Here is a 144,179-nt window from a genome sequence, read left to right as displayed (position 1 = left end):
ATGACTGTGTGGCTGGGCACAGCTCAAATACCATCTACACATTTGCTGACGATACAACCATTGTTGGTAGAACCTCAGGCGGTGACGAGAGGGCGTACGGGAGTGAGGTATACCAACTAGTGGAGTGGTGCCGCAGCAACAACCTGGCACTCAACATCAGTAAGATGAAAGAGCTGATTGTGGACTTCAGGAAGGGTAAGATGAAGGAACACATACCAATCCTCGTAGAAGGATCAGAAGTGGAGAGAGTGAGCAGCTTCAAGTTTCTGGGTGTCAAGTTCTCTGAGGATCTAACCTGGTCCCAACATATCGGTGTAGTTATAAATAAGGCAGGACAGCAGCTCTGCTTTATTAGGAGTCTGAAGAGGTTTGGCATGTCAACAAATACACTCAAAAACTTTTATAGTTGTACCGTGGAGAGCATTCTGACAGGCTGCATCACTGTCTGGTATGGAGGGGATACTGCACAGGACTGAAAGAAGCTGCAGAAGGTTGTAAATCTAGTCAGCTCCATCTTGGGCACTAGCCTACAAAGTATCCAGGACATCTTTAGGGAGCGGTGTCTCAGAAAGGCAGCGTCCATTATTAAGGACCTCCAGCACCCAGGGCATGCCCTTTTCTCACTGTTACCATCAGGTAGGAGATACAGAAACCTGAAGGTACACACTCAGTGATTCAGGAACAGCTTCTTCCCCTCTGCCATCCAATTCCTGAATGGACTTTGAAGCTTTAGGCACTACCTCACTTTTTTTAAATATACAATATTTCTGTTTTTGCACATTTTAAAAAATCTATTCAATATATGTAATTGATTTACTTGTTTATTTATTACTATGTTTTATTTAATTTATTTTTCTCTCTCTCTCTCTGCTAGATTAAGTATTGCATTGAACTGCTGCTGCTAAGTTAACAAATTTCACGTCACATGCCGGTGATAATAAACCTGATTCTGATTCTGAAGAGAGTTGCAATTATTATGGGTGATTTTAATCTGCATATTGATTGGACAAATCAAACTGGCAAGGGAACTGTGGAAGAAAATTTTGAGGGGTCCATCAGAGATTCTATCTTAGAGATATGTGCTGCCCAATCTATCAGATAACAATTTATTTTTGATTGGTCACATGTAATGAGGTAGGATGAATAAGAATACTCCAGGGGGTAGTATCACAACATGGTAAAATTCCAGACAGAGTTTGAGGACAAACACCTCAGATTCAAAACCAGTGACCTCAACATAAATAAGGGCAATTATAAAGATAAGAAGAAAGAGCTGAATAGAGTGGAATGAGTGAAACACTGTTGGATGAGTAGTGGCAGGTACTTCAGCAACTATTTGTGCAAGCAGAATTTTGAGCTGATCAGAAAGTGAGATAAAAAGAGAAAGGGAAACACACACAAAATGCTGGAGGAACTCAGCAGGCCAGACAGCATTTATGGAAAAGCGTACAGTTGACGTTTTGGGCCGAGACCCTTCAACAGGACTGGAGGAAAAAAGATGAGGAGTACAGTTAAAAGGTGGGGGGAGGGAAGGGAGAAACACATCTCCCAACAGAAAGGTTTCAAAGTTCTCCATTTTTTTCTGGACACCAGAACTAACCAGTTCCCCTCTACCACCACTCTCTTCCATCTAGCAGAACTTGTCCTCACTCTTAATAATTTCTCCTTTGGCTGCTCCCACTTCCTTCAAACAAAAGGTGTAGCCATGGGCACTCGCATGGGTCACAGCGATGCCTGCCTTTTTGTCGGCTACGTAGAACAGTCTATGTTCGAAGCCTATACTGGTGGCCGTTCCGCATTTGTCCTTCGCTACATCGATGACTGCATTGGTGCTGCTTCCTGCACCCATGTAGAACTTGTTGACTTCATCAACTTTGCCTCTAACTTTCACCCTGCCCTCAAATTTACCTGGTCCATTTCTGACACCTCCCTCCCCTTTCTCAATCTCTCCGTTTCTATCTCTGGAGACAGCTTATCTACTGATGTCTATTACAAACCCATGGATTCTCACAGCAACTAAGACTACACCTCTTCCCACACTGTTACTTGGAATAATGTCATTCCCTTCTCTCATTTCCTCTATTTCTACCGCATCTGCTCTCAGGATGAGACTTTTCATTCCAGAATGAAGGAGGTCCTGCTTCCTCCACCATCAACGCTGCCCTCAACCATATCTCTTCCATTTCATTCACATCTGCTCTCACCTCATCATCCTGCCATCCTACTATGGATGGGGTTTCTCTTGTCCTCACCTTCCACCCTATTAGCCTCCACATCCAGTATATAATTCTCTGCAACTTCCGCCATCTCCAATGGGATCCCACCACCAAGCAAATGTTTCCCACCCACCCCCCACACCCCCCCCAACCTTTCTCAGGGATCACTCACTACCTGACTTGTCCATTTATCCCACCCTACTGATCTCCCTCCTGGCACTTATCCTTGCAAGTGGAACAAGTGTTATACCTTACCCCCCCCCCCCCCACACTTACTACTATTCAGGGCCAAAATAATCCTTCCAGGTGAGGCAACACTTTACCTGTGAGTCTGTTGGGGTCATATACTGGGTTTGGTGCTCCCGTTATGGTCTCCTGTATATCATTGAGACCCGATGTAGTAGATTGGGAGACCACTTCGCCGAGCACCTACGCTCCATCTGCTAGAAGAAGTGGGATCTCCCAGTGGCCACCCACTTTAATTCCACTTCCCATTCCCATTCCGATATGTCAATTTATGGCCTCATCTACTTTCGTGATGAGGCCACGTTCAGGTTGGAGGAACAACACCTTATACTCTGCCTGTGTAGCCTCCAACCTGATGGCATGAACATTGATTTCTCTAACTTCTGGTAATGCTGCCCCCCCCCCCCACTTCACCATGCCCCATCCCCTTTTCCATCTCTCATCTTATCTTGTTGCCTGCCCATCACCTCCTTCTGGTGCTCTTCCTCCCCTTTTTTTTCTTCCATGGCCTTCTCTCCTTTCCTATTAGATTCCCCCTTCTCCAGCCCTGTATCTCTTTCACCAATCAACTTTCCAGTTCTTTACTTCACCCCCCCCCCCCCCGCCACTCCTGGTTTTACCAATCACCTTGTGTTTCTCCCTTCCCTCCCCTCCCCCAACCTTTTAACTCTGTCACCTCATCTTTCTTTCTCCAGTCCTGCTGAAGGGTCTCAGCCCAAAACGTCGACTGTACTCTCATCCTGTCCAGCTTGCTGAGGTCCTCCAGCATTTTGTGTGTGTTGCTTGGGTTTCCAGCATCTGCAGATTTCCTCTGTTTGTAAAATGAGAACTATTCATGTTTAACAAAGGAGGTCAAGTAAAATATTACATGAAAAACTAGAATGTGCAAAGTGGCAAGGGCTAGGGATTTTGCAGGAAACAACAGAAAGGGAAAAGGAAATGAGGTAGCACCATTAATAATTGAAGGAATCAAGGGTATGTTAGGTAGTGAGATGGATATGATGGTTCATGATGTGGAATTAATTCAGCGGAAGATTGAAATGTTGATAAGTTGGAAGAAAGATGATTATGAGATCAAACTAGGAAGTAATATCAAACCAAAGAACAAGAGCTTCTAACAATATATAAACAAGAAAAAGGAGAGGAAAATATGTATAGGAATACCAGAGAGTGAGAGCAATCGAGTCAACTCGTCCGAACCATTGGAGTCACCAAAGTAAGCCTAACATTTATCTGGATTTGGCCCATAATTCTCCTGACCTTTCCTATCTATATGACCATCCAGATGCATTTTTAAATGTTGTAATTGTACACATCTGCACAATTTCATCAAGCAGCTCATACCTTATTGAGTTATGGAGCATTCCAGCACAGAAACAGGCTCTTCAACTCAAACAGTCCAGACAAACCAAGATACTCACCTTAGCTCATCTTATTTGCCTGTTTAGTCCAGATCCCTCTAAATCTTTCCAATCCATGTACCTGTCCAAGTAGCTTTTAAATGTTGTTAAGGTTCCTGGCTCAACCTATTCCTTTGCAGCTCATTGCATATATGTGTGAACAAACCACTCTCTGTGTGAAAAAGTTGCTTTATAAGTTCCACTAAATCTCTCTACTCCTAAAATCTATGCCTTCTTGTTCTTGATTCCACAATTCTGAGAAAAAAAGACTGTGCATTCACTTTATCTATACACCTCTAAGGTCACCCTTCATTCTCCTACGGTTCAGCAAACAAAATTCTACCCTGCTCATTCTCTCTGTTTATTTATTTATTCATTCATTCATTTTGAGATACAGCATGGGGGAGACCCTTCCAGCCCAACAAGCTACACCTCCCAGCAACCCACCTATTTAATCGCAGACCATTGAGTATTGACAATATACTTGTAAACCTTTTCTATACTCTTTCTAATTTAATGGCACCTTTCTTATAAACTGAAGAAAATATTCAAATATTGAAAGGTGTAGCCATGGGGACTCGCATGGGTTCCAGCTATGCCTGCCTTTTAGTCAGCGACATCACAGCTTGTGTTCCAAGCCTACACCGATATCTGATACCCTAATCTGAGCAGAGACATTCTTGCCATAGAGGGAGTACAAAGAAGGTTCACCAGATTGATTCCTGGGATGACAAGACTTTCATATGATGAAAGACTGGATTGACTAGGTTTATACTCGCTGGAATTTAGAAGATTGAGGGGGGATCTTATTGAAATGTATAAAATCCTAAAAGGATTGGACAGGCTAGATGCAGGAAGATTGTTCCCAATGTTGGGGAAGTCCAGAATGAGGGGTCACAGATTAAGGATAAAGGGGAAGCCTTTTAGGACCGAGATGAGGAAAAACTTCTTCACACAGAGAGTGGTGAATCCGTGGAATTCTCTGCCACAGGAAACAGTTGAGGCCAGTTCATTGGCTATATTTAAAAGGGAGTTAGATATGGCCCTTGTGGTTAAAGGGATCAGTGGGTATGGAGAGATGATCAGCCATGATCATACTGAATGGCGGTGCAGGCTTGAAGGGCCGAATGGCCTACTCCTGCACCTATTTTCTATGTTTCTATGTTTCTGTATCATTTCCGCACTTTTCCTACACTACATTGGTGCAGTTTCCTACATCCATGCTGAGCTCATTGACTTCGTCAGCTTTGCCTCCAACTTTCACTCTGCCCTCAAATTTAACCGGTCTATTTCCGACACCTCCCTCCCCTTTCTCGATCTCTCAGTGTCCATCTCTGGACACAGTCTATCTACTGATATCTTTTATAAACCTACTGATTCTCACAAGTACCTGGATTATGCTGCTTCCAAACCTGTCACTTGTAAAAAGGCCATTCCTTTTTCTCAATTCCTCAGTCTCCCCCCGCATCTGCTCTCAGGATGAGGTTTTTCATTCCAGAACTAAGGAGAAGTCTTCCTTTTTCAAAGAAAGGGGCTTCCCTTCTTCCACCATCAACACTGCCCTCACCCACACCACTCCGGTGGTGATGTCTGTTATTTGTCAAGTAGGGTGCTGTGCACAATCTTGATTTGATGGAGACGGACGTGAGAGCACGGAGGAACATCTGGTGAAACTTCTGAAATGCCTGCTTCGCTGCTGCTGTGACTGTGTGATCCAGAATCTCCGGAGGAGAAGGCCCCGAGTCCTCAGCTTTGCTTGTTGCTTGGCGGCCGGGGCGGGGTCAAAGCACTCGGCAGAGGATGGTGCTCAGAGAGGCTGTGTCAGAGGGGCTGGTCGGAGGCTCGAAATTTTTGGATGGACTCAGAGTCCGCTGCGGTCGGGTGCTTCCAATGATGCTGCATCGGCAAGTTGGTGGTGTTTGGAGGTTCATGGCAGGGAGAGTTTCTCCCTTCTACCGCCTGCGTGAGATGATGGGGCTATCGGGACTTTGAGACTTTTTTTTACCGTGCCCATTGTCTGCTCTTTATCAAATTATGGTATTGCTTTGCACTGTTGTAACTGTATGTTATAATTATGTGGCATAGTAAGTTTTAGTCTTGGTTTGTCCTGTGTTTTCTTGTGATATCATTCTGGAGGAACGTTGTATCATTTTTTAATGCATGCATTTCTAAATGACAATAAACGAGGACTGAGTGTCCTCATAATCTTCCATTTTGCGTAAGCCTACTCATTTTGCATCCAACTTCCCACAACCCCACCAGGGATAGGATTCCTCTTGTCCTCACCTACTAGCCTCTGCGTCCAGTACATAATTGTCCATAACTTCTGCCATCTCCAACGGGATCCCACCACCAAGCACATCTTTCCCTCCCACCAAACTTTCCATTTTCCGCAGGGATCGCTCCCTTCCCAACTCCCTTGTCCACTCATCCCTCCCCACTGATTTCGTTTCCTGGTATTTTATCCTTGCAAGTGGAACAATTACCACACTTGCCCCTACACCTCCTCCCTCGCTTCCTTTCAGGGCCCCAAGCAGTCCTTTCAGGTGAGGTGACACTTCGCCTCTGAGTCTGTTGGGGGTCATCTACCGAATCCGTTGCTCCCAATGTGGCCTCTTGCATATCGGTGAGACGTGATATAGATTGGGAGACTGCTTTGCTTGGATCTCCTTGTAGCCACCCATTTCAATTTCACTTCCCACTCCGACATGTCAGTCCATGGCCTCCTCTACCTCCACTTTCTTACTCTGACTTCTCCCCTTCCTTTCCAGTCCTGAAGGAGGGTCGCAGCCTGAAATGTCCACTGTTTACTCTTTTCCATAGATGCTGCCTGACCTGCTGAGTTCCTCCAGCATTGTGTGCGTGTGTTGCTTTGGATCTCCGGCATCTGTAGATTTTGTCTGGCTTGTGACAACATTCAAATGTGGCCTCACCAATGACTTGTATTCACCGGCTTCTATGTGAAAACAGGTGACAATGCAGGAGACAAGGAAACTGCAGATAATTATTTCATGTATAAGTATAGCAGATTCCAGTTAATTGGGACACCTTGGGACCAGTACATTTTAGTCCAGTTAAGCAGTTGTCCCAATTAGCCAAGGTTTCATGGCAAGTGAAAAACATATAAAAAAGGGAAATTACTGTTTAGCTGAGTAAGAAATTATGTATTTAAATGAAATACAGAACGAGCTAGAGTACTAACAAAACTACTACAGTACTATAAAATTGTAGTTCCTAATAGTTATCGACAGGAATTAATCCAGTGTACCCGTTCTTTTGATTGACTGTAAATGAACAAAATCAGTGCAGACACCTGGTGTAGATAATGGACTGCCTTCAGACAATGCTTTTGACAATTGCAACCTACAAATCTTCATTTTCATTGTATTCAAGGATTGTCACTAGTGGTGTGCCACAGGGATGAGTGCTGGATCCATTGTTCTTTGTCACCTATATCAATGATCAAGAAGATCATGTGGTAAACTGGATCAACAAATTTATGAATGAAACTAAGAAGGCTGTCAAAGCTTGCAACAGGATCTGGGCCCCCTCTGCAGATGTTGCTGGACTTGATGAGTTCGACCAGCATTTTGTGTGTGTTGCTCAAGATTTCCAGTATCTGCAGAATTTCCTGTGTTTATACTTGGGTTAGAGTTCCAGCCATGCACCGCCCTCTGCAAAATGACCCTGCACACCTCATTTTTAAAAACCTCTCTTTGCAACTATATCTCCCCATTCAAGGCTCGCCCATTACTGGAATCTTCAGGCCAGGCAGAACCCGTGGAAAGAGTAACAGCGTTTCCATGTCTGCTAACCTTTATCAGAACATATAAACTATCCCAACACAAGTTGGAGCTCAGAGGTGAAATCTGCAGCTGTCATGAAACAATGTCAATATAGTGTGGAGAATGTCAAAAGAGTTTCAAACCTAGAACAGTACATCACAGTACGGGTCCTTTGGCCCACAATGTTGTGCCAACCTATTCAAACCTACTCCCCAAACCTTCCTTTTACACTCTCCATAACCCTCTATTTTGCCTACATTCATGAGTCTGTCTAAGATCAGCCTCTGCCATAACCCCTGGCAGTGTGTTCCAAGCACCTCCTGCTCTCTGACATCTCCTCCGAGCTTTGCGTGCCAGTGACCCAGTTTCAATTCCCGCCACTGTTCTCCTCGTGACTGCATGGGCTTCCTCCAGGTGCTCTGGTTTCCCCCACATTCCCAAAAAGGTATACAGGTTGGTAAGTTGTGGGCACGCTGTGTTGGCACCGGAAGCATGGCGACCATTGCAGGCTGCCCCCAGCACATTCTCGGAATGTGTTGGTCATTGACGCAAACAACTCATTTCACTGTATGTTCCGATGTCCATTTGTCAAATAAAGCTAATCTTTAAACTTTTCTTCACTACCTTGGAGTGATGTTCTCTGGTATTGGCTAATGCCACCCTGGAAAAAAGGCACTGGCTGTCCACTGTTTCTATGCCTCTTATAATCTTATACATCTCTATCAAGTCACCACTCATCCTCCTTCACTGCAATGAAATAAGCCATAGCTTATTCAACCTTTCCCCAAAAGGCATGTTTTCTAGCCCAGGTAGCAGCCTGATAAATCTCGTCTTCACCCTTTCTAAAGTTTCCACATCCTGGGAACGACAGAACTGAACACAATACTCCAAGTGTGCTCTCACCAGTTTTATCGAGCTGCAACATAACCTCGTAGCTCTTGAACTCAATCTCCCGACCAGTGAAGGCTGAGAGACCGTAGACCTTCTTAACCACCCTATCGGCATGTGCAGTGACTTTGAGTGATCGATGGAGCTGGACCCTAAGATCCTTCTGTTCCTCCAACACTACTGAGAATATGTTTTTCATTTAATTTGATTTATTACTCTTTCAATCTTTTTTGAAGTTTTAGATTTGATCAGAAAGTCTTTCTTTCTTTTTTGGTCGTATCCTCAAAATGGACTGCCCAGTCCCTTTTTTTTGCTTTGTTTTTCTTATATAGTGTAGTGTTTTTTTTTTCTTTTCATTTAAAACCCAATGTTTTTTCCTTTCTCTTCATAAACTGGTCAGAGGAGAACTGTTATTTTCATTTTTTTTAATTATATATTTTATACTAGTTTAACAACATCTATGATTTTGACAATGTCTATCTCAATCTTGGTTTATATTGTTACTGATATATATATATGAACTAGTTCTCCTCTTGATTGTATTTATGCTTTTTTTAAATCAATAAAAAGATTAAGAAAGAAAGAAAGAGAATATGTTAGTTCGCAGCTGTACTGGTTATTTAGATGGTTGTTCTGATGACCTAAGTGGAAACTTCACATCCCACTGCAGGCTATTCAAATACTTCCCAAAGCCCACAGTATGTGCTCTGACAAATAGGGAGATAGTCGTACAATGACAGCCTTAGCAATGACATCGCTGATAACACTCCATTACTGGATATGCTGTCATAAGCATGGGTGATAGCTCAGGGTGGGTCAGGAATCTTGGGGCAGAAGACAATAACGAAGTCATGTGTGACACCACACCAGGTCTGCAGCGATACTGGACCTCTCTGACCAACAATCCATTCGATGCTTAGGCTTTCTGATTTTGCCATCACTGAAATCAGTAGGATACTAGGAAAGGAACTTCAACCATGCTTGGATTGAGACCAGGGTCACATTGTCTCTGAACTTCCTCAGCAGAGGATTTTCCCTAATGGCCACTGTAGATGTCGTATCTCCCAATTGTTTGCTCGTCACCACATCAGAAAGGTCACCTTGGCACATGCTTGCAAGAAATTATTTTATACACATTGCTATCAGTGTAGAGAGAGTGGAATCACAGGCACTGGGATTTATCAGCAAGGCTTGCTTCCCACAAGTGCAGGCAATCACATGTCATAAACCCAAGCTTTTTTTTATGAGCAGGAAAGTTCTCCCTTCCCTCAGTGTGCAGGTTGTTGTGGATACCAGAGGAATTTCCTGATGGTCAGTCTCATGTTTCCAGAAGCACCTGTGATCCCTTGATTTTGATAGAGTCTGATTGCTAAAGATTTTCTGCTCTCTTTTTCATGGCCCTGGCAGGTTTCTTGGATTGCTTGGCACTGAGCATCTCACTGATCAAGACTTCCATGCCCCACTTAGTGATAAAGTTTGTGTCCGCCTGCAACCTTAACTGGTCAATATTCTAGCTTGGATAAGAACTGGCAATGTCACACATCCACCAAACAATATCATTCACAATAAAAAGACTATCCACCTTCTATGACATGCAAAGGCATTACTATCTGTAAATATAGCAACTTAAGTAATAGGGCTACAAGATCAGGTCAGAGACTGGGTTTTCTCTGATACACATCGTATCTACCGTCATACAGCACAAATCAGGAATGTAATGAAATACTCCATAAATATCTAAATACACATGTAAGGGGGTTTCGACTTTTATGTTACTGCGGAGGCTAATTAAAATGGCGTGTTTGTTATGTTAATGTGGGGAATGCGGCTTTGTTGTGTTAAACGCTGAGAGAGTTTGCGCTAGCAGCTTGTTTTGGTTTAGAGGGTGATAAGAGAGTGCTATTAACCAATTGGGATAGTTGTTATGGTTTTGGTGTATTTGAAGATACTGTATGCGCGGAGATTTGGGGCAGAAGGCGGGAGAGCGAGACAGAGGATGGACGATGTGCTGTGATGTCCGCTAACGAGGTCGAACCCCGAGGAGCGCGTTCAGCGAGGAGACGGAGACGGACTGGTGTGGAGCGTCTGGTCGACCACCGTTGTTGGTCCCAGGCGGCCGGTCGAGGTGGTCCGATGGGGTCGCAGGGTGAAGAAGAAGGTCCTTGAGCTCCAACGGTTTTGTGCACGAAGAGATTGAACTTTGATAAGTGTGGCGCCTTTTATTTTCCTTTTATATTTTATTCTCTCTTAATTATATAGTTCCAGTAATATCTATAAACTGTAAATCATTTAATCGTATCTGGTGTATTGTCTGTTATTTGGGCGGGTTGGGGTACATCACACAGCATCCACACAAACGAATTATCCAGTTTGGCGGGGCCGAGGCTGTTTCCCTAGACGACAGCGAGCCGAGCGACCCTGAGGGTGGCCGGGGGGGGCTACACACAGCTTGAGTAAACCTTGACAGTGGCCATGCCATGCCTCATTCACCTGTCATAACAATGTGTGCCCCCCCCCCACCACTAGTATATCATGGCTGCAATATCACAGTTCACCAAGGTATCTTCTAATGTACCTCTAAGATTTGTCTCAATGGGGAAATGCAGGAGATGATTAGAAACATCATCATTCCAGAGTTTCCCACAAAATCACACATTCAGCTGACTTAGAAATACATTGCTGCTTTTTCTGTGTTACTGGATCAGTATTCCATAAATCCATAATGCCTTCACCGTAAACACTGCAGAAGTTTGAAAGTGGTTTACTAATAAATTCCCAATTCCAATTAGGATTATACAATCAATACCACACTTGTCAGCAACACTCACATACTACATAAGAATAAAAGGAAATATTAAATAAGAAATAATCTAATATTCTGTTTCCGAATCAGGTGTCAGGTACGATATAGATTCCAAGGTAAATACATTTGTTATTCCATTTGGATTACTATTGAAATTACTGTCAGTTGAAATATTGCTACACGCAGAAGTGGAGATAATTTAGTATTCTTCACTATCCATTACACTCCTAATTTTGGTGCCATCCTCAAATTTGCTGATCCACACTAACATCTAGATCGTTGATATAGATGACAAACAACAACAGACCCAGCACTGGTCCCTGCGGCACTCCACTAGTCACAGGCCTCCAGTCAGAGAGGCAACCATCTACTACCACTCTCTTGCTTCTCCCGCAAAGCCAACGTTTACTCCAATTTACTACCTCATCTTGAATGCCGAGTGACTGACCTTTCTTGACCAGCTTCCCGTAAGGGACCTTGTCAAAGGCCTTGCTAAAGTCCATGTAGACAATTGTCAGGCCCTGGGGATTTATCCACCCTAATTTACCTTAAGACATCGAGCACCTCCTCCTCTGTAATCTGTATAGGGTACGTGACCTCGCTGCTGCATTGCCTCACTTCTGTCCATCTCTTGAGTAAATACAGATGTAAAATATCCATTGAAAACCTCCCTGATCATTTTCAGCTCCATGCGTAGATAACCAGTCTGATCTTGTCTCTTGCTATCCTTTTGCTTGAGAGAAGCCCTTAGCATTCTGCTTCACCTTGTTTGGTAGAACAATCTGTCTTCTTTTAGCCCTCCTGGTTTCTTTCTCAAGTCTTCTCTTGCATTTCTTATACTCCTCAAGTACCTCATTTGTTCCTGCCTGCCAATACCTGCTATGCACCTCTTTTTCTTCCTTAACCAGGGACTCAATATCTCTTGAAAACCAAGGTTCCCTAAACCTGTTATCCTTGCCTTTTATTCTGACAGGCACATACAAACTCTGTACTCTGAAAATTTCACTTTTATTGCCTCCCACTTACCAAGTACACCTTTGCTAGAAAACAGACTGTGCTAATCCACACTTGTCAGATCATTTCTGATACCATCAAAATTGTCCTCTTCTCTAATTTAGAATCACAATTTGGGGACCAGACCTATCTTTTTTCATATTTACTTCGAAACTAATGGCATTGTGATCATGAGATGCAAAGCGTTCCCCGACACAAACTTCTGCCAACTGCCTTGTCTCGTTCCCTAACAGGAGATCAGCATGCTCTCTCGTTGGGATTTCTACATAATGATGAAAGGAAACTTCCCTGAACATATTTGATAAACTTGATCCCATCCAGCCCTTTTACAGTGTGGGAGTCCCATTCAAAATGTGGAAAGTTAAAATCACCTACTATCACAAACTTATGTTTCTTGTAACAGTCTGCGATCTCCACAAATTTGCTCCTCTAAATCACTCAGACTATTGGGTGGTCTACAATATAATCACATCAACGAACTCACACCTTTCTTATTCCTCATTTCTACCTATAAAGACACACTATTCTGTTCTGACTGAACACCTCCATTTCATTTTCCCTGGCTAGTCATCCCAGCCCTCTCCCTTTAATCCCTCTTGCTCTATCACGTCTAAAACAACAGAATCCTGCAACACTGACCTGCCATTCCCGCCCCTCCTGCAACTAAATCTCACTAACGGCTACAATGTCATAATTCCACGTGCTGATCCATGCCCTGAGCTCATCTGACTTTCCTACAATATACCTTGCACTGAAATATACGCAGCTCAGAACATTAGTCCCACCATACTCAAACTTTTGATTGCTGACTTTGTATGTAGGCTCTACAACATCTTTATCCACAACCACTTCACTATCTACTCTGGTGCTCTAGTTCCCATCTTCCTGAAAATCTAGTTTAACCCCCCTCCCATTTGCAGCACTGGTAAATCTTCCCATTAGGATATTGGTCCCACCCAGCTCAGGTGCATGCCATCCTGTCTGTGCAGGTACCACCTTCCCTGGAAGGGAGCTCAATGATCCAACAATCAGGAGCCCTCTATCCTGCACCAACTGCTTGGCCATGTGTTCCAAATTCCTTGATGTCCACATTTCCCAGGATCTCACCTGGTCTCTGAACTCCTCCATCCTGATCAAAAAGGCACAACAGTGCCTTTATTTCCTGTGGAGTACCAAGAAAGCTCACCTCTGTCCCAGGACACTGACGGACGTCTACCGCTGTACCATTGAGAGCATGCTCACCAACTGCATCTCAGTGTGGTATGGCAATTGTCCCATATCAGACCGCAAAACACTCCAGCATGTGGTGAAAACTGCCCAGCGGATTATTGGCATCCAATTGCCCACCGTTGAGAACATCTACCATAAACGCTGCCTGGGCAGGGCGAAAAGCATTATCAAGGATGCATCTCACCCTAACCATGGATGTTTTACTCTCCTCCCATCCAGTAGGCACTACAGGAGCCTCTGCTCCCACACCAGCAGGCACAGGAAGAGCTTCTTCCCTGAGGCTGTGACCCTGCTGAGCCTCACATCACAGCGCTAAGCAGTATTGCACCCGTATTGTACTGTCTCAGTACCTTTATATTTATGTGCTGTAGCACTTACTTTTTATTCGCAGTTATTTTGTAAATAACACTATTCTTTGCATTTCTGGTTAGATGCTAACTGCATTTCACTGGCTTTGTATCTGTACTCGGCACAATGACAATAAAGTTGAATCTAATCTAATCTAAACTGCATGATCTTCCAACTTCTCGCCTCACTAGCATGTGCCACAGGTAGCAATCCTGAGATCATAACCCTGGAGACTCTGTCCTTTAATTTAGCACCTAACACCCTGAACTCACTTTGTAGGACCTCATCACCCTTCCTACCCATGTCATTGGTACCGATGTGTATAACCCTCCCACTTAAAGATGCTGTGGACCCAATCTGAGATGTCTCTGACCCTGGCACCTGTGAGGCAATAAATTATCCAGGAATCCCCTATCACGACAACACATCTCTTCTTCAACCCCTTCCCTTCTGAGCCATAGAGTCAGATGCAGTGCCAGAGACCTACTTGTACTTGTGGCTTTCTTCTGCTTGATCATATGCCTCCCCCGCCCCCCCAAACAGTACATTAAAAAGTATATAAGACGTTAGTGAGTCTTAATTTGGAGTATTGCGTGCAGTTTTGGTCATCTACCTGCAGGATAGATGTGTAAATAAGTTCGAAAGAGTACAGAGAAAGTTTACAAGGATCTTGCCAGAACTTGAGGACCCCGGATTATAGGGAAAGTTTGAATAGGTTAGGACTTTATTCTCTGGAATGTAGAAGATTGAGGGGAGATATGATTGAGGTATACAAAATTCTGAAGTTTATAGATAGGGTAAATGTAAGCAGGCTTTTTTCATTGAGATTAGGTGAGACTACAACCAGAGGTCATGGGTTAAGGGTGAAAGGTAAGAAGTTTTGCGGGGAACATCAGGGGGAATTTCTTCACTCGGAGGGCGGTGAGAGTGTGCCAGCTCAAGTTGTGGATGTGGGGTTGATTTCAGCATTTAAGAGAAGTCTGGGCAAGTACACGGGTGGGAGGGATCTGGAGGACTATGGTCTGGGCGCAGGTCAATGGGTCTGGGCAGATTAATGGTTTGGCACAGGTTTGGTGGGCTGAAGGACTGGTTTCCGTGCTGCAGTGTTCTATAATTCTATAATTCTAATATGAATAAGAATTGTATTACTTTCAAGACTGCTATCTGGTTCAAAACAAGCACAGGGTAAGTTATAACGATGAACTGAAGATGTTAGATTGATACAAGGTTCTTGTTAAGTTTGCTTGTTTTGCAGCATGGGTTTCAATGAGCCCTAATCTTGGTTTCACAAGATTAGAGCTGCTGCAGAGTTTTCACTTAGATTATGTTAGAATCATTGTATGTTAAAAATTATTGCTTGGACAGCATCAGAGAAGAATTTAATATAAACTCCTGTGGCACCTGATTTTTTTTTTTGTTCTTTCATTGGAACAGTAGATTTCAGTCTAAAATAATCAGGTAACAATAACTTGAAAATAACTTGTCTCCTGGTAACCAAGGCAAGCATACACTTCCCCGACTAAATGCAAGTTGTTGCAATGCAATGCTTATAAGGTAGATAAAATCAAAGTTTTGTAGTGGTTTGTTGTTGCACAATTGCGTGAAATTACTTGAGCAAGGGCATTAACAGATGTGCAGAGATTGTGAAAGTTGTACACCTGAATATTAACTTGACCTTTATTATTTTGGTTTATGATTTTATTGTGCAGAGTGTAAGTGGAATTACCCCTTTCTCCTTACTGTTTCATTTACAATCAGTCACAAAAATACCAGTGAACTGATTGTAAGAGAAAGACATAGTGCTCTTTTGGGCCCCAGAGCTAATGTTAGCTTCCTTCAGGATTCCATCTTCTGCTGTTTGTTTTAAAATTGCTCCTGTCCTAAGATCATTATCTTTTCTTCAATTTTAGCATTCCTTCTTTCATTCCATATGAGATAACAACAGCATTTTAATGAAAAAAAAATTTTGAGGTGCTTAACACAAACATTAGGAAACAAAACTTGAGAGGATTGTATCTTGATGACAGAAGGCTTGCCAAATGAGAGAGCTTTTAAAGTTTCCTCCCATCTCCAAAGACATGTGAGTTAGTAGAGCAATGAACCATTGGTAGTGGAACCCGGGGAAGCTGAGGGAATTGTGGGGAAAATAAATTGCTCTGTGAGCTGGCATATATTGAATGGGCTGAATTGCTTCGTTCTATTTGGTAAGAAAATATGCAAATAATGGTTCCATTGATACACCCGGTTGGTTGGTCAATCAGTGGAACTGTAACTTTGCCTGGTTCAGGGGTCTAATTGCTGAATCTGCTAGAGGTAGATTGCTTCAAAATCTCCTTACCACATATGTGACTATGCATCTACTTTAGCCAATTGCTCCACCGCAGCACCCTCCTCACCCTTCATTAACAGTGAAAAGCAATTAGTCAGTTGAATAATAGACCAGGGTAATGCTAAATAGATCACCTGCACATTTTTCTCAGTTATCCTTTGGAACAGGAGGTTCTGTTTGCCTGTCATAGTATAGATTGAACGATTGTTACAGAACTGTAAAAGATTCAGTTCTTCACTGTTTGTGCAGAACACTGACAAGCTGCAGTTTGATTAAATTTATGACGTGCCTGCATATGGAGAGCTCCTACAGTGACGTCCTGGGTCTGGACGATTTATATTGAACAACGACCATCTTCCTTTGCACACAGTATAACTCCAGTCATTTCCCTTTGATGCCCCACTCAAAATGTAGGTCAGGCAGCATCTATGAAGTGAAATGGACAGTTGACATTTTGTCCCTGAGTTGATATGAAGAATCTCGACCTGAAAGATTGACTGTCCCATTTCTCTCCTCAGATGCTACCTGACCTCCAGAGCTTTCTGTGTTGCTCCAGATTCCAGCATCTGCAGCCTCTTGCGTCCCCCTATTGATTTAAGTGTCCTTCTGGGGCTCCTTGATGCCACTCATATTCAAGTGCCACCATGACTGTCATTCAACGACAGCCATTCTTGTTTGAGCAGGTTATTGATAAGTGCTAGTTAATGTGCTATTAATTTCACAGTCACTGACAACTTCCATTATTGTTGATCATTAAGTGAAAGCTGACTATGTGGCAGTTGACCAGATTGGATTTGTCCTGATTTAGGGGTTCTTCATGTGCTCTTTCAAAAGGCATTTAACGAAGACCAATAGAGAGGAGATATTTGTGCCTCCGAAATCACATAAGATAATGATCCCCATGCTGTAGTCACTTATTTATTTTTTGAGATACAGCATGGAATGGGCCCTTTGAGTGCAACTGTGAATAATGCTCAAAATACTGTCAGATTTGAATATGACATGTACCTCCTTTCTGAATACTTTAGGAAGCTTGCATGGACTACTTGTGCTTTCAGCTCGTTCCATGCTCTCAGGACCCTCTAAGTGAAGAAGTTTCTGCTCATGTTCTCCTTAAACTTTTTCACCTTTCACCCTTAACTGATGACCTCTAGTTCTATCCCCACTCAACCTCAGAGGAAAAAGCCTGTTTGCACAACTACAGCTGTGAAGACCCCTGCTACACCTGATGACGCTGTGATCTCTGTCTCAGAGGCCGATGTTAGACATCTTGTGGCTACAGGGGTCAGGGGGTATGGAGGGAAGGCTGGGGCAGGGTTCTGAGTTGGATGATCAGCCATGATCATAATAAATGGCGGTGCAGGCTCGAAGGGCCGAATGGCCTACTCCTGCACCTATTTTCTATGTTTCTATGTTTCTAGACTGTCTTTAAAGGCAGAAGGTCCCAATGGAGTACCTGGCAAGGCTCTGAAAACCTGTGCCGACCAACTGGCGGGAGTATTCAAGGACATTTTCAACCTCTCACTGCTACGGGCGGAAGTTCCCTCTTGCTTCAAAAAGGCAACAATTAAACCAGTGCCTAAGAAATAATGTGAGCTGCTTTAGTGACTATTGCCCGGTAGCACTCACATCGACAGTGATGAAATGTTTTAAGAGGTTGGTCATGACTAGACTGAACTCCTGCCTCAGCAAGGATCTGGACCCATTGCAATTTGCCTATCGCCACAATAGGTCAATGGCAAATGCAATTTGAATGGCTCTTCACATGATTTTAGACCACCTGGACAACACAAACACCCATGTCAGGATGCTGTTCATCAACTATAGCTCAGCATTTAATATCATCATTCCCACAATCCTGACTGAGAAGTTGCAGAACCTGGGCCTCTGTAGCTCCCTTTGCAATTAAATCCTCGACTTCCTAACCGGAAGACCACAATCTGTGCAGATTGGTGATAACATCAACTGACGATCAACACTAGTGCACCTCAGGTGTGTGTGCTTAGCCCAATGCTCTACTCTCTATATACACATATAGCTCAAATACCATTTATAAATTTGCCGATGATACAACCATTGTTGGTAGAATCTTAGATGGTAACGAGAGGGCGTACAGGAGCGAGATATGCCAACTAGTGAAGTGGTGTGGTGTCGCAGCAACAACCTGGCACTCAGCATCAGTAAGACAAAAGAGCTGATTGTGGACTTCAGGAAGTGTAAGGCGAAGGAACACAAACCAACCCTCAGAGGGATCAGAAGTGGAGAGAATGAGCAGTTTCAAGGACCTGGGTGTCAAGATCTCTGAGGATCTAACCTGGTCCCAACATATCAATGTAGTTATAAAGAAGACAAGACAGCGACTATACTTCATTAGGAGTTTGAAGAGATTTGGTATGTCAACAAATACACTCAAAAACTTCTATAGATGTACCGTGGAAAGCATTCTGACAGCCTGCATCACTGACTGGTTTGGGGGTGGGGGCTACTGCACAGGACCAAAAGAAGCTGCAGAAGGTTGTAAATCTAGTCAGCTTCATCTTTAGGGAGCGGTGTCTCAGCGGTGTCCATTATTAAGGACCTCCAGCACCCAGGGCATGCCCTTTTCTCAATGTTACCATCAGGTGGGAGATACAGAAACCTGAAGGCACACACTCAGCGATTCAGGAACAGCTTCTTCCCCTCTGCCTTCCAATTCCTAAATGGATATTCAACCTTTGGACACTACCTCACTTTTTAAAAATATATTATTTCTGTTTTTTTGCACAATTTTTAATCTATTCAATATATGTATACTGTAATTGAGCTACTTATTTATTTATCAATATTATTTTCTTTTGTTTTTTTCCTTCTATACTATGTATTGCATTGAACTGCTGCTGCTAAGTTAAAAAATTTCACGACACATTGTATTAATGGTAAGACTCTTGGCAGTGTGAAGGATCAGAGGGATCTTGGGGTCCGAGTCCATAGGACACTCAAAGCTGCTGTGCAGGTTGACTCTGTGGTTAAGAAGGCATACGGCGCATTGGCCTTATCAATCATGGGATTGAGTTTAGGAGCCGAGAGGTAATGTTGCAGCTATATAGGACCCTGGTCAGACCCCACTTGGACTACTATGCTCAGTTCTGGTCACCTCACTACAGGAAGGATGTGGAAACCATAGAAAGGGTGCAGAGGAGATTTACAAGGATGTTGCCTGGATTGGGGAGCATGCCTTATGAGAATAGGTCGAGTGAACTCAGCCGTTTTTCCTTGGAGCGACAGAGGATGAAAGGTGACCTGATAGAGGGGTATAAGATGATGAGAGGCATTGATCGTGTGGATCGTCAGAGACTTTTTCCTAGGGCTGAAATGGCTAGCATGAGAGGGCACAATTTTAAGGTGCTTGGAAGTAGGTACAGAGGAGATGTCAGGGGTAAGTTTTTTACGCAGAGATGGTGAGTGCGTGGAATGGGCTGCTGGCGATGGTGGTGGAGACGCATACGATAGGGTCTTTTAAGAGACTCCTGGAGAGGTACAAGGAGCTTAGAAAAATAGAGGGCTATGGATAATCCTAGGTAATTTCTTAGATAAGGACATGTTCGGCACAGCGTTGTGGGCCAAAGGGCCTGTATTGTGCTGTAGGCTTTCTATGTTTCTATGTTTCGATGCAGGTGATAATAAACCTGATTCTGATTTACCTTACCTATAACCTCATAATTTTGTATGCCTCTACCAAATCTTCCCTCAGTCTTCAATGTTCCAAGGAATAAGATCCTAACCTATTCAATCATTCCTTATAATTCAGGTCCTCCAGACCCAGCAACATCCTTGTAAACTTTCTCTGTGCTCTTTCAAACTTATTTACAGCTTTTCTGTGGGTAGATGCACACAATACTCCAAATTAGGCCTCACCAACGTCTTATAGAACTTCAACATAATATTCTATCACCTGTACTCAATATATTGATCTATGAAGGCCAATCAATGTGTCAAAAGCTTTCTTTACGAGCCTATCTACTTTCAATGCATTATGGGCCTGTGTTCCCCGATCCATTTGCTTCGCCGCAGTCCTCAATACCGTACTGTTCACTGTGTAAGACCTGCCCTGGTTGCTCCTACCAAAATGCACCACTTTGCACTTGTCTGCATTAAATTCCATCTGCCATTTTTCAGCCCATTTTTCCAGCTGGTCCAGATCCCTCTGCAAGCCATGATTGTCTTCCTTGCTGTCCACTACTCCCCCAATCTTGCTGTCATCTGCAAATTTGCTGATCCAGATCATTGATATAGATGACAAACAACAAAAGACCTAGCACCAATCCCTGTGGCGCACCACTAGTCACAGAACTCCAATCAGAGAGGCAATCATCTATTACCCCTCTCTAACAAGAAACAATCTGCAGAGGGCTGAAAATCCAAGCCACAGCAACACAATGCTGGCGGAACTCAGCAGGCCAGGCACCACCCAGGGAAAAGAATACAGTCAACATTTCAGGCTGAAACCTTTAATCAGGGCTGGAGAAAAAAGATGACAGGGCAGAGTAAGGAGATGGGGGGAGGGCGGTAGGAAGAAATATAAGGAAGTTCGTAATAGGTGAAACCGGGAGAGGGAGAGGAGTAAAGTAAAGAACTAGGAAGTTGATTAGTGAAAGAGATAAAGGGGTGGAGAAGGGGGAATCTGATAGGAGAGGACAGAAGACCGTGGAAGAAAGAAAAGGGGGGAGGAGCACCAGAGGGAGGTGATGAGCAGGTAAGGAGATATGGTGAGGGAGGGAAATGGGGAATGGAGAAGGAAAGGGGTAGAGGAGCCATTACTGGAAGTTTGAGAAATCGGTGTTCACTCCATCGGGTTGGAGCTACCCAGATAGAATATAAGGTGTTGTTCCTCCAACCTGAATGTGGCCTCATCGCAGCAATAGATGAGGCCATGGACTGACATGCTGGAATGGGAATGGGAAGTGGAGTTAAAATGGGTGGCACTGGGAGATCCCACTTTTTCTGACAGACTCGGCGAAGCAGTCTCCCAATCTACATCAGGTCTCACCAATGTACAGGAGGCCACACCGGGAGCACCGGATACAGTAAATGACCCCAACAGACTCACAGGTGAAGTGTCACCTCACCTGGAAGGACTGTTGGGGCCCTGAATGGTAGTGAGGGAGGAGGTGTAGGGGCAGGTGTACCATTTGTTCTGCTTGCAAGGATAAGTGCTAGGAGGGAGATCAGTGGGGAGGGATGAATAGACAAGGGAGTCATTTAGGGAGCAATCCCTGCAAAACCAGAAAGTGGTGGGGAGGAAAGGAAAGTTGTGCTTGGTGGTGGGATCCCATTGGAGGTGGCAGAAGTTATGGAGAAACACGGAGGCAGGTGGAGTTGTAGGCGAGGACAAGAGTAGCCCTATCCCTGGTGGGCTAAGGAGATGTCCTGTTTCTTCAAAGAAAGGGACCTCCCTTCCTCTATGATAAATGCTGCCCTCACCTTCTTCTATTCCATATTAAACACATCTGTTCTAACCCACCCTCCCTCCACCCCACCAGGGATAGGGTTCCTCTTGTCTTCACCTACCACCCCACCAAAGGAACCCTCTCCTCGGTAGGGTTAGGGTTGGCATGTGTGAAATGGAAGAGACGTGGGTGAGGGCACCATTAATGGTGGAGGAAGGGAAGTTGCTCTCTTTGAAGGGAGAAGATATCAGGACATCTCCTTAGCCCACCAAGGATGGGTTTCCTCTTGTCCTAATCTACCACCCCACCAGCCTCTGTGTACAGCACATAATTCTCCATAAATTCCACCATCTCCAATGGGATCCCACAACCAAGCATATCATTCCCTACTCCCACCTCACCCCCGATTTTTTGCTTTCCACAGGGATTGCTTCCTGTGTGACTCCCTTGTCCACTGTCCCTCCTCTCTGGTCTCCCTTCTGGCACCTATCCTGGCAAGTGGAACAAGTGCTACACCTGCCCACACACCTCCTCCCTCACTACTATTCAGGTTCCCAAGCAGTCCTTCCAGGTGAGGCAACAATTCACCTGTGAATCTATTGGGGTCATCTACTGTACCTGGTGCTCCTGGTGTGGCCTCCTGTATATCACTGAGACCCAACATAGATTGGGAGACCGCTTCACTGAGCACCAAAGCTCTGCCAGAAAAAGCAGGATCTCCCAGTGGCCACCCATTTTAGTTCGACTTCCCATTCCCATTCTGACATGTCAGTCCATGGTTTCCTCTACTGTCGAAATAAGATCATACTCAGGTTGGAGGAGCAACACCTTATTTAGTCTGGGTAGCCTCCAACCTAAACATTGATTTCTCAAACTTCTGGTAATGCCCCCCCACCGCTTCACCATTCCCCATTCCCACTTCCCTCTTTCACTTTATCACCTTCCCTGTCCATCACCTCCCTCTGGTGTTCCTCCACCTTCCCTATCTTCCATGGTCTTCGGTCCTCTCCTATCAGATTCCCCCTTCTCCAGCCCTGTATCTATTTCAACAAACAACTTTCTTGCTCTTTACTTCACCCCTCCCCCCTTCTAGATTCATCTATCACCTCCCACCTTGTATTTCTGTCATGGTCCGGTCCGTGAAGTCCACATACCGGTTCACGGTCCAGTCCATCGATCTGTATTCCCAGTTTTCCCTTGTCCTGTTGTGTGCCTTAATTGAGGCACATGATTCTGATTTTGGGCTGGCTACATAAATAGCTCTCGGTTTCATCTTCATTTGCTGGACTGTTGCCTTCCCATTCTTTCTGAAGCCTTGCCTGCAACCTTGCCTGTATTGCTGTCAGGTTCTACTGCCAGAGCAAAACTGGAGCCTTGCTGTGTCCAGATAAGGAACTGTCTCTGTGTCCATGCCTTCGCTATGTAGGTCTTGCTGTTTGCTGCTACCTTGAGTTGGGGACTGTCTCTGTGTCCATGCCTTTGCTAGGTAGGTCTGGCTGTTTGCTGCTACCTTGTGTTGGGAGCTGTCTTGTTGTGTTCAGCATTTTGAGTATGAGTCCTGACCCTATGTCCTGTTCTCAAGGAGGAGTCCTGGCTCTATGTTCTGCATTCTTGTCTCCCAGGACCAAGGCTCTGTGTTCTGCGTTCCTGTCTCCCAAGACCAAGGCTCTGTGTTCTTCGTTCCTGTCTCCCAAGACCAATGCAAGGTTTTGTGTTCTCGTCCTGTCCATGTGCCTCGTCCAGCCCAGCGCTGGAGTTCCCTCGTCCTGTCCAAGCCACGTCCAAGAACCTCATCCTGTCCAAGTCAAGGCTTTGTGTTCTCGTCCTGTTCATGTGCTTCGTCCTGTGCTGGAGTTCCCTCGTCTTGCCCAGGAGTCTCGTTCTGTCCTGTCGCCTCGCCTAGGCCTGTCTCCCAAGACCACGTCATGCCTTCGCCTAGTTCTGGACTCCGAGCCTGAGTCAAGACCCAGGTTCTGGGTCCTTGTCCAGTCTCTGGCTCGGAGTCAGAACCCAAGCCTCGAGGAACCCAATGTCCTAGCCCAAGTCTGTGTTCTTGTCCCAGCTCCTAGTCTGCATACAGTCATGTCCCTAACTCTAGTCTCTTGTCAAGTCCTGTTCCTAGTACCTCAGTGTCTGTGTCTTGCATTTGGGTCTGCCCCCAGCATCCCCCTTATGACAATTTCTTCCTCCCCTCTCCCCTTCTGACTCTGACTTCTCATCTTGATGAAGGGTCCTGATGAAGGGTCTTGGCCTGAAATGAAGACTGTTTACTATTTTCTATAGATGTTTCCTGGCCTGCTAAGTTCTCCTTGCATTTTGTGTGTGTTACTACCATTCTCTGATTTCTGCAAAGCCAATGTCGAATCCAATTTACTACCCCATCTTGAATGCCGAGCGATTGAACTTTCTTGACCAATCTCCTGTGTGGGACCTTGTCAAGTGCCTTACTAAGTCCATGTAGACTGTATCCATTGGTCTTGACTTCATCGACTTGCCTGGTAACATCCTCGAAAAATTCTATAAGATTGGTTACCCATTAAGTTGTACTGATTTGACTGAACTCGAGGTTTGGACAGAGATTTAAGCGCTGTGCTGAATCAGAAAATGTGGTTTTTGGCTGAATTGAAGTGGTGAAGTCCAGGCTCCAGAGCACGTCAAGGCAATTGAACCCGATGTTTGGTCATCAATTTATGCACCGGGCCAGATTAAAAAAGATCAGGGTGTCCAGGCCCTAGGCAAGGGATGGACTGATTCAAATCGCTGCTCCACAAGGATTACTCGGCTCTGCGCTGAGCTACACTGAGCTATAGGCCTCTCTTGTGAACTTCAGAAAGCTATTTGCTTGCAGTTTTTTTCTCTCTCTGTACGTTGGGTGTCCAATGGTCTTATATGTTATATGGGTTCTTTTGGGTTTCTTTGTTTCGTGGCTGCCTCTTAGGAGACAGATCTCAAGGTTGTATAATGTATACATACTTTGATAATAAATATACTTTGAACTTTGTTAGACATGACCTACCACTCAGGAAGTCATGCTGACTATCCTTAATCATTCCCTGTCTATCCAAATGCTCATATATCCGGCACCTTAGAGTACCTTCCAATAACTTTCCCACTACTGTTGTCAGGCTCACAGGTCTGTAACTTCCTGGTCTATTTTTAGAGCCTGTCCTAAACAGTGGAACAACATTGGCTATCCTCTAATCCTCTGGTACCTCACCAATCGCTAAGAATGATTCAAGTATCTCTGCTAGGGCCCCAACAATTTCTGCACTTGCCTCCTGTAGTGTCCGAGGGAACACATTGTCAGGCCCTGGGGATTTATCCACCCTAATTTGCCTTAGGACAACAAACACCTCCTCCTTTGTAATCTGTATAGGGCCCATGAGGTTGATGCTGCTTTGCCTCACTTCTGTGGACTCTGGGTCCCTTTCCTGAGTAAATACAGACGCAAAAAAAAATCATTTACTATCTCCCCCATCTCTTTTGGCTCCACACATGGATTACCATTCCGATCTTCCATTCTTCTCACTTAGCGCCTGGTCGCAGTTTTTTCCTCCTCACTTGGTTGCCAAGATCGCTTGTCTGTTGTGCACAGGGCTCTTGTTTGTCCTTAAATGTTTCAGCAATCAAATTGTCATAATTTGGACCTAGAGTGGATTTCCTCTGACAATGATATTTCTGGTTGTGTGACACTGAATCGTGAACATGCCGAAGCATTTGTGACCAGAACAGTCTCGGGTGGGTCACAATTCCTGTCTCAGGAAGGTTGGAATCCGGTAGGACGTGATGTAAATGACAACGGGTGGTTAAATAGGTGGAGTCCTGCACTGTCTCGAACACTGTGGCCCCGAGGATTTAAAGGCTGGTGGGAGGCGAGGCGAGGCGAGGGCTGCGGTGCAGGCAGGGCAAGTGGGTGAGGGATTGTGATCACCTCGGTCAGCCATCTCCACAGGGCGCAGGGAGAGGACTTCGGCCGCCGCCGGACCAGTCAACGCACTGAGCCTCCAGGTACAAGCTGTTCAACGTTTCTGCTTTGTCGCAAACGCGGAGATGAATGTGGAATGGTCTTTTGTTTCAATACCTCTGCTGCTGTGGTTTAATAATCCTGGATGGGTGTTAGTATAGTCTAGAGTTTCCTCCTGCAGGTTCACTGAACTTAAACTCTCGAACTGAAGGCGGGATAGCCCGATCTGATGCAAGGCAGAGCGCGTCGCCTCCAGAAAACCAATGTGCATTGGGAAAGTCCCAGCGCATCAGTCCCCCCCACAGCTGTGCACGATTATATCAACCGCTGTGCGCAGATTTGCGTACATCAGTTACAACAAAATGAGCAGCACGCAACGGTGACGGTAAACAACAGAATCCGCATCAGTCCTTAATGCACCAGTGTATGTACTGATCCGGCAACGAGCGCATTGGTCAATCACAGCACACCGGGCAACACTGTGCTAATGAAGATGCACAAGTCGTGACCGTGAAGCACAGAGTGTACAAGGGACTGTGGTCCGCAGAATTCGTCTGGTGTTTAAACTGGCATATATATTATTCCGAGCAAAAAGGATTTGTTTGCACAAGCCACCTTTAATTTAGCAAGACATCCTAAGGTACACTACAGGAGCATTATCGAACATATTTCAACACAATTGGTCTATTATTATCAAATGTACCGAAATGCAGTGGAAAATTTCTATTTGCTTGCCGTCCGGACCGAACATGTCGTACATGCTTATACCAAGGTAGTACAACAAGAAAGATAAAACACAACAGAATATAAGGTATAGTATTACAGAGAAAGTTCAATGCAAGTGGACAAATAGACAGCCAAGACTCATAAGGAATTAATGGGCAGATATCCAAAAATTTGCTGTAAATAAATAGGTTTATAGAAACATCTTTCAGGCAGAAAGGGAGGTGGAGAGGATTACGGAGGAATTTCAGATTGGGGGTTCTTGCAGTTGAAGGCAAGGCGGCCAGTGGAGGAATGATAACATCCAGGGTAATTGACATTAGTCTGTGCATAACTGAACAATATGTATTAATCATTGTGAACAATGGGCACTAATGGTAGGAAAGTATCTCAGCCAGTTATTCTCCCTACGTCAGTCACTATGCCGAGTAGAACATATGAATCATTGCACATGGCAGAGAATCATTGTGCATGATTCAAGCTGTGTGTATCAGTTTGTCCATGTCAATATACAGCTGAAAGGCAGCCCCAATGGTCTTGACAACGCTGCTCACTAGGCACCACCATAGAGGAGGTCACGCAGGGTCTCTCATCTCTGTTGTTTCATAGGTGATTGACGTGGACACCTTTGCTGATGTCTCTTGGCTGTGTGTGTTTTTGAAACAGGGAATTATCTCTCACCTACACCCAACCTTAAAAAGTGTGAAACATCACTTCAGTGGAATTTTACCTTCTTTCCCAGAATATCTCTGGTATTTTAGCTCATTATAGGGAGAGGCAGGTGCCATCCCCAACCCCACATCCTGGAGACCTGGACCCTTCCTTGAGTTCAGCAGAGCTGAGTGAGTTTGTCCTGTCTAATGTATAGACTGGGAACTTCCCTGTGACCTGGAACCTTGCAGAAGACATCAAAAGATGGCAAGCTCAGGTTTTGGAAAGCCGTTCCACCAATCTGGTCATCTTCTGAGTGGATGGAACAGGAAGTGGTGGCAGTTCTGCAATATGCTGGTTAAACACTTAGATTCAGGTGGTATCTATGACAGTCACATTGCATGTTCCCTGTTCATGTTAGCAGCAAGTGCTGGTGGCATCCGTTAGTCTCGCAAGACCATGGATCTGCGCCTGGAAAGTCTTGCTTCAGTCTGTGTTGGTAGAGGCCCACACAGAAGTGACAGTCTCGGCTGCAGCGACTGCAGCAGTACGGACAAAGCAAATCACCGCTCACCTCACCGTGACCCTGTGCTTTATTACTGCAGTTATATTAATAACAACAAACACTAATTTTGGTTAAGACCATAAAACAGAGGAACAGAATTAGGCCACTTGGCCCATCAAATCTGCTCCGCTCATCATGGGTGATTTATTATTCCACTCAACCTCATTTTCCCATAAGACCAACAGGCTATCATGTCATTATCAGTAAAGTGGGTAGCTATTGCCAGAAAGCAAGTGGTGACTGACTGTCATACTTCAATTTTGATACAAATCTCTGCAAAAGATTGAGAGCAATCCATTAAGAAAAAATATATAAATTGTGAAATAAGAATAAATTGTTTTCTCTGCTTCCTTCCCTGCGGACGATCAGAGGATCCAACAATTTAAAAAAGACCTTTTGCTTCTTGTGCTTTTAGGCAGACCTTAAAGATGAATTATTACCCAGAAGTAATGACGGGAAGCTGCAGTTCCTACCCTCTGCTTTCCATTGGACAGATGGTAAGTTGTACAGATACCTGGGCAGCCTCTTGTTGGAGATCTGAGAGGTTGTGGGTAGTTAAAGCATACACTGCAGGCACAAAAACAAAATGAGCTCTCTCAGAGCCCCAACATGTACTCAATATTAAAAACATTTTAAGAGAACTTTTTGAAAACTGAGCAGATTTCCCTGATTTAATGAAAGAAAAATCAAAGTTCACTAGTCGAGTAGAGTATTTTCAGGATCTCTCTCTATATATATATTACTGGATAAGGGAGAACCAGTGATTACACTACACTATCTGGACTTCCAAATGGCAATTGATATAAAAGATTGCTATATGAATTAAGAATCCATTTTGTCAAGGATAATGTTTTATTATAGTTTGAGGAGTAGAAACATAGAAACATAGAAACATAGAAAATAGGTGCAGGAGTAGGCCATTCGGCCCTTCGAGCCTGCACCGCCATTCAGTATGATCATGGCTGATCATCCAACTCAGAACCCTGCACCAGCCTTCCCTCCATACCCCCTGATCCCCGTAGCCACAAGGGCCATATCTAACTCCCTCTTAAATATAGCCAATGAACTGGCCTCAACTGTTTCCTGTGGCAGAGAATTCCACAGATTCACCACTCTCTGTGTGAAGAAGTTTTTCCTAATCTCAGTCCTAAAAGGCTTTCCCCTTATCCTCAAACTGTGACCCCTCGTTCTGGACTTCCTCAACATCGGGAACAATCTTCCTGCATCTAGCCTGTCCAATCCCTTTAGGATTTTATACGTTTCAATCAGATCCCCCCTCAATCTTCTAAATTCCAACGAGTACAAGCCTAGTTCATCCAGCCTTTCTTCATATGAAAGTCCTGCCATCCCAGGGATCAATCTGGTGAACATTCTTTGTACTCCCTCTATGGCAAGGATGTCTTTCCTCAGATTAGGGGACCAAAACTGCACACAATACTCCAGGTGTGGTCTCACCAAGGCCTTGTACAACTGCAGTAGTACCTCCCTGCTCCTGTACTCGAATCCTCTCGCTATAAATGCCAGCATACCATTCGCCTTTTTCACCGCCTGCTGTAGTTAAAGTTCAGAGCACAGGTAACATTTTCTGTGTGGCAAGCTACATGATGGATGTGCATGAGAACCAATAATGGGCCCTCAAATCAATGATGGTGGCCTCAGCTTTTCAGAATCTCTATTGATAAGGAAGGAGAAAGGGAAGAGAGCAAAGTGTCCAGCTTTGTTGATGATACGAAGCTGGGTGGGAAAGTCAAATGGGACAAATATTAAGAATCTGCAGAGGAATATAGCTTGGTTTAGAGAACAAATAGTGGGAACATAATATGCAAAAGTGGAGTCCTTTGTGTTATAGGAAGTTTGCAAAGCAAAATGGCCATTCTTTTTTTACACTAGTGAAGTATTTTCAAGAAATGGACATTGAAGCTTTGGTTACGACCTCACTTTTTTAATATACAGTATTTCTGTTTTTGCACATTTTAAAAAATCTATTCAATACATGTAATTGATTTACTTGTTTATTTATTATGTTTTATTTTAATTATTATTATTTTTTTCTCTGCCAGGTTATGTATTGCATTGAACTGCTGCTGCTAAGTTAACAAATTTCATGTCACAAGCTGGATAATAAACCTGATTCTGATTCTATTGAATGGTAAAAACTATATATAAGGCAGCTTGTCTAATGAGAATTTCAGTTTATTGATGAGAATTGTATTTTCAATCCAGCAATTTTGTGCATATAGCACCCAGGGACAATGCCAATCCTCATTCTGGAACAAATTGATTTCAGGAAATAGTCAGCACCCTGTGTAATCACATACAGGGAAGGAGGTCTGAATAAAACGACAAGCTCTGCTCTGAGATTTATAAGTGATCATCAATTATTTGCAAGCTTGACCAGATCATTCAGAGTTGAACTTAGTGGAATCAGTCAATGCAGAGTCTTGGAACAATGGAAACATTGGAGTATTTTGCATATTGTAAGGTGAAGGCATGTTTCTATCTAAGAAAAATATTTTTGTCCTGGTCTCTCATGAGTTTCTAGCACAAGAAGGACAAAGAGGAGAGAGGCCAAAGGCAAGCCTCCTTTCTGGTAAAGGCAAGAGGCTGTGCCCAGGAAGGTTTATTCCCCAAGCATTTTTCAGGTTGATGAGGTTGGAACGTAACGGTTGAAAAGTTAACTCTGTTTCCCTTGCCACAAGTGCTGCCTGATTGGGTAAATACAAGCAGTGCTATTCAAGGGCATGTTAAGTGGGGTCTTTACATACTGTCTAGGTTATGACATCTGCATCCTATGCAAAGGTAAAAAGAAACATATCTATTCCTCATTCCACCACAGTTCCCACACTCTGTTCTCTCTGTCTCTGTATCTGATCAACAAAATTCAAGAATATATAAGCCGTGCAGTCTTTGACAAGTCACCCTTGTGCAGCTCCATGCAGCTTGTCTGTTTGGCTTTGCCTCTTTTTCATTCTCGTGCAGTCATCCCCAGGCTGATGTTAATGCTGATGTGGTGGAAGAGGCTATAGATGGCCACGAAGGTAATTTCTGGGCTCGTCTTCAGGTGACACCAACTGCCATCATTTAGATGAGATTGTTACAACACTATTTTCACGTCCTTGGTGTTCGTCACCTCCGGTTGATCTCTAACACAAGCGATGGACCTGGATTAGCTGCATTCTGAGTGCTTCTATTCTCTTCACTTTAACCTCCAAAAGCATTCAGAGGTGTCTGCTGAAGTCCAGTAGCTTGTTCTTGTGTGTGCCATCATGGACTCCCACAATCTCAGCATCTTCCACTAGTGTTTGCAGGCAGTAAGGAGATCCTCTTTAACAGATACTGGCATGACCTCAATTAGCATAAGTAAGCTTCAACTTGTGCCAGCTATTCACTGAATTGCACCCAAGGGTTTGCACTAATGCAATGAAGCCCTTCCCACCATTGAGCACATTTACAAAGAGAGCTGCTACAAGAAAGCAGCATCCATCATCAAGCTCCCCCACCATCGACACCATGCTGTCTTCTCAATACTACCATCAGGCAGAGGTGAGGTTTCGAGCTTCAAGTCCCACACCACCAAGTTCAGCAACAGTTATTACCCGACAAACATCAGGCTCCTGAACCAGCCTGGTTAACTTCACCCACCTCAACACTGAACTGGTTCCATAATCTGTAGAGTCACTTTCAAGAAATATACAACTCATGTTCTAAGTATTACTTTTTTTTATTTGCATGATTTGTCTTCCTTTGCACATCTGTTATCTGTCAAATTTGTTTGTACATAGTTTTTCATAAGCTCTATTGTATTGCTTTACTTTCCAGTAAATGCCTGTAAGAAAATGAATCTCAAGCTAGTACACGGTGACATACATGTACTTTGATAATAAATTTACTTTGACTTTGACTTTGAAACAGTGATTGCTAAAAGCCAAATTCTGCTATCATGATAATGAGGGGAGCTTTCTATGCCATGTTGTTTGCGTGTGGATTATTCACACATTCAGACTTCTGAATTCATACACTCAGACTTCTGCACATATTTCTGAGCACCATCCAACTTCTGTTTCCCTGCCTCTCCACTGTACTTTAATGTGTACAGGCATTACTATAGTATTAATTGCTATAGGTTTACCAGTGGCTTGAGGGGATAGCAAGCAGTCCAGAAGATCCAAAATTGTTGAACTTAGAAGGTATACTGGAATGATTTTGGAGAATAAGTATAAAAAATAATTGCTTTATTTTAATGTCATCAGTTAGGATACAATTGGTCAGCATAATAATTACACAATGTCCCCAAATTTGTAATAGCTCACAGATCTCCATTTAAATTCCCTGGGGTTAGAAAAGAGACAATGCCAGAGACCAATGGGAAGACTCTCTTAAATTGCTCACTAACCACTGGATATCCCTGTGCATTGGACCACTACTCATCAGCGAACTGACCAATTTGAATTTATATGCTAAAATATATGTTTTGAACCAATGTGTGTTTGAGGGATTTTTCAGTAGCTGAAGGCACATTGGACATTAGATGTTGAAGGAAGCAGAGTTGCCATTGATGTTGGTAGGTTTTAGAGTTAGGAAAGAGACCAAGTGGACCTCACAGGAAATAATTTCATGATTAAATCCAGTGCCATTTCCTAACAAGTACAGAAATAGTAGGATATAGCAACTAAATTTGTGGCTAAAGGTTGGAGAGCTTTACATTTCTGAGATTTTGAGATTGTTTCTATGGCAAGTGGGATCAGGTCCAAGACATCACAACAAATCCAGGACCAATTCCTTCCAGTGGAGTTTGTGACTTGCAGGAGGGTTTAACTTAGCTTGATTGGGCATGGAAACTGCAAGAGTAGGCAGGAGGAAGAGTAACAAAGTTGGAAGTGGAAGTTATAAATATAAGCCACATTCAGTAAGTCAGTGTCTGAAACAAAAGCAAACAGCGATTAGGGTCAGCGTTCAGCAAATTAAATTGTTAGAAGTTGGATCTAAAGGCACCATGTTTTAAAAAAAAAAACAAGCTGCAGGTGCAAGGAGATGGATGAATTAACAGCAAAAATTGTTGTAAATAGATGTGACTCATTGCCATCACAGAAATGTAACTGCATTGTGGCCAAAGCTGGAAGCTAAATATTCCAGAGTATTTTGACATTTAAGTAGGACAGGCAAAAGGAAAGTTAGGTAAGCACTCTTACTAGAGTGTATCCTTCAGAAAAGAACCGGGATTTGGAGATTGTGGTGCAGAATGAGAATCATTTTGTGTGGAACTAATTAGCAGGAGTGGGGAGGGGCCAGAAAACTGGTGCAATATTTTCAGAATAGTAGTTATGATCAAAATACTTCCAGGTTTGCTGATGTAGTGGAAATGCTAATGATCATAATGATGAAAAGCAGCAGATGGAGCACATTGTGGAAGATATGAGGTTATTCACTTTAGTAGAGACAACAGTAATGCTGAATGTTTTTAAATGGTGAGAGTCTAAGAAATGTTGATGTTCAAAGGGACTTTCTTGCTTTTGAGGCAAATGTTATATTGACCTTTATTGCAAGAATATTTGAGTACAAGAATAAACATGCCTTTTTACATTTATGTTGGGCTGTGGTTAGACTTTACTTGAGAGATTGTGTGCAGTTTGTGTCTTCTTACCTAAGAAAGGAGATATTGCTTTTGAGAGAATGCTGTGGAGATTTATCAGTCTCATTCCTCGGCTGACTAGTCCACGAGGAGAGAATGAGTTGGCAAATGCTTCATTCTAGGGCCTAAAGAATAAGAGTATGTTGAAGCATACAAAATACTTGTGCTTGATAGAGTAGATGTGGGAAGTATTTTTCCCTTAGCTAGAGAGACAGTGAAAGTGATTTACAGTCTCAAAATAGGGGTTGGGCTCTTTGGGACAGAAAGGAAGAAAAAATTCTTCAGAGTGTGTAAATCTTATGAATTCTGTTCTCCAGAATGCTATGAAAGATCAGTGATTAATTGTATTCAAGTAGATACAGTGCCTTGAAAAAGTATTCAGTACCCAACACTTTGTTCCCATAAATGACCAGGGACTGTAATAGTGGCGAGAGGTGGTTCAACTAAGTACTGAGCAAAAGGTGATGAATACTTGTTGAACTGCTGACAGTTCAGTTTTTGAATTTTTGGTTTTTCATGCTTCACAATTTTCCTTGTTTTTTGGGGGTTCTACTGTGGGGAAAAAAAAGGAGCATGTGACTCACAAATTAAAATTCTCAGTTAAATTGATAAAAATCCCTGGTTGTAATTCTCATTTATGTGAACAAAGGGTTGGGGGATAAATACTTTTTCAAGGCACCGTAGATCAGTCTCTGGATGTTAAAGGAACCAGAGTTTGAGTAGGAAACTCTTGGCATTTGAAGTAAAATGGTGGAACATGCTTGAGGGACAGAATGACTCTGTTTCTGGTTTGTACGTGCTTAAGTAAATGACTAATTAGCATAAAAGAGATAAGAATAATGTTTTTAATTATCTTGACTGAAAGTTGAAATAGTATCACAGAGTTAATGCAGAGAATTTTGACATGAGGAACAGTTCAAAGTTAGTCGCTATAAATATGAGCTAATCCCTAACAAATCTAATGAAGACATCAGGGAGATGCCCACAACCTGGATCTTCTCAGATTTGCCATGAGGGAGAAGGTGGAGAAATTACAGCCAGAGCTCACTGGATGCCCAATAAGATAGAGATTTAAAAAGGCATATGAACAGGATAAAAGTCATGAGAGAAAAGATGAAGCAGATAGGAGACCGAAGATAACATCTACCCATGGAGCTAATAGGACATGATTTTAGTAATAAATGAGTACTATACATCACTGTTTTCTAAGGACGAAATTGCTAAAGTCTCAGCAAAGGAAGATACGGTTAAGTTTCTGGAAGGGCTAAATATTTGTGAAGAATAGACAGGTGAGTTCCACTTAATGTGGATAAACCACTTTGTCCATATTACTGACAGAGGCAAGGAGAGAAATTGTTGAGGTTTCTGCTTGTTTCCTTCCAAGCATTTATTGAGTCAGGACCGGTGCAAGAGGACAGGAAAATCTGAAGAAGTGTATTCTTGCCGTGGAGTGAGTACAACAAATGTTTATGAGACTGATTCCTGGTTGGGATCCAACAGAAAAAAATAGATATGGGGGAAGTTCCCAATGACTAGCGAGCCCAAAAACTGAAGCCCCAACACCAGAATATGAGTTATGCCATTTAGAGCTGAGATCTGGATAAATTTTTTAACCCAGAAGGAGGTGAACCTGTGGAATTCTCTATTACAGAAGGCAGTGGTGCTAGTCCATTAAAAGTATTCAAGATGGTGGTAGATGCTTAATGCTAAAGGACCAAGGGAGATGGGGAGAAGGCAGGAGCAGGGTATTAAAGTGGTTGATCAACCATTGTCTGTGCCTGCTATTATGTTCCATCTTTCTATGTTCCTTAGGAAATCAAGGAATATAATAATAAACAGTTTTGAATATTGAATGTTTATCATTTATCTGCTAAAAAGTTCCTTTTTTTCTGATGTAAAAGATCAGCCACAGTCTTATTGAATGGTAGAGCAGATTTGAGGCTATGTTACAGGCCCATGTTAAAGACAAATCATGTTCAATTAAATGCAATTTGTTAAAGTGTCACATAATAGACATCAAAATAAATGGCATGGAGTAAAATAAGAAGGGTAGTGACATGAATAGAGATTTGGCTAAGTAACAAGAAACAAACTGAAGGTTGTACTTCAAACTCAAGGAAAGTGCAGGATTTGTACTCAGACCACTGTTTTTCTGAAAAAATATTAACGACTTGTATTTTCATATTTCTGAATTTGCAACTTATACAATATTTAGAGGAATACAGGTGTATGGAAGAGGCTGATAAGTGGCAGACAACATTTAATGCTGAGAAACGTAAAGTGTTTCATTTTGGACAAAAAGCTGGGAAGAAACTCTATAAATCAGGAGGCATAATTCTAAAAGAGAACAGGAACAGAGAAATTTTGGGGTATATATCTTCACCCATGGAAAATGGCAGGGCAAATTGAGAAGGTGATGAAAAATGCATGTGGGATGTTGGGAGTTAAAATAGGAGAAAGATTCTTAAGAGAGAAAGTTATAATGAAATATTTGATTTGGCAACAAGTGGTAGATTGTGTTCACGTTCTAGACACCATACTTGTGAAGGCTTTTAGAGAGAATGTGGAAGAAATTTGCAAATATAACTCTAAGAAATTTAGTTATATGGATAGACTGGAAAAGCTTGAGATGTTCTTCAAACAGGAGGTTGCAAGGGGGTCTTATACGGACAATGTAGATAGATGGCGAAGTTAGTGGAATGAATATGATTGACAAAAGAACCAGAAGTGATGTGAACAGAAACATCTTTGTGCAGCGAGCAGTGAGGGTCAGGAATACACTGCCAGGGTAGTAGTAGGGGTAGCTTCATCTGTAGTGTCAAAAGGAGCTAGAGGAATACCTGAAATGAAAGAATTTGCAGGCCCATGAGGAAAGAGAGGATTTGGACTGACTGGACCAAGGAAGAAAGAAATTATGGGATATACTGATTCGGTTAGCTACATATGTTGGAGGGGCTTGTGTGGAGCATAAAAAGCAGATGGACGAAAAGGATGGTCTGTGATATAAAGACTATGTCATTCTATATGAACAAATACTGTTTTCTGCCTTTTTAATGAAATGGATTATTCTGTCCAACAGCACAAGTGTTGATTGCAGATCAATTAATCAATGTTAAAACTGCAAAATAAAAATGAGGCAAACACGAGGAAATCTGCAGATGCTGGAAATTCAAGCCACACACATCAAAGTTGATGGTGAATGCAGCAGGCCAGGCAGCATCTCTAGGAAGAGGTACAGTCGACGTTTCAGGCCGAGACTCTTCATCAGGACTAACTGAAGGAAGAGCTAGTAAGAGATTTGAAAGTGGGAGAGGGAAGGAGAGATCCAAAATGATAGGAGAAGACAAGAGGGGGAGGGATGGAGCCAAGAGCTGGACAGGTGATTGGCAAAAGGGAAATGAGAGGATCATGGGACAGGAGGCCTAGGGAGAAAGAAAAGGGGGGGGAAGCCCAGAGGATGGGCAAGGGGTATAGTCAGAGGGACAGAGGGAGAAAAAGGAGAGAGAGAGAGAATATGTGTATATAAATAAATAACAGATGGGGTACAAGGGGGAGGTGGGGCATTAGCGGAAGTTAGAGAAGTCGATGTTCATGCCATCAGGTTGGAGGCTACCCAGATGGAATACAAGGTGTTGTTCCTCCAACCTGAGTGTGGCTTCATCTTTACAGTAGAGGAGGCCATGGATAGACATATTAGAATGGGAATGGGATGTGGAATTAAAACGTGTGGCCACTGGAAGATCCTGCTTTCTCTGGCGGACAGAGTGTAGGTGTTCAGCAAAACGCTCTGTCCGCCAGAGAAAGCAGGATCTCCCAGTCCCATTCCCATTCTGATATGTCTATCCACGGCCTCCCATACTGTAAAGATGAAGCCACACTCAGGTTGGAGGAACAACACCTTGTATTCCATCTGGGTAGCCTCCAACCTGATGGCATGAACATCGACTTCTCTAACTTCCGCTAATGCCCCACCTCCCCCTTGTACCCCATCTGTTATTTATTTATATACACATATTCTCTCTCTCTCTCCTTTTTCTCCCTCTGTCCCTCTGACTATACCCCTTGCCCATCCTCTGGGTTCCCCCCCCGCCTTGTCTTTCTCCCTGGACCTCCTGTCCCATGATCGTCTCGTATCCCCTTTGCCAATCACCTGTCCAGCTCTTGGCTCCATCCCTCCCCCTCCTGTCTTCTCCTATCATTTTGGATCTCCTCCTCCCCCTCCAACTTTCAAATCTCTTACTCACTCTTCCTTCAGTTAGTCCTGACGAAGGGTCTCGGCCTGAAACGTCGACTGTACCTCTTCCTAGAGATGCTGCCTGGCCTGCTGTGTTCACCAGCAACTTTGATGTGTTGGGAAATAAAAATGAGGGACTAATGCACAGCCTAAGATGATCAGAACAGATATGTTTAAGACAATGAGACTTCATGACAACAGGCCTGTCTTCAACACCTTTCTCAATGTAAATGCAGAGTAGAATATATAACTCACAATCCAACTGACTGGTTCCAGTTGTTGGTCCAAAATATGTCTATCTTGATGCTGGAGACAGGTTATCTCAGAACTTTTATTTGTGAGCCCAGGAACATTCTAGTCTGTGATGCAGATGTGCTGGAAACTTTAAACAAAGTCTCAAAAGAATAACAAGGGGTGCCCCTTTCAGATTGAGACACGTAGCAAGAAATGTGCAGATGGAGCTTTATTCACTACCAAATGTAGGCTACATACTTATGACACCATTTAATGGAACAGTGTGAAGGAGCTCTGTTCTCTACATAAGATTTATTATAACTGCCCCAGATGAGTTTTATGGGCTCTGCATTAAACCTACACTGTACATTAATTCGGTTTGCTTGACCTGCTGGCTTTGTGGGAAAGATCTTTTGCATCTGTTGTGTATCGTATTTGATTCTTGTCCCTTCATAGAAAAGCATTTTAAAGTTTTCCTGACTGGATCTTCAAAGTGGGATTGTGTTCCCCAATAAGAAGTTAGTTACTAATGCATGAATACATCTGAAGTATTTTTCTATTAACTGAGCAGTTGCTTCCTGTGTTTCAGAAGCAAGTCCCTATTGACGTGAATGAAAGCACATCAATGGTAGGATTTCCTGATAACTGCTACCAACAAAGATTTTACTGCCAACAGCAGGGTGAGCTTGCAGCCCAAGAAGTACCAACTGGACATGAGTACTGTGCTTCAGGTAAGCAATATGCAATGACATAACTTGTCAGTTATCTCTGCCTTACTCCTGGTAAAGAGTGATTTTTAAATTCCATCTCGCAATGTACCTGACTTAATTCTGGAGTAACACACATCAAAGTTGCTGGTGAACTTGAATTTCCAGCATCTGCAGAATTCCTGTTGTTTGCTTTTAATTCTGGAGTACTTTGTTTCATCTCTGGAAATGGGTTTAATTCAAGACTGGACAGAAGGAGAAAGATTTTCTCCTTGGTATATTGAATTCATCTTTCATTAAGGTTTACATACACCACTGAAGATTATTTTTCTCTGGTCCTTTTCTCTCTCAGGTCCTCTGTACCTTATAATTGTTTCCTTTCTTTCTTCCCAATGTGACAAACAGTTTCTGTTCGAAAAAGCCTCCTTTTGTTAATGAATTTTCTTGTGGAATTTAGCTATCTGATCTCTTTGATAAGTATCCCCACTATCTGATGCAGGTCTCTCACAAAGAATACTAAATAAAACTAAAATGAAAAAAAAACACAACAGAAAAGACCAGAAAGTGCTGTAAATAAACAATGGCTTCTTTGGTATTTGAATGAGAAAATTCAGAATGAAAAGCCTGGAAGCCTGGACAAATGTAGAGTTAAATTAATCTGGTTTAGACTCTTTTGTGCAGTGAATAGAAAAATGCTGCTTTAATTCTTGTTTTTGGTGTATTTCAAAGTACAATAACAGTAATGCATATGGAATTGGGAGTGATACATTTATGAAGAATACAGGTTAGTTAATGGACCAAAAACAGAGAAGCAATAAATGGGTTATTTTTTGAGTTGGGGACTGCAACTTCCAGGGAGCATCAGGGAGTCTCAGTGATTTGACATGAAGAATGTTGGTGCTATTGTAAGTGGACTTAAGTGCAAAAAATAGTTTTTCTCTTATCGTATTGAGAAAAAAAATGCAGATGTCAGAAACTTTAAATAAAAAGAAAATATTTTTGGAAACAATGTCATCTGTGGAAGGAGAAATATAAGTAACATTTCAGATCAAAAACCTTTTATCAGAACTGGGAAACTATATTGCAGAAAGGTTTGTAGGAGGGTGGATAGTAGAAAGGGAATATCTCTACTAAGGTGAAACTAAGTTTACCAAGCTGATTCCAATGTCTTGTTAATAGGTGAATAAGGTCATAGATAGCCTCTGGAAATATTGGGACCACATGAACAATTTACCTTATCCTATCAGAAGTACTAACCTCTTCATTTCTGTGCATCATTTTGCAACATAAAATTACCATGTTTTCTCATTTCTTCGTTCTGATGAAGGGTTCTTGCTCTGAAACATTAACTCTTTTTCTCTCTCCACAGATGCTAGCTGACCTGTTGTGCGTTTCCAGCACTTTCTGTTTTCATTCTAATTATAAAGTGAGATTTGCATCCAGAGTATTGTGCACAGGTCTGGTCTGAAGATTAAGCTAGAGTTAGAGGAAGTGCAGCAAAGGTTCACCAGATTGGTGTCTGGGATGGCAGATTGATAGAACAAATAAACTTGGCCTGTACTCTCTAGGGTTTAGAAGACTGAGGTGACCTCATTGAGACATACAAATTTCTTACAGGGCTTGACAATAAAAAATGTGGAAATGCTATTTCCCTGACAGGGGTATCTAGAATATCTCTCAAAATAGGGTGTTTCCCATTCAAAACAGAGATGAGAAAACGTTTCGTCACCTGGATATGTGAATCTGTGGAATTCTGAACCAAGAAAGTTGCTGAGTATATTCACGAATGTTTTTAGAAGATCGAGGGATATGGGTTAATGCACAAAACAGCTGTGAGAGGTAAAACATCAGCCATTTTATTGTACAGTGAGCATGCACGAGGGGCTGAAGGTCCCTCTCCCACTTCCACTTATACTTTAGGAAAGGATCTGGGATAAGTTGATGTTCTGAAGTTTATCTTCCACAGCTCAGAGATGGTTCCATAAGACATAAGAGCAGAATTAGGCCATTCAGCCCATCAAGTCTACTCTGTCATTCTTTCATGGCTGATAGCGGATCCCACTCAATCCCATACACCTGCCTTCTCTCCATAACCTTTGATGCCCTGACCGATCAGAAAACTATCAATTTTCCACAGCTGTCTGTGGCAGAGCATTCCACAGATTCACTACTCTCTGGCTAAAAAAAATTCTTCCTTACCTCTGTTCTAAAGGATCACCCCTCAATTTTGAGGCTGCATCCTCTAATTCTGGACATCTGCACCATAGGAAACATCCTCTCCACATCCACCTTATCTAGTCCATTCAATATTTGGTAGGTTTCAATGAGTATATTTAAGAATGAGGTACCTGTTAGAACCTGTGGTTGTTCTTGAACTGAAGCATTGACAACCCTGTTGTTTCCACAGGAAGGGAAACGTCCTTCTATTTTCCCATACACTGTAAAAGCTGTAGACTGAATATTAATGTAAGTATTAAGTACAGAATAAGACCAGAAATGCGATCATAGCATATATACTGCCAAGTTTTGAGGCATTTTGGCATGTGGGTAATGTCACACAACTTGATGAGGCTTTTGGTCTTTTAAGAAAAGCATATCAAGCTTATATGGCTGTTTCAAAAGGTCTGGTAAACTTCCGTCTTTAACGAAGTACTTTGCTTTAAAAAAAGACATTACTGGTATTGTTGACCTGGTCAGAACAACAAAGCAGAATGGCTCAAAAAACTTCTACGAATAATGTGCTGTAAGCACTTAGCTGGTCAAACAGCATCTGTGAAAGGAAAGGAATTGTTAACATTGCAGGTTGAAACCCTGATTTCTTGCATCAACAATATCTTTCCTCCCACAGATGCTGCTTAACACTCTGAGTTCTTCCGGCAGATTGTCTGTTGCTCTGGGTTCCAGCATCTACACCCTCTGTATCTGCAACTCTGTATTGCTGGTTGATATCACTTTAAAAGGTGTTACTTCAACCAGAAACATTAATTGTATCTCTCTGCACAGATGCTGCCTGATCTGTTGAGTATTTCCAGCATTTTCAATTTTTTTTTTAGCTTGTCATAAATGCACCTTGTTATTTGTGGTAATATTACTTTGAGTTGAGGGTATGAATATATGTACCTTGTGCACCTTGGTCTGGAGAAAAGTTGATTCATTTGGCCATATACATGTGTATGGATGAATGACAATAAACTGAACTTGAACTTAAAAATGAGATAATATTCTCTTTTAACTCCCTTTTACCAATTGCTTATATCTATGGAATTCATTATCTATGATAGTCTTCTCAATCATGCAAAATCCACAAGTTTGGTGTCACCAAATTTCTGGGTTGTCTTTCTTGTTGCTTACATTTACCCTGGGTCGTTTAACAGACTGTGGGCTTTAACCATTTCCCTTATAGAAAACACCTTACTCTCTGTAATGGAAGCTGAGGGTAAATAGGTAAATTAGTAAATTAGTTTATTATTGTTACATGTACTGAGATATGCTTGTCTTGCATACTGTCCACACAATCAATCTTTTGCAACAGTGCATTGAGGTAGTACAAGGTGAAACAATAAAAGACTGCAGAATAAAGTGCCGTAGCAAAGAGAAAGTGCAGTGCAGGTCCAAGATTCTAACAAGGTAGATTGTGAGGTCAAGAGTCCAACTTATTGTACTAGGGAACTATTCAATAGTCTTATAATAGTGGGTAGAAGCTGTGCTTGGGCCTGGTGGTCTGTGCTTTCGGTTGGGGGGGGGGTGGAATGGTGAAGAAGGAATGTCCAGGGTGGGAGGGGTCTTTGATCGTGCTGGCTGCTTTACTGTTGCAGCGAGAGGTACATAAGAGATTCTGTGGATGCTGGAAATCTTGTGCAACTCTCTCAAAATGCTGGAGGAACTCGACAAGTCAGGCAGCATTTATGTAGGAAAATAGTCAACCTTTCAGAGGTCCATGGAGGGAAGGATGGTTTCCATGATGTGCTGAAATCTCTGCAGTTACTTGCGGTCACAGGCAGAGCCGTTTCCATATCAAGCACGACGCATCAATAGGACGCTTTCTATGGTACATTGATAAAAATTGACTTGGGTCAAAGTGGTCATACCAAATTTCTTTAGCTTCTTGAGGGTGTAGAGGTATTGGTAAGCTTTATTGACCATTGTGTCAGCATGGTTGGACCAGGGCAGGCTATTGACAATGTTCACTCCTAGGAACTTGAAGCTCTCAACCCTCTTGAGCTCAGCCCCATTGATGTAAACAGGAGCAGGTGCACTGTACTCCACCACCCCTTGCTGAAGTCAATGACCAGCTCTTTTATTTTGCTGACATAGAGGGAAAGATTGTTGTCATGACACCATATCACTAGATTCCCTATCTCCTGCTTGCACTTTGACTCATTGTTATTTGAAATGTGGCTTACTATGGTGGTACTATTTGCAAACCTGTAGCCGAAGTTGGAGCAGAATCTGGCCATGCAATCGTAAGTGCGTAGGGAGCAGAGTAGGGGGCTGACGATGCAGCCTTGTGGGGCACAGGTGTTGAGAGTAATCACGACAGAAGTGGTGCTGCCGATCCTCACTGATTGCATTCTGTTGCTCAGGAAGTTAAGGAACCAGTTGCAAAGGGAGGTGTTGAGTCCCAAGTTTAGGAGTTTGGAGATGTGTTTGCTTGGAATTATAGGTTGAGATTAATTCAACAAACAATAATCTGACATATTGTGCTTTTACTGTCCAGATGCTCCAGAGATGAGTGTAGGGAGAGGGAGATGGTGTCTGCTGTAGACTTGTTTTGGTGGTAAGTGATTTGCAGTGGGTTGAGGTTGTCTGGAAGGCTGGACTCAATGCATGCCATGATGATCCTCTCAAAACACTTTGTGATAGTGGATGATGTTAAAGCACGTAACATTGTCTTTCTTCGATACCAGAATGATAGTGGTTTTCTTAGAGCAGGTGGGAACCACAGTTTGAAGGAGGGAGAGGTTTAATGCCCGCTAGCTGATATGTGCAAGATGTAAGATCCCTCTGTCAACTTGATGGAATCTGTTACATTTCCATAATTAAGTCTACACTTGCACAATATCTTTAACTTTTCAGCATATTTCAGTTTGCTGACGACACTACTATCATTGGCCAAATCAAATGTGGTAACGAATCAGAATATCGGAGGGAGATTAAAAATCTGGCTGAGTGGTGCCACAACAACCTCTCAGTCGATGTCATAAAACCAAGGAGTTGATTATTGACTTCAGGAGGAGCAAACCTAAGGTCCATGAGCCAGTCCTCATCCAGGGATGAGAGGTGGAGCAGGTCAGCAACTTCAAATTCCTCAGTGTGATCATTTTAGAGGTTCTGTCCTGGGTCCAGCATGTAAATGCCATTTTGAAAAAAAGCATGGCAGCACCTCTAGTTTCTTCTAAGTTTGTGAAGATTTGGCATGTCATCTGAAACTCTGACGAACTTCTATGAATGTGTTTTGGACAGTATATCGACTGGCTGCATCATAGCCTGGTATGGAAACACCAATGCCTTTGAATAGAAACTCCTGCTAACAGTAGTGGATACGGCCCAGTCCATCATGGGTAAAGCTCTCCACACCACTGAGCCAATTTACAAGGAGCACTGTCGCAGGAGAGCAGTATCCATCAACAGGGAGCCCACCACCTAGGCCATGCTCTCTTCTCACTGCTGCCATCAAGAAAAAGGTACAGGAGCCTCAGGACCCACACCACCAGGTTGAGGAACAGTTATTATTCCTCAACCTTCAGGCTCGTCAACCAAAGGGGAGAACTTCACCAAATTTCACTCACCCCAAAACTGAACTTATGGACTCACCTTCAAGGACATCTCATGTTCTCAATAATTTTACTTATTTATTCATTATTATTATTTCATTTTTTGCTTTATTTTGCTTCTTGGTTTGATGTCTTTTGCACATTAGTTACTTTTCAGTTCTGTTGGGTGCAATCTTTCATTGATTCTATTAAGTTTCTTTTATTTACTATGAATGCCCATAAGAAAATTAATCTCAGTTGTATATGCTGACATATATGTCCTTTGATAATAAACTTACTTTGACTGTGACTTTGAACTCAGCTTCTGTGTGGATTCTAAGCTTTAATTTCCACCACAGTCAACATTTATTTCTACCCGTTACTTGAGGACGTTCCCGTATACTTGGGTTAGTGGTTCCTCTCTGGCCAAAAGGTTTGGTGGTGATCTGCTCCTAAACCTCTTTAAATGTCACAGACCTTGAAATTCAAGGCACAAGGCTTTTCTATCCTGTTCATAAATTACACTGCTGTGTCAGGCCTCTACTCTCTGGCTTCTTCAACACAAGATCCAATTCAGTTCAATATCATGGATTAGTGGGACATGTGACTGTAAAATCCACTCACACTCCCTTGGATGACCTGTCCCATTAATTTTGCGATCCACAGTAATATATAGCAATGTGATTTCCAGAGTCAACAACTAAAATGATTCAGTAATTACAAAGGTGTTCTCACTTTATCTACTAATTCAGACATTGAGAGAGAAAACTAGTAATGCTTGAATCCTGAATAATGTTTTTCAATACTGCATGAAAATCAAAAAATGCAGATGCTGGAGTCTGAAGTAAAAACAGAAAGTGCTGTGAAAACTCAGCATGTCAGACTCGGCAGAATCCATAGAAAGAAAAACAGCTAATATCTCAGGTCATGAGAAAGAAACAACTTGCTGGAGGGAGCAGAGAATGTGAGGAAAACAGAGAATGTTTCTGACAGGGTGAATTATTGGCACAAGTGAGGGACAGATACTTGTTTGCCAGTGGTGTGTGTTGCTAATGTTGTATAGTTTGTGTGATGTTATATGGTTTGGTCAACAGGGACATGTCTGGCTTGTCTACTAATGAAACAAAAAGGTAAATGAAAGGAAGGTAGACAAAAATAACCCATACATTTTTATTCATTTAAGGGGCTTGGGCTTCACAGTCTGAGTCAGCATTTCATTGCCCATCCCTAATTCTGTTCTGATACAAACCGAGAGAGGAATGAGTTTTTGAAGATTTTGATATTGAGTCTTGCAGTCTGCAATGTTTTTGCTGAGCTTTTATTTTAACTCTTAAATACTACTAATCTGAAATTAATTTCCACATTCTCTTTCACACTTCTTTTTCCTAATCTTCCAGTGACTCTCCACTCTCACTTTCACCTCTATTTTTCCACCATTCCCTTTTACTTTTGCTTTTCTTTTCATACTTCTTATTCCCTTATCTTCACTGCTGTCACTTTTATTTCACCCCCACCCCATCACTTTCCATTTGCTTTTTCACAACTTGTATTTTTCTCCATTTTCACATTCTCACCATTAAATCTATACATTAATTCTTGTCGGGTTGCAGGCTGATGTGTTAGGGAGGCGCATAGATGAAATAGCCAAATGTGACCCATGTATCAGCTAGGAAGGAAATCAAAAATAATCAGTGCATAAGGACATTGATACAAGTAAGGGGAATAAAATATAAAGTGTAGAAACAGGGAATTATAACCTCAGCTTCCACTGAATGTTGATCTGAAATTTCTTGATAACCATGAAGAATGCTCATGCTATTCTCCATTACAGTTCTGATATCTATTCAAGATTCACGATTCGAGATTATTTAATGTCATTTCCAGTGAGAACAAGGAGAACAAAATAATTGCTGCTCCGTATCTGATGCAGCATATAAAATGTACACTAAGATAAAGAACACAATAAATGTAAATACATAAGATATGCAAAGATTGATTAAACGTACATAAAGTGATGCTAGCTTAAGGAGTGCCTGTACATAAAGTGATTCTGACAGGAAACAATAAGGTGAATATCTATTAATAGTAGACTATGTTCTTCTTCAAGTTGTACCAAAGTGTATATTATAGCTGATTTATATCCCTGCAGAGATATGATGACTCATTATGGGTGAGGGATCTAGTGCAGAAGTTTCTTGGTTTGCTTGGGTCCAAGGTATTGTTGCCCATTGATGGGAAATCTATTTTGAAACCAATCATTGACTTGCTGACAGGATATGTATTCATCAGTCTTCAGTAGCAACAGCTGAAGACTGAGGTTTAGTGGCACAGACATTATCCAAAGGGTGTCTAACTTTGGTTAAGTATTGATTGCCTCATTCGCTAATGACTTGGCTTATACCTACATATTGAATAGTGTTTCATCTTAAATGTAAGTGAAATAATTCTATATAATACATTTAGATGATAAATATTGGGGTTAATCTCTGAGCCTTGGGACAGAGACATCAAAACCATTAAAAATATATCATTGACCACCAATGAAAAACAGCAGAGGTACAGACTGCAGTAGATTAAGTGGCATTTTCTTGAAATTGATGGGTTTGTCCTCAGCAGGCCAGACATGATCAGTTGATTAAAATTAAAAAGTTATTTCTTTTTAAGAATTGTCAATTAAAAGGCAACATTGATAATGTGTATTATGCAAAAATGGACAAGTATGTTTGCATTTCAGTGCACATAAAGAAAGCTGTGAACATAACGTCAAATTATTTTGACCATCAGAGAATAGAATTTCATTCTCTACAACACCTCATCACCAGTAATACAATTTCCTGCGACAAACTCATAAATAAGTTGGCCAGTTTTGTCAACCAGTACCAAATTTTTTACCATTCTGAAAGGTAATGAGGGAATTATACTTGCCAGTCTGTGAACCAGATATCCCAATTTACTTTACCGTTTATATCCTTCACAACTCCTCTTTCTGACATACATTTGTTTGACACCCAGACTTCTCCACTCCTGCTCCTCCCAGATTCAGTGTTGATACACCTACATGCGTAAAGAAATCTTATATGCATGTCTCTAACATTGAATGTTTTATGTATGTCTCTAATGTACATTTCCCTAATGCTGAATCTATATCTATTCATCTGAAAGCTTGTTAATTATGAATATAACCAAGATTTAAAGACTGAAGCTAATGTACATTTTAACATCCTCTGTGGCCCCAGGAAATCCCAAAGCTCTTCACAGCCAATTACTTACTTTTAAACCACTCTACTGTAACGTAGGCGTAGTCACCAGCCAGTTAGCTAGCCCAAGGCAATGTCCCACACATAGCAATGGGACAAGTGGCCAGTTAATCAATTTTTGTGATGCTAGATGAGAGATGAAAGTATCATACTCTACCTCAGAGAATGGCACAGTATCATTTGTATCCACCAGGGAGAGTAGATAGAACCTCATTTATGGTCTCATCCAGAATTCATCTCTGTGTTTCTGTGACTGATATTACTCCAGGTATAATCAAAGCTTAAAGTTCAAAACACCACAATGATAAAACTTTCTCTCCTTCACATAAATACTGCAGCCAAAGCCAGTACCAGGTGAGCGGGGGATGGGGGAGGGTTGGGGGTGTGATGAATGTACTTTATATAAACAGAGATATCCTCTCAAAACATCTACTCACTCTTCTTTGGATTAATACCATCCTCAGACTGTTTGCTATTTTCAATGTCACTATTTGTCAGGCTATCTATACATCACATCTGCTCGATATGTACTATTGGTTTGAGGGTTTTTCCCCACAAATCTTTCTTAAAAACTGTTCTCATGGGTTTCAAACCAAGGCCTAGCTGTTGTGGTTAATCTAAAAAGTCATACAGAAATTGCAGATATTTTAAAAAATTATTAGAGACGGTGGGTTTTCAGAACTGTCCTATAATTTTCTGGATTGGCTATGCAATGGCCCAGGACTACAAGTGAGACCCAGCAGAATGTGCAAAAAAGACTAGTTCTACGCTTCTTAACAATTTCACTCAGAGAAACCACAGTATGGCTGGTACGGGGAATGGAAAATGTCACGTAAGAGCAATCAAGAGATAGTTTTTTTTGAGGTTAGAACTAAATGCATTGCTGAGGAAAGTATCTTTACTACATCTATAATTCAGGCCTGCATATTGAAGAAAATATTCACTATTTTTAAAAAAAATCTAATTAAAGAAACAATTTTGTTATACCACCACTTCTGTTGGGCATTTCATTAAGTCTGACCTGTCTATAACTTCCTACTGCAAGATTGAGATGATGCACTGCAGTGGATGTTGTAAGTTAGTCATAGAAAAGTTACAGCACAGAAACAAGCCTTTTGGCCCATCTAGGCCATGTTGAACCATTTAAGCTGCTATTTCCATTGACCTGTACCCAGACCATAGCCCTCCATACCCCCCCCATCCACGTACCTATCCAAACTTCTCTTCAACATTGAAATCCAGCTTGCATTGTGCACTCTCACAACCCTCTGAGTGAAGAAATTTCCCCTCATGTTCCCTTAAACATCTCACTTTTCACCCTTAACCAATGACCCCCTAGTTGTAGTTCCATCCAACCTCAGTGGAAAAAACCTGCTTGCACTTACCCTAACTATACCTCTCATAATTTTGTATACCTCTATCAAATCTCCCCTCAGTCTTCTATGTTCTAAGGAATATGGTCCTAACCTATTAAATATTTCCATATAGCCCAACATTGTTGTAAATTTTCTCGGTTCTCCTTCAGCCTTATTTAAATCTTTCCTGTAGGCAGGTGACAAAAACTGCACACAATACTCCAAATTAGGCCTCACCAACATCTTATACAACTTCAACATAACATCCCATCTCCTGTACTCAATACTTTGATTCATGAAGGCCAATGTGTCAAAAGCTTTCTTTACAGCCCTATCTACTTGTGAGGCCACTTTCAATGAACTATGGATCTGTATTCCCAGATCCCTTTTGTTCTAGCACACTCCTCTGTGCACTACTGCTCATTGTGTAAGACCTACCCTGACTGGTCCTGTCGAAGTGCAAAACCTTGCACTTGCCTGCATTAAATTCCATCTGCCTTTTTTCAGCTCATTTTTCCAGCTTGTCCAGATCCAGCTGCGGTCCATGATAGCCTTCCTTACTCTCCACTACACCCCCAATCTTGGTGTCATCCGTATGTATAATTATTGCCATGTTAGTTTGTAATTGTTGTTAAGAATTATAATCCTTATTTCACTGAATCTGTATCAAAATATTGAAGGATTCAAATGATATGCCCATTTTCAGAACATTCTCAGAACATGAACAACATACGTACTATATTTCTGTGTATTTTGCATTTATTGGTATACTGATGACACTTACCATTTTGTTATTGATGCTGTTGCAATAAATTGTTTTTTTTTTCAGTATCAATGCCAGGCAGATATTCAAATTTAGTTTATTATTGCTTTATGTTCTTCCATGCATATCTTAATTAGGTGAACTAAAACCATACATGCAAGTTTTTGGATCAAAGGAATATGTTCTGTTTTAATCTCTTTAATTCCTGAGGCATATTATATTTAGATATCAATGGTCAGATTTGCTGGTGCTGTACCTTGATCTGATGTTGACAACTCAGTCCATCTATACTCTGACCCCTGGTCCAGCTATGAAAGGGTCTGAAAGTTCAGTGAAGAGATGCCATTACTCAAATACCCTGCAAACTTTTAGTTGTGGCACCAGGCTGTCCCCATAAAATCTATAAATGACTTTTTCAAAACTTCAGAAACAATTATAAAAGATAATTAAAATGGAGATAAATGAATATTATTTCTTTAAGCAACACACACAAAAAATGCTGGTGAATGCAGCGGGCCAGGCAGCATCTACAGGAAGAAGTACAGTAGACGTTTCAGGCTAGGACCCTTCGTCAGGACTAACTGAAAGAAGAGCTAGTAAGAGATTTGAAAGTGGGAGGGGGAGATCTGAAATAATAGGAGAAGACAGGAGGGGGAAGGATGGAGCCAAGAGCTGGAAAATTGATTGGCAAAAGGGATACGAGGCTGGAGAAGGGAGAGGATCATGGGATGGGAGGCCTAGAGAGAAAGAAAATGGGGGGCGGGGGGAAGCCCAAAGGATGGGCAAGGAGGTATAGTGAGAGGGACAGAGGGAGAAAAAAGAGAGGAAAAAAAGTGAAAAGAACAAATAAATAAATAAACAAACAAACAAACAAACAAACAAACAAATAAATAAGGGATGGGGGTATGAAGGGGAGGTGGGGCATTAGCGGAAGTTAGAGATGTTAATGTTCATGCCATCAGGTTGGAGGCTACCCAGACGGAATATAAGGTGTTGCTCCTCCAACCTGAGTGTTGTTTCATCTTGACAGTAGAGGAGGCCGTGGATAGACATGTCAGAATGGGAATGGGACGTGGAATTAAAATGTGTGGCCTCTGGGAGATCCTGCTTTCTCTGGCGGACAGAGCGTAGGTGTTCAGCAAAATGGTCTCCCAGCCTGTGTCAGGTCTCGCCAATATATAGAAGGCCTTATCGGGAACACCGGACGCAGTATATCACCCCAGCCGACTCACGGGTGAAGTGTCGCCTCACCTGGAAGAACTGTCTGGGGCCCTGAATGGTGGTGAGGGACGAAGTGTTAAGGGCATGTGTAGCACTTGTTCCGCTTACAAGGGTAGGTGCCGGGAGGGAGATCGGTGGGAAGGGATGGGGAGGACGAATGGACAAGGGAGTCACATAGGGAGCGATCCCTATGGAAAGCAGAAAGGGGGGGGGAGGGAAAGATGTGCTTAGTGATGGGATCCCGTTGGAGGTGGCGGAAGTTACAGAGAATTATATGTTGAACCTGGAGGCTGGTGGGGTGGTAGGTGAGGACAAGGGGAACCCTATTCCTAGTGGGGTGGCGGGAGGATGGAGTGAGAGCAGATGTGCGTGAAATGGGGGAGGTGCGTTTGAGAGCAGAGTTGATAGTGGAGGAAGGGAAGCTCCTTTCTCTAAAAAAGGAGGACATCTCCTTTGTCCTGGAGTGAAAAGCCTCATCCTGAGAGCAGATGCGGTGGAGACGGAGGAATTGCGAGAAGGGGATGGCATTTTTGTAAGAGACAGGATCGGAAGAGGAATAGTCCAGGTAGCTGTGAGAGTCCGTAGGCTTATAGTAGACATCAGTAGATAATCTTCTCCAGCTTATCTACTGATGTCTACTGTAAGCCTATCTTTAATAAGATATCTTAAAATTCAGCCAAAATTATATAGAAACTCAAGTAAATAATAACTTAGACAAACTGACCATTTCCATTTGCTTCCTAATCCTTGCCCAGTCTTGGAACTTGAATTAGGCATGTTGCAAGACTGGGCTGTCCTGATTAGTGATATGAATCAATAAGTAAGTCCGCATCAGCCTTGTTTAAGAACACATACTCAGATTTCCAGGATTCACCATTGTTTAAATTGCAAAGCAGAGGTCCTGCTTGGAATCATCAGTAGTAGCTAGCAAGATCTAACCCAATACTTTTCCCTGCCTTGTGTCATTCTCCCTTGGTTCCCCTGCCTTCTGCTATGAGTGCAGCTACACGATATTTGAATAATACTTTAGCCATGGAGAAAGAACTATTAATACTATCAGACAAAATTGGGTTAGCAAGGATTGAATGATAAACAATTTTGTGATAATGAAGCTAAGTGAGCAGGAGGTGATTTCAAAAGCAAGATTATCTCTGATGTGCCATGACAGCAGAAAGGCAAGCAATTGGAGGACAATATGAGTTTAGAGAGAGGACTGGGGAGACATTTAGTACTGAAGATTAGATAAACGGGGGGAAATGGTAGATACTGATTACTCATTGTCTTGATTAAGGAGCTTAAGGTAAAGGAACACCTAGTTCAAAGTTCAAAGTACATTTGTTATCAAAGTATGTATACTTCATACAGCCTTGAGATTCACCTCCTTACCGACAGCCACAAAACAAAGAAACCCAGCAGAATCAATTAAAACTAAATAAGACCTTCTAACACCCAATGTGCAGAGAAAAAAAAAGAAATTGTGCAAACAACAGAAGTAAGAAAATAGTGTCCAGAACTGCAGTTTATGAAAGTGAGTCCACAGACGATTCAAAAGTCCGTTAGTGGCAGGCCACAGCTTCAGTTCAGTGCAGAGATGAGTAAACCTTGCGGAGCAGCAAACTGAACCAGCCTGTCACTTGTCTCCGGCCCTGACACCCTGATCCTTTCAATCAGGCCCAGCGCTTTAATCATCCAAACCTCGGGTATTTCCTCACTTTTCAGCCCAGGCTGCACCTCAATTCTGCCTTGCCTCAGTTCCGCTGCATCAAATTGCATCCAAGTCTGCTCCAGCAAAGGCCATACATTGGCTCGTTCCTTGCTCTCCAGCCTGGATCCAGCTGCCTCGATTTGGCCTGTACCTTCGAGACTTTAGTTCACACTGCAAAAATGCCAGGTAATACAGGTGGTTCAAAAGCTCAATTCTGACAGGGTGGTAATCGGATGGTTGCAGTGATCATTTACCAGAGCAAGTGTGATTAATTAATAAATATTTAGTCATTTTCTTTGTTCTATTTGCCACCATACATAGCTGCTGAGCTTCACCTGTGCCATTTTAAATCAGAAGGAGGCAGTGATCATAATATGATAGAATTCACCCATCAGTTTGAGAGGGAGAAGCTAAAATCAGATGCGTTAGTATTACAGTGGAGTACAGTATAGGAAGCTATAGAGGCAAGAAAGAGGAGCTGGCCAAAGTTGATTGGAAGGGAACACTAGCAGGGATGATGGTAGAGCAGCAATGGCTGGAGTTTCTGGGAGTAATTCTGAAGTCACAGGAAAGATCATCATTATCATGATATGCCGTGCCGTATGATGTTGGCGATCTTGGTCTATGGTCAATGGCCATGATTATTCTACAGAAATAGTTTGCCATTGCCTCCTTCAGAGATTGCTTGCCTGGTGTCAGTGGTCACACAACCAGGACTTGTGATATGCACCAGTTGCTCACTAGACCATCTACCACCTGCCCGCATGGCTTCATGTGACCCTGATCAGGGGGCTAAGAAGGTGCTACACCTTGCCCAAGGGTGTATGTATGATGCAGGATCGATGCATCACAATAAAGAAGTATTCTAAAGGGAGGATGCCACCGTGGCAGACAAAGGAAGTCAAAGACACCATAAAAGCAGGAAAGAGGGCATAAAATATGGGAAAAATTAGTAGGAAGCTAAAGGATTAGGAAGCTTTTGGAAAAACCAACCAATGGCAACTAAGAAAGCAATAAGGAGGGAAAAATGAAGTATGAAGGTATGCAAGCCAATAATATAAAAGAGTCTTTTCAGATATGTAAAGAGTGAAAAAGAGGCAAGAGTGGATATTGGACCATTGGAAAATGACTCTGGAGACTTAGAAATGGGGGCAAAGGAATGGTAGACAAATTTAATAAATATTTTGCATCAGACTTCACTCTGGAATATACCAGCTGTATGCCAAAAATTCGAGAGTGTTGGGGACAGAAGTGAGTGTAGTTGCTATAACTAAGGAGAAGAGAAGCTGAAAGGTCTGGATTTTATTTAATTATTTATTGAGATACAGTGCAGAATAGGCCCTTCAGGCCCTTTGAGCCATGTTGTCCAGCAACCCTTGATTTAATCCTAACGTAATCATGGGAAAATTTACAATGACCAATTAACATACTAACCAGTATGTCTTTGGACTGTGGGAGGAAACTGGAGCACCTGGAGGAAACCTATGTGATCACAGGGAGAATGTACAAATTCCTTACAGACAGTGGTGGGATTTGAATCTGGGTCACTGGTACTGTACACCGTTGTGTTAACCACTATGCCAACGTGCTGCCCCGTATCTATGAAGGTAGATGAGTCACCTGGACTAGATGGACTACACCTCAGGGTTCTGAACGAAGTAGCTGAAGAGATTGCAGAGGCATTAGTAATGATTTTTCAATAATCACTATATTCTGGCATGGTTCTGGAGGTCAGGGCAATTGGAAATGTCACTCCACTCTTTAAGAAGGGAAGGAAGCAAAAGACAGGAAATTATAGGTCAGTTTGCCTGACTTCGGTAGTTGGTAAGATGTTGGAGTCCATTAGTAAGGATGAAATTTCAGGGTAATTGTAGGCACATGATAAAATAGAGCAAGGTGACCATGGTTTCCTTAAGGCGAAATCTTGCATGATAAATTTGTTGGAATTCTTTGATGAAATAACAGGCAAGATAGACAAAGGAGAATCAATGGATGTTTACTTGGATTTTCAGAAAGCCTTTGACAGGGTGCTGCACATGAGGTTGCTAAACAAGATAAAGGCCCATGGTATTATAAAAAAGATAATAGTATGGATATAAGATTGGCTGATTGGCAGGAAGCAAGTAGTGAGAATAAAGAGTGTCTTTTCTGGTTGGCCTCCGCTGACTAGTAGTGTTCTGCAAGGGTCAGTGTTTGGACTGCTTCTTTTCACGTTATATGTCAATGATTTGCATGACAGAATTCATGGCTTTGTGGCTAAGTTTACAGATGATACAAAGATAAGTGGAGGGGTAGGTTGTGTTGAGGAAGCAGGGATTGTGTTAAAGGACTTAGACAGATTAGGAAACTAGGCAAAGAATTGACAGATGGAATACCATGTCAGGAAGTGTACAGTCATGCATTTTTGTAGAAGGAATAAAGGCATAGACTATTTTCTAAATTGGGAGAAAATTCAAAATATCAGAGGTGCAAAGGGACTTGGGCATCTTGGTGCAGGATTTTAAAGGTTAACTTGCAATTTGAGTCGTTGGTAAGGAAGGCAAATGCAACGTTAACATTCATGTCAAGGGGACTAGAGTGTGAAAATGCTGAAGCTTTATAAGGCATTGTTCAGACTGCACTTAGAGTATGTGAGCACTTTTAGGGTCCCTATCGAAGAAAGGATGTGCTGGCATTGGAAGGGGGTCCAGAGAAAGTTCATGAGAATGATTACCAGAATGAAATGGTTAATGTAGAAGATTGTTTGATAGCTCTGGGCCTGTCCTCACTGGAGTTCAGAAGGAAAAGCGGGGATTTCATTGAAACCTATTGAAACTCCTAAAATGGTGGGGCCTAGGACCAGAGGGTACTGCCTCAGAATAGAAGGATGTCCCTTTAAAACAGAGATGAGAAGGAATTTCTTCAGCCAGAGGGTAGTGAATTTGTGGAATTTATTGCCACAGACAGCTGTGGAGGCCAAGTGAATGGGTATATTTAAAGTGGAGGTTGATATGCTCTTTATTCATAAGAGCATCAAAGGTTATAGGGGGAAGGCATGAAAATGGGGTTGAGAGGGAAATTAAATCAGCCATGATGGAATGGTGGAGCAAACTCAATGGACTAACTGGCTTAGTTCTGTTCCTGTGCATGATGGTCTTATTTTAAGGCGTCGAAGTCTGTGAGTTCTTCGTAGTTAGTTGTGAAAGCAGAATGCAGTGTTTATGAGGATGATTACTGTGGAGAAAGTAAGTCAAGGCTATCTTTGCTTTCCACTGTTTCTGGGGAAGCTTATCAGTTTTGGAGTACTTTATACACTGCCTCGCCTCATCAATGAATAAAAATGAGATGCAAACTTGAATGATCATGGATATCAGAAAGTTTCTTCAGATATGGTTTGACTGTTCTTATTGGCCTTTGTTGAGGTGAGTGTGGTGAGCTGTCTTCTTGAACTGCTGCTACCATTCTGGTGAAATTACGTTTTTGAGGAGGGTGCTCCGGGATTTAGGCCGAGCCAACTAACGGAGTTAGTCATTGCAGGAGACCCAGCCTCTGAAGTGCCTTTGAGCACATGTGGATAATGCAGTTAACACAGACATCCCACCTCTCCCAGAAGTTCCGGGAGTCTCCCGCATATCGATAGTGGCTCCCTGATGCCCGGAAATTATGTACAATATCCCGGAAATAGATTTTTTTGAGCGGGAGAGGGAGAGGGAGAGCGAGCATCCTGATTGGTCTCTCTTCGTGCTAAAGTAGTCCCCAACCACTGGGCCACGAGGAAACAATATGATTTGGCGATATGAGTCAGCGGCACCTTTCCTCATTCCCTGTCATCCACTGTTGAATTTGAACGCACGCGAGGTCATTACCCGCGCGTCATCCATGTCAGCGCGGGAGGAGATCAACTCCTCGAGCTTGCAGATGACGGTGGGCTGAAAAGTGTGTTTGACATAATATCTCTGCCGGCAGTCTGGATCGAAGTCAAGGCTAAATATCCTGAGATAGCCATGTAACCTCTGAAAACGCTGCTTACATTTCCAACATCATATCGCTGCGAAGCGGAGTTTTCTGCAATGAATGCAACGAAAACTAAATTGCGGAATAGACTGGACATAAGGAACCCCCTTCAAGTATCGCTGTCTCCCATCACCCCTCGATGGCACCGTCTTGTTGCAGGGAAACAAGCCCAGGGCTCGCACTGATTCAGCGATGTTGGTGTGTTGCAATGATTTTATATGTTCATACGGGGAAAATATGCGCTGTGTGTTTAATATCCAAACGTTACTTAAAATGTTATGATGCTATTGACTTATCATCTATATTCCGGTCGTGATTAACACCCTCCCCCCTACCCCCAGCCCCCCCCCGCCCCCCACGGTCGGCCGGTCCGCAAGAATGTTGTCAATATTAAATTGGTCTGCAGTGCAAAAAATGTTGGGGACCCCTGCTAAGTAGACCTATCAGTTTTCTGTGGGCCGGCTTTACAGTCGACCTCAAAAATAGTGATAATGCTGCTCGCTGCACTGTTTGCAACAGTGACTTTTCTATTGTCCATGGTGGGTTAAAATGTAAAAGACATGTTGAGGTGAGTTTAACAGGTGTCATTCGTTTATTAGCATAGCTAACGTTAGTTAAACTAGCCGGCTGGCTGCTAAGGAGCTACGCTATTGATGTCCTACGTGATGAGGCCAAACTCTCTGTAGACTTGCTTAAGGTTGTAATAGAATAAACATGATAATATAATATAAGTAACATATTTTAATGTCATATTTTCTGCATATACCCAACTTGGTTTACAGATTAGACAAAATCACTAAACAAAGTATTACATACACCCTTGGAGGTCGACGGGGTAGTGGGGGAGGGATATGGGGTTGCAGGGGGTGGGGGTGCTACCTCCCTGAAATGGTGCTGATACCTCCCTGAAATGAGTTTTTGCAGGGTGGGATGTCTGTTAACATGTTGTTCAGTGGTGACTCCAGCATGTTTATTGTGAGAGATTTGATAATGATAATGCTATTGAAGTTCAAGGTTAGGTCATTAGACTCTATTTTTGGAGGCATCATTGCCTGGCACTTGCATGGCAACAATTCTGTTTGTCACTTATCAGGCCAGGCCTCAGTGCTCTAAAGGACTTGCTCTCTTCTTTAGAGCTAGAGAAACTGGAGGTGATCGGTGCACAATGAGAACCAGTGAGAGTAACAGTTTTATTGAGGACAAGGGCTTCAAAATTGGAGGCCAAGGTGCATTTAAACTGGTCAGTAATGAGCAAAATATGTGATGGAGGGCAAGGGAGTAGATAAACAACAAATCTTGGAAGAACAAAAAATGTGTGAATCAGGAGAGTCTGAAGGAAATGGCTTTGAAGGGGAAGGGAAATGTAAGTGCAAAGGGACACAAGAAGATGATCAGAGACAGCACCATCAGTGATTGAGATGACAGTAGTAATGGGACAAAGTCAAATGGAGATGTGAAATGGCGATCATTAAGATAGCTTAGGGAGTTTGCATCGTGAAAGATTAAAAACAGAAAAGAGAAAACATAAAACAAGATCAACTGAAATGGAGATTGAGCAACTCATCCTGACTGAATTCAAATGATCTCTGATCATGCTACAGTTTGAAGATCAACATTGATTTTCCCAAATAAAGTAAAATTAACACTGAACTGCTGACTGTTCCTTGTTAAAAGGTACATGAGCGCTCTTACATTTACTATTATCTTCTTAAATTCTTTGAATTTCCTGTTAGATATGTATCAGAACATTCATTATTAAACACAGTAAGACATCGGGTATACATCGGGCGTAGTTAAGGCAGAGGTTGATAGATTCTTGATAAGCCAGGGCGTGAAAGATTACTGGGAGAAGCCCGGAGAATGGGGTTGAGAGGGAAATTGATCAGTCATGATCAAATGGCGGAGAAGACTTGATGGACCGAATGGCCTACTTCTGTTCCTATGCCTTACGGTCTTATGTGTCCAGGTTGGAGACACAAGAAACTGCCGATGCTGAATATAGAGTAGTGCATAAAACAAACTGGTAGAAGAACTCAGTGAACTGAGCAGTATTTTTGAGGGAAAGGAACAGCAAGGCTTTGGGTCAAGACACATCCTTCTTGACCAATGAGTCCTTACAGCAGTTTATTTTGCCATGTGTGCATACTTTTGAACTCAACATTGATCCTTTGTCATTTATTCACTTAATCTGAGATGACATCCAATAACTGGCCTGTATCTTTAGACATGTGAAGGACAACTAATTTGTTATATCAGATAATGGCAACAGATCATCAATGTGTTCATGTGCCAACAATAAAAAAAAACATTTACACAGTGTCTTTCATGGAGCAAAAAAGCAGTAGCATTTTGAAAGAAAGTTTGATACCAAGCCACATAAGAAATCATTTGAGCAGTTATGCAATAGATTTTTAAAAAATAGCTTTAGAGACAGAGAGCTGCAAAGAGGGAATTCTAGAACTTAGGACCAGAACTTGGCAGCTGCTGACATGGCCCCAAATAATGGAAAATTAAGTTGAGGAATGAATCAGAGGGCGGAGTCAGAAGAGCAAGGGATTTCTTGGAAAACTGTAGTGCTGACAGAGATAGTAGAATAGCAGCTGATGCTATAAAGGTATTGAAAAACCAGAGTGAGAATTGCAAAAGTGGTGTATTACTGAAGCAGTAGACAGGGCTATTATGTAGGCAAGTTCTGGAGTGAGTCAGCAGTTGGCTGATGCCAAGTTTATGAAGAACAGAAGATCCCAAGTTTATGAGGAACAGGACAACAGAGGACAGTTAAGATTGCATTACAATGTAAAAGTGCGTCAAATTGGTAATCTCTATGTCAGTACACAGGACAAAACCTCAGCAAAGACCATTATTTCCATTTTTGCAGTCTCATTGTTACACATATGATAACGTTAACTTGATCAAGTCCATGTTTCTTACCCAAACCTTTTCCAACATTAGTGGTAGAAAACCTGTCTTCTATTGGAACTTCCTATTTTGTTGGGAATTCAGTGTCAAGGAGCTAGAATCACTTCCAGAGTGAGCGATGATAAGGAAAGAGCAGCCAGATACATGTATAATATCAAGCAGGGAAAGAGGAGGGCAAAATATCAGTGAGAGAAATACATGGTCCGATGATTAAGGGATTGGAAGGGGAAATGAAGTTAGAATCTCTGAGTGAGAGTTTTTTGGTGGGGGAATTATTAGCTGGTATTGGGGAAGGTCCATACCAGCAGCAGTCTGGAGTGAGGTAAGGTAACAGAGTTATTTGAGGGGAGAGGGAAAGAGTATCAGTTTGTAAAAGAGGTAGAATGTGTGTGCGGAGGTGAGATTGGCTATTATGTTGAGGTGTAATAGTGGGTCAGACAGAAGTTCCAGCATGAATGGTTCCAGTTGGAATTGATGGAGAAAGTGAAAGATGTCACTGTTAAGTGAGAAATTTGAAAATGGGCAGAGCTGAAAACATAAAGAGCTGGATAGGGTAGAGTTACTCAGTAAACTTCAGTCAGAGTGAAACTAAGACAGAGTCAATTGGCCTAGGGAACAGAATGGAAGTGGAAGAATGTTGGAAAATGATTGTTGAGACAACATGTGTACAATCTGAATGGATCATGACAAACAAATTTTCTTTGGATTTTCACTTTGTGATAGTTAAAATAAGATGTAAAGTACATTACTTTAAAATGTTAAGTATTATCCAAGTCCATGAAGTGTGCTGACAAAATGAGTGTCTCCAACATTTGGAATTCCCCTTCATGTTTCTGCACTCCAGTGTTTTTTTTAATGCCAATTAAGATCAAGAGATTTTGTGCACATTACCAAATTAATGCATAAAGTCTCTGTTACTTGTCATTTTCAAATGAAAACTTTGTGATCATGAGTTGAAACCACGTTGATTGCTTTTTGAAACTGTCAGTTAGCTTCTGCTAACGTTGTGGTTACAGCTGAATGTGTTGTATCAATGCTGCCACCGTTTCATGCTTTCCAAACTGGCTGCTGTTGTTCTCTCTCATTGCTCAGCCCTGTCCATTGAGAGATTTAGGATTACATAATCTCCTCCCTGCTGCATGGCATTTCTTGGAATAAAACAAAACATTTTGGAACCATAAATGTTTTTGAGGCTTTGTCACTGTTGTGATGTAGAAAATTTACGAACAGCACTGGGATAATTAGTGACAGTATCTGCTTTGTTTTCATTGATATTGGTTTAGGGTTAACTGTTGGTCCAAACACTGAGACAAATCTCCAGAGATAGTATCTAGATATTTTGGTATCTTTAATACTGTTCTAGGCAGCCAGCTAAGGCTTTAGTTTAACTTCTCATGTAAAAGATCATATCCCAAGTAAATAGCTAAGCGAGTAAAAGATGACCTGATTTCCAAAAGGCATAAAGTTAAAGATGACACATTTCTTTAATATTTTAAGCAAGATTACTTTTTGATTTCCATCTTTTACAGTTTCAAAATAACAAAAAAATGAAAAGGGCCTGAAGCAAAAGTTTGGGCACCCTGCATGGTCAGTACTTACTAACATCCTCTTTGGCAAGTATCACAGCTTGTAAATGCTTTTTGTAGCCAGCTAAGAGTCTTTCAATTCTTGTTTGGGGGATTTTCACCCATTCTTCCTTGCAAAAGGCTTCTAGTTCTGTGAGATTCTTGGGTCGTCTTGCATGCACTGCTCTTTTGAGGTCTATCCACAGATTTTCGATGATGTTTAGGTCAGGGGACTGTGAGGGCCGTGGCAAAACCTTCAGCTTGCGCCTCTTGAGGTAGTCCATTGTGGACTTTTAGGTGTGTTTAGGATCATTATCCTGTTGTAGAAGCCATCCTCTTTTCATCTTCAGCTTTTTTTACAGATGGTGTGATGTTTGCTTCCAGAATTTGCTGATATTTAATTGAATTCATTCTTCCCTCTACCAGTGAGATATTCCCCGTGCCACTGGCTGCAACACAAGCTCAAAGCATGATCGATCCACCCTCGTGCTTAACAGTCGGAGAGGTGTTCTTTTCATGAAATTCTGCACCCTTTTTTCTCCAAACATACCTTTGCTCATTGCAGCCAAAAAGCTCTATTTTAACTTCATCATTCTACAGGACTTGTTTCCAAAATGCATCAGGCTTGTTTAAATGTTCCTTTGCAAACTTCTGATGCTGAATTTTGTGGTGAGGATGCAGGAAAGGTTTTCTTCTGTTGACTCTTGCATGAAGGTCATATTTGTGCAGGTGTCACTGCACAGTAGAACAGTGCACCACCACTCCAGTCTGCTAAATCTTCCTGAAGGTCTTTTGCAGTCAAACGGGGGTTTTGATTTGCCTTTCTAGCAATCCTACGAGCAGTTCTCTCAGAAAGTTTTTTTGGTCTTCCAGACCTCAACTTGACCTCCACTGTTCCTATTAACTGCTATTTCTTAATTACATTACAGACTGAGGAAACGGCTACCTGAAAACGCTTTGCTATCTTCTTATAGCCTTCTCCTGCATTGTGGGCATCATTTATTTTAATTTTTAGAGTGCTAGGCAGCTGTTTAGAGGAGCCCTTGGCTGCTGATTGTTGGGACAAAGTTTGAGGAGTCAGGATATTTATAGAGCTTTGAAATTTGCATCACCTGGCCTTTCCTAATGATGACTGTGAACAAGTCATAGCCCTAACAAGCTAATTAAGGTCTGAGACCTTGGTAAAAGTTATCTGAGAGCTCAAATCTCTTGGGGTGCCCAAACTTTTGCATGGTGCTCCTTTCCTTTTTTTCACTCTAAAATTGTGCAAAACAAAAATAATACTAATCTTGCTTAAAATGTTGAAAAGTATGTTTCATCTTGAACTTTATGACTTTTGGAGATCAGTTCATCTTCTACTCACTTAACTATTCACAGTAACAGAAATTTTGACCGGGGTGCCCAAACTTCCAAACTTTTGCATGCCACTGTGTGTGTATATATATATATATATATATATATATATATATATATATATATACAGTACTGTTCAAATGTCTTAGGCACATATAGGTAAAGTGCCTTAGACTTTTGAATAGTACTGTAGTAATTTTATGTAATGCACTGTACTGCTGCCACAAAAAGACAATTTAATTACATACTTGAGCGATGATAAACCTGATTCTGATATGGGTGTCTAATATGGACTGAGAGTGGGAAGGGGGGCAGGGAAAGGGGAATCATGGTTGGGAAAAGGGGAAGGGAGAGGGGAGGGATTGGAAGCACTAGAGAGACATTCTGTAATGATCAACAAACCAATTGTTTGGAATCAGATGACCCTGCCTGGCATTTCAGGGCTGGGTGTGTCTGCACCCACACCACACCCCCCCACTCCTTCTCTGCCACCTCTCCCATACCCCTCCCATGCACTTCCCGCTCACCATTCCCAACATCCGTTGTTCCTGCCAGATTTACAAATTCACTCTCCACTGCACATTGACAAATGCAGTACTCTGCAAAAGTCTTAGGCACCCGAGCTATATATATGTAGCTCTAGGACAAAACAAAATGCCCAGTGTGTCTTTTCCTGACTGATGTCCAGTAATTTCTGCTGGAAAGTATCTGTGAATTTTTGGGAATGGACTCTGCAGTTTGGAGATTAACCTGGTAGAACCTGGGAAAATGCTCTCAATGACTCAGTTTAGTCCTGCTGTCTCCAGGAAAGAAAGCAAGGCACTCCTGCTCAGCATTGCTGATTTTTACACTTCAATTGTCCCTATCAAATAAGATAACTTTCTTCATTTTCCATTTTCTAAGTAACACAGTTGCTGTCTTTGCAGTCAATTGTTAGACTATTGGTTAGTTTCACATCCTGTAAAGAGCTCACACTGAGCAAATATGGTATTGTAATCCACTCTTTTTAATACAGGGCCTTAGATGGATTAATGGGATCTTCCCGCAGGGACTGCAATTACAGGCTTGTTAAGTGCCTAGTTTAGGCAAGAAATTGGTAGAGTTTAAGTAGATGAGATGTGGGAAATTGTCACTTGCCTTAGCCCTCATCTGATAAACTTCCACCTACAAGTTCAATGCCTAGTGTACTAAACAGCAGGTGGTTAAGGTGTCAGTCTAGTGATCTGAAGGTCGCTAGTTCGAGCCTCAGCTGAGGCAGCGTGTTGTGTCCTTGAGCAAGGCACTTAACACACATTGCTCTGCGATGACACCAATGCCAAGCTGTATGGGTCCTAGTGCCCTTCCCTTGGACAACATCGGTAGCGTGGAGAGGGGAGACTTGCAGCATGGACAGCTGCCGGTCTTCCATATAACCTTGCCCAGGCCGCAGTCATCATCGAAAATCGATGGACAGCCGAAGAAACAGCAGGTAAACTTTATGGCTTTTAAAAGTACACAGATTCAACTTAATAACAATAACAATGTTTAACACGCAAATCCTACAAACGTTAGGGCATGTGACTAAAATCTTGATCAAGCATTTTAAAGGAGAATGTTTAAAATTCTAGAAAAGGACTTCTACAGCTTAGGCCTGTTTAGTTTAATTTATTAACAGAGAAGCAAGTAAATCAAAAGGACCAGTGTAAAGGTACACAGATTTATGATTGATTGCAGAGTTTGACAGTGGTGAGTTCATGGAAGGATAGAACAAAGGTGCATTCCGGTGCTGGAATCCAGTGTTGGTCTGTTCAAAGCAAATTATCAATCTGAACTTCAAAGTTATGATCATGTTTAACTGCTCATAGACTTCAGAGTCCATAGTCAGCAATAATTACCTGGTTTTAGACTAGTAAAGGATAAAAAGAACAGTGTACTTACTACACTGGTAAAATAAAACTATAAACAAGGGGAAGCTCAAGGAGATTGAGGTAATGGGCAGGCTCAGGAAATGATCAAAGAAACTAATGAAAAACTGAGCCTTACGTGTCATGAATTGATATAAAGACATCATCATTATCATTTTGTGCCGTGTTAGAGGTATGATGTGGGTGATCATAGTCTATGACCATGATTGTTTTTGGCAAATTTTTCTGCAGAAGTAGTTTGCCATTGTCTTCTTCTGGGCAGTGTCTTTACAAGACAAGTGACCCCAGCCATTATCAATACTCTTAAGAGATTGTCTGCCTGGTGTCAGTGGTCACATAACCAGGACTTGTGATATGCACCGGCTGCTCGTACGACCATCTACCATCTGCTCCCATGGCTTCCCATGACCCTGATCGGAGGGGGAGGGGGGCTAAGCTGGTGCTACACCTTGCCCAAGGGTGACTTGCAGGCCAGCAGAAGGAAGGGGCTCTTTACACCTCCTTCGGTAGAGACAAATCTCCACCCCACCACCCAACGTCAAACAGTTTGAAAGAGGACAGAGAAAATTTACAAGGATCTGGATACAGGGAAAGGCTGAATAGATTAGGATTTTATCCCAGAGAGTGTAGGGGACTGACGGGAGATCTGATAGAGGTATATCAAATTGTGAGGGATATAGACTGGGTAAATGCAAGCAGGCCTTTTGGGTGATGAGGACTGGAGGTCATGGGTTGAGGGTGAAAGGTGAAATTATTAAAGGGAACATGACAGAGACAGGTGTGTAAAAATGGCCCAAAGGATCATTGGGGACCCAAGTCACCCCAACCACAAACTGTTCCAGCTGCTACCATCTGGGAAACGGTACTGCAACATAAAAGCCAGGACCAACAGGCTCCAGGACAGCTTCTTCCACCAGGACATCAGACTGATTAATTCATGCTGATGCAATTGTATTTCTCCACTATATTGACTATCCTGTTGTACTTACTATTTATTACAAATTACTATAAATTGCACATTGCACATTTAGATGGAGACATAACATAAAGTTCTTTACTCATGTATGCGAAGGATGGAAGTAATACAGTCAATTCAATGAGGGGAAATTTCTTCACTTAGAGGGTGGTGAGAGTGTGGAACGAGCTGCCTGTGGAATTGGTGGATGCAGGTTTGATTTCAACATTTAAGAGGAATTTGGATAGGGACATGGATGGGAGGGGTATGGAGGGATATGGTTTCGGTGCAGGTGGATGGGACTAGGGGACTCAGCAGAGTAAATGTTTGGCACAGACTAGATGGGCTGATGGGTCTGCCTTACTTTTGTGCCATAGTATTCTATGACTCTATCCCTGGTGTATAACTGAGTGTGCTTCAACTATGCACTGCCCTGGTGCACTGAAAATGTACTGTCAAAAGTTGTAAGCATGGAAGGGAGTTGATTTATCAAACTTCTACAAATTACATTCCAGGAAGACATTACAGAGCCCAGGAATGTATTCCCTGAAATTTAGGCTAATGAAACGTTCGGTGTGGGTGTTGAACTTTGAATTAGGGCTGTCTGCATTGTCTCCTCCATTCTCTGTTGACTCTATACTAACATCTTCAGTGGAAATTTCACAAGGTTGTTCAGCCCGTTGTGGAGCTTGGGTGATGGGATTGTATTAGTATCTTTACACCAACTCCAACTTTTCATTTCCCTACTGAGGGACAGATCAGGAGTTGGAATCAGAGGGTGAAATCAGAGTAGGCATGCACAAAGACAAATTTGGGCTCTTGTTTGCAGAAGAATGCACAATACGATACTCCTCAAGAAGTTTAAGAACAGAGTGAGGCTGAGCATTTGAAGTTAAAGTGGGAGTGGTGTTGTAGGGAATAGCTGGCCGTTATTAAGTACTGATGGCAGGACGGTGAGCTTTCTTTTTAATGTTGTTCTTTCTGCCCAGCTGTGGCTTTAGAATAGTGGAGAGGTCCCAGACTGCAAATCAGTCATTTTTTCCCAATATTTCAGTGTAAACAAATGAGCCGCTAGGTCTGGGAGGTTATGGGAAGAGAGGAAACAGCGATTGTAATCTGTTAAAACGCACACACTTCCCCAGAAGAGACACAGAAAGAAAAAAAAGTCAGAAAAAAATGCGGTAACTAGCTTGGCGTCACATCCGCCTGATCCGCCACAGAAGGGGGGAGATTTAATTATCAGGCAAGTGCAGTGGGAGTCCTCACAGAGATCTTGACAGTAAAAAAAACTTTCGGAGATTGAGCCCGAGTTGCGACTGTAAGAGCAGTCCGTGGGCTGAGCTCGAGCTCAATGCAAGTCAAACCCAGTCAGCGTACTCACACATTGAGCGACGCCCTGAATCCGTGAGCGGCTCAGCCTCATCAGTGAGAATTCACCTCCGCAAAAGGATTTTGGAGAGAGAACAGGAGAAAGCGGCGCAATACCCAACTCCTTTCGCCGGCAGCACCCCCACCAAACTTTTCCAGTTTTGTGCTAAGTTGCTGAGCCTCGGCTCGCAGTGTGAGAAGAGGACGATGAAGGCAGCTGTCGAGCAGCCGGCTCTGACTATAATTAAGACGGAGAAGGCTGATGGTGAGTGGCTGCGTGAAACTCGCTCTGTCTCTGCGCGGTGGGTGTGCATTCGTGAACGGGACAGTCCGCAGGCTATCACCCGGGGTCGGCGGATTGTGATCGTGTCTTCCTTGGACTGCAAGGTCGAGCGCTGTTCGGCGCTTTAAATGTGGGTTTCGGCACCCCAGTGCATTCAGGGTTGATACTTTATTCTTAAATTGCATACTCCGCAACTTTTTACATAAAGATTGTATCGGTTCTGCCGCAGTTTTGTTGAGCTAATTTTGACATAGGTCTGTGACTCCGTGTCGGTCTGTGTCTTTGTATGCATGTACGTATATCTGTACCGTGTTTGTGTACACATCTGTCTGTCTATATGTGTATGTCGTGTATATGTCTCTGTGTTTGTTAGTTCATATGTGTGTCTGTGTATGTGGGGGTGATGTGCTTGAGAATTGTCGCGTCCTCAGACCCTCACTCTACCTGTTGGACCCGGAACCAGCACGTCTTCTGACTGAAGTGTCAGTGTGTTCTCCCCGAATCTCAAAGAGAAGTGAGAGGGCATTGTGCCCTGATCTGAACTCGAGGCTTTATCCTGTATTTAACATTTTCAGTTGGTTTATTATTGGAGTTTGGCAACCCGGCTTTCACGGGGCTCTGGTTTAGCTCCAAACTGCGCAGCGCATGTTTATTGCACTTATAGCTCTTAAAATCACGGAACCAGCTCTGGGCTCTGTTATACTTACAAGCCCGCACTTCACACGGACCACTTTGTTTTCTACATTAACCTCTTCCAGCCCCTTTTTGATTTATTCCTAAATGTGGGGGTTGGTTTATATTACGGCGATCACAATAGGAGGATGGGCGATGTGTTTCCGAGACCTTTGATGTAGGCGTGTCCCAGATTGGCAGCTGTTTGAAAAAGTCACGATGGACCAGTTTTAAGGATTAAATCCTCAGAATGTTATTGTAAAATTACAGCCCGCAATATTGTGTGTAAAAATCTTCAAAGAGCAGAAAGGATGCACTGAAGGAACCGGTTTGTGCAGACAGTTGTTTTCGTTATTTCAAAGGTAGTCAGTCAGTGCATGAATTCTGTATTTCTTCAGCACCTTGCTTTTTTTTTGCGCAGATTACAACATCTGCAGCCTCTCGTGTGTCAATGCTGAGTGATATTGTCATTTGAAGTCAAACTTAAAGGGATCTCGGAGAGAACAAATTCTTGCATTTAGGTGACGCCTAAAGCAAGAATTTAGGTGACAACTAAATGTGTTCTCCAAACTGTTGCTTGTACGAGAGCTGTAACAGTGAGTTGAAGCCGACTTCAGAGGAGCCATGGCGTTTCTCATTAGATAACGGGACTGAGATGCCGAGGGTGTGAACTACAGCTATGCTTCTGAAAAGATTGTGGTTACTGGGTCCGAGCTCAGGAACATTGCATTTATATCTAAATTGCTGTAGTTTTAGTTATCACGTGAAATTCTGTTTTTAAAAAAAAGATTTCCAGGAACTCCCTCCCCTATTTGGTTTATGGTCTGACCACCACTGGGTGGGAGTTAATGTGTTTGTTTAATTGTTCACAAACAGGCAGACAAATCTTGTTCTGACGTGTGCTGTCTTACAAAGCAACGACCTCATTTACTGAACTGGGCTCCTCAGTCTCAGATTTTAACTCCAAATACAGCCACAGAAAGGAAGGGTTTTAAATTCCAGCTTTGAGGCGCAGGGGCTATGGGTATTGATTAACAAAGGTTTAGGAGGAATTTGGCAGAGGGACGCGTATTTACTGTCTGAAGCAGCTCACTGCGGCATCGGGGCAGCTCAAGGCCACTGAATTGGACTTCTCGGTAATATTTCTGGCTGCCTTATTGCTGACATCACATCCGAATGAGGCTTTAAATATGCGCTCTAAAATAGTCTCATTAACATACAATAACGTTGGCTACTTCCCCAATCTGACTCCACCCTCAGCGAAAAGAACAGCGGAGAAAATGACTGGAGCCGGGATAGGGTGTGGGACTCCTCTGAACCCTGCTGCACTCGCCCTCCTATTTAATGCCTTCATCAAACTCAAACGGGGCTGGTGTTGCCGCTGAGGGAGTGTGGCAGAGTCTATTGGCCGGCGTTAGCGCGGGTATGTATACGCCTTTGGATGCCTGGAATAGACTGCAGCGATTGGGGCCCATTAGATTATACTGCAGAGACACATGGGACTGTGGATGCTTGAGTGTCGCTCCAAATCCCAGGAACTGCAGTCGGTTGTATCTCCATTTTGCTGCTCCACTGCAAAGTCCTTTCAAGCTATGCTCACTTTGAAGAGGTTTTCATGCTCTCTTCCACGGTATTTTGTGAGACCCTCTCTCACTACTTACTCCATTTGATTGTCCTTTTCCCGCCACAGATGCTGGCTGAGAAGCCGAGTTCCACGAGCATTTTGTGTGTGGTTCACACAGTGCCTAGACACTCAGAGAAACAGTGCACTTAAAACTTAGAACATTAATTCATAAAAGCTCTCAATTGGATGCAAAGGAAAGCATTGGACTGGTCTATTCTTCCTGTCCTGTCAATACTGGAATTGGCAGAGTGGACCAGACGGATCAGCAGGTCAGAAGTAGCCAGAGGAGTGGCATTTTATGGGAGTAATCCAAGAAAGTTCTGTTTAGCCATGGGAACATCATAGTCGACTACACTGGACAACATTTTTTTTTTGAAAGTGTTGCCTTCTCAGAATTTTTTTTTCTTTATGATAGACTGCTTGAAGCTGAACACAAACATAATTTAAGACTACTTGTGTCATGCAAGAATTTGGAGAAACAAGAAATTAATTTTTATTGAATATAATACATTTAATTGCATAACTGTGCCTATGCTTTGCTATAGTTCAACTGAGCTAAAAAAGTTTTGTTGATGATTTTTATTTGTACTCAAGGCTTCTTGCTTAAGTGTCTAACAATAATCAGCCAGCATTGATAAATTCCAGTTGCCCTGATACCATTTCTCCATGACTGCAATGTCCTGGTGAAACCTTTCACCATGCTCATCACTGACAGCGCCAAGATTTGCAGGGAAGAAGTCTAAATGGGAATGCAACAGATGTGAGGAACCAGGCTTTGTCTTGGTCACCAATTTTACACCCAAAGTAGAGCTCATAGGCTTTCTTAATGGTCATGCTCTGCCTCTGAGTATATGTTTAAGCATATACTCACTACAAATATAACAAAGTATCACAGCTGTTGCAACATTGTTGAGACATCTTGCTATTGCAAATACTCCTGAAAATGCAATTGCTTTATTATAATGAGAGCATGCGCATCAACATAATTACAAACCGATATGCATGTAAGTGCAAGGCCTAGAACAGTGTGTGCATGATGCTTTCATAATCTTCCTAAAACCTGCCCTGCCATGCAGCATCCACCCTGCCTAAGCATGCCTGGACAAGATAGAAAAGTTCTCAGCTTACACTGTGGGCAACATTTTAATTGACTTGAATTATGAATTGTAATACTGTAACAAATTTTGACAATTTCAGAAAATAGTGCAGATTGGGAAATTTCTTGGTGATTTGCATGATCAGCAGCCCAAAATGCATACAATACAGCCAAAAGTATTCAGGAAGCAAAATCTTTGTTGTCTAGTATTAATGGCACCATATGAATGTGAAGGGACTGGATAGAGAATAAGGATAAAACTCTAGCTGGATTTCTTCTCCTTTCCCATGTAAGGGTGCATGGGAACCAAGTCAGAGTGTCACAGAATTATACAGGATAAAACAGGTCCTTTAGTCTATCTCCTCCATGCCAACAAAGATGTATACTTGAGCTAGTCCCATTTGCCCAGATTTGACCAATATCCCTCTCGGCTTTTCCAATCCATTAATCTATTGGTCCAGGGCTGAGCCAGCTACAAATGACAGAGCAGAATGCAAACCCATTCTTTTGGGCTGCTGGGATGTTCAGTGACAATACTATAGCTGTTGCACAGTAAGGTTTCACAACTCAAAACCAAGTAAATGCAGTTTCACATGAGGCTAAAAAAAATAGATGCTGAAAGTCTGAAATAAAATAGTAAAGGTCAAAGCACTCAGCAGGCCAGTCAGCATCTACAGAAGGAGAAACAGGCTTTATAATAGAGTTTCTTGATGAAGTGACAGAAATGGTAATGAGGGAAATATGATTCATATGGTAGATATAGGCTTCCAATAGGTATTTGATAAGGCCACAAAGTTAGCTTGTTAATAAGGATGGAAAATTTTGGACTAAAAGAGCCTGGATAGAAAATTGGCAAAGTTTGGAACAACAGAGCGTGGGAAAGAAGCATTCCACAAGTTCCCCAATGATTTGTTGGAGAACCACTGCTTAATTTACAATACACTGATGATTTGGACAGGGGTGCTTAAGGATCATTTACAAACATGCAGAAGACACAAACTATCAGGCATAGCAAACTTTGAGGAAGGTAGTACTGGACTCTCAACACTGCCCTTTCCTTCCACCCATCAGTTGGAAAATAGCTGTCCAGCTCTATTGGGTCTGTAGACCATCAGGTCACGGTTCTTCACCCTTTCATCCAAGTACTGTTTGAATATGTTGAGGGTTTCTGCCTCTCCCACCCATTCAGTAAGTGAATTCCAGAACCCTGTACACCCTGGATGAACGATGTCTTTGCAGGGTGTGCTTGTGCCTCATTGTCATTATTGTCACCTGACACCATAAAACCTCATTAACAAGTCTGCTCTGGACCTGCATCTTCACACAGGGAGAGTCAAGGTCATCCTTGTTCTCAGCTTCCCGGCCTCAGGAGCAGCCCAGCTCCTGGCCGGAGAGATGTGTTATCCCGCACAGTTTGCTGCTCATTAGGGAAGTCAGTGGTGCCCACTCCACAAAGTCAAACTTCATCTGTTTCTTCATCTCCACAGGAGGAGGGCAGACAGGCATTTGCTGCCATTGCACCCATGACCTCACAGAGACCTCCAGTAACCTCCTACTGGAGTGCCTCGTTGCGACTCTGAGTGTCCCTCGAGCATTTCTCTTGCAAGTGATGTAACCTCTTGGGATCCCTGTCAGTAAACCTGGAATCATTGATGCTACCACCATCAAGTTAACACAGAGACCAGGTAGAGAAGAGTGCTGGTGGTGTGTGCTCACACCTATAAGGGCAGGCTGATGAGTTCTCAGCTGCACAGGTTTTGAGGCTGTATGTATTACGCATAGAGCGCAGCAACATTTCTCTTCATTGAATGCTGTCAGGTATGGCAATTTTTCAACAGCACCAGGTAGACTGTTGTCCAATCCAGAGGTCCATCCATAGACTTTTTCATAATTTTGAATGTACTTGTTGACAAGAACATGTTTAGTTTCTTATGGTAGTTTACTTAAATTTTACTGTGTACCTCACGTAATCTGTTTTGCTGTTTTCTTCCACTGCACTCATTTTTCATCTGTAACCCTGTGTGGTTGCTTTGTATGCATGGCTGAAAATCTTAAAGGCAGACTTTATCCAAACCTTTCTTTATTTCTAGCTGCTGCATCATGTCCCTGCTGAGATCTCTGTTTCACTAAGTTCTTGGATAACTCTCATTTGCAGCCCCCATTTTATTTGCATTCTGTTGTTCACAGCAAAGTAACAAGATGTGAGCTTTATTCTGGGGTACAAGCAAGCTGCTGCTTTTATTTGGGTCAAACTGATAAGCAGACGAGGCTATTCCTCTGTTTTCTACAACAATAGTGTGATTGTTCACTGTAAACTCGAACAAACATACAAGGGGTTATTTAGTGACCAGGTACTCTGTATTCCTGTGACCATTGGATCAGTACTTCAGTGGTGGGAGGATGAGAGAGATTTTGAATGCATTTTTAGCTAAGTGTTAGTGTTAGAAAAGCATACAGCAGAGAAACAGGTCCTTTGACCCACCAAGTCCACACTGATTTATCAATCACCTATTTACATTAATCCCATTTAATTCTCTTTATACTTCATCAACTGGCCCAGATTTTAACACTCACCTGAACACTAAGAACAATTGGTGGAAGGCAATGTGACTACAAGGAAATCAGATCTGCTTGGTAAGAACCGAACGTGATCTTGCAGGTCTGGGGCCAAAAGCTCTGCTAGCTGCTTTACTGTACCGCCCCTGGGCTCTGGGTTCAAAATTTATCTCTCCCATAGATAATGATGCAGTGTCTTATTGCAATTAGATTACTTTCTAACTGTGACCTCTCAGTTCATTGGCATAAATTTAATAAAGTTCCATTTATCAGATGAGATTACTTGACATAATTCTGCTGGAATGCACAGTCCATTCGGTCCTGCCCAAGTGGATTCCATGCAACCACGGTTTAGAAAAAGAGAGCAGTTAGTCATCTCATTAACGAGGAAAGGTCAGAAAGAAGGCTCTGGGGATTGGGTCGCTGACCCAAAATGTTGACTCGTTTCTCTTTCCTCCTTTCCTGCTTGACTGGCTAAGTTCTTCCAGCATTTCTGTTTCTGTTTGCAGTTATTTTATTTTCCTGTTTTCTAAACTGAAATAGCAAAATACTGTTGTATATTGTATGCAGAGGCAGCTTTAAATGTCGAATGTGCGAGGGACTGAGATCTAAGATGTTCTTTTACACAAATGGCAGAGAGGCAAGTGATTTGCTAGCAGCTGAGGGCTTGGTAGCTTCATGAGATAATATCCTGCAGATTGGAGGGCAGGGGATGAAAATAATGTATCGTTTACACAATTGAATCATACAAGATATTACAGTCTTAGGTGCATATAAATAGCTAGGGTGCCTACGACTTGTGCACAGTACCATAGTAATTTTATGTATTGCATTGTACTGCTGTCTGCTCTGCTGACTTTGAGGACTGGTAGAGTTGCATACCTTGCTTCCTCCACTCGTCAACACTTCTTAATATCATATTGTTTATTATCTGCTCCCTGATTATTTGTGCCTCAAGTGGATTGTGTGATTGCTTTGGATTAGCTTTCATGAGCTATGTTCCTATCCATTTGACCTGTCTAGACACCATACTTGGAATATTATGTTCAGTTCTGGTCGCCTCGTTATGGGAAGGATGGTGGAAGCGTTAGAGAGAGTGAGGAGGAGTTAACCAAAATGCTGCCTCAACTAGTAAGCATGTCATATGAGGAGAGGCTTAAGGAGCTTGGGCTTTTCCCTTTGGAGTGAAGGAGGATGAAAGGTGGCTTGATAGAGGTTTACATGATGATCAGAGGAATACATTGGGGAAAAAAAGTAGCAAGAGACTTTTCTCCCCAGGGTGGAAATGGCTAATGTTAATGGACATAATTTCAAGCTGATTGGAGGAAAGTATAATTTTGCCACTTCTGGTAAGATGGCGGCACGCTTGGATGCAGTGGCTTCGATAGGGTTAATCAAGAACTTAAAGTACCGCAGGTCCACCCCATCAGTGAGTTTCTCGTTGGTGGAGAAACTGAAGGAGCTGGACTTGGTGTGGATCGTGATGCTGCCTGCGGCAGAGAGCCATCGGTGCGCGAAGGAGGTGTGCAGTCTAACAGCGACTGATCCTCCTTAGTCGCTCTTCTTGTGACAGCAAGACCCTGTTGGGCACTGATGGCGCGGGAGTCCATTTCATTAGTTTATTGGTGAACGGCAGGGGCAGACAGCAGGCCAGCTGCAAGGCCTTCATTGTAGTGAGGACTGGGCCTCAAGTCGCAGCGTCGCCTGCTTGCAGCCACCAGGGGAGACATTGGAGTTGGGTGCTCCAGTGGAGTACCGGAGGTGGTGTTGCACTGCATCCATACTGAGCTGGTGCTGTCCTCTACTATTTGCTTGACATAAGACAAGCTGTTTTGTGTTCAACTGCAGACTGCTACAACATTCATGGACTCAGGGACATGGACTATATATTCTTTGGTGTGTGACTGTAGTTTACTGCGATCTTATATGTGCTATATGTTCCTTGTGCTGTGTGTGACTGTTGGTACTGTGTTTTGCTCTGTGACCCCAGAGTAGCACTGTTTTGTTTGGCTGTATTCATGGACTTAATGACAATTAAACTTGAACTTCAACTATGGGGGGCATCAGAAGGAAGTTTTTTTTTACTAAGAGAGTGCTGTCTTTCAAGATATTTGTTAAGCTCATCTATTTTCCCATAGTTTTTTATATGTTATTATAAAGAGCAGGGAGGCTTTCAGTGTTCTGGGCCATAATTTATCTTTCAGCCAGCACGAGCAGAGTAAAAGACTCTAGCAGACTAAAATAATTCTTATTGCATGGAAATTATTTTTAAAGCAGATATTCGCTCCTCCTGCTGTGTGCTGCTGTTGATGCCTCTCACAAGCATTCCCTCATCTCATTTCATTTTGCAGCATCAGCACAACCTTCTGTTCTTCAACACGTACTCAACTAGCTTCTTCTCAAATACATCTACACTGTTCATCTGAATCATTGCTTGTGGTTTGTAGCTTGTTTGCTTCATTGCTGTTTCTGGGACACCGATGTTGTAAACTTGCTGCTGCATTTCCCAATACCATGTGTCAAAAGTAATTAGTGGGGTGTAAAGTACTTCAAGGTGCGATGGGGTTATCAGAAGAGCAATGCAGATGTTAATTCCATCTTATTGATAAACCTGTGGATGGCCAAAGTCACAGTGGCTGAAATGAGGAGATGAGGAGACTGAGACAACGTAATTGCCAGGTAATTATAGAATGGCAAAATGTTTTTCAGAGGGATTTTATATCAACCCGAGTGCATGCCAGACTTTCACAAGAATGATCTTTGTAATGAAAGGGTTAACAAATGAGGACCATTTGATGACTCTGGGCCTGTGCTTACTGAATGAGGGGAGGTTTAACTGAAACCAGTTAAATACTGAAAGGCCTAGTCGGAGTGGATGTGGAAGGGATGTTTCCAAAACTCTAGGATCTGAGGGCACAGAGGATGTACCATTAGAACAGAGATGAGGAGGAATTTTTTTTAGCCAGAGGGTGGTGAATCTGTGGAATTCATTAAGCACAGATGGCTGTGGAGGCCAAGTCATTGGGTATATTCAAAGCAGAGGTTTTTGTAGGTTCTTGATTAATCAGGGAGTCAAATGTTATGGGGAGGAGTCAGGAGAATGGAGTTGAGAGGGAAAATCAATCAGCCATGATGGAATGGTGAAACAGACTTGATGGGCTGAATGGCCTAATTCTGCTCCTATGTCTTATGGTCTTTCTCATTTTGTAAGCTGCCAAGTTCTGAGAAGATGTAATTGATCTAAATAGTTGACACATCTAACAGGTACCCTTGCTTAATGTTTTGATCGAGCATACTTCTTTAATTTGCAGGGGGATGTCCAACCTGCATTTTCAGAAAGGCACATTCTAGACTTTAAAGTTGGAGCTGCTTGTTCTTGCCTCATTTAACCCCTTGCTCTCTAACTGAGAATGATCACATCTCAAGCACCATTGCATCCTGTAGAAGCCTAAAAGTTAGAAATAAATCTTGTTAAGTCTGCTAAAAGTTCTTGGCATTCCCATCACGTTCCAAGGGGTGCAGCAGTTTGCTCATCATTGATGACACGATATAATGCAGATCCTGGAATCTGAGGCAATAAGTAATCTGCTGGAAGACTCAACTGGTTAAGCAGCATCTGTGCAAGGAAATCCTAGTGCAGGGTTTCAACCTAAATATGTACTGTACTGTTCTGTTCCTCCCACAGATGCTGCTTGATCCACTGAGTTCCTCCAGCAGATTGTTTATTGCCCTTAATTAACCCTATCTGTGATCAACATCCCTCCATTCCCTGCAATTTCATGTGACTGTCTGAATGCCTCTCAAATTCCACTATTGTGTCTACTTTCATTACTAGCCCTGGCAGTATGTTCCAGGCATCCAACACTCCCTGTGGGGGGGAAATGCTTTCTCCTTTAAACTTACTCCTCCCCCTCACCTTAAAGCTATATCCTCTTCTCATTTGTCATTTCTACCTAGGGAAAAGGACACTGATTATCTACCCTATCTATGACTCTCGTAATTTACATAAACTTCTCTCAGGCCTCCCCTCAGCTTCTGGCACTCCAGAGAAAATGACATCTCCATAAAGCTAATACAGTACTCTGTCATGCAGACAGTATTCTGGTGAACCTATTCTGCACTATCTCCAGAGCTTGCCAACCCTTCTGTAATGAGGCGATCAGAACTGCACACAACATTCCTATTCATGATTTCCTGACCCTTACACTCAATGTCTCGACTGATGAACACAGACATTCCACAAGGCTTCTTTACCAACCTATTTAAATGTTACTTATCTTTCTTATGAAGGTCAGAGACCTTGTTCAATTGAGGTGGTATGACCACCTCAGTATTGGGGTTAGAAAATCAGTGGTAAATATAGGGAGAGACTAGAAGGTCAAATGTGGTTACAACTGACGTCCATCTCCCTGTGTTCTTTTGTGCTGTAGTGTGTGGGCACAGATGTCTGCACAGGTTGCCACACACATTGTAGCAAACAGGTGGTTATCCGCAAGCCAGTGGCTAAACATCGGTGACCTTCAGCAGTGAGTCCATTGGAAACTGATGTATTCGAGTGGTTATCCACTAAGCTGACAGCTGGGCTCTTTCATAAGGGCAAGGACCTTGAGCCCTCAAATTCATAATGGACGAGAAATTCTTTTGCACCTCCCAATGCTTTTGTGCACCACATAAAATAAAATCAAAAAATCTGGTTGTTGAACTTGAGTTTGCACTGAATAGGAGTGCAGAAATTTTTGGATTTCCTTTGCAGACGCGGCAGGGTCTGGAGAAATCCGTAATGCGAGATTCATTTGTACGTGCTTGGCCTCAAACCAAGAATCCAATTGAACAGATGAACGAGAGGCAAAGCCTGCTTTCATCTGATCCATCGCATCCTTGCTCACCAGATCCATGGACACCGAGCTCAACGCACAGATCCCCCAAACGAAAGGCACCTTTACATTTTTACCTACTCTTCATTCCCACCATGGCCTCCATCACCACCCACTCTGTTACAGACGTTTCTCGGGCCTGATCTGGTTGGGCCCATGACTCCTGATGTTCCTACTGAAAACGACAAATTGTGACGTCTTCCTGCTCCAACCCAATCCTTGTTCTGATTTCGCACTCCTATCTCCATCCCGTCCCCCCCCCCCCCCCCCCCGTTGTCTCATTCTGTCAGCTGGATCCCCACCATCTCACCTCACAGCCCACCACTGTCAACTGAAGTCAGACTTTCATTTGCACATCCAAAGTTCAAGGTCCAATGTAAATTTATTATCTAATTATGTTTATGTCACCATATACCACCCTGAGATTCATTTTTGTTGAGGCATTCACAGTAGAGCAGTGAAATACAAGAGAATCAATGGTTGCCAGTCTTTGAATGTGAAGAAGATAGCAAACTGTGCAAAAACAAAAAAGACAGTAAATAAATGATACTGAGAACATGAATTGTAGAGTCCTCAAAGGGAATCTGTAGGTTGTGGAATCGGTTCAGAGTTGAAGTGAGTGAAGCTATCCATGCTGGTTCAGGACCCTGATGGTTGAATAGTAATAACTGTTCTTGAACCTGGTGGTATGGGACCTGAAGCTCCTGTACCTCCTTCCTGATGGCATCAGTGATAATTGAGCATGGCCTGGATTGTGGGAGTCCTTAATGATGGATTCTGCTTTCTTGTGGCAATGCTTTTTCTACAAGTGCTCAGTGTTCAGGAGGGCTTTTCCTGTGATGGACTAGGCTATATCCACTATGTTTTGTAGGATTTTTCCATTCAAGGGCATTGGTGTTTCCATACCAGGTCATGATAATCTCCACCACTTATCTGTCAAAGTTTGCTGAATCTGCACAAACTTCTAAGATAGTAATCACTGCTGTGCTGTCTTTGTAATGGCACTTGCATGCTGGTCCCAGGACACATCCTCTGAAATGATAACACCAACAAATTTGAAGTTGCTGACCTTTTTAACTTCTGATTCCCTGACTAGCTCACGGACCTCCAGGTTCCCTGACTAATTATTACCCCCGACTAGCTCATGGACCTCAGGTTATTCCTCCTGTAGTCAATAATTAGCTCTTTGGTTTTGCTGAAGTTGAGTGAGAGGTTATTGTTGTGGCACCATACAGCCAGATTTTCAGTCTCTTTCCTGTATGCTGATTTGTCACCACCTTCGACCCAGCCACCAGCAGTGGTGTCACCAACAAACCTGAATATGGCATTGGAGCTGTACTTAGCCTCACAGTCATAAGTATAAATTGAGTAGAGCAGGGGGATAAGCATTCATTCTGCCAGGTTGCTCTCAGCCGTCACATCCCCACCCTGTTGCAGTCATCAACCCACCTGATCTAAACCAATAGGTTTGCAATGGGGCAACTGGTGGAGGCAAGATCTTTGCATACACAAAGAGCAGTAACTGCACAACGTCATGGGCCCCCTACATAATAAGCAATTGTTTTGAGAGATCAATGCAAAAAGTACACTTTGGCTCTTTGTACTCTACTAGTAAAATGATGTTTTAGGCAGATATCTTATTGTAAAACTGATATGGGAGCAATCTCTATTTAAGTGAACAAAATCTAGTTATTAAGTAAACCACGGTTTCATATCAGTCATTGTTTGATTGCTGTTTAATGAAGGGGACAACAGTTTGGAAAGAGCAAAGGTTAGATGCATACAACATTAACTGACAGTCTTTAAATATTGTTTCCATCTCCAGTGTTATGAATGTGGTGAATAATTCACTGTTAAGCACAAAAGCCTTTGTGTTCAGATCCAAATTGCCTCTCTCTGCTGTTCAATGTGCAAGGTGTTAGCCCTGTGGTTTATAACACTTTCTATCTCAGGCACTCAGAGTCCCATCAGACAGGTGCACCACAGGTTAAATACAGATTGCAGCACTCTGCACTGTCTCCTCAGACATCCAGAGCATGTATCTGGTGCAGATTTGATGCACATTATATTCAGATCATATCAGTATTCTCTTGTAAGATGAAAAGCAATACCAAATTTATCTTCAGCTTCAAGGAGAACTTTAGCTAGTGTGACATATTCCATTTTTTTGCTCTGGCCGTCTCCAGATGAACAGTGACCAGATACACACAGTTCTTTGGCTCTGCTGGATAAGATTTGGATTAAGATATTTGTGTCAGTGTGGAGAGACTATACTTTGTGTCTGGTTACTATGAATAACTAGGGCATGAATTGATGATGAAAGGGACAACATGAAACAAGGTTATGTTCCATTTCTCAATGCCAATATTTTTCACCTTGGCCTCAATATTTGCAGTTTGTCGGGTGGATGCTGGAACATTTGTAATATATTGCCATGGCATTGAGCAAGTGTATAAGGTGCAATTTTCCCCTCATCAGTTTAGAGGTGATGCTGTGGAGAATCTTCTGTGCCAAGTTTGAGCACTGGAGTACTTCCCACATGATACATTCTCCCAAGAACAGTCACTGGAAGGGTTTGTAGGAAATGATATAAAGTAAACATATTTTTGTGTGGCTGTGCAAGTCAGTCTGATTCCAGTTGGTTCAAAAGTTCATCAAAACTCAAAATAATCAGTTCCAAATAAAGCAATCGAGATTGGTTTTGTTTTGTCAACAGACTGTGATGGCGTTTCTGTAACCCTTCATGGAATCTTTCAAATATTTAAGAATAACTTGAGGAAAAATAACTTTAAATCAGTCAATTTTGTGTGGTTTTGTTAATACCATAAACACATTTTCAAGGCAAAATCAAGAGATGTATCTCCCATTTCCCTAAGCCTGATCACAGCCTCCTCTCCAGTGACCTGGGTTCAATCCTGACCTCCAATTCTGTCACCGTGGAGTTTGCATGTTCTCCGCGTGGGTTTCATCTGGCTGCTCCAGTTTCCTCCAACACCCCAGAAATCTTCAAGGTGATAAGCTAATTGTCCCTGGTGGTGTATAAGTGGTAAAATTGGTGAGGATGTCGGGAGAATAGCATGTCGGGAAAATTAATGGGTGAATGGGATTGCCCTGTGAAATAGCATAGACCTGATGGGCAAAAAGGCCTCCTATGCCATGACAAAGTGTGAAATATACAAATAGGCAGCAAGGGAAGACATTTTGGCCCCTTGTTCCTGCTCTGGCATGGAGTAACATTGTTGTGGTTGATCTAATGGTAATCTCCACCTCACATTCCTGTTTACCCTGGGACTCTTTCATCCTCTTGCCTATCAAGTATCTGTCTCCCTCTGCTTTAAAAAATTAAAAGGCTCTGCTACCACCATCTTTAGAGGAAGAGGGTTCCAAAGGCTTATAACACTGAGAGCAACAAAAATTCTCCTCATCTCTGTCATAATGGGTGACCCATATTTTCTTCCAATAGTGATGTAGGCCATTTGGTTCATCCACCTAAGGCTGTTCTCAGAGCATTCCTCTAAGTCCCTGCCACTACTTATTCCTCTGTCATCTATTCTCTTCCACTTATTCATCAACTCCATTCTCTAATTCTAACACACACTCACACAGTAGCCAAATAACCAACACACTTTTTGTGAAGTGGGAGGAAACTGGAGGACCCGGAGGAAACTGGAGGACCAAGGGGAAAACCATCCAGTAACGGAGAGAACATGCAAGCTCTGCACAGAAAGCACGGGAGATCAGGATCAACTTCATGTCACGGGCCTGTGGGACAGCGACCATAATTACTGAGAAGTCTTGGAACATGATTATAATATTGAAGTGGAGAAGCTTGCTGGGGCAGTGGGTTTATTAGTTACATGGTTACTGTTCTTTGAGAATACAGTGTGAGTGATTCAGTTATTGGAAGTCTTCAACACTTATGTAAAGTATGTGAGACACACTCTTGGATAGCATTTTTGGGCCAACTTCATCAACACTATAAAGTCATTGTCTTCGGTACATATTTTCTTGTTCTAAATTCTTTCATCATATGGATATTATTTTGCAGTTATTGTTGACATTTATTACTATGTTGTCAAGGCAGCTGTTGCAGATGTAGTACTGTAGTTGTAAGTGGCTTGTAAAGTAGCATTCTGTCACTCAAATCCAATCATCATTTCAATCAATCAAAGATTTCACACTATTAGTCAACTACATTGTCCACAAGCAGCCAGTAGATTAAAAATATCCAGTGCTATGATGTATTTTGATGAACGGCTTACTTTGAGAAGCAACTAACTGAGAAAATCTTAGAACAAGACTAGTCAATTACCCTCTGATTAGTTAAACATTAAAACAAGGCAGGTTAAATTCATACAGAAATTATCAACATATAAACCTAAAGAACACGATCACCTGCCTCAACACATAATTCCTCAATTTAACTGGTGCCAGAAAACCAATTGGAAGAGATGAAATTCCAGATAAAGATGGGCTAAATAGGTTGCCAGTTCATTGGCAGGGCCTCCTCGAGCAGAAGCAGTGCATCCAGCCCCTTTCTTGGTGAGGCCCTTCTCCAGCTAATTATCCATAAAAGCTGTCACTAACAAGCATTCAAGGACTCAATTGTCTGGATGTTGTGTTTGCTCAGTCTCCATCTTATTTGTATCCCTCAGCAGAAAAACGCTGGAAGTCTAAATCATAGAAAAATGCTTAGTCATATTGCCTATCTTTGCCAACTATCAAACACACTCCAAAACTATGAAAAATTAATCAAGCTATTACAAGTTGAAAAACTGTTTTAGAAATCAGACGTAAAAAAAAATGAAGTCACTCAATTCAAAAAATACGAACTCTTTCAGACCTCTCTGCTGTTTGCTTCCAATGAAGACAGTGGATGAGAAGCTGCTGATGCAGATCCAGTCTGGCTCAGAATGTTCAAGCATATTCCCCACAATGAGCAGTGAGAAATTGCCACAATTCTGTCCTCCGTTGCCAGCCACAGAAGGGTTCAATATTGAACTGTGGCCATAGTGCCATTGGCAAACAGCTGCAAGCAATTTTGGGATTGCTGCATAACTCAAAATCCCAAATTGCTTTATATAGCAAAATGCTCCCAGGCTTTTGCAGCGTATTGATTCCAAGTTTGACACCGATTGTCATGACTTATGACAAAGACACAGGAAGGCGAAGGAAGGCGTCAAGGAACAATGTCTTAGAAGGCGGCTGTGGAACAAAGGAGCTGCTCTTCTTGGTTCTTCTCCAAGCACCTTCTCCCTTTTCAGATTTTCTCAATTCTCCATCCCTAGATTTATGTTGTACATTGACATTCCATCTTAATATTCAATTTACCCTGATGGAACATTTGCCCTGGAATGTGCCAGTTGGCTCAACTGGTATTTATACTTCATGATGGCAGAGAGAAGCCCTGTCTGGATATGGTGTGAGGACATGCTTTGTCCATCTGACATTCAGGGGAAAGCACTCACTCCACTACCCAGGCAGGACACACAAATTCAGCAAGAAGGCAGATTTGCAGTGCTGGGTGGCAGCTACCAATATGTTACATTAATGGCTGGCAGTGATCATCTGCATCGATTGTAATTGATTATGTTTTCCTTTGACGTTCTCCTAACAGTATCATTCCATGATCATCATTAACCAGAAATGTACGTTACCCAGGCAGTCACTGTGACTGCATGTTGAAGGCTGAGTATGCAACAATAAGGGACTCTTGACTTTTAAAGCTGTTCTAACATCTACAAACTTCAACCAACGGCTGTGAAAGAAGTTTTCTCCACTCCAGAGACAGCAAAGTGTACTCTCTATAGGATTCTATGACAGCAGCTAGCTCCAGCAACATTGGGAAATGGTCTATACTTCCCTCTATAAGTGCAGCTATGGAGGAACTGATCACAGATCCACTGACTGGCTGCACGGAAGCAAATCTATGCCATTCTCTTTAGCCATACATTTCATTTCCTTTTAGGTACCAGTATAGTTCCCTTTCAAAGCCAGTATTGAATCTGACAGCTCATTCCTGTCAACAGTGCTTTCCAGATGCTGATCACTGGCCACATAACACAATGTTCCTCCTCATTTTGCCTTTCATAAATCAACTAAAACCTTTCATTTTTGATTCTTGTTCCAAAGGGTTTTGTGTTCATGTCCAGTATCTGTGTTTTGAGTCCAGCCTCTCCAGCCTGTCCTTGAAATGGACGTGCCTGGTCCCTGGAAGTGCTGTAGGGAGATATATCCGAATAAAAACGAGATAGCTTATCTTTAGTCATATGGACTCTATGTACCACCTTAAATTGTATAAAGGAATGGTGAGCACATGGCGATGACGTATTAACCAATTTAAAAATTTCATTCCAAGCTTCCTCAAATATTGATGTCTGTAAATCTTGTTCCCAGAGATTCTTAATTTTGCCTAAAGGAACATTGCTCGTCTCCAGTAACATACCATAAATATTAGATATTGAACCATTATAAAAAGGTGTCAAATTGAAAATTACGTCTAGTAAGTTCTTATCTGAGCTTATAGGAAATGTACATAATTGAGATCTTAGAAAGTCTCTAATTTGTAGATATCTAAAAAAACTGAGTTTTGGGTGGGCTATATTTAACTGACAATTGCTCAAATGAGAAAAGATTTCCTCCAACAAACAGATCCCAAAAACATTTAATACCCAACCTGTCCCTTTCTTTAAAAACTAAATCAGTCATGGAGGGTTTAAATAAATTAGAATAGATGGGACTAGAAAGGGAAAATCTCAATAAACCAAAATGTTTTCTGAATTGTACCCAGATCCTCAGAGTATGGTTAACTATTAAATTATCAGTTAGTTTACTTACAAATAAAGGAGGTGAGGATCCAAGAAGAGAAATAATAGAAAATTTATTAACAGAATTAGCTTCTAAAGAAACCCATACCAGACAGTCTACACGATTAATATAAGATATCCAAAACATAAGATATTGTATATTAACTGCCCGACTGTGACAGATGCAATAATGGAGAAGATTCATTAATTCATATGTTTTGGACTTGTCCACGTCTTGAAAAATATTGGAAGGAAGTTTTTCAAACTTTTTCTTTACTTTTCAAAGTCAAATTTAAGCCTAATCCTCTGACGGCCCTATTCGGTATTGTTGCAGGACAAGATATCAAGTTGAAGACATCAGATTTACATATTTTGGCCTTTAGGTCTCTTATAGCTAGGAGGGCGCTTTTGTGTAAATGGAAAGATGTTTCTCCTCCTACTCATGCTCAATGGTTATGCGATGTTATGTCATGCTTAGATTTAGAAAAGATTCGTTGTTCAATTTCTGAATCTCGTCAAGACTTTCAATCATTGTGGGGACCCTTTCTGAATTATTTTCAAAACTTTCAAAACTTTCAAAGCCCTCAATTCGTTGTTTAAATTTAGATGTTGGCTATTATTAATTTTTATTATACAAGAAGGTATTTTACCTTTTTTTCTCCTTAAACAGCTTCGGTCTTGGTAGGGGTTAGTTTTTTTTGTAATAAATTAGTATATTTCAATATAACTTTGACTAACCTACATGAATAATGAGACGGTCATTATGAATAGATATAATGTAATTGGTAGTTGTATTTTTTTACCTTTTTATATATATATATACTTTCTTGTACCCTGTATTCTTTTATGTAGAAACTAATAAAAATATTGAAAGAGGAAGTGCTATATAACCAAACCCAAGTAATAAATCAGAAAAATGATCAGCTCCAGCACTGGCCTCTGAGGAGTCCCTCTCGCTAACTTCCTGGAGTTCGATAGACAGCCATATAGTCCATGGTACTGCTATTCCTGTTATTCTGCGCTATTTAACAGGTCTATTTTGTGTCACTTAATTAAGTGCCTCTTCAGAGTCAATATACATCACTCCAATCCTTCTGCTTGGGGCTGCCTCATCATAAAACCCAATGGCCACCAATGCCCTGAAGTTTGCCCTACGTGAATATGGTTGATATACCCCAATCCCCCTCTCCTCCTGTGTGCAGCTTCACCAGGTCCTCATTTCCATGACCTTTCCATAACATTTCCTACGCCCTCTTTAGATGTCTCATTGATCTAGCCTTGAGACTGTCCGCAAAGATTCACCACCCTCTGTGAGAAGAAATCCCTACACATCTCCGTTAGCTTACTACTTACCCTTTACAAATCTATGCTGATTTCCATTAATTAATCCAGACTTAATTAATGGAAACAATCACCAAGTGACCTGTAATTTTCTCCCAGATAATGTTTCCAAAAGCTTCCCCAAGTGAGAAGGTTAAACTGACTGACCTGCGGTTGCTGGGTTGATCCTTGTATTCGTTTGTTGGAAGACGAGTGTAATATTTGCAATTCTTCTGCCTTCTAATCCATGCACTGTTCTTCTAGCTAATTGCAGTAGGTTCCAAAACCACTCATGAGCGCAACAGACCTGCTTCAGGAATGAAGCACCAGAAATACTGGAAAGTTCTAAGTATTATTACAGTGCAAATAGACACTCTAATTTTTCACTGGTTGGGTTTTCAAATGGGATAATGGCATCTTCTGGGTATTGCTTCCTCATCACAGAGACCATTCTTGATACAAAAGATAGGAACAACTGTCACTTGGCTACTACAAGGTGAACTCCAAGTAACACAGCATCCTGCCTTGGAAATACCTGTATATTTTCCTTCTCCTGTGTTGCAGGAAACATTCATTATGTTGAGCTACATTCATTATGTTTATGCCAGTATTCTCCACGTGCACAGAATGTTCTTCCTTGTCACTCTGGGCTCTAGATGTTGAAAGTTTCCGCTGTTAACCCAGTTCCATCTCCCATTCATGAGTGATAATGAATAAAGGTAATCCTGAATCCTTCGAAGGTATGGTACGTTTATTACTATCCTTCTGCTGTTGTTCATCTCTATGTCCCTTTAAATATAAAGTTACAAAAAACAGAACTAAGTCCATTGCCAAATATTTTTCATGCATCCAACTAAGGCCTAATACCACACACTATCTTTGAGCACTCTCCTGGTGTCTGTCTGCCTCCTACTTTTACCCATCCTGTTTCTTTGACACCATGCTCCCTCCGTGAACCTAAATTTTGTGTTCCAACAGGCAATTCAGCCACTGAAGGTATCATTTCTTTTTATTATGCAGACTATTCCAACGACAAACAAGGTCAAAAGTCAGGAGGTAGAACTCTAGCTTATTTTCCTTTCCACCCGCCTCTTCAATTCTAACACCAACTTGGTAGTACAGAGGCCATCATAACATATTGTTAAGAACCTACTTGATATCATACCATTCTTCTGCTCACCAGTGAAGCCTGCACACATTATCCCTTAACCTGATACAGTGCCACATATTTGCTGCAACTTGATCCTTTCTTGTATCGTAATGCAAGTCTAAGTTATTTTAATGCATCAATCATTCTATAAAAGAAGCTGATTTCTACAGTCCTGCTGGAATTATTTTGTTTTTCTTCTTAAGTCTTCTTTCACAAATTGCTTGTTTTCTGTCAGATACCTGAAGGTTGTTGAAATGGATGAAATAAAAGTTGAAGAAGCTTGAAATGAACTTAATGCTGTAGATGAGGTTGATATGGGCTTTGTGGGAAGGGAAGGTAGGGAAAGGAAATAGAGCAAGAGAGGGGCAGGGGAAAAGGTCCTGAGGGAACTAGTTGATTGAGATGGTGGGAGAGATAGAAGTATTGAGGAAAATGCAGCAGTGTAGTAATTGTAGTTTGTGCATTGAGATTCAAGTCATAGCCTTTTTCCAATTGAGTGACTCTTAGCAGTTTTATACAGCTGACATACAAGGAGCCCTTTGATCCCAGTTCATTGAAGACAAATGACAGCTACTTAGTGTCCAAGGGGCTTGCTGGAAACAGAGCCTACAATATATTAGAATGTGACCTACAGCTTGTCATTTGCTCTGTTACAAGGGCCAAGTCACCCTGGGTCAGGCACCATGAGGGATCTGCCCTCAACCATATATTAGTACACTGAAGTTATTGTTCTCTCTGGAGCTTAAGGCAGAGTGCTAATATGGGGAAAGGGACTGGGATGTGCGTCTCTTTCTGAGGCTGAACAATTGCCATTTAAGTTGGCAATATCAACGTAAGTCTTGGAAAAAATCATTATCCTCAGAAGAAGTAGGCTGCAGGGAACTTAGTTCAGTCCTATCTTCTGTCTCTGTAATGTGAAAGATCAGGAATGATCTTATAAAGATCACTATTCCTATTTTCTTGTGTTCTACAGCCCACTTTCATTCATGGGTTTTAGGTGTCTCAGCTTCTTGTACTGGGTGGAGATTTAACGGTCTGAGAATAATCATTTGGGATATTGAGAGATGAGAAATGTGCTGAATGTTTATTGGAAAAGAACAACAGTACAGCAATCTCCGGACCTCACTTGCTGACCCAGTGTACAGTAGATCAGAAGGTTGATAGGGCAGGAAAAGAATGGCTGACAACCCTTGCCACATTGTTTGGAGTGAGTGAGCAGGGCCAGGGCATGACTGCAAGAAAGGAAACACTCTATTCCTGTCATTTCATGTCTTTGCAAAATATACAGTGAAACTTATTCAATTTGTCGAAGTCCTTTCCCTGAAATACTTGGAATATTCAGGAAGCTGATAGTTTGCAAATAGTTATTTCAAACTATTTTCTCAGAGCTTAGCCCTATCCACACTGGTTAAGGTTTGGAACTTAACTCTGTTGAGTTCTATTAACAATTGGTGAAAAGTCTTGTCCATTCCTATCAACAGTTTGAACGTGCCTCCATCCAGTTCTGCTTGCTCCTGGAGCAAACTGCTACCCACTTCTATTATGAGACAGAGCCAGGCACATGACTCCAACATTCAGCTCCACCTCCAGCGTTGTCTAGTTCCATTAAATCTTAATCCTGTTTACATCCAGAATTCTTGCCACAGCCATTCCCAACATTGCTCAACCCTGACTCTTTGCAACTACTGAATGCCAGTCATGATCACCTGAAGCCTTCTCCTCCTTCAAATTGGCAATATCTGCAGACCTGCTCCCTTCCACAGCCCTCATCATCCAGATTCCTGTTTTTGCCCCTCCCACAAACTTTTACTGCCTCATCCTGACCACGTATTGACATCAGATCCATCAACTGTTACCATCAAAAACTCCAGTCTTCACTGTCCCCCTTACTATCAGGAGCCTGGCCAATCGCTTTAACAGCAGGACCTCAGGCCCTATCTAATCTAGTTAATATCTGGAACTATACCTTCACTCGTCAGTATTCAGCCTGTGTAATACTGTGACGAGGCTTGCCCTGTTAAACCTGATCCTGACTCAGTCCATTGATGTTAGTATTAAAAATGCAGGGAAGGAATTAAATACCATTGGCAGAAAGTTAGTATTACGCAAAGTAATAGGTCTAAAGGCCAATTTATACTTCTGCGTCGAATCGACGCCATAGGTACAGCTTAGCCACGTACCCTACACCATACCCTATGCCGTAGCCTGATGCGCACCTCCCCAAAAATGTAACTACGCGTTGCAGTGACACAGACTGCAACAACTGTGATTGGTCCGCTTGGTAGCATCGCATTTTCTCCTACGCTGCAATAGCTTCCCATTGGGCGACTGAAGGGCAGGGAAGGAACTCTGGCTGCAATGCTTTACAGGCCTCCAAAATTATGGAGGACCCTGTGCTTGACGCCAGTTTGCAGCTAGCTGCTACAGCCTGTTGACTTCCACCTGAAGCTAAAACTCGAACGGTGATTGCCAGTCTCCGAGTATACTGTGTGCACACTGATGCAAAAGAAGTGGTTGGAGACGATGAACCAAATCGTCAAATCTACCTGCCAACATCCGAAAATATTTAAAATGCATTTCCTCATCCATGTCTCTCAGTGGTCGGACAATCACAGAAGATTCACCCTCCTTCAGTTTCAGTCGCCATTGTTTGAAATTTGAGTTTCAACACGAAGAAACTCAACACAGTGGCATAGAAATCCCACCGCCAACTAGTGTTTTGGTGGTGAATTGCAGAGCGACGCAGACACACCAACGCAAAGTATAAATGCTCACAACAGCGTAGGCCACTTGCGTAGGCTACGGCGTAGGCTACTACGCAGAAGTATAAATCAGCCTTAAAAGTTGATAAATCACCGGAACCTCATGGTCTGTACCCTAGGATCACAAAAGAAGTGGTGGGAGAGATAGTGGACGCAGTGGCTGTAATCTCCCAAATTCCTCAGTTTCTGAAGAGGAACTGGGGGATTAGAAAGCTGCCAATGTAATGCTGTCATTCGTAAAGAGTGGTAAGGAAAAAGTTGGCTATTTAGCTTAATACCTTACTGGGGGAAAAAGAAACAAAATCAATTATTACCAGGTGACAGTAGAATATTTGGAAAACCAGTTAAGTGGAATCAGTCTGCCTTCATGAAGGGGAAGTCATGTCAGACAAAGCTATTGGAGTTCTTTCTGGAATTGTTAGCCAGTATGCATTAGGGGAGCCAGTAGATGTGATATATTTGGATTTCCAGTAAGATGTGACATGAAAGATTATTTTGGAAATTAAGAGCTTACAGTGCTGGAGGTAATAGCATGGATAGGGAGTTGGCTAATAAGCAGGAAAGCAGCAATTAGGAATCAGGGGGTCATTTAAAAGTTGGCAACCTGTACCCAATGGACTGCTTAAAAGATCAGTGCTGGACGGCAGCTGCTTACAATATATATTAATAACCTAGAGGAAGGAAGTGAATGTATATAGTCAAATTTGCAAGTACAAAAGTAGGTGACAAGGCAAGCTGTGAAGAGAAGACAGACAGTTTATAGAGACATATTGATAGGTTAAGTCAGCAGATGAGATATAATAGAGGGAACTGTGAAGTTATTTACTGTGTAATTTAAACTTATGAAACATCATTATTAATTTGCAAGAGACTGCAGAAAGCTGCAACACAAAGGGATGTGGGGATCCTCATACATAAATCACAAAAATAAATCTTGTCAGTGCAGCAGGTAATCGGGAAGGTTAATGGAATGCTGGTTTTTAATTCAAAACGGCTGGTGTATAGAAATAAGGATGTTTTACTGCAATTCTACAAGGCATCAGTGAGGCTTCATTTAGAGTACTATATTTAGCTTTGGTCCCATTATAGAAGGAAAGACATATTGTAATGACTGGTAGGACAGATGGTTGTAAGAAAAATTGAGGGCTATGGGTTGTGTAGGAGAGGAGGGTTAGATTGATCGTGGAGTAAGTTTATACAGGTCAGCACGACACTGGGCTGAAGGGCCTGTACTGTGCAGTAGTTGTCGAAGTTCAGTGCTCTGTGTTCTATCTAATTGACTGGAGTTTCAGTTACTAATGGAGTGACTGAGATACAACAGACTTGGGTTGCTTAGGCTGTGGACAACATTGGGCCCAAGGGTTGACAAGAGTTGACAGTTGATAATGGAAGGAGGTTGGTCAGGACTTCACCTTATGATACCAAGAATGGTTTTCATTGGATACTGATATCACTAGTTTTGCTGGCATTCACCTCATATCCCTGAAATGGGGAGACTGTTGAGGGTCAACCACATTGATAGTTCTAGACCCACCGAGTTTTCCAGTTTTATTCAATTCTATTAATTTTTATTCTCCAGCTGTGGTGAGGAGATTTAAACTCAAGTCTGGATCAATAGCCCAGATCTCTGGCTAATAATCAACGAACAACCACAATCCCTCCTCAACTAAAGCCAGAAAATTAGACGTTAAATTGGGTGAACAATTTTTGCAAGGGTGGAGTGTGTGTGTGTGCTACTGCATGCAACCTAACCACAGGCTGATCTCCTATCTGTTTTGATTTTGTGATGAACCATTCAGAAGTGTATTATGCATTGCTGTAACAAAAACAAAGTTGTGTAACTTGCAGTTCAGATTTTCTAAAACAAATGACCCAGATGTTCTGTATCCCAGTTGAAATGTTGACCTGCAAGAATGAGCAGGGTCATCAGTGAAGGTTCTGACCTTTATTGAGGCTTGGATGGCTGCATTCCCAGGCAAAGCAGCTGAGCTAATGATCGTCCATATTGTCACTGTACTTGCTGCGTGATTATGACCATGTGCCAGGTTTATCTTTCAATGGTGGTGAATGACCAGCAGTTCAATGTCCTAGAGCAGCTTGGCCCTTGATTCTCATCAGACTGTGGTCTTTATGAGTTTGCAGATGGATTAATGTGGGTTTAACTTAAGTTTGTACAAACCCCTGAGCTACTGTCTGAAGGAGAGTTATGGTGTGATGGGTTGGTAAGAAATTTGTCAGGGGATTGCTGATGAGGCAGGTAGGTATATGTCCGGGATTCTGTAATAATAAACAACTACCCTTTCCTTTTAAGGTTCTGGATAAACATTGGCTAGTTCCAGAGTGAAGTTTGAAGGATAAATGAATGATTATTTTTGTCCCTTTTGTATTCTTGCATGTAAATTTTGGTGTTTTTTATTTCCCTCTCCTCTCTCCATCTCCTACCTCATCCCCTTTCTCTCTTGCCCTTCTGAATGACATCCCTCCTTCTCTCCATTCATCCCTTCTCTTTCTCTTTCCACAGTTTGTTCTCTTCTGTCTCTCATTCCCAACATTTCTTCTCTTTCATTCCTTCTTTTTTCCTCCTCCCTTTCTCTTTCCTGTCCATCAATGCACTTCTGGTGCTAATCTTTTTTTCCTTCCCTGAAGATTAATGATTCTGAACAGTGAAGTAAAGTTCCTTCCTCCTTTTCATAGAATCAGAGATGGTGACTGCTCAGTCCTTGTTGCCCAAGGAAAAGCTATTCATCCGCATCACACATTCCAGTTCTTACTCTGTTGGTTTGTATTCATGGTATCTCAAGTGCATTCCCAAGTAATTTTTGAATGTCTGGAAGATTTCTACCTCTCCATACCTTCAGACAATAAGTTCCAGACTCTGAAATATCTTCTGGAAAGGAAGAAAATTTATCACAGGCACGATGCTGACTGGCAGGTTGAAGTGGCACTATTTCAATCTGTTGTAGAGAAAATAGTGAAATAAGTATCCTGGTTACTACCTAATTGTTCAGGAATAATTAATAGGCATATTACAAACATTTGTATTATATTGTGTTGTATTAAGCATGACATTAGAAAGAAGCTCATTCTGGACCAGTTTGCTTGCCTTGTTGATAGCAGTTCCTGGATGGGAAGCAAATTGAACTTTAGAAACTTGACATTCTGACTTCCAATTTTTCAGTGTTTCGTGACTGGCCACAGCACATGTACTGGATATCAAGCCAATTCTCGTGAGAATGTGTATATTGCACATTCAAACTTGTGTATTATAAAAATCAACTATGTTTGTGATAACAAATTCACCTGATGTCCCTCAGATTGATTCAGCGTTGTTTTTTTCTCACTACACTGGTTTCAGTCTCTGGATTGATGTAGTAAGGCTGAATTACGGTTGGCTGGAGTAGATGGCTGATTGCTGCATGTCACACTGACCAAGGATCAGTTAAGTCCCTCCAGTGTTCTGACTTGATCCTTTCCTTGATTCCCACTTGCTTTTCCATGATTCTGCTCTTGATGTACCCTACACCCATGATTAGGATGGCTACTGTTATGAATGTGGGTTTGTTAACTGAGCTGCATGCATTGATGAATGGCGTGTAGTGGAATCTCCTGCCAAAGCGATTCGTAGCGTTGTGGTCTGTATGGTCAATTTTCCATCTGTGAACTTTGTAGAATTGCTGCTAGAATGAGGGTATATTACTTCTGGTGCATGGCCACTGATACAACTTCAGTTCATAGTGGTTGCTTGGCATTGGATGCTTTCCGTATGTTTCATACACAGTAGACAAACACCCTAGATAACCTCTTTGTGAATACAAAACTATATGTCTAACTTTAGAATGTTTGCTGGTATTGGACATAAAAAAATGCATTGCTTTTTACTCAATTCCTTTCAGATCTGGAATGTGGGGATATACCATTACTGACTCCCAGCAGCAACAAGATGATGTCTCAAGCCCTCAAGGCCACATTTAGTGAATTTACCAGGGTGCAGCAGAGACTGGGAATCCCGAAAGGTAAACGTTGCTATTCACTTCTGTGGAACTCTTCTGATATATCACATTGGGTGTTCTTTAGTGAGAAGCTGGACTGACCAGGATTTGAAGGGACTCTCTTCTCCCTTTAGATGAAGACAGGTCATTTATTGTACTGTTACTATCCATTGTATTATGTTTAACATCAAGAATTAATAATATGGGAGAGTGGGGGTGGGAATGAAGACTACCTAAATGTCTATTTTGGTATTAAGTACACACTGGCTTTAAATAAAACTGGACAGCAAATTTTTTCAAAAGTGTTGCTTCCTCAGATTTTTTTTTGTTTCTGGTAGACCGCTTGAAGCTGAACACAAATATAATTTCAGGCTACTTGTATCACGTAGGAATTTGGAGAAACAAGAAATTAACTTTTCTTGAATACAATGCGTTTAATTGCATAATGGTGCTGATGCTTTGCAATAGTTCAACTAAGCTAAAATGTTTTGTTGATGATTTTCATTTGTACTCAAGGCTTCTCGCTTAAGCGTCCAACAATAATCAGCCAGCATTGATGAATTCCAGTTGCCCTGATACCGTTTCTCCATGAATGCAATGCCCTGGTGAAGCCGTGCTCATCACTGACAGCGCCAAGATTTGCAGGGAAGAAGTCTAAATGGCAATGCAAAAAATGAATCTTTAGTGACATGTTGCACTTCATGATTTTGTATGTTTGAAGCATGTTGTCAAACAGCTGCAAATAGTTTAGTGCTCTGTAGTTGCCAAGAAAATTTCCAAACATATCCTTGAATCCCTTCCATGCGATTTTCTGTGGTCCTGCTAGAAGTTCTTTGAATTGCCTGTCATTGATGATCTGTTTGATTTGTGGACCAACAAAAATGCCTTGCTTAATCTTGGCATCAGTTATTCTGGAAAACATCTTTCTCAAATATTGAAATTCTTCACAGAAATTTTTGTGCCTGGTGACAGCAGATTCCATCCTTGCAGTCTTGAACCCAGTAATTCTGCTTTTGCCTTTGACAAACCCAAATCTCTAACTAGGTCATTTAATTTAGATTGAGCTATCAGATGAGGCTCAACTGACATAAAAGGTTCAAAATCTGTATCAATATCAGTGTTGTTTTCCATTCCAGTCTCGTGCATCAAGGCATCTTCATCTGCCTCCTCTAGTCTCCATGTCTCTGGTGGCTTCAATACTAGAAGACTATCATCATGTGGCACAGGTCTCATGGCTGAAGGGAGATTGGGGTATTCATTGGATTTATTGTTTTTGTAGAGAAATCACTCATACTGGTCAGACAGAAATAGCAATCTGTCACATGATCCTTTTGCTCATATCATTGGGACAGTGAACAGCATTGACTTATTAGTATCTCTGACACAAGCTCAAAGATCGGCTGCATGTGTTGCGCAATAAATGCGAGGAGCCCAGGCTTTGTGTTGCTCGCCAATTTTACACCCTAAGTAGAACTCATAGGCTTTCGTAATAAGAGGAGTCATGCACTGTCTTGGAGATTTAAGCGCATATTTGCCACAAATATAACTAAGTGTTTTATCTGTTGCAACATTGGCGAGACACTTTGCTGTCAAAATGAGTGCGCACAATATGCTATGCACATAGAGCATGCGCATCAACGTGATCGCAAACCGATATACATGTAAACGCAATGCATAGAACAGTGTGCGCGTGATGCTTTTATAGCCTCTCTTAAACCTGTCCTGCAATGCAACATCTGCCCTGCCTAAATATGCACAGGCAAGCCTGGACAAGATAGGAAACATTTCATCTTCCATTGTGGGCAACATTTTAATTGACTTGAATTATGGATTGAAATAACAAAAATAAGTGATTTTAAAAAAAATGGTGTGTAATAGGGAGATTTCATGGTGATTTTCATGATCAGCAGCTCAAAATCCAGAAGATGCACCCAAAGGTATTCAGGAAGCAAAACCTTTGTTGTCCAGTTATCTGGAGTAAAGACCGATTTTTAAAAGAAAACATTGGCAAATGGGGAGGTTTGGTTGGGAAGAGGGAATGATGGAATGATGGTGGAATTTTTTTAATAGGTCAATGGGCCTACTAGCCCTTGGAAGCATGGAAATTTGATCAGTTTTGCCCGCTTCATGTCGCCTTGAAGGGATGATGCTAGGCTGCTGCCTTTAATAATTTCAGATGCAGTAGCTCTGGAATTCTGAATCTTTTAAAATTAAAGGTTCTCTGCGGGTGCAACAGGCAACTGGTGCATTCATTGGGTTCTAGAGTTATATAGAATGAGACCTAGTTTTTTGTCCCTACCCATTCAGTGTAACCAGATACCGATCTCTGCTAATTTCATATTCCCATGTTGGGTCCGTATCCCTCGAAGTTTTTCTTATCCATGTACCTATCCCAATGTCATCTAAATGTTGTAATTGCACCTGCCTCTACCACGTCCTCTACCAGCTTTTTCCAATTATTCACCATCCTCTGTGTGGAAAAACTTGCCCCCCATACTTCCTTTAGATTTATCCCCTCTCACCTTAAACTTAGGCTCTCTGATGTTATACTTCCCTACCCTGGGTAAAAAAAAACATGACTACCTATCCTATCTATGCCTCTCCATAAGATCAGCCCACAGCCTCTTTTGCACCAGAGAAAACAATCTCAGCCTATTCAATGTGTCCTCATAACTTAAGCTCTCTAGTCCCAATCATATTCCTTCCAATCTTTTCTGCACCCTCTTTAGCTTAACAACATTCTTTCTGTAGTGTGGTGACATCTCCGGGTGTAGCTTCACCAATGACTTGTACAGCTGTAACATAACATTTCAACTCCTATATTCAATACAAACTGCAGGAGGTAGTCAGTGGGTTCAGCAGCACTTATGGGGAAGGATAAAACTGTCAATGCATTTAGGCAAAAACCTGCATCATGTCCTGATGCAAGGTTTCAACATCAATAGTTCCTGTCCCTTCACAAATGTTGCTCGTCCCGCTGAGTTCCTCCAGCAGACTGTTTATTGCTTCAGATTCCAGTATCTGCCATCTCTTGTGTCTCTTAAAATCAGTACCTTGGCCAATGAAGTTGATTCTACCTTAAGTGATTTATTTCCAGCCCAATCTTTATTGCTCAGCCAGCTGCTTGTTTTAGAATACAAGAACACGGTAAATAAGTAGGAGCAGGAGTGGTCACTTGCCCCCTCAAGATTGCCCCATTATTCAGTGTGATCATGGCAGATCTACCCTAGGCCAAAACTACTCTGTGCCTTAGTCCTCTATTCCCCCCGATCTTTCAAATACTTATGACCTTCCCTTCAAATACTCCTGATGATCCAGCCTCCACATCTCTTTAGGGCAGAAAATTCCACAAAATCACTTCTCTCCGTGAGAAGAAACTTCTACACTTGTCTTAAATGACCAGCTCCTTATCTTGAATCTATGTCCCTTGTCCAAGATTTTCTTCCTGATGAAATACATTAACATTTACCCTGTCACACCTGCTTGGGATCTTACTGTTTTAATAAAACAGTCCTGATTGTTCTGAACTCTAATTAATACAAATTAATCTGTTTAAGCCTCTTCTGATAGAGCAATCAGTGTACTGCTGGAGATGTTAAGGTATGTTGGCCTGGAAGATTTGTTGGTTACTGCCTGAGCAACTGGGTCTTCAGACTATGGTTTTGAACATGCACCGCCTTGAACATGTCCCATGTTGACATTTTATCCTTCAGACCATTCACCACAGTATTGCGTCAGTCCCTTCAACCAACCATCATCCAACAATTTTCCTCTGGCCCCTCCATGCCCCCATGATCTCTTATCCCTTACCCTCGGCTTGGTGCAGGTCTCCAAAACCAACAGTTCACTCAGTCCCTGATGAAGGCACAGATTGCCAACACCCCAACCCCTAATCTGACCTCTGAACTGACCCATGGCCCAGTCAGCCTCTGGCCACCAGCCCTCCCTCTCTCTTCCTTGACCTTCTCAGCCCCAACCTCAATCCTGGGCAGTATATTTCCATCAACCAAACAGATGGTGGTCAGTTAATGTTCTGACTCATTAGTGTGCACTGAAATACCTGGGCCCCAGTGGTTTTTATCAAAAATGCCCCTTTGACAATTTCCTAGCTCATTCTTCAGCACTGTCCGGGAATTTAATGTTTTATTTTTTAAAGAAACCAGGTCAATCTTTCCAATCTTCTTCCGTCTTCCATGGAACTTTCTCATAGTAGACCATACAGCCCAAGGTCTGAGATCAATGATGGCTGCTGTCAGATAGCGTCAATCCTTGTTGTAACATTCTGCAGACCCTCGGCAATGGCTGGATGAGCATGTGAGCCACTGGTTGGTCTGGGCTGTCAACGAATTCAGCCTGAAGAATGTAGACTTCCATCAGTTCCAAATGAATGGAGCCAGCCTGTGTGCCTTGGGCAGGGACAGCTTTCTCGAACTGGCTCCCGACTTTGTCGGTGACATCTTGTGGGAACATCTTGAGCAGCTTCAGAAAGGTAAATGCCAAGCCTTTTCACTGTGAATTATGATGGTTAATATGTCTCTCTGATTTAGCGTAAGGACTAGCAGCTATTATAATTTATTATTGTCACATGTTTATTAGTTGTTTTGCATACCAGATAGCTTATGCCATACTAAAATACATCAAGGAAGTGAAAAGAAAATAGACTGCAGAGTAATGCGATGCTGTTGCAGAGAGGTGTAGTACTGGTAGACAAATAAAGTGCAAGGGCCACAAAGAGGTACAATGGGAAATTGGTAGATTTCAACCTACAGCGTAGAGTATCATGCACTTCAGCCTGTAAGAATGCAACAACTTACAGAATATGACCTCCTGCTTCAAAATGAGGCACTTGGAGCCCATTACAGAAACCCTGTATGTCCACAGAGAGTGGGTCAGTGTACTCTGTGTGAGTACTAGCTTATAAACATTAAGCAATGCAGAGTGAAATTGGATTAAGTATTGGTGTGGTCGAGGAGTGTACAATCCCATCATGGTTATGTTTATAAGGTTCCATCTGGTGTGTCTGCTTACCACAAGAAGTCAGGATAAATTACAGACAAGAGCTGTGTACACAGCTGGAGTGCAGAGGATTTTGGTGCCTCTACAATTTGTGGTGTACTTCATGCATTTCATTTTCAAATATTGTTCTCCTGTGCTTAATTATTTGTGTATTGCCCACTTGATTATGGGGGTCAGTCCTATCCTGTTAGGGTTTACTCCCACAGATTCACTCTCACTCAGTCACTCACACATTCCCTCATACAACCATTCCTACCAGAACGGGAGCATGTGCATAGATCAGTTAAATTGGCCATGGGTGCAATGGTGCATTTTGATGTGTTGTGTTCCACAATACACCTTCCATCAGAGTGTGACAGAACTGGGATGCTTGGCAGTGAAAATCAGGCTGTGGGATCTTTTCACAAACAAAGATGTGCAGGAAGAGTGGGTAGTTCAAGTAGTGTGCTATTAGTCATGTAAAGAAGGTGCACTTGGACTAAATCATGTTATTAGCACAGTGAAGAGGGAGCTCTAATGAGCTGCATTTGTCCTGGTTGTGTTTGATGGGAGTGTTGAGGGAGCATTGTTATCTTGTAATGACTGTGAGTTTCAGAAGCTGAGAGACTGGGTGCTTATAATGTCCTTGTATATAACCATTTTCCTGCTTCATAAGTATATGAAACCTTTCTCCTTCAAAAGTGTTGATTGCTGAATGTGTGACTTTCATTTCTGCCAGAATGTCAAGAAGATGTAAAGCCCTTTGTGGTGAATGGAGTGGTTTCCAATTACAATGATAACAGCCTCTTTACTTCCTACCCCATGGGTAAGTTACAGGCGAACATTAGTTCAAGGTAATAGGAGTCTGGGATGAGGGGATTACTTTGGTGACACAGACCTGCTTATGACATGGGTAGGACTCTGATTCGATCTTGGGCACGTAGGATCCAGACATAGGCTTAGTCACACATGTGTCTTGGGCTCAGGCCCATCTGTGGGTGTGGGTATTGGACAGTTGCAGCTCAGGTTTATTTTCTGTTCTCGTCCATATGGATAAGTAAATGCCGGTCTTTGGTACAGTCACAGATTCAAGGTCCACCTCAGCTTTGGATTTACTGATGTGATATTTGGCTCCACACAACATGTGGAGCACAGGTGGGTGTTGGATTACAAAACAGATGTAGGTATCGGCTTACATTCCAGAGTTGGTGTGCCGAGTTGCAGTTCAGATGTGGGTGGTCGTGCTCTCATTCACGTGTCAATGTGGTACGTTATCCCATGCTTGGATATTAGGTTCTCTCCTAGATATGGTTGTTCAAGTTCATTTAATTGTCATTCAACCATACGTGAATACCCATGAATACAGCCAAGCAAGACAGCATTACTCTGGGGCCAAGGTGCAAAACACAGTACCATAAATCACACACATACACAGCACAAGGCACATAGAGCATATATAGGATAGCAGTAAACATACAGTCACACAAAAAAAAAATAGCTTTAGTGCTTGAGTGACATGTCTTGTAAATAGATACTGCATGTGTGTTATCGGCAAGAACAAGCAGTTCTCAGCAATTTGCAGACGAACGTATGCATGCACGCAATCCTGCGATCAAACACTGGAGGGCAGCACTGATGGGAGGGGCCAGCCCTCAACCCAGCATGGACGCCATGCAACACTGCCTCTGGTGTCTCCTGGACTACTGCAACAGGCAAGCCCGCGACTTGAGGCCTCGTCCTCGCTACAGCCGAGGCCACCCAGCTCCCCCACCATCTGTCTTTCCAATAATCAAGGGAGACGGACTTGCTGTATTTTACATTGTCAGTTGGAGACCGACACAGAAGTAGTTCTCAGGATCTTCCCAGATGCAGCTGGTGGGCTTTGCTTCAGATCTAGTTTGCAGGATACATACCATATCTGAGAGTTCAAGCTAGATGTAAGCGTCAGGCTCTGCTTCAGATATATCTGCTGGGCTCAGGTGTGGCCATCAGCTGTCTTCCAACGTGGGTGCAACCATCAGACTCCAGCCCAGTTGTAAGTGTCAGGGAAAATTCCCCCAGTAACTTTGCAGTGACTATTGGGCTAAACCAGCCAAACACATCGATTGTTAGTGACCCTGGCCTGGGCCCCGACTTGGTTAATGATAGTAAACTCTTGTAGGGAAGGGCGAGTATTTTTGTTGCCCATGAGGACAGGACTAGTCTTGTTACTCCTTGCATTGGAAGTCATTGCCAGCAAAGCAAATTATTTTAATAAAGCAGAAAACACTGGTCAGGTAGTATCTGTGGAAGGAGAAACAGTGAATGTTTCAGATCAAAGCTGCTTCCTCAGAACAGTTCAGATTCAGAAGATTGTGAATTGGGATCAGTGTGACTCAGGCCATTATGAATTAGGGATGGTATGAATCAGAAAGGGTGCAAATTGGGACAGTGCGTATTGGAATTGTACAAACCTAAGACTGTGTTTATTGGAGAGAATTAAATTAGGGCTCATGTCCTTCAGGGGTAGTGTAAACTGGCAGATTGCGAATAGGACTGTATGACTTTGTGAGCTTTATAGTATAAGGCACAGAGTGAATTAGAAACAGTGAAGATGGGACAATGTGATGCAGTTCAGTGTGTAAATTGACATTGTGAAATGCAAATGTCTACAGTAGGAATCAGTGTGGCATGAATCGGAAATGACTTGGGATATGGTGGACTGAGATGGTGTACAACTGGGATTACCAGTGGAGTATTCAAATGGAATAACTTGGAGATTGTGAGAATCAGGCCACCAAAAAGGACAGTGGACACTGGGGACATTGTGAATGATGGGTGGTGTGAATTATGACAGCATAAGTCAGGAACTGTGCAAATTAGGAGTGTGTGAATCAGGAAAGATGAATTAGATGGTGTTGTGAATCGGGTGGGATGTGTGCTTCGGTGCAATGCTCAATCTGGGAAGGTGGGGATACGGGAGGATGAAACACAAGGTGATAAGTGAAACTGGGAGTGGGGAGGGGGTGAAGTAAAGAGCTGGGAAGTTGATTGGTGAAAGAGATACAGAGCTGGAGAAGGGGGAATCTCTTAGGAGAGGACAGAAGGCCATGGAAGAAAGGGAAAGGGGAGGATCACCAGAGGGAGGTGATGGGCAGGCAAGGAGATCAAGTGAAAGAGGGAAAAGGGGATGGGGAATGGTGAAGGAGAGGGCGGGGGAGAGCATTACTGAAAGTTTCAGAAGTTGATGTTCATGCCATCAGGTTGGAGGCTGTCCAGGTGGAATATAAAGTGTTGCTCCTCCAACCTGAGTGTGGCCTCATTGCGGCAGTAGAGGAGACCGTGGACTGACGTATCGGAATGGGAATGGGGAGTGGAATTAAAATGGGCGGCCACTGGGAGATCCCGCTTGTTCTGGTGGATGGAGCATAGGTGCTTGGTGAAGCGGTCTCCCAATCTAAGTTGGGCCTCACCGATGTACAGGAGGCCCCACCAGGAACACCAGACACAGGATATGACCTCAACAGACTCACAGGTGAAGTGTCACCTCACCTGGAAGGACTGTTTGGGGCCCTGAATGGTAGTGAGGGAGGAGGTGTAGGGGCAGGTGCAGCACTTGTTCCACTTGCAAGGAAAAATGGCAGGAGGGAGACCAGTGGGAAGGGAGTCGTGTAGGGAGCAATCCCTGTGGAAAGCAGAAAGTGAAGGGGAGGGAGAGATGTGCTTGGTGGTGGGATCCCGTTGGAGATGGCGGAAGTTATGGAGAATTATATGCTGGATACGGAGGTTGGTGGAATGGTAGGTGAGGACAAGAGGAACCCTATCCCTGGTTGGGCGGCAGGAGGATGAGGTGAGGGAAGACATGTGCGAAATGGAAGAGATGCATTTGAGGGCAGCGTTGATGGTGGAGGAAGGGAAGCTCCTTTCTTTGAAGAAGGAGGACATTTCCTTTATTCTGGAATGAAAAGTCTCATCCTGAGAGCAGATGCAGTGGAGACAGAGGAACTGAGAGAAGGGGATGGCATTTTCACAAGTAACAAGATGGGAAGAGGTATAGTCCAGGTAGTTGTGAGAGTCAGTAGGTTTATAAAAGACATCAGTAAATAAACTGTCTCCGGAAATAGAAACAGAGAGATCGAGAAAGGGGAGGGAAGTCTCAGAAATGGACCAGGTAAATTTGTGGGCAGGATGGAGATAGTGTAAAAGAGCAGAAGTGTTGAATCAGAATGTTGTGAATGGGGTACAGTGAGAATCCGGGATAATCTGAGTCAAAACGTCAGAGCACGAATCAGAGACTCTGTGAATCAGGCAGACTGTGAATGGGAGGAATCAGGGAGTGTGCAAAACATCACAGCATGAATGAGGGATGCTGTATGTTGAGCCAATATAAACCATTCAGACAATGTCATGAAGTAGGAATCGTGTAGGGAGTGAACCAGGGTGTAAACTAGCTGTGGTGTGGTATGGGGAAATGTGAGTTGTGAGAGGTGTGAATTGGGTTGGTGTGAATTGAAATAGGTGTGAAGTATGGGTGGTGTGACCTGGGGAAGCTGTGAAGGAGATGTGAAAAAGTGTGGTATGAATTGGAACAGATGTGACAAACAACCTGCTGTGGATCATGCAACATCTGCGGAGGTAAACGGAGGGTCGATGTTTTGGGTCGAGGGCCAGCTTGACCTGTTGAGTTCCTCCAGCAGTTTGACTTTGCTCCAGATTCCAGCACCTGCAGTCTCTCATGTCTCTGAATTGGAGATAGTTTGAACGGCGAGGTGAATATTGAGTTACTGAGTGAATTGTGAACTGAACACTAGTGGCATGCCATTATGATAGAATGGCGGAGCAGGCTCGATGGGCTGACTAGCCTAATTCTGCTCCTGTGGTTTCAGTGTGAAAAGCTGTGACGGTCCGAGACACAGTCACACAGCACAGAAACAGGCCTTTCGACTCATATGATCAACGCCAACTAAGCCACCCGTCCAAGGTTGTTGTGAATTACTTTGGTGTGAAATGATGGAGGTTTGAAATGGGGAGCAGGTGAATATTGAGGGAGCTGTCAATTGGGATGTTGTGAATTCGGGGAAATAAATATTAGAATGATATGAACTAGTGTAGTTGTACTGTATACTGGATTGATGTGGATTGGGGAAGTTGGGCTGGATGTGGTGAGAAATAGAATGGTTCGAAGCAAGTCGAATGTGACGAGGAATGATGTGGCTAGGGATGATGTGAACTCAAGTTACTTTGCAGGGAGATGTGAATTGGGGGGAGCTGTGATTTGAGGGATATGAACTGGGAGGCAATGAATTAGGGGAGATGGGAATTGGGACAATTTATTTGAAGGCATTTTATTTATTTATTATTTATTTAGAGATGCAGCACGGAACAGGCCCTTCTGGGACAATGAGTCGCACCACTGAGCCTAATCACAGGACTATTCACAATAACCAATTAACTTACTAATTGGTACATCTTTAGACTGTGGGAGGAAATCAGAGCACCCAGAGGAAACCTGCACGGGGAGAACGTACAAATTCCTTACCGACGGTACCAGAGTTGAACTCTGAACTGCAGAACACCCTGAGCTGTAAAAGTGTTTCGCTAATCCGCTATGCTGCCCATGGCACTTGAGTCAGGACTTTGTGAATAGGGGCTGTGTGAGGAGGGAGCCAGAGGTAGCATCAGCCAAGGGTGCTTTGAGTTGGAGGATCAGGTAGTCCATTGACTGTTGGCCTATTTACTACTTCAGGCAAGGATCACCTTCTAACACTACTACTAGGCATAGCAGAAGTTGTCAATTCTGTGTTTCTGAGGTTCTGATTTCACCCTCTCTCTCCACAGGTTATGGCATCGAGCATGCCCAATGCGTCCCTCCTTCGGAGTATTCAGACCCAGGATTTATTACAGAGTCCTACCAAACTTTGCATCCCATCAGCTCGGAAGAACTGCTCTCACTAAAGTACGAGGCGGATTATCAGGCTGTGATCAACCGCGATGCACCTGTGGACGCACTGCAGTCTGAGTATTACGTCAAGCAAGAGGTGGTGTCCCCCGATAACATGTGTGTGGGCCGGATCAGTCGAGGTAGGGTGGCACCGTGGGATGGGGCTGGGTGGAGTGCTGTCCATTTCCTTCTGAGATTAGAGGTACACTGGATAGGGAGAGTAAGAGAGGTGCAGCTACCTCTTGTTGAGGGTGCCTGTGGGCAGGACTGGCATCCTAAACAAAATTAAAAGTAAAATCAATATTGTCAAAGTTATCCCCTTTCCTCATCCTTAATTTGTCACTTATTCCTTTTGTAGGTTTAGTGATTAGGGAGGGTGTGTGAAAGGTTGTTTCTTCAGCGGTCAATTGACAGGTCTGTTTGCTTGGGGCTGTTGCACCCAGGGGACAGACTGAAGATGGAAACACGAGGTTGGGAATGTTCAGGGTGCAGGGCAGACACATCGTTAACCCACCAGGAATGCACACAAATGCCACTGATAACTCTCGGGTGTGGAACTGGGTTTGTGTGGGATGAAGGCTTGTGGCTGGAATTTTCTTTAACTGTCGAAAGAAATGATCTGGACTGATGGCCCCTGGGAAACACTGAGTTCTGATAGGTGAGCACAGATGGAGGAAGGGAACAATGACTTATTCTGTAGTGCTGTGCTTTGTGAATGATTCCCATTTTAGGAGATGGATGCCAGTCTCCGGGATCTGTCCTGAGCTGGATTGGAACTTTGTCCCTCCTGGATGTCTTTTTTTCCTGAAGAAAAGATGGCAATTAAGAAATAGTTGCAACATTGGCCACCAACTGATGGCAGAAATTAACTACCAAATATCTAGTTATTATAGAGAAAGAGCACTTGTTTCAAATCAGATATGTAGAAGTTGCTACAAGGGCAGTGCGACAAGAAACTGACTGCAGATTCACAAACAGAGGTTTTGAGACTAAGGATTGTACAGAGGGTTGTTTAGCAGTGAATAGTTGTGAATTTCTGTTAATCCTGGCTGCTACAGGAAGCCTTTTGGAACTCTAATGTCTTTAAAGGTGTGCGGAGAAGGTGAAATTTCCCAGCTCTACTGTCATGATAAATATATATCACTGTATTAAATAGGAACAGGAGTAAACCACTCTCCCCTTCAAGCCTATTCCACGAGGCAATTAGATCATAAACCATTTTTATCCTATCTTTATTTCAATGCTTTGGTTCCACGATGCCTGACAAACAAAACTATTAATCAGTGTTTCAAATTGAACCTCATCTCAGCACCTCTTTTCGGGACATGTGTTAGTGTTCTGCTAGAATGGTTGTGAGGAAGTATGACCAAACATCACCCAAATGCCTGAACAGAATTTTGCCTTGGTTTTAGACACTCCTGTAAAGGGAAAAGTTTTGCCACCTGATCAAATAACTTTATCATTAAATCGACTGAATCATTAGGAATTCATCATTCGTCTGGGCAACCTGTCCTCACGACTTAACCTTTATTGCACTGCATTTTGCCAAAACAGGGATATTTTAACTGAGGGGTGGGCTTTAAAGTGCATGGTTTCCAGATATGTGGGTGAAATTGTGAAAAAAATGTTCAGGAATAAGAGGAGGCAGGTAGGTTAGAAGTGGAGAGCTCTGAATCATCCCACATCTGTAAGTAATAGGTAAGAGAGTTCAGCTGATGCTTCAGGTATGCCCTGCATCTGCTTTCAGTTTTTTTCTTTCCCCACACTACAGTTGTTCACTCACCTGGGAGAGGTAAAAACTGGGTCAGTAAGGGAGTTAACTGTGAAGTTCCACACCAACTGACCCAAACAGTCAAAACCCAAGAAATCACACAAGAGCAAGTGTGCATGCTGGCGTAACACTTTACAGCGACAGTGACCCGGGTTCGATTCCCGGTGCTGTGTGTAAGGAGTTCGTGCGTTCTCCCCATCACTGTGTGGGATTCCCCCACGTTCCAAAGATGTATGGATTAGTAGGTTAATTGGCCACGTGTGTAATTGGCCGGTGCGTGTTCATTGGACTGGAAGGACCTGTTACCCAGCTGTATCTCTAAATAAATTAAAAAATTATAACTAGCTATTAAACTATCCACATTCCTTTCTGCCACCAAAGAACCCACTCCTTTTAAGTGTATGGGGCAGATAGTTAACCAATAATCAGCAATGTGACTTTTTCAGAAGGCCTGCCTAATGCAAGTGTTCTTTTCTTATTTTAATAGCTATGTTCTATCCTATCTGTGATTTTCTTTTTAAGGAACAAAAGCAAACTTGTAGTTTTATGTTCTTTTCCTGCATCTTTCCCTTAATTCCTGTGTATTTTACCTACTGTATATTGAACTACTTCATATCTTCACATGCATGAATAGGATAGCAGATGTCTGATGATCCTATAGTAATGAGAGGAAAATGATGCTTGTTGTCAGGGGAATTTGAGCAGGAAATTTGGAGAACTCCCCGCTGTTTTTATAAACTGTGGGATAAACATTTTCCAGTTGAAATGAAGAATCCAACTTAAGTTGGAGAACAGTGCATCTGATGCTGTGGTGCCCCTTTGTGGGAAATTAAATGCTGACCAGGGTAGTATGATAAGCTTCGACAGGGTTGAGTGGGAATCAGGGACCTTCATAGTGCAACCACGTACAAGTCCAGCCTTTGTAAAGATCAACCCCATATCCACAAACTTATCCTTGATTTATTTTTCATTCTAAAATATCATTTCTCTCAATGCTATTGTAATGGATATTGTTCTTATAATTGCTTCTAGTTGAATATTTTGTACCCTAACTTTGAGAAGGGCATTGCAGCAAATACCAATGGTATTTGTGAGATCCACCAATTGCTAACGAGATAGAAGATTGCCAGTGCTGGAAATCTGCAATAAAATAGGAAGCGCTGGAAGTATCGACAGGTCAGGAAGAATCTGTTGAGGAGGTACAGATTTAATGTTTTCAGTCAATGGCCATCGGTAGCATTATTAATGTAGTAAGAGGATATTGGGCTGAAACATTAACTTTGTCGCTCTCCCTGACCTGCGGAATAAGGCCAGCACTTGCTACTTTTAGCTTCTCCAGTCACTCACTTACTGGTCAGTGTATGCCATGTTTCCTGAATTACCTTATGAAGACTGAATAATTTCAGGTTTCTCAAACAGATTGTCACTTGAGCTTCTTCGCTTAATGAAAAGAGCCCACGGTTCTTCTCATCTCTTTTAATTAACCTCCTCATATACTGTATGATATATTCACTATGTTCTATGCCAGCTTTTCCATAAACTTAACATGCCTCCTGATGCAAGGAGCCTGAAGTTGCAACCAACCTAACCAGGTAGAGGCCCGGAGGATCAATATAACCAGGTTAACACAGCCGGTTGATGTAACTCCGTTTGACATTGAGATACCTGACTTGAAACCAAAAATACAGAGACTTGGAAAGTAAAGGAAAACTGCAAAAAGTATAGAATAAAAAGTAAATGCTGGCTTCAATCAACAGATTAGGCAACATCAGAGGATTGTGAAATAGAGTTAATACATTTTAGGCTGATAACCTTTCATCAGTATTCATGATGACCTGAAACTTTAACTCTGTTTCTCTCTCAACAGATGCTGCCCTGACCTGCTGAGAATTTCCAGCATTCTCTGTTTTCATTACAGAGATATTCCCTTTTCTCCAATACTTTTGTCTTGGGGTGGAAAGGGAAGTTTGCATCCTGTTCACATTCAAACTGACAGCTCTTTGTCCTCTTGTTGGTCCTTTAGGTAAGCTTGGTGGTCAGGATTCTTTTGAAAGCATTGACAGCTTTGACAGCTGTGACCGTTTAGCACAGTCCTGGAGCAGCCAAAGCTCTTTCAACAGCCTCCAACGAGTGCCGTCCTATGACAGCTTTGACTCAGAGGATTATTCTAGCAACCTGCCCAATCATAAGCCCAAAGGAACATTCAAAGACTACGTGCGAGAACGAACCGATTTAAACAAGGACAAGCCAGTGATCCCTGCTGCTGCTCTGGCTGGATACACAGGTAGGGCTCACCTTCACCCTGGGTTTATTAGTGTGACCTGTGTGCTACAGGGTAAAACTGGAGCAACAGCTGGAAGGATTAGGATGCATGCGTGTCAATCTAGGTAGCTTGCCAAAGTGAGGGGACACTTATTTGGGATACGATATATACTGAAGACCAGACTAATGTCTGAAAGTACATACTGAACCATAATTTTGATAAATTTGTGTCTGCTGGTGCGGGAGTGAAGGAAAGGCTTGCAATGAATATAGTGCCATTCAGATCCTTGATGTCAACTGCAGCTCGATGGTTGCACTCTCTCCTTGAAACACGTCGGAGGCTAAATAACATGCCCACAACTAGAACACAAAAATAGGCACGTTACTGACGAAGAGGTGTCTTAATGATGTAGATCCATCTGCTCCCTCAGGTGTATCTTTAAGATAACATGCAGTATTCCAAAGAACAGGGAGTTATCCCATTGAGCAATATTTATTTTCAGCTTCTTTGAAATGTCTTATCTGGCTAGTATTGTAGCATTCTCCTTGAGAGTGCTTATTGGGTGAAAACTAACGGGCATATTTTTCGCTGGCTCCATTTCAAGAAGTACTTGACTGAATGAGCGAAGGGCCCTTGGGACACTCAAAAGCAGTTCACAGGCCATCCCATGGAAGAAGCTGACTCACTATCACCTTCTGAAGGGTAATTAGTTTTACTGGCCCTGTCAGTTGTGCTCACAACCCATGAATGAGTTGGTGGCTAAATGGAGCCCAAGTCGATCACTGCCCTTGGGATGCAGCGGGAGGAGTCAGCTGAGTGTCTGTCCCTGGGAGCTAGGTAATGAGCATAGTGATGCTTCTCTGAAACCGGGCTTCAGTTGACAATATTGGATTTATAAAAACATTTTTAAACTGAATATATGAAACATTATATCAAGGACAATTGACAGATATCACAAAGGTAGTGAAGTAGTCTTTGCATAATTATCTAGAAATTTGATATCACCGTTCAAGTTGCATTAAAAGATCCTGAAATTGTCTGTAAACTATCGTTCACAATGTCAGATTGCTGTGGATTCTGGAAATGTGAGGTAACCTCAACTGGATTCTGGAAAACATCAGAAAATGTTGGAAGTACTCAGCAGGACAGGCAACGTGTGTGAAGAGAGATGCACTCAGCAGTTCAAGCTGATAAGCTTCCATCACAATTCAGCAGAACCAGTGATGCGTTATTTACCTGAAACACTGTTTCTTTCTCCACAGATGCTGCCTGATCTCTGGCTATTTCCAACATTCTCCGTTTTTATGTCAAAGTATTAGCATGCTGTTTGCCAGAGGTTGCAGGGGAGGAGAGGGAGGTTGAGAAGGGCAGGAGGAGAGCACTGAGGTTCCTTAAGAAACTCTGAAGTGCTGGTGTTAGATCTCCACTTTATATTGAGCTTGTTTCAGACCCTCAGTGCACAACATCTGACAACAGACAAGTGTTTGACATAGGCAAGTGGTTCAATATAAGAGTGAATACCCTAAGCCAAAGTGTTGTTTACAACTTTGTCAATGATGTGATTTCTCCTAGAAATTATTGTTAATGTGCTTTTGCTCTGGATTGTGTTGATGTCCATTATGCTGACACGGGTAGAGTGAGTGGCTGGTCAGGGCAGATGGAGAAAGTTATTGAGTCAGGTGCTGTAGGAAGTTGGAGACACAGCTCACTGGCGAGTCAATGTCAAGCCAGCTGGAAAGGGAAGCTCTTGGTCCTTGTGGCCAGTGAGCCTATCTTTGAGTATGCTGTCTTTTTAGAGTCATGTAGCTAAAGAAATACAGTGGGAAACAGCCCATTCAGTCCATTGTGTCTGTGCTAGCCACCAGGTATCCATCTGTACTCATCCCACTTCACAGTACTTGGAACGTGGCCTCCTATCTCCTTATTTTTAAAGCAAATTCATATTCTCAAATGCTATTTAGAACTTGTACTCATACTTTAGGAATTTGACAATATAAACATCTTGGTACTGGCATTAAGGAAAAATTGAAACAGAACAAAACTAAACATCTGTTTAGATGAAGTAAACTATCAGTAGGCTATTCTCTATTATCATTAGGTGATTCATTCCAATATTCACATTTAAGTGTGTCTCTTAAAAGCTCTTGAGCAAAGGGCAGCATCTCCATGGACCCTCCTGACCAAAGTTCAAAGTAAACTTATTATCAAAGTACATATATGTCACTATATCCAATCCTGAGATTCGGTTTCTTGTGAGCATACTCAGTAAGTCCAAGGAACACAATAGAATCAATGAAAAACTGCACCGAACAGGGCGGACGAACAGCCAATATGCAAAGCACACCAAACTGTGCAAATCCAAAAGAGAAACTAATAATAATAAATAAGCAATAAATATTAAGAGCATGAGATGAAAAGTTCTTGAAAGTGAATCCATAGGTTGTGGGGCAAGTGAAGTTGAATGAAGTTATCCCCACTGTTCCTGAGCATGGTGGTGTGAGTCCTGAGGTTCCTGTACATTCTACCTGATGACAGCAGTAAGAAGAGACCATTGCCTGGGTGGTGGGGGTCCCTGACGATGGCTGCTGCTTTCCTCTGACAGCTTTTCATGTAGGTGTCCTCAGAGGAGGGGAAGGCTTTACCTGTGGTGGACTAAGCCATATCCACTACTCCTAAGGAGATAGAAACGCTGCCATGCTTTCTTCATAATGGCAGCCAGAAATGATAACACCGAAGAATTTAAAGTAGCTGACCCCCTTCACTTTTGATTCCCCCAATGAGGACTGGCTCATGGACGTCCGGTTTCCTCCTCCTGAAGTCAGTAATCAGCTCCTTGGTCTTGCTGACATTGAGTGAGTGGTGGTTGTTGTGGAACCACTCAGCCAGATTTTCCATCTCCCTCCTATGAAGTGACTCGTCACCACCTTTGATTCGGCCAACAACATTGGGTGTCATCAGCAAACTTAAATAAGACATTGGAGCCGTGCTTAGCCACACAGTTATAAGTGTAAAGCGAGTAGGGCAGGGGGCTAAGTACACAGCCTTGTGGTACACCTGTACTGATGGAGATTGTGAAGGAGATGTTGCCAATCCATACTGACTGGGGTCTGCAAGTGAGGAAATTGAGGATGCAGGGATGTATTGAGGCCGAGATCTTAAAGCTTATTGATTAGGTTTGAGGGGATGATGGTATTAAATGTTGAGCTATAATTGATAAAGAGCATCCTGATATATGCATCTTTGCTGTCCAGATGTTCCAGGGTTGAGTGAAGAGCCAATGACATGGCATCTGCTGTGGAGCTGTTGTGCCAATAAGTGAATTGGTTTGACTTTAAGGCACCAAAGCACATTGTAAGATTCTTTTGATTGCCTAATGAAAGAAGCTTTGGTGGGAGAGAGCACTGTCTGTGGTTCCAACTCGATGGGATTCATGGTGTGGTTGCAGTTCACTTGTAATGTACCTGTCTTGCTTTGCTGATCAGCAACTTTATTATTTTAGTAGATAAACTTGCAAAGAGGCATTTTTTTTTAAACAATAGTTTGTTTTTTCTCGCCTTTGGTTGTCAGTAAAAACAACCCTTTTGCTAGAAGTAGGTCAGATTGTGGAGACTGATAAAAAAAAATGACATGTACTTTTTTTATAAGAAAGTGAATGATGCAGAACTGAATATCAACGATTAGAGCTGTTTCTCAGTGAGTCTTGATTCAGGTACAGGTACTTTTATCCACTCTCCATCCCTTTCTTCCTGCGTCGTATACATTTTGAACACCATTGCAGTCATGTCAATTTAAAACAGATGCATTATATCTTCAGAATTCTGTTCACCAGCACTGCGTTTCTGTGAGCTACCTGATGAAATGATAAAGAAGTGTTTCCTTTCCTGAAATTGGAACCTTACAATGTGAACTACAAAGTGGATGATTTTTCTGGTGTATGTGACTGAGGTGCAGGGATATGGGGACGTGCAGCAGTATCTGAGGACGTGCAGTGCACACCTGGATGTAACCTGTGGTAATCCCTGGCAAGCATGACTCACAGACAATCTTAGTCTCTCAGGCAAACGTAGATCCTAATACTGTTGAAGCATGAGCTATCTGTGCAGGATCCAGCCAGAGGGATCTGGGCAGTGTGAACCGGAAGCGTGTCGTGGTCTGTTTTGTTTTATAAGAACTCGTGTGTGCGTGTGTGTGTGTGTGTGGCAGTTCTTTCTGACCTCTTCATGCCCCGTGCTGTAATCCACTCCCCCGCCCCCCCCACATCCCTAACTTGAGTGTCATTTGAACTGCTTTTGCTCCCCCCTCACGATGACTCAATGTATGTTGGTGTCCTGAAAGCAGTCTGCACTGAAGTATGTGCTGGTAACGTGGTGCTTGTAGCTAATGGCTGGAAAAAGAAGACCGCTTAAACTGGAAACTGGATGAATTGGTATACATTTTTCACATGCGAATTATACATAAAGCCACTTTACTCAAGTTAGGTTGTGTACATGATCATTTCCAGGTGAAGCAACAGGCGCTGAGAAGGTGGGAAGCTAGGCTGTGTATACCTGTGTACAATTCGCCCTTGTGTTGTTGATGTTTCTGTAGCAGTGGTCACACCAGCTATTGCCATAGCTTGTATAGCACTCATTTCCTTTGCTGCTGGCAGAAAATGGAGCCTTTAGGCATGGCCTATAACTTCTGTTAAGCACACACACAGAAGAACCCGAGAACACAAAATGCTGAGACCGCCAAAGGGTCCGTTAAAGTAGCTTTGCTGTCACCCTCTCCATGTCTGTTTGCCTTCCATTGCAAGTGAGCAAGATGGTCAGCTCTTGGCTGGTGGCTTTCCTGCATGAGCCATACAAATCCACAGTCAGCCTGCAGCTTACTTTTGTGTACACCACTCACTACGCATGTGTTGCTAGGGGAAGGCTAGAACGACATGGTGCACAGACTATCTCCTTTCCACCTCCCTGTTCCCCTCACCATTTCTGTTGCTGTTCAGTGGCTACCCCAGGAGAGTTCTTTTGACATCAGCTCATCTCCCAGTTTTCAGTGGACAATGCCGCTTGAGTTTGAAGCTCTCAGTGCCTCTCCCAATTGGTAGGAAACCTACATATTTGGATAACCTTTGTGTTGAGTGGATGTCAGGTCAGTGTCAGTGGGTAAGGAACGTTCTCTTGTAAGAAAAAAGTTTGGATAAATATATGGATGAGAGAGGTATGGAGGGCTATGGTCCGGGTACAGGTTGAGACTAGGCAGAAACACAGTTTTGGAATGGACTAGATGGGCCAAAGGGCCTGTTTCAGTGCTCTATGATGTCCCATTCTAGTGCAGGTATCTGTGTGCAACATACCAGATTATCTTTCTGTTATCATTTCCCCCAATTCCAAGTTTTTTGTTGGTTCTTGTGGGTGTTAGTGCTATGTACAGCATATGTTTTGAGTGCTGGAAAAAGGGTGACTCCCACTTTTCGATGGGTTTTGATTCACTCCACTGAGAAGGTTCACTAATCTCTAGTTGGCAGAGGTTCTACAACCTGTCACCTTAACCCTGTGCAAACTGCAATGAGTTATTCTTGCAACGGGTTTCTGGTAATGTAAAGGTATCACAACACTTGATGTTATTTTTAACTCATCCAGTTTTCTGTGAGTTTCAACAAAAGCATCCGCTACCTACTGGTTTTAAGTTCAAAATGTTTGTGCAGTTCCTTGGATGGCTTGCATGGTAAATACAGCATGGTGAGTGGAGATTGCCAGGTTATCGCAAGAGTGGACTGGAGGAGGTACAGAAAGTTCAGTCAGTGCTCTCGCTCTTGATCAGTAGACGAATAACTATTCATTTAGTGCAGGTCCTTGAATGTGGCACGGCGACACAGTTGAGTTCTAGTGTCTCACCCTCAGCCTGTGACTGTATTGAACAAGTCAGAGTTTTGAGGGGTGTGGAACTAGACTAAGAACCATTGGGAAGACAGAGGAAAGAGGCGGGGGCGGGGGGGGGGAGATCTGTGATCAGTCTCCTCAGCCTTTGTTGGGTAATGCAGGTTTGAAAATGGGAGATAATTTGCTGAATAAAAGAGATCTGCACCCTACTCCAGTCTAAGTCAAATCAGATGACCCTGATCTTTACAAGACATCAAGATAATGACCTCTGTAAAGCTATTAAGGATGCCAAGAGATAATACCACACCAAAATAGAGTCCCAGAGCATCCATCAGTTGTGGCAGGGCTTGCATACTAGAATGGGCAACAAAGTTAAGTCAAGTAGCATCACCAACGACAGCGCATACCCTCCTGATGATCTTAACACTCATCCGGAAAGGATGGAATGGACCACACTCTCTGATAGCCTCCAATGAGCCATAACCCACATTCACTGTTGAAGATGTAAGATCAATCTTCCAGAGAGTGAGTCCATGGGAAACAGTTAGCTTGGAGAGTGTCCCTGGCTGTGTCCTTAGATCTGTACAGGTAAGCTGGCAAGGATACTTGCAAGCTTTTTATATCATCTCTCTGCATCAGTTTGAGGTTCCCACTTGCTTTAAGAAGACCACTGTCATCCTGGTACATAAGGGAAAAAAAGTTAACTTACCATAATGATGACTATCTGGTGGCACTGACATCCACTATCGTGAAGTGCTTCAAGAAGTTGCTCATGAGACATAGTAACTCCAGTCTTCCAGGGAACCTTGACCCACTGCAATTTGGCTATTGCCAAAACAGGTCTATGCTGGATGCCATCTCCTTGGCCCTACACTCATCTGGGACATTGGACAGTAAAAACACCTACATTGTACTATTGTCTACTGACTATATTTCCGCATTTAATACTGTAATTCCAAGCAAACTCATCACCAAACTCCAGAACCTGAGAGTCAGTGCTTACCTTTGCAACCAGTTCCTTGACATACTGACCAGCAGACCACAGTCAGTAAGGATGAGCAACAAGATATACGCCACAATTTTACTAATCCAGGGGTTCCCAACTTTTTTTTATGTCACAGACCCCTACCATTAACTAAGGGGTGTGTGGACCCCACGTTGGGAACCCCTGCTCCACGAGGTTGTGGACTGCATAGCCACATTCTGCTCTAGTTCCATCTCTGAGTTTGTAGATGACACCACCGTAGTCAGCCGCATCTCAAATAAGGATGAGTCAGAGTAAAGGAAGGAGATAGAGAGCTGAGACATGGTGTCTCAACGACAACAGTTCCCTCTGTCAGCAGAACGAAAGAGATGGTCATTGAGTACAGGAAGGAGGATATGGTACACATGCTCCTGCTTATAGCAATGAGTCTGAGGTTGACAGCGATGAAAGTTTGTAAGTTCTAAGGAGTGGATATCACTGACAGCCTGTCCTGGTCCAACCATGTTGATGCCACAACCAAAAAAGCTCACTAATGCCTCTACTTCCCCAGAAAGCTAAAAAAAAATGGCATATCCCCTGAGATCAGAGGGTCCCAAACTTTTTTATGCCATGGACCAATACCATTAAGCAAGGGGTCTGTGGACCCCAGGGTGGGAACCCCTTCCTTAGATCCTCACCAGTTTGCATCAACGCACCATAGAAAGTATCCTATTGGGATGCATCATGGCTTGGTATGGCAAATGCCCCGCCCATGAGTGTAAGAAACTGGAGTTGTGGGCACAGTTCAGCACAGCACGAAAACCAACCTCCCTTCCATGAACCCTGTCTGTACTTCTCACTGCCTCATTAAAACAGCCAGCTTAGTCAATGATCCCACTCAGACCAGATCCTGGAATTTCCAGAAAATTCATAATTAATCTCCAGGACAAGGTTGTGAGAAAAGTAGGGGTAAAACTGGGATAACAAAATTACATTTACTTTTTACAAAAAAGGAAATTCCTTTCTTCTCACCTCCCCCCTCACCGCAATGGGACAGAAGATGCAAATGCCTGAAAGCACATACCACCAGCTTCAAGACGATTGAATGGTCCCCATTACATACGATAAGGTGGACCCTTGAACTCAAACTCTACCTAATTGTGATCTTACACCTTACTGCCTAACTGCACTGCGCTTTTCCTGTACTGTAACACTTTATTCTGTCCTCTTATTGTTTAACCTTGTACTACCTCAATGCACTGTTGTAATGAATTGATCTGTGTGAATGGTATACAAGACCATATTAATATATATATTAATGACTTGGATGAGGGAATTAAATGCAGCATCTCCAAGTTTGCGGATGACACGAAGCTGGGTGGCAGTGTTAGCAGTGAGGAGGATGCTAAGAGGATGCAGGGTGACTTGGATAGGTTGGGTGAGTGGGCAAACTCATGGCAGATGCAATTTAATGTGGATAAATGTGAAGTTATCCACTTTGGTGGCAAAAATAGGAAAACAGATTATTATCTGAATGGTGGCCGATTAGGAAAAGGGGAGGTGCAACGAGACCTGGGTGTCATTATACACCAGTCATTGAAAGTGGGCATGCAGGTACAGCAGGCGGTGAAAAAGGCGAACGGTATGCTGGCATTTATAGCGAGAGGATTCGAGTACAGGAGCAGGGAGGTACTACTGCAGTTGTACAAGGCCTTGGTGAGACCACACCTGGAGTATTGTGTGCAGTTTTGGTCCCCTAATCTGAGGAAAGACATCTTTGCCATAGAGGGAGTACAAAGAAGGTTCACCAGATTGATTCCTGGGATGGCAGGTCTTTCATATGAAGAAAGACTGGATGAACTGGGCTTGTACTCGTTGGAATTTAGAAGATTGAGGGGGGATCTGATTGAAACGTATAAGATCCTAAAGGGATTGGACAGGCTAGATGCGGGAAGATTGTTCCCGATGTTGGGGAGGTCCAGAACGAGGGGTCACAGTTTGAGGATAGAGGGGAAGCCTTTTAGGACCGAGATTAGGAAAAACTTCTTCACACAGAGAGTGGTGAAACTGTGGAATTCTCTGCCACAGCAAACTGTTGAGGCCAGTTCATTAGCTATGTTTAAAAGGAAGTTAGATATGGCCCTTGTGGCTACAGGGGTCAGGGGGTATGGAGGGAAGGCTGGGTTCTGAGTTGGATGATCAGCCATGATCATAATAAATGGCGGTGCAGGCTCGAAGGGCCGAATGGCCTACTCCTGCACCTATTTTCTATGTTTCTATGTTTCTAAGACAAATTTTGCACTGTACCTCAGTACACGTGTCAATAATAAATCAATTTACTAATTTATCTTTGGCATTGCTAAACTTCCTGAGGCTACAGGCAGGAGTTTTTTGCACTCTTCATTGTAGCAGCAAATGTTAAACGTGTTTTAAAACGAGCTTTTCTAACAAAGGCCACAGGTTCTTTTGCAGATTAACTGGTGGGTGGGGCAGCCATGATACCCTGATCAATTGCTCCCTTAACATTAACATTACTAAAGCAGTTTCACTGCTTGTTATCACATTGCTGTCTGTGGATCTTACTTTGCATAATGTGGCTGCTGCAATTCCTACAGTGGCAGTGGTACTCCAGAAGTACTTCACTAGTTGAAAAACACTTCGTAATATCCTGGATTTATGAAGGACAGCTTCAAAAAGTCGTCATTTTAAAAGCTTCATTTTAAATTTTAGGTGGATCAATTTTAAGAAAAGTTTGGATCGGCACATGGGTGAGAGGGGTATGGAGAGCTATGGTCCAGGTGAAGGTAGATGAACAAGACAGAAAGCCAGGCTTACATGAATTTGATGGGCTGAATGGGCTCTCTCTGTGATGTAGTGATCTTTGACTCCATAAATTTGTTAACCAAGCATGTTAAGAGACCTGGGGCACTGGCAGTGATAGAGATTTGGCTTAGAGACATGATGTCTTGAAAGTCAGAATAGACGTGTTTAGTGCTCAATGTTCCAATGGAAATGGAAACCTTTCATTTCTCAACAAGAATATTTAGGTTAGTTGGTTCAGACAGTTTTGGGTACTTGAAAGAGAGGATAAGCTCAAACTTATTGTGCTGTGGTTTTCCGGTACTGGCCTCAAAGGCAATTCTTGAAGGTAGGTGCAGGGCAATGGCAGGCTAACTTGGTTGGACTTTTGGACCGATATCTGGGCCATGACGCAATACATCACTAGACATATTTTCTGACTAATTTTAGCTTTAACAAATTAATTTTTGAAATTATTCACAGAAGAACAGTCAGCTGCACAGAAATAGAGTTCCTTCCTTCAAAACAGTGCTTATCTCAGATGGCAACTGAGTTGCTTTTACTGTTCCTTCCTCTAATTACATGGAAATCACTCTGTCAGTTTGTGATAATCACAGCTCCCATTCATTGAAAATGCAAACACGAGGAAATCTGCAGATGCTGGAATTTCAAGCAACACACATAAAAAAATTGCTGGTGAACGCAGCGGGCCAGGCAGCATCTATAGGAAGAGGTACAGTCGACGTTTCAGGCTGGGACCCTTCGTCAGGACTAATTGAAAGAAGAGATAGTAAGAAATTTGTAAGTGGGAGGGGGAGATCTGAAATGATAGGAGAAGACAGGAGGGGAGGGGTGGATCTAAGAGCTGGAAAGTTGATTGACAAAAGGGATACCAGGCTGGAGAAGGGAGAGGATCATGGGATGGGAAGTCTGGGGAGAGAGAGAAGGGGGGAGGGGAGCCCGGAGGGTGGAGAGCAGGCAAGGAATTATAGTGAGAGGGACAGAGGGAGAAAAAAGAGAGAGAGACAAAAAAGGGGAAAAATAAAAAATATATTAAAAATATATTAAATAAATAAATAAGGGATGGGGTGTGAAGGGGAGGAGGGGCATTAACAGAAGTTAAAGAAGTCAATATTCATGCCATCAGGTTGGTCATGTTTGCACTCTTAATTCTATGTTCATGCTTTATTGCTAGTTGCCAGTGGTAGCCCAGTAAGTTTGAATGAATTTCTGAAAGTTTCACCACTAGCCCATCATTGCCAGTTACCCAGACTCCAGCCTTTCCCCACATTAACCCCCACCCACTGCTCCATTCCTGAGCTGCCCATTATACTGGCACGCATGTTCGGCACAGCATTATGGGCCGAAGGGCCTGTATTGTGCTGTAGGTTTTCTATGTTTCTATGACTGGAAATCAAAGAAAAACATAACTGCTTTATTGATTCTTATCCATCAAGCAGCTTCTTCCAGTTCCACTATTTTTTGTAAAAAGCAAATGTAATTATTTTTATTGTCCCGGTTTTACCCCTACTTTTCTCACAGCCTTGTCCTGGAGATTTATTATGTATTTTCTGGAAATTCCAGACCAATTCTGAATGACTGAAAATTTTAGTGGGAACCTTTACTGAGTCTAGGACAGCTTAATGCCAAAAGCAGTAACAGTAACAGAAGCATTCCTGAAACCAGTGCATCTTTTATTCTATCAGCCTAGCTCACATTGAAGGCAAGGTTATATTTGCTATCAGGCTTTCTTTCAAGCTGCAACAGCCATTCTTACCTGGCACATGAACTCTTGCATAGTTGGGCGAGTTGAATTTGAACCATGTGCTTTATTGTTTTGGCAGTCGATGAGTTTTTGTTCAATTTGATGTACATACATAAGCGTACACGTGTCTGTGTCCAGATATGTAAATGTGTGCAAACATATGCAGGTTAAACGGCAAGGGTTGACTGTCCTGCTCAGCAGGTGGAGTGATCTAGAGCCAATTACTTTTAATCTTGCAGTCAGTACTCTTTTAATGACCTCATTTATTGTTTCCAGTATTTTGACTGTTGAATTGTTTCTTTTAATGACCTCATTTATTGTTCCCAGTATTTTGACTGTTGAATTGTTTCTTTATCTGGAACTATAACTTTGCAAACATATCCAGAGCAGTCTTCAGGTTTGAAACTGCAAACTGAATCTTGGTTTATGAGCATATTCATTGTATGCTCAAAACTTTAGGAACAGTTTCTTCCCCTCTGTCATCAGATTTCTGACCAGTCCATGAACACTACCTCACTATTTATCTTTTTCTATTTACTTTTTATAAGTTCTCTTTTTTTTTGTCTTTCACTGAACTGCTGAACAAAGCAACATATTTCACTACATACGTCAGTGATAATAAATTTGAATCTGACTCTGAGGCTTTCAAGAGTTTCATCCAAATTTTAGCTCAGAGGAGCACACTGGGCTATGGCCAGGCCAGCATTTGTCATGCTTGCCGATAAGTAAGTAGGCCACCCACAAGCAAAAGCCTGTTTGGCCTCACACTCTGGCGCACTCCTCCACAATTACGCAGCTGCCCACACTGGCTGGGTTCAGATGTGGCGCTGCCCTTGATTTTAGCAAGGCCTGTGCTGCCGTTCAGAGTGCTGTGTTTCGAAGCCTGTCTAGCCACACCATCACTGTGGAGAATGGCAAGAGCTGCCGAGCCGTAGCGCTCAATTCTGCACCTTTTAAATGTGAAACTATTTCACAACACTGACAGAGAACTTGCAACAGATTTTTCTTCAATCTTGCAACTGCTCGTTGCAGGAAGCAGCCACCTCTATATTCCTTCACTCTTAATGCTGTACAGTGAAATGTAACTCATTAACATGTAATACAATGCAGGCAATATGAGGAAATGGCTGCTGGAGTATAATGATTTCCCCAATGTAAAACTAGCCCTTCAGTATTTGTCTTAACAGAGGGTTACATTTTACAATGAATAGTACAGTATATTACTACAAAGCATTATAATACAGGAATGATAGCAATCCAACTTTATGCAAATTTCCCATATATTTTAAAAGCATTTTGCAGGATAGGAATAATATTTATAATTGTTTAACTTATTTATTACCTTCATTATAATAATTTATAATCTTCATGAATGGCTGAATATATTCCATTTGTTTGACTATAGGTGATCATTTAATGGAATGAAAGCATTGTAGTAAGTGTACAGAATTGGTTTATTATTGTCAGATATACCGAGATTGAGTGAAAAGCTTGTCTTGCAAGCTGTTCATACAGATCATTACCCAGTACATTGAGGTCAAACAAGGTAAAACAAAAACAATGCGGAATGAAGTGCAAGATTTACAGAAAAAGTGCAATGCAGCTAGATAATAGGTGCAAGATTACAACAAAGTAGATTGAGGTCAACAGCCCATTTTACAGTGAATGTTTCTGACTCTCAGAGGAATCATTTGATGATTCTCAGGACTGGGACCTGAGGACTGCTTGCACTGGGTTATTGTGTATCAACCATTCAAATGTAGGCTAAAACTATACATTTATGTAGGACAGATATGTTCAAAGAATGTCTCAATGTTGGGCAGTGCTATGTAGCAAGGATTGTGAGGTGCTACACAGTTGCTTTTCTACAATGGGGCTATGAAAGTTCTAATGTAGAACTATCATACAATGACAGCTCTCTGTTGAACTAAATGTTCAAATATAGGGCCTTACTCTACATTAAAATAATTTCTCATACAATATTTTATTATACAGAGTGCTCTAATATAGGCCCATATGTTTGATTGAAAGATGTACAGTATATAAGTAAAGGCAGGTGTGTTCTAGCGGTTCCTGCTTCTTCACAGAAAATAGGGGGTGTTTTTGCTGTAATTTTTTGGGGGATCTATGACTGTCATGGTGCTTCATTCTCTTATCCAGAGTTGCAAAATTTCAAGTCAGTTTCCACTCTATCATCTCCTTCACCCTGACTTATTCCTTTCCTTTCTTAGCTCTATTTCCACTTGCTAGAATAGACAGCTGACTAGTGTCCAACATATAAATCCAACAATAGTCAAGAGGACTGCAGATGTCGAGACCAGAAAATGTCAGAAACAGTCAGCAGATCAAAAGGCTTCTATGGAATGAGAAACAGAATTAATGTATCAGATCAACAGGTTGACCCAAAATTACCTGGATCTGGATTAAATTGCAAGTTGTGAGAAGAGTTGGACCCATGATGGAACTGGCTGATTCCAACACACTCTCGTCCACTGGAGATTCCACACCAGGCCATGATACCACTAGTCAGGATGCTTCCCACTGTACATCTGTATAAGTGTGTCGGTCTTTGATAACGTGCAGAATCTCCTCAAGCATCCTGGAAAATTTCTCTACTTTCCGAGAAGTAGAGAAGATTTGGCAAAACAGTTACAACCCCACTTAACCAGCTGACATATTTAATTCCAGTATGTCTCCTCACCACCATTCATGATTCTGCCAGCAATCAGTAGTGTCATTGGTGAATTAGTTTACATTTTTAAAGGATAGACTTTGATAAATGGAGATGGTAACTGGTACGGGGAAAGACCCTGGAGACTGAGTTTTCACAGATCCACAAGAATCTCATTGAAAAGTGGGAAAAGCTTGAGGAGCTAAAACACTTATTTCTCTCGCTGTTTGCCTTCATGACCATCCTGAATTTAAGATTCATAGGTCTGATCTAATGCTAGAGAGGCACGAGTTCAAATCCCACCATGGTAGGAAGTTAAATAATTGTTTTCTTTGAAAAGCTAGTTCTCAATAATAGTCACTAAGAAACTGCAGGATTTTGTAAAAACCTCTCAGGCTCACTAATGGCCTTAATAGAAGAAATCTAAATTTAAATGAGCATAATCCTAGGCTTTCTGATCTCTCTTCATAACTTCATCTCAGACTCTGTGTAGGATAATTCTGGTTAACTTAAGTGATACTCAATCCATGTCCAATATATCCTTCCTAAGATACAATGGCTAGAACTATGGTCCTCGAGCCATTTAAGCCTAGAATTTTCTGTATGAATTATTTAGTGAGCCCTTATTTTTAGTTCCAAAGCCATTAGATTCATATTTCTTAATGAAATCCATTTGCTGCAGCTTCACCCACTCACTTAAACTTTTAAACTCATTGTAACCTAATGCTTCTGCCTGCATTGTGGATGATTGCTTTGTGTCATTAGCAAATTTCTGATATGTGCATCTCTGTGCCATCACAAAAATTGTTATAAATAAATTGAATAGTTCATCTCCATTACAATTCCTAAGGTACTGAGTCCGACTCAATATCTCTAACTCTGCTGCACAGTTACTTTCTATCGATCACTAATTTTCTTTCACTTCCATGAGCTATAGCTTTGTCTTGCAATTGCTTGTGAGGCTGCATCAGTGGAAAGATGGAATGAGTTACTGTAGAGGTACAGGAGCCTGAAGACCCACACTCCATGTTTTAAAAACAGCTTCTTCTCCTCTGTCATCAGATTTTTGAATGGTCCATGATCACAACATCATTTATTTTATTTTTGTAACTTGTATTCAGGAGCACCAGAGGGTAAGGAGATAAGGTGAGAGAGGAAAATGTAAATAGGAATGGGGAATGGTGAAGTGGGGAGCATTACTGGAAGTTTGAGAAGTCAATGTTCATGTCATCAGGTCGGAGGCTACCCAGACGGAATATAAGGTGTTACTCCTCCAACCTGAGTGTGGCCTCATCGCAACAGTAGAGGAGGCCATGGGCTGACATGTCAGAATGGAAATGGGAAGTGGAATTAAAGTGGGTGGCCACTAGGAGATTCCGCTTTTTCTGCCTCACCTGGAAGGACTGTTTAGGGCCCTGATGGTAGTGAGGGAGAAGATGTAGGGGCAGGTGTAGCACTTGTTCCACTTGCAAGGATAAGTGCCAGGAGGGAGATCAGTGGGGAAGAACGAATGGACAAGGGTGTAACAAAGGAAGTAATCCCTGCGCAAAGCAGAAAGTGTGGAGGATGGAAAGATGTGCTTGGTGGTGGGATCCTATTGGAGGTGGCGGAAGTTATGGAGAATTATGTGCTGGACGTGGAGGCTGGTGGGGTGGTAGGTGAAGACGAGAGGAACCCTAACCCTGGTGAGGTGGCGGGAGGGTGGGGTGAGGGCAGACATACGTGAAATGGAAGAGATGCAGTTGAGGGCAGAGTTGTTGGTGGAGGAAGGGAAGCTACTTTCTTTGAAGAAGGAGGACGTCTCCTTCACTCTGGAATGAAAAGCCTTATCTTGAGAGCAGATGTGGCGGGGACGGAGGAACTGAGAGAAGGGGATGGCATTTTTACAAGTAACAGGGTGGGAAGAGGAATAGTCCAGGTAGCTGTGAGAGTCAGTGGGTTTATAAAAGATATCTGTAAATTAGATATCTCCAGAGATAGAGAGATTGAAAAAGGGGAGGGAGGTGTCAGAAATAGACCAGATAAATTTGAGGGCAGAGTGGAAGTTGGAGGCAAAGTTGATGAAGTTGATGAGATCCACATGGGTGCAGGAAGCATCATCATCAGTGTAGCGTAGCTAGTAGGTTAATTGGTCATTGTAAAATATCTGGTGATTAGGCTGCGGTTAACTATGTTGGTTGCTGGGCAGTCTGGATCGAGGGGCCAGAAGCACCTGTTCCACTCTGTATCTCTAAATAAATTAATTAATTAACTTGATTAATCAGAAGTGGGCAGGTGAGGAAACAAGAAGATGATGGATGGTGAAATGGATAGGACAAAGGGAATATCTCTGTAATATTAACTCAGTTCTTCTCTCACTGTAGGCACTGCCTGATCTACTGGGTATTCCCAGTACTATATCATTGATTCGAGTTTCTAGCTGAAGCTTCAATCCCCACTTCATAGTCCTGGCGTGCATTTCCTCACTCCTTAGGTTCCTTTGTTAATTTCTTAATCAACCAAGAATCCCCTGCCTCCCCCGGCCTTCTAACTGGTCTATGGAAATGTGGAGGAAAATGAAGGGCCTTCTAACTGGTCTATGCCAAAAGTTACCTGGAGACCAACCCCATTTTTTTATTTTATTCCTTGTCCTAACACATGCTGACTGCCAGCTGGAGGCAGCTTCTGGTAGATTGACCAGGTACTTACTGCCTTCTCCACTGGGATTTGCCTGTAGGAACTGCCTAAGTTCCAACTAAGCAGATTCAGCAAATGGCAAGTGAGGAACCTGATTTTCTTTGCCCTCTCCACAATTAAAACACCATGATCAGCAGGATCTGTATCATGTTTCCTTGCAAGAGTGTCAGTCTTTTAGGAGGTTTCTTGCCCCTTCATTTTAAAAACTGTTTCTGTAGGGGTGTACAATTCAGACGCGAGTTTGGCTTCACAGCTTTGATGTTGAAGCACTGTTTAGATGAAGAGCTCCGGACACTGAATAAAACAAAAAGTTTCTTTTAAATATTCTGCTTTGATATTTTTCCTGGGTTGGCACGTGATTCATATTTTTCAGAGAAGCATCGGGGTAACCTTACAGCAGACTTTGTGAAAGACCAAATTGACAAATTTCATAATTAACAAGGGAAGCATCAAGGAAGCCAACAGTCTTCCGCCAATTACTGTATATTTACAATAGCATGAATAATATCAACAGCTCAAAATAATAGCAAAATAATTCTCAGTCTCTGTAACTTTCATAATTCACTAATTGCTTTAATATCTGTTCCTATGCAAATTTAAATTAATTGTCACTATACTCTTAAATATTAGACTGCTGAATAAGTACTCAGGGGTACTGTTGCCAGTATGAACAGTGAGTGTGTGAGTGAGGAAGTGTGTTCTCACACTGAACATGAATATGATCAGTAAGTTACTACAAATGAAATCACATCACTGAGCAGGCTATATAAAGCATAGAATACTACAGTTTAGTACAGGCATCTTGGCCCATGATGTGTGATGACCTTTAACCTACTCTAAAATCAATCTGACCCTTCACTCCCACATAGCTTTCCATTTTTCTATCATCCATGTGCCAACCAATCAATCCGTATTATTTGGCCCAACAAATCCAATCCATGTTATCTTATGCATTCTGTTGTGTCATCCATATTTTTCTCTTTCCTTCAGACCTGTCCATAAAACATGTCAAGCTTACTGCAATAATATGTCAGCGTCTGCATTCCACAGCATCAAGACTCTGTGTGAAGGCATTGCTCTTGCATTCTACCCTGAAACCTCCTGCTTTTAATCATGCACATCCTTTGGTTTTGGCACCAATCCTAATTATACTTTGAGCAGCTCTGTCAAATCACTGCTGAATTCCCTTTGTGAAGCGAAGACAGCCCCACCAAGTCTCAGACTGGGAGAGCAATAAGGACTACCATATTGTAGGCATGAGAATGGGTGGGTTTGAGACTGTGTCGCTGGGGGCTGTAGATCAGGATCGAAGTCACTCAGTGGCTGCCCATTTTGCTGCCACTTGCTTCAAGCTACTCTCACTCACTGCCTGCTTGCATTCTTCAGCAATTGGGTCATCACAACCATAAATGGGGATGCTAGTAAAATCAGCAAAAAATGAGACCTAAAGAGTCCAGCACTGTCACCTCATCCCAGATGGAAACACTGACTCTGTGATTATCTCTACTGCATTTTTTTTTTTACAGTCCCATCAATACATCCCCTTGTTCCCAACATGAGACACAAATACTCCATTTCTACATAGTAATGAACTGATGCTATCATACAACCGTGAGTTTGGCTTAAATTTTTCTGCATTAGCTTTTTTTTTTCTTTTCAGTACGTTGGATTTTGCTCAGCAAACACTGTGCTCATTGTCGGGAATTTTTAGCATATGATCCCTGGCATAAGCTCTATTCTTAGGCATCTGATAGAAAGGGCAGGGTTAATGCAGTGTGAAGTCTATGCACTCCTTGTGATGCTCTTTCATATTTAGCTGACTGTTGGAGGGGACTCGGTGTTTGAGTTGGAATTCTTTGATTACTGTACATTTTGTCTCACTGGGTAGCATCACGGCCTTTGTGACAAAAGAACGTGACCTCCGCCATCACGCCACAGACTTCAAAGTTTGAATTTGGCTAAGACTGAGGATATACAAATGGAAATCTGGGTGATGTGCCAATTAGCAAGCTGAAGCTATCCTTCAATGTGAATGTGAACAATTCCGTACCAGACAACGGAGAGCTTGGCCTGAATGTTTCTGACATTCCAATAGTGCCTTCACTTCCAGATTTTCACGATTAGGTGTATAGCTCTTACGGACACCCTACACTTGTGAATTGTGTTATATACACTCAGGTCCTTTCATCATTAAATGCCCTGCTGATGGATATTAAGCTAGATCTCTCGAGCGGTAGGCTCAACAACAGTCCTCAGTAAGTGAGCATCAGTGGAAAACGTTAGTCATAGTTATAATGGGCAAATCAAATGCCTTTGAATCATAGACGATAACATTTATTTAAACAATACTCCAATTTCTGTAACTGTTCTCTTTCCTTTCCATTATAAACCTGCCCAAAATTTATCTGAAGTTCCTCAAATATCTTCATGATTCTGCCATGAAAGTAATGAAATTTTGGCATGCAGATTTTTCACTGTACTTTGGTACATGTGACAATAATAAACCAATTTACCAGTTTATTAATTTCATTTTTATATCTACTTGAAAGAGGAGATAAATTTAGTTTGATACCTCACCAAAAGGACCTCCGTCAGTACTTCCTTATTTTCTCTGGCCTGTGTTTGCGGAGTTTGCACTGTATGGAGTTACTACTATTTTTGGGAGTGACATATTGAAATTGACTTGTAGTGCAGAAAAGAACATTTGCTTTGTATGGGGAGTCTTATCTGTACCATTTGAACAAGCTGCTCAGTTTATTGGAGAAATCCTCTTGCAAATTTTAGTATGTGTTGACACATGGATTTGAAGATCCTTTGATGAAGAATGAATGATTGGTATAATTACACTGTAGTTACAAATTCAGAAATTCTGGAAAAACTCAGCCAGTCAAGCAGGCCTTTGTTTTAGTCTGATCCCTGTGCTGACTACCCCTCATTATCTGAGGCCATAAGGAGAGCCACAAAGGAGAGTCAGGCTGCCAATAATACTGCTGATATTCTATGTTTCATTTTCCACTCTGCCATATGCAAGGATCTCATTCAATTTTCTCACCATTGATGCATTTTAAGTAGGCATTGCTGTTTTCCAGGACCAGTTTTGGAGGAATCATTCTTGCTGCATTTTCTGTTTAATTGTGTATAAACTGGGACCTGCAGTGTTTGTAAATGTCTTAAATCTGACAAAGAGATTTCCTAAACTATCTTCTCCATGTCTTCCTTCCCTTTTGCCATCCTCCTCACCTATTCCTTTCTATCTGCTCTCTTCCATGCCTTTCTTTCCATCTTTAATCTGTCCATTTCCTCTCTGCTACCCCATCTTTTGTAAAACCCTTCCTCTCTCTTTTTCTCCAAATTTTTATTAAAGTATTGTAATGCACTGCAAGGTGTATAGAACAGGTATGTGAACAATTTATTTCACGATAAAAGCAGGTCAGTTAAACCAAGGTAGTTTGTGTGCATGATTCCCTGTTGAGAGCATGGGGTATAGTCAGAGCCTTTGATCTCTTGGGGAACTGCTAATTAACAACCTTTTCTTCTTGTGACAGGCAGTGGACCCATCCAGTTGTGGCAATTCCTGCTGGAACTCCTGACTGACAAATCATGCCAGTCGTTTATCAGTTGGACCGGCGATGGCTGGGAATTCAAACTGGCAGATCCCGATGAGGTAACAGTGCAGAGACATTGACTCAGCTGCAAGCGTTGTGTGGTTCTTGACTGAACCTGTGTTAGATATTTTAAAATTCTCCTCAAGGATGCAGGTTCAGTACACAGAACGCAGAGCATCTAAATGCCAATAGCCTAATTAACTGGAAATGTGAGAAAGCCAGTCTTCACTGTTGAGAAGCAAAGGGACTGTTTTGAATTTCTTGAAAATCATAAGGTGTTAATTTCTTGAGGAAAATGTTAATGATTTCTTTTTCAGTGTATCTGCCCAGTTCTGGGCTGTATGCAGTATTGTAGTCCATGAGAGGATGGCTGTGGTTGTGGCTGTGTTTTGCAATTGCAATGACTATGGTGCCTGAATTAGTCGCTTAATTTCCCCATCTCTCAATACATTGTCCTTCTTAAATGTTGACCCAATTTGAAAAATGAACCAAAAACACTGAAGTAGTGTTTTCTTGCATCTTGTATGGGATTTCAAATCCAGAAAAACCCCAAGCTTTTGAGGTAAGCTGTTGCGTAACTCCTGCCACTGCAGCAAATGGACATTTTACGATTTTCTGGAAATTAGAGAACTTCACTTTTCTTAATCAGTAAGTGAGAACACATTTTTCCATGGTGCAGTGGACATAAAAGTGTATGTCTCTGAATTTATTACTGCCATTCAGGTCCAGTATCATCACCCGTTCTTTGGCTTCCTCAAGCTTCCATTGGATGGTAACTGGCTTCATCACCTTGACTAATTCACCTGTATGTTGTGACTTGTGCCCAAACATATTTAGAGGTGCTTTAATAATCATAACTCGTCTGAGTGCTAGTGGTACCATGTAACCCAGTACTACCTGTCGGGTGGTCGGCAACTAAACTGGCTCTCTCACCAGGCTTGCCTGGTGAGGAGGGTGGCTAGACACCCTGCAGGACGAGAAACAAGACCTGTCAAAGGGTGGATGAACCCTCTCGTAGGGTCAACGGCCATCTAGCAAACACGTGCCGTGAAGCGCGGAAAGGGCATCCCTTGCATCGAAGCTTGGTCTGGCCATTCACTGCAACAGAACTTCCCCCAGCCGTCTTGGACCCCACCATGCCGCTGGATCCGGGAGGGGATGTTGAGAGGGTGGGTCTGGACCTGTGCAACCCCCTACTCACCTAACATCCACACACGCACACGCTGTTCCTTTTTGAGGAGTGGGGTCAACCCCACTGACTGACTGAAAGGAACCATCATCATCCTATGGGATGGATAGTCAGAGAAAAATCATCCAGTATTGATTTTTCTACTTCACTGATGAACTAATTCAGGTCCAATAAGCAAGCCAAAATATTTCCAAGCCCAACATGAGTAGATACCAGATCTAAGATTCTTCAGGTCTGCACAGCACAATCGCTTACCAACTGAGCTAAATGATGAAAGCCATCCCATTGCGAAAAGGGTTCAATTGTGAAGCCACATTACATGAACTGAGGTTATGTTCCCGTGTGTTTAAAAGATAGAGGAACAGTATTATACAAAATTTCAAAATTAACAATTATTCAAAAGTGTAGATAAAGTTTTTTTCCCCACCCCACTCGTGGCACTTCTGCAATGGGGACACACCATCTCAAAACGAAAGCTAGGCACTTCCAGAGATGCGTTTCTCTTACAGCAGAAAGTGAAAATATGGAAACTCCTCCTCAGGTTTTGAATCTGTAGGAAGAATAGAGAATAAATGATTTTTATTGGATAAGATAATCCTGCAAATTGTATTAGGTGTGGGTAAACTTGAGCTGAAGTGCCAATGGGCCACAATTTAACTGAATAACAAAGTAGGCTCAAGGTGCTGAATGTCCAGTGCCTTTGCTGTTGTTCTAATCTCCTGCCTAAATAATGGACCAGTTGCCATTTACTGCTTTAGCCTCAGAACACCTGTATGCGCTCTGCTGTCAGTAAAAGGTCTCAACAATTCAGAAGGCCATCTGAACCCAGCCCTTTGAATAGTTATCCAATTATCCCTGAGTTCCTACTTTCTACTCACACCTCTGCAGGTAGTTTCCTTTTTCAAAATAAATTAATTCTTTTCTGAATACAACTGATCAATTTCAGGCAGCAAACTCCAATTTACCCCAACTAGCCTGGAATACCTTGGTATAGAGTCAAAGGGTCATAGAATCATACAGCACTTAATTAGGCCCTTCAGCCCAACTCATCCTTGCCAACTCTGCTGCCCAGTGAGCTAGTTCCATCTGCCTGACTGTTAGGGGTGGAGTTAATTGTGTGGTCCAAGCAGATTTTCAAATCTTTGACTGGTGAAGTTCTCATGCTGACCAGGATAGGATGATATATTCAGAGTGAAGTTGATTTCGGTACCATTCTCCCACTAAACCTGATATGATGCAGGAAGCAAGCCTGGCATTCAAGAGAGATCTTCCCAGTGAATGTTCCCTTTGCAGAGAATCATGGTTAGGTCTCAAATGGACTAGATTGATGCTTCTATCATAAGTACACAGGGAATATTTAGAGATGGTGGATAAAGTACAATAACGTTTGCAAGACTTATACCTGAACTGGGGTTTAAATCATCACTGGAGACTGAAGAGACGGGCATATTTTGCCCCCCTCAAAAAATGATAAAGTTTCCAGATGCCATAAACAAAGATCTTGGACATTACGAAGAAACTTAGAGTCATAGAGTTGTACAACACACAGATGAGCCCTTCGGCCCATCACATCCATGCTGACTATGTTAGAGTAAATGTAAGAGGCTGTTTCCAGCTGAGTGAGATAGACCCAAGACTAGAGGCAGAAATGTAAGACGGGGTGATTACTTAAGATATTTTAAGATCACTTAAGGGAAGCAGCCTTCCCTGGAGAGTGGGAGGAATGTGGACAACTCCATGGAGCCGATGAAGAGAATAGTAGAATTGCACAAGAGGAATTTGGATAAATAGATCAAGGATAGAAAAGCAGATAGAAAGGGCAAGCTAGGGAGATTTGAATTGGATAGATGGTCTTGGATAACTGAAACATGTTGGACTGAATAGCCTTAATTGTTTTCTGTAGTCCTAATTCTGTCTTCTATATCATAACAAAATTTACAAAACATAAGTATATGTATGTCTATGTTCATACAAATACATCTATGTTTAGGTTGCCAGGCGATGGGGAAAAAGGAAGAATAAGCCAAAGATGAACTACGAGAAGCTGAGCAGAGGCCTACGTTATTACTATGACAAGAACATCATTCACAAAACAGCAGGCAAGCGCTATGTGTACCGGTTTGTTTGTGACCTCCAAAGCCTGCTGGGTTACACACCAGAGGAGCTACATGCCATGCTGGATGTTAAACCAGATTCTGATGAGTAAGGAGCAGCCACTTATAGGACCGAATTGTAGGCTGCGCTCACATACAGGACTTGTATATGATTTGTTTGCTTAAGCTTCATATAGAAAGTCAAGATTCATCGCTTTGAAGACAAGCATTGGACATCAATGCACAATTCCTCAAAAGCAAACAAAACCAGTTGTTTCTTCTTTAAAAAAATATTGTTTTTGGTTTTCTAAACTTTTTTCCTGCCTTACAAGTTGGACAGTACAAGGATTGCATTGACATAAAACATTGTGGGATATGGAGCAGGCACACTTAGCACAAGAAACATCATTACCACCAATGGACTGTTGTGTGGTTGTTGGTGTCCATGTCCATTAATGGCCTTGGTCACATCAGTGGACTGAAGCTGGTGTCTCAGGAAATTCACTGTGTTCCTTCTGTGCCAGTAGTTTTGTCTTAAGCTCATACCTAAGTTGACCTCAGTATTTTCAGTATTGTATAGACCCTTGCCAGCTGTTTTGACGAAGTGTTCAAGGTCTGTAGAACACATCAGGATGTTTGACTGAGGAACTGAAAACAGGCAGTGACCAACTGAAGTTCCAAAAACCATCTCATAAGCCAAGCCAGCTGGAATCTGCGTTTCACTATTTGTCCAGTGTGGGGTCCATTGCATCATTTATTATCTTTAATTAGGGAATAGTCAATGACAGTAGGAAAGGTGAGGGGAAACCCTGAAGCATTATACAGTACCTGGGTCCAGCTCAAAGACCTAGTATGCCACTGTCTGCCTCACAGCCTCATGCCTCTAAAGCTTTGCATATGAACTGAGTTAAGGCAGTTCCTATCTAACTGCTCCCTGATACTGTTTTATATATATAGAATATGTGCTGTGGTATATTCTGTGTAACTACATAACCTGTTGGGACAGTGTTTTTGAAAAGCTACTTGGAAAAGCAAGTCTAATATTGGCCTCAGTTATCCCAGGAAGGTCCAAGGAAGTGAGGGAGCATTGGGATCAGGAAGAATCTTATACAGTTCACTGCATTCAAATTTGTTCAGACAAATGAAGGACAGCAATGTTTTCCAGCCTCACAACTCTGAATTGTTCTGAGATAGAGTGTTTAATCTGCAAGCGTGATAGATGGTTCCTTGAATTGATGGACATTTCAACCCTTCAAACTTTCCACAGTGGAGGAAGTGGACTGAAAATCTGTTTTTGAAGAGTTGAAGTTGAACTTGAGGAGGAATTCCATTGTTAAGGCCAAGCAAGGCCATGCCAGTATTTCTGGTGACTTTTCTCACTTATCCAGGAGGCTTTATGCTCACTATTTCTTTGCTGTTATCTGTAAGCCAAATATTATTATGTGCCTTCACTTTTGAAGGTTTTTGCATTGTAGATGTTTTCTGGCATTCACTGCGTGACTTCACTTCAAGGTTCTTTCCTCCTTTTTCCTGGCCACATTGTTAAAGATATGTTTGTACCAACCATGGGTAAGTGATGTTGCACCATCTGTGAAATGTCTCTGAGCAATGCCTTCAAGTACTAATGTCTGAACACACTGCGAGTCTGTCAGTGAAGAGCTGAGATCTTACAGCGTATAAAATGTCAGTTGGGTGATTCACAGTTACTCGGTCCACAAGATTACTTTACTCAGAACAGTAAGAGCATGTGTGAAATCCATTAGTCTCCGCTAATGAGAAATGATCTTTGCTCTTAAACTAGTTTTTCTCCAGATTATTTGTTTGTAAAAGTTGGATGAGGGATAAATATTAGCCTGGTCTGCAGATGTTTTTTACTGCATACAATGAGTTTTAATGTTCAGTGTTTCCAGAAAGGTTGGATTATTAAGTAAAAATAAGAAAAGCAATATCGTACTGTGGACAATTCTTTGGTATATTTATATATCACTAGGGTGGCTAAGACTTTTGCACAGTTCTGTAGTAATTTTATGTATCACACTGTACTGCTACCAGAAAAAAAACAAATTTCATGACATATGTGAGTGATGATAAACCTGATTCTGATATGGGTCTCTATTGTGGGCTGAGAGTGGGAAGGGGGCAGGGAGAGGGGAATCATAGTTGGGGAAAGGGGAAGGGAGAGGGGAGGGAGCGGGAAGCACCAGAGAGACATTCTGTAATGATCAATAAACCAATTGTTTGGAATCAATTGACCTCGTCTGGTGTCTCAGGGCTGGGTGTGTCTGCACCCGTGCCACACCCCACCCCTGTCACTCCTTCTCTGCCACATGTCCCACACACCTCCCGTGGCATTCCACACTCGCCACTCCCAACATTCTTTGCTCCCGCCAGATTTACAAACTCGCCCTCCGTTCCACGTTGACAAATACAGTACTGTGCAAAACTCATAAGCACCCTAGCTATATATTTGTGTGGCTAAGACTTCTGTACAGTACTGTAGCTCTGATTGTTCAGTTTTAGGGAAATGTTCTTGTGCCATGTTGATAGCAACAGATTTCCTTGTGAGTTTTTCTTGAGTATCCCTAAATACAGCCACCACCACCTGGGTCCATCTGCCTATGACCCACAAACCACACCTTCTCGTTCTCCTGTGCCCTCCCTCAATAGTTCCATCTGCCCATCTCTTCCTTAATTCGTCTCCAGCCTAGCTGTCTCCACTTACCAGCTTCCAGCCTAGTCTCTACCTCCACCCTCCCCACAGTCAGCTGGCTCCATCTGACCCTTTTTAAATAATTTTTTGTTTTAACCTGTTTCTATCTCATCTCCCGACTCTACCTTTCCTTCTCCTCCACTTGGCTCCATCTGCCTATTATCTCCCCGGTTTGCTTATCGCCTGCCAGACCTTGCATCATCTCTCATTCTTACCCCATTATACTTGCTATCTCCCCTCGACATTCTCTGTCCTGACTTAAAACATTGGCAATTCCATTAACTCCACAGTTGCTGCTTAACCCACCTAATTTCTCTAGCAGTTTTTTTTTGCACCAAATCCTAGTTTGGTCAAACTAGGCTCAAGTAGAGTAAGGCTGTGATTGCTGCTCAAGAGGCATACAGAGCAAATTACATCTTGAGAGATGTAATTTAAAGAAAACCATCTACAACTAGGCTCAAGGTTAAACATATTGGTCATAGATGAAAGGCGGTTCATGACTTGTCTACTTTCTGTAGGTGTTTAAGGTGGCTGAGTTCTCGATTAAGATATGCGTGGGTTAATGTGAGATTTAAGATGATTAAAGTCTGAGTAGAAACCCAAGTCTGAGAACAGTTTTTGTTAGTTGACTGCAGTCAAGATTGGCACCTTGTGATGCAAGCCACCACCTCTGAGCAGAGTGCAGCTATTCTGCACAGACGTATGTCACACTGGGGGTATGAGCAGAGCATTGGTATGTGATAATATTATTGCAAGTGTCCAGAATGCATAGGAAGATCTCATCACATATTTTGTATTATATTGTGTAAATCCAGAAGTACAAATCATTGCTTTAGACGTGCTGTCATCAATATTATACTGTCAAAGGTTCCATTGGCTCTGACTTTTGCAATCTAGGCCAAAAGCTTCAACACAATAAATGATTACTTAATGCAGGTTTAAAGTCTAAAATAGTAGATATAATAAAAGATGTTTTATGTATTTTGTTTAAAACTTATTTTTTAGCTTTTTTTAAAAATAATTTATATTTTTTAAAGAACAAAAAAGCAAAGAAAGCTGGTGCTTTGAAAACTAAAGTAGCTTAGTGATGTAGCGATCTCATTGGAGCAGAGTGAAGATTCCTGTAAATGTAGTTGCTGATGCTGGCACATCATGTTGCTGGAGATATCTTATATGACTGTACTCTTACTGCAGTTTAATTCTGTTTCAAATTGTGGTGATGGTTCATTAAATAAAGAGCTGTGAAACGTGGATTACTTTCGACTCCAATGTAATACCAGTGCCAAAATTATTCAAAGATTTTTACATCAAACGTGTTAGAATCTACCTCTTGTAGCTCCAAACCAAAATCTGCCCTCTGTGGCCTTGATAATCTTAGTGCCTCCATATCCATTTGAGATGGAACATAAAACATTATGATTTTATGAAGTTTAAGAGTTATTTCAATAAAAAGTGCTTATTCTTTAAATTCTGTGCTGTCATTCTTCGTTACTATTATACATTAAACATTTCAGCTTCAGATGAGAGGTTAAACCTACTCCACCAGATGAATGTCAAAACTGCTGTGGCACGATACTGAAGAGCAAGAGATTATCCATCAATCAGCTGGGCCCAGTGCTGGGGCGTAAAGTACAAGCAGTTATTTGAACACAGGATAGAAGCTGCTTATCATGAATCTCTGCTCATTTTCAGATCAGATTTTCAAAACAACACCCCTGAAAGAAACCTAATTTAATTCATATCATCTTCCACCACAATATCCCACAAGTTGCTCAGATAGTCACAGCGTGTGCACCATCCACAAAATATGCTGCAGTTACACACCCAGGCTGTTCTGTTTGCACGTCTCAAACCCACAGCCTCTTCCATGAAGTAGGGCAGCAGACTTATTGCAACAGCACTGTCTGCTGTCTCCCATTAAAGTCACAGACCATCCTACTGTGGAAATGTATAGTAAATACATCATCACTAGGACTTCCTCTCCGCAGTACTGAGTGAACAACTTCACCAGGAGGACCAGAATAACTTAGATACATAGCTTGTAGCGCCTTCTCAATGGGACACTTACAGCTGGATAACCATCACTGGCCTTGCCAGTGAAGCCCAGATCCCACCAAAAGTAAGGGTGGTGTGCTGAATTGTTGGGATCCAACTAGCGTACTTTGGGCATTCAGCCATTTGCAGAGAAGACTGATAGGCACTTCTTTATTTGTTTCTTAGTGTGTTTATGTTTTTTTTTGTGTATTTGATAATTTACATCAAATTTGGCATTTTTTACATGCCAGTGTCTATCAGAGGAAATTAAAGACTTTTACTCGTCTCAGACTTTGACGGGAGCTTTGCTTCTCAACTGCTACTGATTTAGGAAGTGAGGGGCCCCAGCACAATTGGATCCAATGCAAAGTCAAATCAGCAGAGAGATGGAGAGAGTATGGATCACAGCAAGCATGGTTCACCTCTGTGACTATACAGCAGGATTCATGGACAAAAGTGAAGAGGGGGTACATGTGTGAAAAATAAAGTGGAATGTCTCTGACAGGGTAAAAGCGGGAGAGGTTAAAGACATTCAGATCCTGACCACAGCCCCTGTTTCTCAGACACAAATGCAACTATTGAATATGTTAGTCCTATGCACACTCACAGGCATGTATTTTATGGTTTGTTGCATTATATCCCCCTTATGCCTTGTATCATAATCCCCTTTGCTGCTGAATTTCTCATATCAGCCTTGACATAGACTTTCTCTTCTGTTGTTTCCTTGTCCCATACCCTGCTGTTTGCTGTTTGATGCAGATGGTGGGCTGAGGGCCTGTTTCCACACTGCCGCCCTATGACTCTGTCACTTTATGATTCACTGTTTTTCTCTCTGCAAAAATGCTGCCTTGTAAATACTTCCAGCATTGTTTATTTTTAAAAGTGATCAGTAGTGCATCTTTGAGTCAGATGATTGTGGGTTATAGTCTTATTCCAGATTTAAGCATAAAAATCCACAGAGCAGTGATGAGAGGCTGCTGTTTGTTTTTTTTGCCTACTGTCTTTTGGAGTCATAGAAAAGTGCAGCACAGAAGTTGGCCCTTCAGCCTATTAGTCCATGACCAGTTGTTGAGACATTGACTCAACCAAGATCCCTGAGTTCTACTTGGAATCAGTCAACCATTTCTCACATGCAAAAAAACATTTCCAGAATCTCCAGACCAAGACCAAGGTAACATGCCAGAATGACTGGCGTCCTGTAGCGCTCACCTCAATAGTAAGCAAATGCTTTGAGAGGCTGGCCAAGGACTACATCTGCAGCATGCTACCACCCACACTGGACCCCCTACAATTTGCCTACCGATACAACCGATCGATAGATGACACAATAGCCACAACTCTACACATTGTCCTTACACATCTGGAGAAGAAGGATGCTTATGTGAGAATGCTGTTCTTGGACTACAGTTCAGCATTCATCACCATAATTCCATCCAGGCTCAACAAGAAGCTCAGAGACCTCGGCCTTCACCCTGCCTTGTGCAGCTGGATCCTGGACTTCCTGTTAGATGGCCAGCAGGTGGTAAGAGTGGACTCCCTTACCTCCATCCCTCTGACTCTCAATACAGGAGCCCCTCAGGGCTGCGTACTGAGTCCCCTCCTTTACTCCCTGTATACCAGTGACTGTATCGCCAGCCACAGCTCCAATCTGCTAATTAAATTTGCCAATGACACTACATTGATTGGCCTTATCTCAAACGATAACGGGGTGGCCTACAGGGAAGAAGTCATCTCTCTGACACAGTGGTGTCAAGAAAACACCTCAATGTCACAAAAACAAAGGAGCTGGTTGTGGATTACAGGAGGAATGGAGATGGGCTAACCCCTATTGACATCAATGGATCTGGGGATGAGGGGGTAAACAGCTTCAAGTTCCTCGACATCCACATCACCGAGGACCTCACGTGATCTGTACACACCAGCTGTGTGGTGAAAAAGGCACAACAGCACCTCGTTCACCTCAGAGAGTTGAGGAAGTTTGGTATGGGCCCCCAAATCCTGAGAACTTTCTACAGTGGCACAACTGAGAACATCCTGACTGGCTGCATCACTGCCTGATATGGGAACTGTACCTCCCTCAATCACAGGACTCTGCAGAGAGTGGTGCAGACAGCCCAGTGCATCTGTAGTTGTGAACTTCCCATGATTCAGGACATTTACAAAGACAGGTGTGTAAAAAGGGCCCGTAGGATCATTGGGGATCCAAGCCATCCCAACCACAATCTATTCCAGCTGCTACCATCCGGGAAATGGTACCGCAGCATAAAAGCCAGGACTAACAGGCTCCGGGACAGCTTCTTCCACCAGGCCATCAAACTGATGAACTCACGATGATTTGAGTGTACTCTATATTACATTGACTGTCCTATTTATTATAAATTATTATAAATTACTACGATTGCACATTGCACATTTAGATGGAGATGTAACATTAAGATTTTTACTCATGTATGTGAAGGATGTAAGTAATAAAGTCAATTCATTTATAAAACTAATATACAGCTTTCACTACACTTTTATTAAACTGCTGCTCTCCCAACTTTTCTTGCTGGGTCTGGTACTATCAATAATTCTGTCCAAACAAACACAATTCCTGTCCCTTCTCAGAAAGCAAATCTGATTGTTAACCATTTTCATGTGGTTTGATCCTTGATGTCATGAGCATGCCAATAATGAATTTGTCCCTCTCACCCTACGAATGTAGTAACCCTTATCTCACACATCCCTATGAAGTATCTTCCTATTTTGAACCTCCATTTTTGTTGACAAATCCATACCCATTCATCCAAACCAGGTACTAACCCCATCACAGTTCCAAAATGCCTTCTGCACAACACTGGGAAAAGTCCTTCTCTACCTTGACTGCACCAGTTTTCACCAACTGCTTTCTCTTATCATCTGCTGATGTATTCTTGTAAATTTGATTACAAAGAACTAGGCTGTAGATCAGGCAGACACAAGAGAGACTGGAAATCTGGATCAACCCACACAAAATGCTGGAGAATCTCAGCGGGCCAGGGGCACAGAGTTCCTCTTGTACTTTGTGTGTGTAGGTGAGGAAGCATCAGGAGAAAAATAAACTCAGTTAACATTTGGAAGAACCTTTATTAGCGGGTCCTTGACCTGAAACTAACTCTGGTCTTTCTGTCTCCCTAGCTGTTACCTGACCTGCTGTGTTTTTCCAGCATTATCTGATTTTATTTCATTTTTCCAGCATCTGCAGCATTCTGATTTTCAACAAATTATTTGCATTGACTTCTCAAAATGAATGCGATCCACATAGATGCAAGAGGTGGAATCTGCAGCGAAAAAATAAAAAACAAAATGCTGGAGGAACACAGAGGGTCAGACAGCATCTGTGGAAGGAAATGAATAGCTGCCATTTTGCGTTGAGGCCAGAGGAAGGTTTGCAACCCAAAAGCTTGTCAGTCCAGATGACAGTTCTCGACTCAAAAGCTCAATGGTTCATTTCCCTCCACGGATGCTGCCTGACTTGCTTCCTTAAGCATCTTGTTTTTTTCATGCCATCTTTGTCTTCCATGGCATCAGCTACCACATAAATACTGACAGCATGAAGTTCCATCTCACCTTCCTCAGACACTCCAATCTCTCTAAACTGTCCAACTGATTATTTAACAATATACAAGCAGAAGTTGCTTTCAGTTAATATTGAGAAGACTGCGATTCCTGTTCTATACCTGGACTCTGACCACTACTTCCATGCCCTCCTCAGAAATATTCCCAAAGCTGAACTCGACTGTCCTCAGCCTTGGTGTGATGTCTCATCCTGAGATGTGTTTGAAGCCGCTTACACCACAACAAGACCAGCTACTTCCAACTCTGGATCTTTTGCCTCCGTGCACCAACTAATTTAACCATGTTGCAAAATTAACATGGCGAAAATTAACAGTCCTGACGAAGGGTCTCGGCCTGAAACATTGACTGCACCTCTTCCTACAGATGCTGCCTGGCCTGCTGCGTTCACCAGCAACTTTGATGTGTGTTGCTTGAATTTCCAGCATCTGCAGAATTCCTGTTGTTTGCAAAATTAACTGTATTTCAGGAGCATTATGCTGGCTGTCCCACACTTCAGAATTTCCTCAGATGAGGGAGATGTAAATGGAATAGCTTCTTATTTTCAGACAAACAGTTGGGTGGAAAGGGGAAGGGAAAAAGTAGATTGGATGAGATACACAAGTTGTAAAATGATAGAGGATGGAGTATATATTCAACAGGTCAGGCAGCTTCTGTGGCAGACCGATCTCCTCAACATCGCACAGATCTTAACTGAATGGATTCTTAAAAATGTTTTTCGAAAGCAGACATTGTAACTGATGTGCCGGAGTTCTCCCTCACAGGAATGCCAAACACACAAGGTTAAAGCTGGCAGAACCAGCTAAGCTTTGTGCTGATGAGAGCCATTGTGATGGGGAGAATGAGGAGGGATGGCAGCTGGTGCAAACACACTGTGTCACCTCAAAGATGCATACTTAACCCACTGCTCTAAACTCTCTACACCCACGATTGTGTGGCTAGGCACAGCTCAAACACCACCTATAAATTTGCCAATGACGCAACTACCGTTGGCAGAATTTCAGATGGTGATGAAGAACCATATAGGAATGAGATAGATCAGCTGGTTGAGTGGTGTCACAACAACGTTGCACTCAGTGTCAGTAAGGCCAAGGAATTGATTGTAGACTTTAGGATAGGGAAGTCAAGGGAATCTCGTGAAGACATCATTGTGGGAAGAGTGAGCAATTTAAAGTTCCTGGGTGTCAACATTGTTGAGGATCTATCCTGAGTCCAAAGTATTGATGCAATTACAAAGAAGGCATGACAGCAGCTATATTTCATGAGGAGTTTGAGGAGGACTGGTATGTCACCAAAGACTCTTGCAAATTTCTACAGATGTACCATAGGGAGCATTCTAATTTGTTGCAGCGCCATTCGGTATGGGCGGGGGAGGGGGGCACTGCACAGGATTGAAATAAGTTGCAGGAAGTTGTATGCTCAGTCAGTTCCATCGTGGGCACTAGACTCCCCAGCATCCAGGACATCTTCAAAGAGCAATTCCTCAAAAAGGTGGCATCCATCCATCATTAAGAACCCCCATCACCCAGGACATGCCCTCTTCTTATTGCTACCATCAAGGAGGAAGTACAGGAGCCTGAAAGCACACAATTAATGCTTCAGGAACAACTTCTTCCCTTCTGTCATCATATTTCTGAAGAGACAATGAACCCACAAACACTACCTCACTACTTTTTTCCCCTCTCTTCCTGCACTACTTAATGAACATAATTTATACTTTATACATTATTTACTTATTGTAATTTATAGTTATTATTATTATGCCATGAAACAATAATTTTGTGATATGTGCCAGTCATATTAAACCTGATTCTGATAGCAGCTGTGGGGTTTTTTGCCTGCGGGTAACCGGAATGAGGTGATAGACAGGTTTAAGGGACAGATGAGTCTGGAGGTTTGAGAGGACCAGGAAGTCATGGAGGAAATGAAATGGACAAGGGAGCAGACAAGGGAGTCAAAAAGGGCGTGAAACTCCTCCTTTAACCTTACCCCTGACTTTCCCTGCCTCCTTTTCCTCCTCTCTCACCACCATCCAGAGGCATAAACAGTCCTTCCAGGTGAGACAAAAGTTCATGCGCATTCTATTGTATTCAGAGCTCTCGATGTGCCCTCCTCTATGTCGACAAGTTCAAATGTAGATTTGGTGACAGTTTTGCAGAGCACCCGCGCTCAGTCTGCAATGGCTATCCCAAGTTCCCAGTTTCAGATCAGTTCAAATCTCCTTCCCATCCCCACATTGATATGCCCATCCTCACCCATCGCTATTGCCAAGACAAAGCCCAGTCTAAACTGGAGGAGCAACAGGCCACCTGGGTTGTCTGCAGCCCAGTGCCTGAATATCAAGTTTACTAATGTAAGGGGTTTCTTCTTTTATGTTACTGCTAAGGCTAATAAAATGGCTTCTTTGTTATGTTAGAATAAAATGACTTCTCTGTACTGTTAACTGCTGAGACAGTGGTTCTCTATATCAGCAAGTTTGGGTTATAATTACTGATAACTAGAATTGTATTCCTTTGCTAACCAATTGGGATAGGTGTTATTCTTTTTTGTGTGTCTGTAAGCTATTGTTTTCATGGGCTTTGGGCAGAAGGCGCGATGGGGACAGAGAGAGGAGACGCAATGCTGTAAACTGGGCAACGGAGCGGACCCTGAGCGGCAGTCCGAGGCCCAGGGTCTTCAGCTAGGAGAGGAGACGAGGACAGACTCGTGTGGAGCGTTTGGTCGACCACCGAGGGTGGTCCCATTCGAGGGTCGGCGGAGTTCGGAGGACATCGACTGGAGGAAAGGGAGACCTGGTTCTGTAAGAGCTCCAACAAATTATTTGTGCACAGAACTGATAGAGTTTCTGACTTGGCGCCTTTACTGTATTTGTTTCTACTAACCCATCACCAAGAAATACTTATAAAGTGTAATCATTTAATCGCATATGGTGTACTGTCTGTTATTCGGCGTGGTGATGTACATCACAGAGCATCTACACAAACTTGATTACCCAGTTTGGTGGGGCCGAAGGCTGCTCCCCCTAGAGGAAAGAGAGCTGAGCGAGCCTGAGGCTTACCGGGGGCTACACTAATTTTAGGTAAACCACCTTCTTTTCCCCTGTTTACACACCCCCCTTCATCTCTCACCTACTTTGGATCAGTTGGTCAAACCATTTTTGTCCCCCTTCCCACCTCCCATTCAGTCCCCATTCCATGTTTGTCTCTTTCTCCCTTCTACCTCCATTCCTCTCGTTCATCTGCCACAGTCTTCTCAATCCACCCCCACTCCCTTCCCCTACCTGGCCCCTACCATCCCTCCTCAGTCCACCAGTCATCTCAGATTGTGTCTTGGCACTTCCCTTCTCCTCTCTATGTCAGCCATCTCACTCTCCACTCTCATTATATACTGTATATATATAAAACAAAGAACAGTTTGCCAGCACTAATCCTGTGGTATACCAAGGGTTACCGGCTTCCAACCACAAAAGGAATCCTCCATAGTTAGTTAGTTAGGCCCATTACCCCTGCTGGGACATAGGCTGCTGACAGGAGCTCACCAGATTCATAGAAACATAGAAACATAGAAAATAGGTGCAGGAGTAGGCCATTCGGCCCTTCGAGCCTGCACCGCCATTTATTATGATCATGGC

The 144,179-nt window shown here is 42.4% G+C and overlaps 1 protein-coding gene across 4 annotated transcripts; it reads left to right on the top strand.

The window, feature by feature from the left end:
* The first annotated feature begins 25,539 nt into the window (after window positions 1–25,539).
* ets1 (v-ets avian erythroblastosis virus E26 oncogene homolog 1) lies at window positions 25,540–134,342 on the top strand. Of its 4 annotated transcripts, XM_063038168.1 has the most exons (10): window positions 25,540–25,693; window positions 28,004–28,085; window positions 38,275–38,416; window positions 93,540–93,659; window positions 97,924–98,124; window positions 99,370–99,456; window positions 104,448–104,690; window positions 108,345–108,605; window positions 128,869–128,987; window positions 132,108–134,342. In XM_063038168.1, the coding sequence occupies exons 2-10, from the start codon at window positions 28,017–28,019 to the stop codon at window positions 132,321–132,323; spliced, it is 1,458 nt and encodes a 485-aa protein (XP_062894238.1). In that variant the 5' UTR covers window positions 25,540–25,693; window positions 28,004–28,016; the 3' UTR covers window positions 132,324–134,342. The 4 variants fall into 4 exon arrangements, with proteins under 4 accessions (XP_062894238.1, XP_062894241.1, XP_062894240.1 ...); XM_063038170.1 differs by lacking the exons at window positions 25,540–25,693; window positions 28,004–28,085; window positions 38,275–38,416 and adding an exon at window positions 66,148–66,768; XM_063038169.1 differs by lacking the exons at window positions 25,540–25,693; window positions 28,004–28,085; window positions 38,275–38,416 and adding an exon at window positions 68,333–68,881.
* Window positions 134,343–144,179: the final 9,837 nt, after the last annotated feature.

This window comes from Mobula hypostoma, chromosome X2 (assembly GCF_963921235.1).
Source record: "Mobula hypostoma chromosome X2, sMobHyp1.1, whole genome shotgun sequence".
In the NCBI taxonomy this organism is placed as follows: Eukaryota; Metazoa; Chordata; class Chondrichthyes; order Myliobatiformes; family Myliobatidae; genus Mobula; species Mobula hypostoma.
Note: the sequence above shows the minus strand (reverse complement) of the source record. Positions and strands in the feature narration are given on the sequence as shown.

What these genes read in the sequence shown, in the direction of transcription:
- ets1 (XM_063038168.1), top strand. Translation starts at nt 28,017, where the DNA reads ATGAATTATTACCCAGAAGTAATGACGGGAAGCTGCAGTTCCTACCCT. An exon ending in GAGACTGGGAATCCCGAAAG is followed by an intron (nt 93,660 to 97,923) that starts GTAAACGTTGCT and finishes AACATTCTGCAG; the next exon opens with ACCCTCGGCAATGGCTGGAT. An exon ending in TCTTGAGCAGCTTCAGAAAG is followed by an intron (nt 98,125 to 99,369) that starts GTAAATGCCAAG and finishes CATTTCTGCCAG; the next exon opens with AATGTCAAGAAGATGTAAAG.